The sequence below is a fragment of the Myodes glareolus genome, chromosome 25 (genome assembly GCF_982192425.1).
Source record: "Myodes glareolus chromosome 25, mMyoGla1.1, whole genome shotgun sequence".
NCBI lineage: Eukaryota > Metazoa > Chordata > Mammalia > Rodentia > Cricetidae > Myodes > Myodes glareolus.
In genome coordinates this window covers 4,250,941-4,365,905 of record NC_142050.1, presented here as the reverse complement: position 1 = coordinate 4,365,905, position 114,965 = coordinate 4,250,941, and the positions used below count along the sequence as shown (strand labels likewise).

Here is a 114,965-nt window from a genome sequence, read left to right as displayed (position 1 = left end):
CATAGGTGAACCTTCAGTGTTGTACCTCAGGAGTTATTCACCTCACATATTTTGAGACAGTGCTATGGTTACATGTACATGCCACCATCCCTGACTTCTGACATGGGCTTTGTCAGATGGACCTCAGATCCTCTGCTTGTGAAAGAAACACTTATCATTGTCCTATCTCCCCAGTCCAAAATATCTATCGTTTTTGCTCGTCAATGCGTGTCCCCACAGGATTCAATTATCTCGAATCAAAACAGGAGCCACATATTTGTGGAGATTACCTCTAGACCGTTTCACCCACACTTCAGACTTAGTTATAAATAGTCAGCTCATTTGATCTCAGCTACTGCAACTTACCCATACAGAGATCATTGGAGCCAGAAGCAGGTCATGAACTGTGACAATTCCTTTGATCTTCTTCACTTTGAAGGGCTCCATTTCATTTGACTATGGACCCACACTGAAAAGTATGTGGCCGCATCTGAACACTTTGATCTGGCCCCTGTGGGTGGAAGAGGGGAGGAAATTTTATTCTTCCACTAGCACCTATGTAAGAAGTAAAGAAACTTCCACAACATCTAAAGTGATGCATTCTGATCTCCATCACCCTTCCAGCCTTGTTGCTCTTCGTAATTCACACTGTTGATTTTTATCACTTACAGCCAGTAATTTAGAAACTCAATGAATATTCACTTGACAAATGCATAAATGAACAAACACATTCTTTGACTTCTGGGCTCGGGACAGATTCTTGCCATTAGAACAGTCTGTATCAAATAACTGTCCATGCCTTCTATGAGATTTAAAAGCTAAGTTATAGTCAAGAAGTTCTGCAGTGTTTCAGAGACTCTAGAATTTACTTCCAAACTAGGTACTTTACAACTGGCTTTTCTTGATATTACCTCTATTGATCACCTTTAGCCTTTGGGAATTACCATATATTTCAGAAGAACTTAAACAAAAGGGATAGGTAATTTCTGAGGCAATTTATTGAGCATGTGGTCTAGTTTTTTTAGATTTGATGAATATTCTGTCTTGCCCACTTGAGCTCTAGTGACAACCTGTTATTACCTACACATCACTGCTTCCTGTTCTCTAATGACAACCTGTTATTACCTACTTATCACTGCTTCCTGTTCATTGTGAGAGGAGTTTTTAGTTATTTTCCAAATGCAAGCTAAGATTAAAATCTACTCAAAACAGTAATATCAATAGTATTGATAATATATCAAATCTATTAAATGATGTGAAAATGATATGCATATACATAATGACAAACCCAGTAACAATAGAGTTCATCAACAAAAATGTAAGATATTATTTTCATTTTACTGCTACCATTTAATATAATGGTGGTAACACCAGGGTGATATCAAATAACATGGCAAAGCTAGGAAATATTTATTGGCATATTGTCTTCCATAAATGTAAATGAATGTTTTAATATCTGAGCTTGTTTATTGAATGTAATTCCAGAGATTTCATCTATTTCACAAATCTATGCCTTTCTGGCTAGTTTCTGGCCCCCAGATATACTTTGACATTTGGAAGAATTGCACTTCATTGAGTGCTTTCCTTTTAAATTTATTCTCAAGCATAATAACTTTGCTTTGGATTAAAATTTAAGGAAGGGACATTAAATCCAAAACTTATGGAATCTATATTTCTTATTAATTGCTTACAGATAAACTTTTCTACACTCTCTCGCTAACTTGCACGTTAATTTCCTTAAACCCAACTTCTCACACTATCACCTCCAGTACAAAACTCTAGCAATTTTCCAGTAGTCAACAATATTTCTGGTTTTCTACAATTCAGCCTAACAGATCAGTCTTGCAGTTTCTATCTGTTCAGTATTCTGTCTTCTGGACATGCATTTCCTTCAGCCTAAACCCCCACCTCTCTTCTCTTCTACCTTAGTGCTACTTAAACTACTAGACTCATCCTAACCCCGACCCCATGAACTGGACATCCCAGCATCCACTAAATTCTCAAATGATCAGGTCATTTTAGTACTTATCACATAATTCCCAAGGTTATTGCCTAAATGTTTCAGGTAGGTACTCAATAAATATCTAATTGGAGTCCTCCTTGGTTGTTGCTCACACTATTAATTAAGGCAGAGTCTTTTATTTAAATACAAAGCTCACCAATATGGATAGTCAGGCAAACCAAACTGCTTTGGTCTGAGCTTTAGAGTTACAGCAAGGCCTCCAAGCCTCTTCTGTATTAACATGGGATCTGGGAATCTGAACTCCACTCCTCGTGCTTGTAGGGAGATAGCTTTAACCACTGAGCAATGTTCCTAGGCTATATATATAGTAGAGAGGCTTACTCATGAGACACCATACATATGGAGGGGGACAGAATAATTTGGGAACTTGGCCTTTTCTTCTACCTTGGGTTCTAGGTATCCAGATCTTGAGGTTCCTGCAGTCACTGCTCTTACCCATCATGCCCTCATTTTAATATTTTAGTGACTATATGTTTCATGAATCTTAGAAAGAATCTGTATTTACTTTCCTGTGGTTTGTGGCTATAATATACACATACGACTTACTCGAGTCTTCTATTACATGGTCAACACTAGGCTTTTGGTTTCAAGGAGCTTATAATCCCACTGAAAACTTGAAAAGTAAAGAAAAAAATAAGCTTATGTAGTGTCAAATAGTGACCACAAGTTTTAACAGCCATTTAAATAAATAATACAGGAGATGCAATAATCCATAATATGTTCAAGAAATTATACTAATATTAATTAATATGAAAATTCCCAAAAGGAAAGTGATTTTAGTTTCGTGTGTCTTGCAGAGAGAGGTCATTTCTGTGGTGAGACAGAGGAACCATTGAAGAAATGGATGTTGCAAAGGAGTATGGGATCTCATGTGGAGATACTCTGAATGTGTGGGTGTGGTTTCCAAGATACCAACCATTAAGGCACTCACTAAGACAGTAAAAGTATAAAAAACAAAATAGAAACATTGACTAAAATCTCAATATTATGTATTTTACAGTTTATTTTCAAAATATAGTGCACTGACCATAACAGTTTACTAAAACTAAGATTTAACTTAATATTTAAGTAATCTTGAATGTGCTGATTGGTGAATGAAAACAATGGAACTCACCCACATGTCATATCTGTGAGCCATGTAGCCTCTGAGGACCAGCTGCCTTGATTTCATCCCAGCTCTGATGCCTCCCACCAAAGGACAACACTCTCTGCCTCAGTTTTCCGGTCTGTGAAATTTAGGTTCTGCTATAATCTCTATCTTACTGAATTTCTGCGAAAATTAAGGTATTAACACATATAAAACATGTTATTAGTATTCAGTAATACAACATTTTATATAGACATCATCCATTTTAGCAAAAATGTTAATTACTTGGTAAATCATTTAAATTCATCAATCTTGTGTTAAATTTCTAAATAATAATAATAAATTTCTAAATAATATAGGGTAATAAGTATAGTCTTTCAGATTTGAAATCATGAAATGTTAGTTTGTCATGTACCAATGACAGCAACAGATCTGCTCTCTGGTGACCTGGTGCCCAGTGTAACCCTTGGACTACATCTCTATGTGAATGCATGGTCTGTGACCTAAGGGGGCTGAAAAGATGAGAATCATACCCAAACTTTGACCTTTTTCAAAATGCATCCAACCCAAAGCTGAGAGATTGTTGGTGCCATGTGTCATCCAACCAGACCTGTCAACACTCTTAGGCACATGAAGCTATGCTTCCATGACTACAGAGAAGCCGGTCAGCTCGCTGCACACTGTAGATAAACAGAAAAGGCCTAACGCAGCACCTTGCCCATGGCACACATTCAGTGACTGTTTGCTGAAAGGCTAAAAACAGGCTTAAGCCATGAGAGTAGCGGTTAGGCTTCAGTTGTTCCCTGGGCGGCCTTTTCTCCTTCTGAATACCAGCTTCATCTTGTGAAAGCGGGCTTCCAAACGATAATAAAAACATGGTTTTTCAAAGCTTGTGGAAACAGCACCCAGTTTTGTTGGAAAGCAGAGAGTATTGTTTTAATTTGTGTTCTTAGAGTCTCTCACAGCAGTTCTTTGTATGCTGTTTGCAATTTGTGTGGTCAGGTCCTATTCTCATTTTTATATAGTCCAGATACTTCCAGTTAGAATCTCTTTTCATCATGAATAAATTTAAGTGAGTTTATTTTAAGGATTGAATTTGTAGAAACAGTTTCTTAATTTGAGACAGCATCATTGATTTGGATGTTGCAACTATATTTTCCAGTGACCATAAATGTTGATTTCATGCATTAGACTTAAAATTAGTTCCACTAGATTTTATTTATTTCCAAACCCTTTCTAAGTTAAATCAACAATAAGTAGATAAACAATCCGTTGAACTTGTATCTCTGAGTATCTTTTATCATCACAAACCTTTGCTGTGGGATAATCTTTTTGTACACTGTCAAGATGTGTCATTGTGATTGTTTTAATAAAAAGCTGAATGGCCAATAGTTAGGCAGGAGAGAGTAGGTAGGACTTCCCGGCAGAAAGAGGAAATCACAGGGATAAATCTAGGTGCACAAGGAATTTGCCAGACCCAGGGTAAACAGGATGTGCAGTATGGGGATGGGGATGTTGGCAGAACATAGATCAAAAAATATGGGTTGATGTGTGTTATAGGAGCTGGTTGGAGACAAGCCTAAGCTAAAGGCCAAGTTCCATAATTGATAATAAGTCTCCATGTCATTACTTGCAAATTGGCAGTCCTGGCAAGAAAGTACTACTACAATTTATACTTTATTATATACTTATATAATTATTATTATTATTATTATATGCTTTATTATATTAACTCCCTTTAATAAATTGATTCCTTTTACCTTTACAGTAACTGTAGTGTTACCCTCTTTGTGTTACAGGTAGGAAAGCTACACGTATCAGATAAGGGGCAGCTAGCACTAAGAGCAAAGTCTTTGCTCTGCATAAATAGGCCCTCACAGAAAGTAGCTGACATAGGACCAAGTTAGAGTGATGTCCAAGGTCAATGCATAAATGGCCTATGGAGGATAAGAATATTAGCACCTCTTCAGCATCACTAAGCTAATTCCATCAGCTACTCCCTGGGGTTCTTCAGATATTACAGGAGGCTCCTACCAAGGTGAGCCACTGAAAGCCTAGGATTCTTAGACCAGTCATCATATCTACTAAATGGCATCCAGCCATTTTTCAGGCCTGAAGAAATCTGCTTATTACTCAACAAGCAATCACCAAAGATTTCTTCAGGCCACATCTCTTGCCAGGCACTGAGGAAACCACAATAAATTACAAAGATTCTCATGCCGTAAGACCTTATATTCTACTTTTGAACATAAACATCAACATTTTAAATATTGATGTTTTAAGCTCTATCTTCATCTATATTACCCCAAGATTGGATATAAGATTTCTAAGACAGGGACCAGCTGTTTGTACTTAGCTACACCAATGGCTGCAATGGCTCCCTTCCCCCTGATTTTTCTCCCTTCTACAGTGATGCAGCCAATGGATAGCACCTTACACATGCTAGACTGATGATGCAGACAAAGAACCCCAGGAGGGTAAAAGAGTTCAGAGGGAAGAGAGAGAGTTGTCACAGGAATTCCATGCCAAGAGGAATAGAGAATCTTTATGCTCCCTAATGCTTGCCATTTGAGAGAGAATAGGCATATAAATAAATGTCTGCAGGTTAGATGCAAGCACAGAGGTTACAACTGCTGGAGTGTCTTCCCACCCAGGGACTCTTTGGAGGCCAGTTTCTTGCTGTCTATTTCATGATCTTTTAAGTTACCAATCTGTCTTCTAGCCAAGATTCTATTAAAATCATACTTAAAATACTATGAAACAGCTCACCTTTTGCCTTTTGTCCCAGCCGTTGCTCTTCAGTGTGGTCCGTCAAGAGAAAAACAGTACATCTGCTCCAGGACAGGACCAACCCAATTTTGTGCATATGCTGTCTTTAAAATCAACCAATGTGGATGTACATGGGAGGGGTAGATGAAAATAGTAGGGAGGGACCTTTCTCTGTGTTGTCGTGGGCTCAGTGGCTGGAGTCAGACTAACGAAAGGCAAATTAGCATGACAGAGTGGGTTTTCTTAACAGGTGCACATACATCCATAGTGACAACTCAATAAGTAGTTGCTTAGAACTTGAGCTCCCATAGTGTCTGTGAAAATAATGTTGAGAAATAATATGAAAGAGTAAAGGAAATGAAGGAAAGAAGGGAGGGGGAGGTGGGAGAGAGGGAAGGAAGATGAAGAAGGAAGGAAGGAAGGAAGGAAGGAAGGAAGGAAGGAAGGAAGGAAGGAAGGAAGAAAGGAACGTAGGAAGAAAGGAAGAAAGGAAGAAAGGAAGGTAGGAAGGTAGGAAGAAATAACAACAACAAAAAAGAGTTTGGGCTTCCTAGGATCCCAAACTATAGCAAGGCAAACCTATGGAGGAACTAACAGAGTAAGGCTTGGATGTGCTGATCCACTTCATTTTCACGGACTATCCATCTTCATTGTAGTTATAGAAATTCTGGATAGAAAAAATATGAGAGTCATGCTTTTAGAGAGTTTCTACTTACAAGCTTCTTCTTCATATAAAATATCTTTGAGGTCAAGATAATCTTTTTATCAAAGTGGCACGTTTGAGAATGACGTTCATTTGATCTCTCATGTATCCCCAAGGATAGACTACTCTGACAGCCTGAAGGTAAATCCTGGGATTACAGGAGTGAAACTGGCAATAGTTCAAACCAGATCCATTCTTAACACTTCAGGACTGGGTACAACCTGTTTTATTTATTTTTATTTGCTATTTTAGCAACTTTTGAAAAATGTAAAGACTGTTCTTAATCCCCCATGGGTGTCTAGTTTGCTGATACCAATGTTCAACCTAGGAAATCAGAGGTGATCAGTCATCTGTGATGGTAGAGGTGCCTACCAAGCAAGATGAAAGTAAATAGGCCATGGAGTTCAGACTTTTGTGAAGACACAAACTGAGACACAGAATCCACCAAACACAAGTAGCTCACTATTTGCAAGTAGAACAGTTAACATTTTACGCGTCTACTACTTGCTAAATACAAAGTTAGACTTGGATGCGATAGTGATTGAAGCAACAAGAGCCATCCTTCCATGGCACTCAGCAAGGACATAAATCAAGAATAAGACAATAAGTATTCATGCCATGACCAGGCAGTGGATACAAATTGTCTTTATTCCGGAAATGTGATGCATGAAAGGGCAGAGTTAATAAGTAGGACTTCATTAAAGTCATGACATGGACTGATTCGTGGAAAGGTGAGGGGTTAGGGGGATGGCTCAAAAATGAGGGCGAGTTTAGACTCCAGCAACCACATAAAAGCCAGGCATGGCAACACATGCCTATAATGCCCAGCACTGGAGGTATGGAAACAGGACGATCCTTGAGGCTCACTGGTTAGCCAGTCTAGATGAATATAATGGCTCCAGGCTCAGCTAAAAACTCAAGGGCAGTCTCCATGCCCGGATGACAACACAAAACAATCACATTTTTGGAGGATCTTTGTCTCATAAAGCTTTGCCATGGCTTTCTTTCTTTTTCTCCCCTTGCAAAGGAGATCCTTTGCAAACGTGTGTGTGTGTATGTGTATGTGTGTGTGTGTATACATATATAGACTGATTTTGCATATATATCAGGGTTTCCAATTTTGTGTTTTTAAGGGATTCTGTGTGGAAAGTGTCTCTGTGTCTATATGTGTTTCTTGTGCTTTTTTTGGCACTTTTTCTTCTATTTGGTTGGTTGGTGGTTTTTCCTGTTCTAGTTTATGGTCTTGTTTTTTCTTATTTTATTATTTTTTAAAGATACCTCTTTGTTTCTAACAAGAGAGGGGAAGAAAAGGATGGGGTGAGAAGGAGAGAGAATCTGAGAGGAGTTGGGGAAGAGGACACCACAATCTTAACAAACTGTATGCTGTAAATGGAGACTGCTCATTCGTTTCCCAGCAGCCAAGATCTGAATAATAACACAAAAACTATATTAGTTAAAACACTGTTTGGCCAATGGCTTAGGCATATCTAACTAACTCTTACATCTTAAACTAACCCATTTCTAGTAATCTGTGTATCGTCATGAGACTGTGGCCTACCTAGGTAAGGTTCTGGCTGGTGGCTCCATCTTTCTTCTTCGGCAGCTACATGATGTCTCCCTGACTCCACCTACTTTCTCTCCATATATCTCTGTTTGAATTTCTCACCCGGCTTTACTGTACTAAGCCATTGGCCAAAACAGCTTCTTTAATAACCATGGTTAATAAAGCATATTCATAGCATACAGAGGGGGATACATCAGTATTTCCTTTTTTAACATGTTTTTGTGTTATGAAAATACTTTTTCTTACATATTCTTATTATAGCTTCTCCTCCCTGTATTCTTCCCAGTTTCCTCCACCTCTCCTCCCATCCAGATCTATTCCCTTTATGCCGTTCATTATAAAAAAAAAAGGCTTCTAAGGAATAATATATAATATAAAACAACATAATAAAATAAGATTTAAAAAACTACCACAGCAGATTTGGACAAATCAAACTAACAGGAAATAGTCCAAGAAAATGCACAAGAATCAGCTACCCACTCATTCACATTCATGAATCCCATGAAACACTACACTTTAAGCATAATATATGTTCAGAGGACCTGTATAAACCCATGCAGACCCTGTACATGCTGCTTCCATGGGCAAAGAACAGAAGAGAAGGGATAGGGTAATGAACATGACCAAGACACATGATGTAAGAGATGCACAGAATATATCAAAAGAAAGGAAAAAAGATCTGTGCTGGAATTTTTATGAGAATGAATTGAGTCTATAAATTGCTTTAGGTATGACGACCATTTTCACTATACTAATACTGCCCATCCATGAGCAGGGGAGTTCTTTCCCTCTTCTAATACCTTCTTTACTTTCTTTCTTCAGTGTCTTAAAGATTTAATCATACAAGTCTTTCACTTGCTTGGTTATAATTACTCCAAGATATTTTATATTACTTAAGGCCATTGAGAAAGGTGTCATTCCCCTGATTTCTTTTTCAGTGGATTTGTCATTTGTAATCAGAATGGCTACTAAATTTTTGTGAGTTCATTTTCTATCTAGCTACTTTGCTGAAAATGTTTATCATTGGAAGAGTTCCCTGGTGAAACTTTTTGGGTCACTTATATATAGTATCATGTCATCTAGAAGTAAAGGTACTTTTACTTCTGCCTTTACAATATAAATTATCGTTATTGAGGGAGGAGTAATTATAATCAAAATATATTGTATGAAAAAATCTATCTTCAATAAAAAATGGGGAAAAAACTAAGACAAAAGAGACACATGAAGGCACATATGGTGTGTCTCTGGCCTCCATATGTACACACATACACACAAGTGTACACACACGTGTTTAAGAAAAGAGAAGAAAAGACTGCCACATGTCCATATAAAATTGTTGAGAAGTCAACATAGCATACACTGTGAAAACTAAAATCAACTCTGAGAGAAAATAAAAATGATGTAACTGCAGGAAGAGACAAATCTGTCTACAAAACAGGAGCTTACAGATCTACACCTCATTATTTTTCAAAAGTCAATTCTGTGAACTTCAAGATGTTGTTTAGCTTCATTGCAATCCTAATCAAAATCTCAGTAGGCTTTTTCACTGGTAATTGGCCAACTCACTCTGTAGAGTTCTGTATGTGATTGAGCTAGAAGAACCAAAATAAACTTGAGAAAGGAAGATGAAAAGGAAAAGATGTGTCTGTCTTCGACACTTATAATGAAGTTATAGTAATGTGGAGTCACGACAGAGAGAAAAAAAATCAATTGGTGAGAATGGAGAGTTCAAAATAAACCCCCATGTATATGTACAATTGATTTTCCACAAAGGTGTCAAAGAAATCTAGTGGAGGAAAGATAGCTTTTGGAAAATGCGTTAGCATGATTGGACATACACATACAACAGGATGAACTTCGATCACATCAATATAGAAATTAGGTAAGGACCTAAAGTAAACCCAGATAATAAAACTTCTGGAAGAAAACATGGAAGAAAAGCTTTATGTCCTTAAGTTGGGGAAGATTTCTTAAACATGTCTGTTGTCCATAAACATGAAGCCAGATGAAAATTGCAAACTTCCCTTTAAAAAGAACTTTTTTTGTTTGTTTTTTTTTGTGACACAATTTCTCTATAACACTGGAGTCTGTCTTGGAACTCTCCCTGTAGACCAGGCTGGCCTTGAACTCACAGAGATTTGCCTGCCTCTGCTCCCGAGTGCTGGGATTAAAGGCGTTTGCCATTATTGCCTGGATGGAAAACAACTTTTAAATATAAGAATGTTGATCATAAGATGGCAGAACTATTAGTGTATTATATACCCGGCAAAGGATTTACACACAAAACAAATGAAAGTCTCTCTAGGTATTATGAAGGAGAAATCATACCATCCAATAAAAAGTTTGGAAAATTTTTGGTTCTTCACTTCTTCACTGGAGACATATGGATAGAAGGTGCTCCCATGAAATTCGTTCAAAAGCATCAGTCACAGGAGAGTACCAATTAAGTATATGGCATTCCACTGCTTTTAGAATAAGGAAGCTTTTTAAATGTGAGTCTATCACTTTCTAGCTTGGAAACAGAACAGCAGAAACTCAGATACTATTAGTGGGGAAGCACAAACACTTAGACAAAAAGCATTAGGCAATTTCTTTGAAAATTAGATATACATCTAGTGTAAGTCCCAACTTTCCCCAACGTCCAAAGGAAGAAAAAAAGATAAATCTACCCAAGACTGTAAGTGAAACGCTGCTTAGCCATAGGGACCACTTGAAGGTGAGCATTGCGTTTTCTCCTCTTGTTGGCCCACATATAGGGTGACTGCAGTGGCTGCTGGTAAGCCTGGTGTCCTCCATCTCCCCGGTTGAAGGCAACTGGGAACTTTTGGTGATTCAGGAGTCCTCGTGTGTGAGCTTGCAGACTCTGGGCAGCAGTCTTCAGGGTGAAGAAGAACAGAGCAGTGGAAAGGAATCTCTGTTTACAACGCCCCACCACATGCCTGAGGACTCTCATAGACGCAGGGGAGAAAACGGTGATGCAGCTTTTACACTAAGACAAAACGAAACAAGACCATCCATCCCATAAATGACATTTAGACAAGTACTTGGCTGCATCATCCCAAATAAGGAATGGTGATCAGAAAGTGGGATGGCTGTGTTGAACAGAGTCAGGAGGAGAGATTCTTAGGCAGAAACAGAATTTGTAGCAGCTTTTAAAGAAACATAGATTCCCAAGAAAGAAAGAGACCATTCTTTTGAATGGAGCATGTTAAGTGAAGTTCTGGGGTATCCATGTGAGCATGGCTACATATTTATGTGGAACCCCACACATGTTGATCTTACTGGAGATAGAGGAAGGTGGAAAGTTTATTGCAGGGAAGGGTAAGCTAAGGTTTAAGGTACGAGGGGTGGAGATGACCAAGGGTCTAGAAGCAGGTAGGAATGCCCTGATACATGGTAAGAGGCCAGTATTGATAATCACCAGGGAGCCAAATGATCCAAGGAGTGTTTTAGAAAGACTAGAAATACATATATGGGCAGGGAAGCCTAGAGAGGCGGTTTTCCAACTCTCTGAAAGCACGTTGAAAGCCAATTTTTATAATGCCTGTCCAGCTAAATTGGTGTTCTGATAACATATCGTTCTTCTTCTTTCCTCTCAAACGAACTCTAATGTGATCAATAAATGGTTGCAGCATGCCTTTCCACTCTCTCAAAGAAGAAGAGTGTTGAAGAATTGTTCTGCTGCTTTAATTGGAGGAACACAGTATTTCCCAATGTCTATATGGAAACCAGGTACCACTTATTTTCAGCTGATGGATTAAAAAATCATTGCCATTTTTGTGACTTTAGTTTTAGCATGGAGAAGTTGAGGAGGGTTCATTTCCCAAGAAGCCAAAGGGGTGAGAGTTGAAAACTAAACCTTTTAAGATTAGAGGAAGCTGTGTTATTTGATAAAGACAAAGGAATGACTTGAAAGCTTCCCAGCAGACATGGGCTTGTCTCAGGATTATCTTGCCATGTAGTTTTGATCTCTAACAGAGGGGATACATGAATGAGTATGTCATCACTATAAAAGTGTTCTGTCCCCAAGCTTCCCACCTGCAATAAACACATAGTTTCGAGCCATGATGTCAAAGAGTGCCACAAAAAGAATTGTTTTACTTTAGGTGGTACAGCGAGGTCACCTATTAAAAAATGGAATTGATTTCTCTAAAGCATTTTTCACTAAGTCTGTGAAGACTTCACTAAGTTTAGGTGAGTCTCTACCATGCGATACACAAAAGAGGTTGAGGTCTAGGGAATGTTGGGTTATTAATTCAAGTTTTATTGTTTTTACCTTAATTGACAAATAATCAAAAAATATCTTCAATATGGATATATATATATATATATACATGCACACACACATACATGGAAAGAACATTTAAAAACTATTCTCTCTGCAGTCTTCAGGCATACAATACATCATTACAGACAGTTGCTGGACGGGATAGGAGATCTCCAGAGCTTCTCCTGTCCAAAGGAAATCACTCCGCAAACATCTCCCCATCCCCTGCCCTGTCCTGGCCCTGAGAGCTAGGTGTTCTACTAGTTGCTGCTAAGTTCACCATTTTCGATTCCTCATGTGCTGTGCAGTCACATGACATCTGTGTTTTCTATGCTTGGCTTTTATCACTTTTCACGGTGCGTGGTTTGCCCATATTGTTGCAAAGCGTCTGTAGTGTACCACATCATGTTTTTCTCCAGGAATTTTGTCAGTAACTTCTGCAGGTTGACTTTGTGAGTAAGGTATGGGTGAGCGCAAGTATCTCCTTAACACACCGACTTCCATTTCCTTTGATCACATAGCTAAAACGGGAATTGCTGGATTACATGGTCTCTGGAGAAGCCTCCATATTATTTTCCATAATGACTTTTCTAATTTATATTTTTAGCATCTGTGTTTATACAAGAGTTCACTTTTGTCTATACCCTGGCAACATTTGTTGTGTGGTAGATTTTGATAAAAGACTTTTTTATTTTCTTTTTTCTTAGTCTTTCAAGGCAGGGTTTCTATGTGTAACTTCTGGCTGTTCTGATAAGGCCATTAATTCAGACATTACTGGTGGGGGCGGAGGCATGCCATCCACATTGTAAACATAAGTGTCCCTTAAGGACGGAGGACCCTTTAAATGTTTAAATGGAGTCCCACGTGTCTTTTATGTATTTACTAGTGTGTTCTGAAGGTGCCATCTAATTCTCTAGTGACACCTCCCCCAACCCAGCTCCTGAGAAGCAAAGGCCAGACCTCGTCACTGTCATCAGGGCAGCAACACTCATCTCCAGTGACCAAGTCAAATCCCATCAGCAAGGTGTGGGAAAAATAAGGAAAGTCACGACTGGTGAAGAGAAATGGGAGAAGCCGGGGAGGGCAAGAGGCCAGCGAAGGGACTGCTCACTGTGGGGATAATCAGAACCGTCCGCTCCCCCAGCGACTGGAGCGCAGTCATGTGGCATCTCCCTCTTTCTCTCCCTCCTCTCCGCATCACTGTTGGATCTTCGCTCTTGGGGTCCACACAAGAGCACATGTGCCTAAGGATGACATCAGGTTCCTTTCCCGGGAGTATAGACTAAGACAGCACTTTCACATAGCTCGTTCCTTCCTCATCAGACGCTCCCCCTGCCTAATCCATAACCAGCTGCTCCCAGAGTGGCCCTCCCTGTAGCAGCCCAGCTTCGCTAACCATTTACCAGCTCACCACAGGCATGCTTTGGTTTCTGGGATAATTTTGTAAATCTAATCACTTACCGTTTTCTTAAATTATTTTGCACAGAAGTGATTTCTCCCCTTTCTCAAGGTGGCAAAACTAGATTTGTTGTTAATACTTTTAATTTAATTCCCCCACCACTCTCTGTGTGTACACATAGGTGTCAATTGGAGGTTGAAGGACAACCAAAGTACAGACGTCCACTCTCACCTTCTACCCCGTTGAAGCAAGGTTGTTCTTGTGTTTGTCGTTTGACTGTGTTCTCCAGCTACCTGGCTTTCAGCCTTCTAGGTGATTTTCTTGTCTCTGCTTCCACCCTTGCCCTACAAACTGTGACACTGGCGCTGCACGACACCACAATGGGCTTTTTATGTGAGTTCCAGGAAAGAAATTTGGGTTGTCAAACCTGCAGAGCCCTTGGAGTCATCTCCCTGACTCTCGTTTTGCTTTTATTTGTTTAAGAAATAGTTTCACAGTTGTTCTTCATCTGGGGCTCTAAAATAAGATTGCTCAATGTGTGTGCCGTGTCAAAGGTCAAGACCAAGTTCATCCTCTGACCTGAGCCTTGGCTCAACCAGCATTTCTCCCAAGGCCATCCTGTCTTCCTGGGGCTTCACCCCCTCCTCCTCGGTGCTGGCTCACAGTTGCAAAGGTCCTTCTCCTTCTATGAAGATTTCTTTCCACCATCTCTATTTCAAAAGGAAAAAACAAGGCATGGGGGTGGGGAGCTTGTTTTGAGTTGTGTTCATACCTATTTGGCTGACAAATGGCTTACACCACATTACTAATGATCAAATGATAGAGGTATATCTATTCTTCAAAAATATCCAATAAATATTTGCCTTAAAGTAAAGATTACTTTACCCTTAAAATCAACTGAACGACCATAGCAGTTAATGGAGGAAAACTTCTTGCACAAAATGAGTTTAGTAATTGCAACCCCAATTTCCAGCAGCCTGGGACTCAGTATTCATGCCATTGACTTTTAACTACTTAAAAGCCACAGTGTTGTTTGTTTGTTTGTTTGTTTTTTCTTCAGTCTAAGACCATTATTTCAATATTTTAAGAATTTGTCATCTGAGTTACTGACAGATCACACTTTGAGAAGGAACCAGAAAGTTCAACCCAACAACAACAACAACAACAGCAAAAACCCCGAGACGCTGGGGTGCCTTCTACCAGCCCACATCTCACACAGCAGATCCACCCACATCCGGTTCTGTGCTCCCTGAATATGTTAAGTAGATCTTTCCGGAAAGAGTGTTACAGAGAAGGAGGACAGCCTCGGGACAAGGCTCCTTCCCAATTCGGTCAGGTTGACAGTGAAGTTAGCATCATTTAGATATAGACACTCCTTATCTGTCTGGTTGATTCTGTTTGTTTATTTGAACAAAGGGTTGTTTCATAGCCCAGGCTTCATGGCTAGCATCTAGCCAGCTGACTGGGAGCCATAAGTAGTAACAGTTCTAGCTGCCAATAAAATCACTGTAGCCTGTAACAAAGACACAAGGTTCTCCAAGGCGGTTCTACGCTATCACACACAAAAAAAGACCTTATTGTAAATAGAAGCTTCAGATTTTAATATTAGGATTTAGGCTTTTCCTGTTCTTGTTTGTAAAATATGAAGTTTTTTGTTCTTGCAGTGTTTATTCCCCAAACTCTCAGCTGCACTGAGTTTATTCCTAAGATGTTAATACGAACCTCTAAGCATTTAGTTCATTTCTTTAATATAAGGGTTGATTTTCTTCACTTTATGTAAGATTTACTTTTTATTTTTATTCTTATTGCTTGTTCTCATGGTAATAAAAACCAGAATGAGCTTAACACAGTTTTGAGATTTGTATTCAATGCTGGATGTTCAAACATTGTATATGTGAAGTATATTGAATATTTAATCACAGTGACTTTTAAAAAGCTTTTCATTATAAACACCACATTTTTAACCAAAACTATGAGTATTAACACCGACATGTAGATGTGTTATAAAATTTATCTGAAAATACCAGTATTGTCCTGTTGCTAAAACAATATAATCTTGATCGCCACAGATCTTCACAAAAATGCACATAGCTGGCCCACAGAGTGTACTGAGTGTGGAATGAATGACCCCCTGACTCTCTCAGGTCCCCACCTCTCCCCAGTGCTTTCCTTCCCAGCGGCACCGTGGCTCCTCCGTTCAGGTGTGTGCCTGGCCTGACGGCTTTGGAAAAGGCACGGCAGCTGTCTCTTGGGCACTGGCATTGTGCCTGGCACTGTGCCAACCTCTTGGCACTGCCATAGATTTAATTGTCATAGATCCAGAACTGTCCCCATTCTACATGTGAGAAAGTGAATGTTCAAACAGTAGCTCATGACACTTTACACGTGGGAGCTGGGGAGGTGCCTCTGTGGCTGAAGTGCCCTCAGAACAAACGTGAGGGCACGGGTTTGAACCCCAGAACCTACCTAAAGTCTGGACACAGTGACAGATCTGTGATCCAGTACACCTACAGCAAGAAGGGCAGAGACAGGAGACTCTCCCAAAACAAATGTGTGGCTATCCTGGTGTCCACATTGGCAGACAACACAAGAGAGGTCCTGACAAGAGATTGGGGCACAGCTGAGGATGTCCTCTGGCATACACAGGCTTGTCCTGGCAAGAGCACACTCCACTCACTCATGCTCGTGAAAGCATGCCTAGGGGGCATCCCCCACAAACGAATCAAGTGTGAGAGACACTCTGGGTCTCCACCCGCAAGCCCAGGGTCGTTTTGCTTCTACTTCACTACCTGTCTGGTCTTCTTGTGGTGTCCTAAGTCTGCAGTAATAGATCTTACATGAGACATGCTCTTTTTAATAACTTGTTTGTTTCTTTTTTTTCATAACAAAATGATTCTTTTTCTTAACCAGGCAGGAAGCAACATTAGATGAACTGTGCGGTCCCCTCTCTCCCTCAAGACCAGGGAAACCCACGAAAATGTCAAAGGGAGTAAACTCTCTAGAGCAGAGCGGGCTGGCATGAGCAAACACCGAAGAGGAACACGTCCCTTGGTGGTGAGATGAAAATTTAGAGACAGTGAGCATGCTCTCCCCTAACCCAAAACTATAAAAAGAATATCTTTGTTTTTATTCATCTATTCTCTTCTGGTGTATAGGAATAGCATCCACCACTGTGGAGCCTTGAGTATCGGTCGAACTCTTTCCAGCCTTCTGCAGTTTATTGAACTCTGTGCCCTCCTTGGGCTTCAAACCTGCTGGGTTTTTATTTGCCTCCAAGCCCAACTTTAACAAACTCCATAGAATCTCTCCTTCCAAAGAGTCTCTGTCATCTCCAGTGGATCCCAGCTCCCTTGCCTTTGTATAAATGTCTACCGCGTACACTGGGCTCAGGGGCAAGGCCGGGAAGCCTCTCTCACTGCTCCCCACCATCCCTTCATCTTCTCTGTGGGGGTCAGGGACAGAAGACTCATAGAAGGGAATGCAGTGCTTTGCTTACCAGTGGCTGTCATGATTTCTTCCCGTGGCCAGATGGGCTTCCAGATGCGGCATCCCTCGGGAGACACCTGGTCATTCACTGGCTCTTCACTGTGTAGCCACCCAGCACAGGAAGCTGATCCCGTGGGCCTCTCACACTCTCCCTTAGGTCCCATTTTGATATATTTCAGCCTGTAGATGCTTGCTGCTGGGTCTCTTCTCTTGGTGACCTCAGTCACCATTACACTTCAAGTTTGGTACTCTCTGTGACATTCGCTGGCCCTACACATGACTCTTGAGCCATTTTTTAGAGCTGCCTTCTTCAGCTGTTCATTTTCTACACCCCAAGTTTTCTTCTTAAATTTCTTTGCTCAAGTAGGCAAAAAAAAAAAAAAGGTTTGTCAGATCCATTGCACAAGTAGCCATCCAACTGAAAAATTAGATTCCAGGCTCAACTTCTTACACACAAATCTTATCTCTACCCATCGCTGCCTATCTTCCTCTTGGAACTTGTCTTCGGTTTGTTGTTTGAAGGAGCAGAAGAAAAGACACACAACTCTGCAGCTGTGATTTGCAGCCCAACAGTCCCTTGAAGATCAGTGGACAGAGAGTGAGACATGGAGGGGCAGAAGGGATCTGCCTCTTAGTGAAGCCCTCTTGCTATCCTGTGAGATGTGGAGGGGCAGAAGGGACCTGCCCATAATAAAGCCCTCTTGTCCTGTGCTTGCCATTGCTGATCACTAATTTTGGAATCAAGTTGTCAAATCTTAAGCAATAGGAAAGATCTCCACACACAATGTCCTATTCAGCCTTAAAAAGAGAAACTGGGACTGGCATGCTGGCCAGCAGGGAAAGGCTGACAAGCCTTGATAACCTGATTTCAATCCGTAAGACCCCGACAGTAGATGAAGAGAACCAATTAAAGTTGTCCTCTGATCCCAACACATGTTGTGTCACACAGGCATTCACACATACATATACATGCACATATGTACATACATATGTACATACATACAACTATTGTAATAAAAACTTTTTTAAAAATGGCATTTATGATAACATGCATAGAACATTTATTAAGCGAAATAAGCGGGGCACGGACAGACAGCTGCCCCTATCCTCACACTCACGTATGGCCTATCCTCACACTCACGTGTGGTCTATCCTCACTCTCACGTGTGGTCTATCCTCACACTCACGTGTGGTCTATCCTCACACTCACGTATGACCTATCCTCACACTCACGTATGGTCTATCCTCACACTCACGTGTGGTCTATCCTCACACTCACGTGTGGTCTATCCTCACACTCACGTGTGGTCTATCCTCACACTCATGTATGGTCTCTAGAACGATGGCACCCAAAGAGGAGAGTCGCATGTTTTGTAGATATTTTCTCATTTACTCATCTAACATAACTGCATATTATCATCTCACTTTATAGATGACATGAACTAAAGCATAGAGAAGGTCAACAAACTGCCAAAGCCACAGTGAATTCTATACTACAGGAATGAGTTCAGATTGCCATACGAGGGCTGGGGAATTCCATAATCTTATACTGGATTTGGTGTGTGGTAGAGCCCAATAAATATCTATTAGGTAAACCAACACAGAAAGGAATAGCTCAAGGTCATGTTTGGGAATGGTGAACTGGGGTTTAGACTCATTGCCCTTGAATGGATGATGAAATCCTCACACTAATGCTGATGATTACATTCCCATCCAGTTACGCCTGTCAGTGCAGCAGCTACCTTATTTCCCCATGTTAGAATCTGGCCGTGTGATGGCTCCATCCCACACATGTTAAAGCCATGAGCAGCCTCAAGCCCGGTGTGAGTGAATCCTGTCTGGACTTGACATTTTGCATCTTTTCTTGGACGGAAGCTTTACATTCGCCAGGTCATTCTCTCTTAAACCTTTCAATTTTCACGTATTTGATAAACATTAAGTATATTTATAACAGTTCTCATGTTATAATTTTCAAAGATACTTTTATTTTGCATGATTGCTCCACCATACAAAAAACAGTTTGTCTTCTTTAGGAACTAAACACATAAAGTATGCTTGATCCTATGGATGGACGGATGGATGAATGGGTGGATGATAAATTGTTAAATGGATTGCTGGATGTATGGACAGACCGATATGAATGAAATTAATTTTTAATTTCAGGTAGTTGACACTGTGCAGACGCATCTTCGTTAATGGTAGTTTCAAAACTAACCATGTGACTGGGACGTAGAAACTTAATTTAACAACTTTGAAAAAAAAAGCCGTGCTTTCCATACGCAGCAGGAGGGTCTCTTTGCGAATATTTCTTTTAAAAGTAAAAGAAAAAGAGTGCTGCTTCTTGCCTGCGCTATTATAAGATTATATTATAGCATGGATAAATTTGGGTTTGGGGTTGGGTCAAGGTGATGCTACGAGAAACTAGAAGACACAGGAGGGTGTGGAGACTTGTGCAGGTCCTGAAGACAAAAGCCCAGTTTTCCCTTAACTTGGATGGCACTCGTTAAATGCCAAGTGTCCTTCTCCTTCTTTGCCCCAGCTACAACAACGAGGTAATGGGGGCTGTGGCTGCTCAGATTTTCTTTTCCAATCTGTGGCAGGGGTGGGGTGGGGGAACAGGAGATCAATGGCTGGTCCCTCTTGGCTTCACCCCAAAACTTCACAGTTTGAGTTCCTGAGACACAAACTAAATGAAAGGAGCAAGGACCCTATTGACAAGTTGTTCTGGATAGCAAGACTGTAATTGTCCAGAGGGATAGCAGCCTCCGGCAATGATCTTAAAGTGAACCCACGATTGAGAAATGTAGAAGAGCAGTGTCTGCAGCCGGTGTGGAAGGCCAGCGGAGAGAAGGGGAGCACGGCAGCCCGGCACTACACAATGTCCCTGTCTGCACAGAAAGCAGCCTGGATGTTTGTTCTTGGCATTGATCAAACTCTCTCACAAGTTTCTGGCTGCTTCCCAGACAGAACAACATGTTCCATGCTGAGACCTAAGGGACTTAAAAACATGTTTACTTGTGCAGCCACCAACCGAAGTTGTTCCTCTTCACAAACGGCATCTCTGGGGTGTCAGGAGGGTTCTAGCTTCAGACCTGTTCTGTGAGTCCCACCCATCACTCTGTCCAAGGCACATTACTAGTATGATCGTGATACTCAATAGCTAGGGCAGAAATAATTTTTAAGGAGCCTAAATGTTCCTGTAAACTGTGGTTCCGAAATACTCCCTTGTTAAGAGTAAATATAGACATGGGCTCAGCTAACCTCCTTTACCGTCAGAGAGGCAGCTTTAGAAACTTGCACCTGCTTCCCCAGGGAGCTCCTCTGGCTGGGTATGATTACTCACCCTGCGGGAGCTAAGATAACACAGATTAACACCAGCCTGCCAATGTCAGCATGCAGGCACTGACTCAGCCTCTCACTCTTCCTTATCTGGAGGGTGAAATCCCAATAGAGGAGGGATTAATCAGCCAGCCCCAGGGATCCCTGCTGGGCCTCATAGGCCTTCCGGTAAATAGACAAGGGGTCATTGAGATTGCTGTCTACCCAGGCCCTTTGGGAAAACAACCTAGGCTCACTTGTTTGGATTCTAACAAGAAACAGCAACCAAAGTATGGTAGTATCTTAGGGAGAGACCAGATTTCCTCAGTACACACCGGTTCTTGTGAAAAGGTGGGCCATAAAAATTGGAACCAACAACCGAGCATTCCTCAAAGCTGACCATGTCTCTTTGAACCAAGTTCCTTCTGGCGTGAGAGACAATGGAATGTGGATCAACACAAAACACAAACTTACATTCTTTGATAGTAATTGAGTTTGCATTCTGTCTACACCTCTAATTTGCTCTGTGATATTGGGCAGTTGCATGACTTCTCTGTGTTGTAACTTCACAGTCTAGACAATGAAAATTGTAATATTTTTGTAAGGCTGAGATGAGAACAAGCCAACCAAACTGTATGTTCAGCATTATTATGTCTGTTGTAATTAAAACTGAAAGAATGAAGTAACAGATGTAATGGTGATTCCAGTACTTAACTCATCAAACTACTAATAAATAAAAGCACAAAGCATAAAACACAGGATTTGATAATTCCAGGTGTGATAAGCCCCTTTGGCATTATAACTTAATGATCATGATAAAGTTATAGAACTTTCCAGCTCTCACTTTTCAAAGGTGAAATTACAGTGACAGCTGCTGTATGGCAGCTCTGCCATCGGTGTTCAGCTGAGGAGAGGTAACAGGACATTCCTTCAATCCCAGCAATTGGTTAAAGCATCTTCCATCCCTAGGCAATGGAAGCTACAAACAACATACTGGCTAAGAAGGGCCTAACAGCGGTGGGAGAAAAAAATTTCTCTTTTCTATTTTTCATTCCAGTGAGGCCCCCAACCTGTTAGTACCATAGAAGTGAATCTGTTCCACCTTGTTTAAGGGTCAGAGAGTTCAGACCTATTCTTGCTTCTTCAAGGTTATATGACAGGATGTTTGACCTAAGGTGTGGTACAGGATGTTTTGCCTGGATGAAGGGATACTTTAACCTAGGGTATGATTACTTGATGTTCTGAGACATGAGGAGGTAATTATATTTATTTGTTCTTTGTATCATGGAAAAGAAGTATTTTTCTTTCTCCCTTTGGGGTCTGAGTATATAAGAACCTTGACTAATAAACTCAGGGCGGGTCACAGTATTCACCGGATGCCCTCCCAATTCTATCTGTTGTCTCTAATCCATTTCTTTCTTAATCCTCAGTCCTCCCTCCAAGTAGGAGAATAAGTTGGGAAGGAGCCCAAGACCAAGTTCCTTGGCAGTTCCGCTCACATGTAGGGGAACTGTCTCTCTCCAGGGCCTTACAAAGCAGTCATCTCTGGACAGGACTTTCAAACACTTAGAGAAGTTTGTCTTTCCAATTTTACAGGTGTCTCTCAACCTAGGAAGGTTGCCAACACAATAAACAATTAAAGCAAGTCAAAGCTATTTAGTATCATTAGCTGTTAGCAAAATCTAAGTTAAAATCCAGAGACAATCACTACATGCTCAGTATGGTTAAAATTGGGAAAACTAATGTCGTCGACATTGGACAAGAATGCCCAGCAATGAGAGCTCTCCTATACTGTCAAAAGTGAAAATTGATGGCATTTTGGAAATTTTTAAATATTTTCTTAGTGAAGTTTGAAAGTAAGTCTTCTTTGTTGAAGACACCAAACATTTTGGACACAGAAGTCTTAGACATCAAGCTGGAAATGATCCATACGTATCGTACCGGAGGACTAGCTTTCATGCTCAGAAAGTACCATCCTAGCTAGCAAAGAAGGAAAACAATCAACTGTCTTACCCAGTTAAAACACGTATCAACCACAAAATAAAAAGCCAACAGATCAAGATATCCCTAAAGGTGAATAGCGTCACTTATGTATTGGAGGTAACCAATAGCTGTCTAACGGGACAGAAAACTTACCAGGTGGGAAACATTCCTGGCATGATAAACTCAGCCAATTATCCAAAGCTGGAGAGGCCATGGGTCTTGGATGAGAACTTATTACTGCCACTTTCCTAAACCAGTTTAATTTCTACCTGCATTTTAAGCACTTATCATTATACCCATATATAAGTGTAGGTCTCAGTACTCACCAAAGAGGTTCTTTTTTGGCAGCAGACAAAGACCATTACAGAAAGCAACAATTAGCCAAAATGCAGAGAACAAATAACTGGGGTACCCAACTTCTGCTGGTGCATCTATAACACAACCGCTTGTATACCCAAGATTTAGGATACATCATGAAAGAGAAGGAACAAGGATTGGAAGAGCCAGAGAACCAGGAAAGCTTTTGGGAGATTGTGTCTTCTGGAAATGACAGGGAAGCCACACCCATGAAATTTCAACAACAAGACTTAGTCAGTGATAGTACAAGTTGACATGCTAGATTGCATAAGGGAAGTCTCGAGGAACCCCAAGTCGAGAGATGAAGAGCGGAAGTAGTTAATGACTCCTGAGAAAGGGTAATCTCCCTTAAAGATGAGCTCCGTAATTCATTCTCCAATACCAAGTGGCCATCCTGGAATCATGTACATACAAACATTATGAAGTCAGCTCACTAAACTCTTTCTATCCAAGAAGAATGAAAGGGATGAAAGGGTATCCACAAAATTACTTAAGCAAGAATATTTAAAGTAGATTTTCCCCACTGTATTAAGTCAAGGATCTCTAGAGAAATAACTAATAGGCAGTTTATACAGTTGTGTTGTTTAATGAATGAGATAGAGTCTAGTGACTATAATCATTATGTGAGCATTATAGCATTGACTTACATAAGCCTGCATGTCACAGCCTTGTGTTAGTTATTTTTCTGCTGCTATGATAAAAATACCATGGCCAGAATCGATTTAAATTAGATAGGGTTTGTTTTAGAGGAATACAGTTCATCGTGGTAGAAAGGCTTAGCATGGTAACGGGACAGGAAGCTGGCTGATTCGATTACATCTTTATTTACCCATAAGAAGCTGGTGGGTGTGGCAGGAAGTAAGGTAAGGCTATAAACCCTTAAAATCTACCTCCAGTGATGGACTTCCTCCAGCAAGGCTCCCACTCCTAAAGGTTCCAAGCTTCCCCAAACATCACCGCCAGCAAAGAACCAAGTATTCAAACACATGAGCCTATGGGGAACACTTCTCATTCAAACCACCACAAGACGAAACTTCTTAAACTGTGGTCCTAGCTATGGGAACATGTTTCTGTCTGTGGGGGGACAGCAGAACGCTAACTCAGGAGGAAGCACATGATGAATGCGGGATGATTGAAGTAGCTCTCCCCTGGCATGCCATGACTTCAAATGCACAGCTTGCACTGAACATGCTCCTTCCGTGTAATACCCACAAATGCTGAGTATTGTGTGTTAGGAATTCCTGTGCTTTTATTGTACAAAGCTTTCTTTTTTATGATATAATATTAAGTCAAATATTAGGGGAAGCTTTGATGTTTGCCTGAGCATGTATATAGTTTGAGTTGTATGTTTTAGAATGTTTGATGCTAAAAAAAATTAGAGTTGCTGAGTTTCATTTAAAAATTTAAGTGAATTTTGTCTTGACTTTAGGACAAAATTTCTAACAAATTTTTATGTACTTCTTCTGATCCAAATAAATCCCAAACCCTACACTGGCAGTCCACACCACCATCTGAGCCCTTCCAGGTTTGGAATGCTGACCATGAGCCTCAGAGAACACTAAGACTAGAACTGAGAAATGACAAATCTGTTTCATCTTTCCTCTCTTCCTGTGTAATTAGCAGAGATCTAGATGCAGCAGTGAGGAGGCTTCTGCAGGTGCGTCTGCACTCACAGGAGTCAGTACACCCATGGTTGACACTATCTACGAGAGCTGAGCACAGTGTGTGCTGTGCCTTTGCTATCCCAGGACGGCTTGGGTTTAAGCACCACATAATCCTCAAATCAGGATCACACATCATTGAAGCACATGTTGAGTGCATTGGATATCTCTGTCTCAGTGCAGGAAACAAATAGGAACATTGGCTTCAAACTGGCTCAGATCTCAGCATGTTGAGAATGGGCCCCTTCTGAGCTGATGAAACCATGCTGTCTTGGCTGTGTCTACCATCTGCTACTAGGCAGATTTCTTCTTGCCAACTGCAGCATGTAAAGTAACTTCAGAGAAACGGTCATGCATTCCACACATTTACAATTGCTACATACATGTGTCTAGTTTTTGAGGACTTGGTTGTGTACTACAAATCATTTGCTTATAGAAAATTAATATGAAAAATCAAGTATAGATAATGATTGTAATTAGTCAAAAGTTGGGTTGGTGGGGCAACAGTATTTGTGATAGATTATTTTCCTGGTGTGCTCGAGTCCCTGAAGGAAGCGGGAGGAGGAGTGTAAGGAGGAGGAGAAAGAGAAGATGAGGATGAGGAGTGAGGGAGAGGGATGAAGAGAAAGGGACTGTTTTCTGTTTTTCGTTTTTTGTTTTCCACCACTCTCCTATCAGCTACAATGAAACACAAATACTCTTACTATCCCTAGTGGCCAAAGGTAGAAACTGCTTCTGAGTTGGTCAGTGGCCAGCTGTTTTGTTGTCACTTAAAAAAAAAATCTTTTGGGCTTTCCCCTAAAGAAAGCACCTTTCTGACCCTACGATGAACTTGTCCGACTTTGAGCTCCAGCATGTGAAGTACTGTAACCCTGATTAGATATTGGGTCCTCTGCTCTGACATCACAGGGAAATGAGGCCGAAAACTGAAAGTTTCCCTTAGGAAAAGCTTTTCTAGTTACCTCTTGGGTAGCTTTTGTTTCTAGCTTGGCCTTTAATCCTGCACCCACAACTTTTCTGTATTTGGGGCTTTTGAACTGGAATCAAGGGGAAAAAAAGAATTAAAAAGGTTAACATAGAATTTCCCAGTTTGTGCCTGTCTTAAGGGTAAGCTAAATGTATCCCATAATTCACAGAATGCATAGTCAACTATTAAGAAAATCCCAGCTTGCCTTCAAGACACCCACACTAAAATTCTACCCCAGGGGAGGCAGAAAGAACAACCGGGAGAGCAGATTGGAAAACAGAAAGGGAGAAGGAAGGGAGGGAGGGAGGGAGGACAAAAGGAAGGAAGAGAGGGAGGGAGGGAGGGAGGGAGGGAGGGAGGGAGGGAGGGAGGGAGGGAGGGAGGGAGAGAGGGAGGGAGGGAGGGAGGGAGGACAGAAGGAAGGAAGGGAGGAAGAGAGGGAGGGAGGGAGGACAGAAGGAAGGGAGGGAGGAAGGGAGGAAGGACAGAGAGAGGGAAAAAAGAAAACTAAATGGACAGAACTATGAATGGAATTGTATGTTTCTGGGCTGTACACAGAAAACTAGCCACAATTGAGGCTTCATTGTTGTCTACTTCTGCACAGCAGAAGTGTGGCAGAAGAAAGTTCTACTACAGTGCTCCCTTCAGACCACTCTACCAAAAGCCAAAAGCCATTAATAAATTGGCTCCAACTGCTACACTTTGCTGGGTGACTCCATAGTTCCGGAAGTTGACACAATGAAAGGGCAATAAACTAGATAGAAGTTGTGTCTCAGCCTTACAAGCCTGGGCATGCCGTGCAGCACAGCAGCATTACAAGGTAAGTGTCTCCAGACAGTGGGCACCTTTCAACCACTGAAAGGAGATCAAAGACACCCATGAGTTTCAGACACTAGATGGGTGTCATTTTATTTCATTCAAGACCAGAGGGTCTTGTGTGAAAAGTATTTCATCATGGTTATCTAAACTAAAAATAAAGGCTAGGTTAGTGACTTCATGGGACAGTGTTTTCCTAGCCCTTGTAAAGACTTGGGTTCAAGTCCCAACACTCCAAAAAAAGAAACTGAAAGAATAACTGACACTCCGGGTCAAAAGCTGACTAAACTCATATAGATGACTGCTGTAACTATCCTCCAACATCTTGAGGAGTTAAACAGAGCCTCCTTCCAAAAGGATTATCCCAGCTGGGTCTGTTGAGGGTGGACACACCCTGCTAGAGGTGTGTTAAGAAGGTCACCACACCATCACCTGAATATAGAGCAATCCTGCCTTAATTGTATACAGCCTGGGAGTGTAGACCAGGGAAGACTAGCGGGGAGTGCTCTCCGTTAAAGGGACAGCACCATTCCTGTTAGGCAAACACTTTCCAGATATCACTTGCTGCAGTGTGGGAGCACCCACAGTCCTGTAAGTAACCTCTCACCTATGTTCTGCAAGGAAGCTCAATAAAGTCATTGATTCCCCAGAGTGTAATTCAGTGGAATCCAGCCTCAGTTTTTCACTGAGCCCTTAGGAGAAGGGTAGATGTTATTCACATCTCCCACGGGAAGGGATTTTAGCACCATTAATGAATGGCACCATCAAGGTGCTTGTCCCTATGCCTCAGGACAGTGCTAGCTTAGAGATCAACGTGTGATCTCTCTCTGATGTCACTACAGAACTAACAGTGGTTACTTAAGATATAATTTGCTGACACTTTACTTTCCCTGATGGACTGTCCTCAGAGCCCCTCATGGTCCATCTGATATCAGTCCTGAGGTGACCCTGAAGGGCTGTGATCATACCTTTTTCTCTACAAACAATTCAGTACTGAGTCCTGCCTTGCTGGGAACTCCAGAGGCCCCAAATCTCCAAAGCCTGCTTCCTGTCTGTCAGTCCCTGGTGTCCTGGGAAAGAATATCTTCCTTAATTGATTTTTCAAAAGTAATTACACTTGGATATTTTAAAATGAAAGGATATTTCAAAATGTAATCCCTTTTGCCCTCAAGAGTAAATCAGTCTGGAAGACCGGAGAGTTTTACAGGCATGGGTTCATACGTTCTCAGCGCTGTGTGTTTGTTCTTTATTTGTTAGTCTGATGAATTAAGGGCAGCGGAGATGATAGTGATAATGTGGCTCTCTGGGACTCTTTCTCATGATCTTACCATATGGTGCTAGCAATTTCTGTCCTGATTCTGCCCTCTTATGGAAAATGGTCATCTCTCCCTCCACGGTGTCTATGTGACAGGTGTTGGTGACTCTCACTAACTGCTCCAGTGCCAAGGATTTCTCTACCCTTACTGTCTGTTCAGCACTTCTCTTATCTCAGCCCCGTCCTCTCTCACATCATGGATCTAGCCCAGCTGTCTGTCTGCTGACTGCCTTCCCTGGCCACAGTGACTACCCCAGTACCATTACAACAAGGCTGCTGCCCTGCTCTCGTTGCCTGGGCAATGCTGTATGCTTTTGCACCTCAGGATCCCTAGAGGACCCAAAAGAAGGACTGGAGAGAATTTAATCAAAGTCACAGAGGAATGAGCAAAGCGTGCTGAGGTGCTCTGAGCAGGGGCGAGGACTTGTCAGTGGAAACCTTGTCCTCCTCAAGGTCTGAAGGAACAAAGGGAGCAAGCAGCTCCAATAATCCAGGGAGAGCAGAAACACATGAGAGGCCTCTCTCACAGGAGGTGTGGTCATGTCAAGGAACCCGCCCCTCGCAAGCAGCTCAGCAAGAGGGAGCCAGGACTAGATCGTCTCCTGCTGTTCTTCCCCTTGACTGAACCCAAGGAGCAAGATTCCCAGCTGAGATGTGTATGGAAGTCACCCTGCCAAGACCCTGAGTAGGATAAAGAGGGAATGGGTTGGGAACGGGAGCTCAGGTTGTACCGCTCCCTTCCTCCGTCAAATGGCTTAAAATTTCCATTAGAGCTTAACTGCCCATTAGCCATATACTGACTTTCAACTTTCCCCAAACCTGGAAAGAGGAGGGAGGTTAGGTCTTCCTTTATGCCTCTGAGCACACAGTATCTGGGCTCTTGGGTTGACTTGACATCCTCGACCTTCCCATATATACCCCACAGTGAGAACTCTGTTTTGTTAGATCCTCCCTAGTTGGTAAGCACAAAAATCTAACTAATCCAGAGTCATGTTTAATTTTGAAATTGCAAAGTGCATCTCTATTTTATTTCCTGGGCTGAATTAGCATGTATTTGCATAATTGTTACCCAACATCATTGAGGCATACCTCTATCAGAGAAAACTAATTAGTGAAGAACAGCTTTAAACACACCTAATCCACTTCATGTGGCTTAAGAAGACAGGAGGGGAGAAGGAGAAAGGCAGGCTGTGTTATGTGTAGCATCTCATCTCTGGCAGGTATGACAATACACTTGACTGAGGCAAGGTAGCACTGATTTCAGCTTCAAATATAGCTTCCGAAACTCAACCCCATCAATCAGTTTATGATCAAAACAGACAAACAAATAGAAAAATAAAATAAAACAAGCACAACTCAAGTAGATAGTATCTAATTAAAACAAACACTGTATCCTTTCAGTCTTGATTTCTTAGTAAAAGCAAAGAGACTAAAGCACTGTGGTACTGAAAGTGAATCTTTGGGGGTTGTTTGTTTGTTTTGGGTTGTTTTCTTTTTTTTCAATTGTAATTTTTTTCCTTATTTATTTATTTATAAGAATTTCCACTTCCTCCCCTCCTCCCAATACCCTCCCGCTCCCCCCACTCCCTCTGCTCCTCCCTCTCTAATCCCAAGAGCAGTCAGGGTTTCCTGCCCTGTGGGAAGTCCAAGTTCCTCCCCCCTCCCTCCAGGTCCAGGAAGGTGAGCATCCAAACAGACCAGGATCCCAAAAAGCCAGTACAAGCAGACGAAACAAGACCCAGTGCCATTGTCAATGGCTTCTCAGTCAGCCCCCATGTCAGCCACATTCAGAGAATCTGGTTTGATCACATGCTCGTTCAATCCCAGTCCAGCTGGCCTTGGTGAGCTCTCATTCGATTGCATCAGTGGGTGAACGCACCCTTCGCGGTCCTGACTTCCTTTCTCATGTTCTCCCTCCTTCTGCTCTTCATTTGGACCTTGGGGGCTCAATCCAGTGCTCCAATGTGGGTCTCCGTCTCTATCTCCATCCATTGTCGGATGAAGGTTCCCTCTGGTTCTGCCTTCCTTGCTCACGTTCTCCCTCCCTCTGCTTCTCATCTGGACCTAGGGAGTTAAGGCCAGTGTTCCAATATGTGTCTCTGTCTCTATCTCCATCCTTCGCCAGATGCAGGTTCTGTGGTGACATGCAAAATATTCAACAGTATGGTTATGGGACAAGGCCAGTTCAGGCACCCTCTCCTCTGCTGCCCAGGGAACAATCTGGGGACCACTCCTTGGACCTGGGAACCCCTCCAGAATAAAGTCTCTTGCAAACCCTAAAATGCCTCCCTTAGTTGAGATATAAACTTCCCTGCTCCCATAACCATCCTTCCTCCCTGCCCCCCTCCCATTCCCCCAAGCCATCCCCAATCCTTCCCCTCTCCCCTCTCCCTAACCATCTCCCCTTACTTCCACCCACCCCCCACCCCCCGGGCATCCAAGTTTGCCTGGCAATCTTGTCTACTTCTAATATCCAGGAGGATAACTATATGATTTTCTTCAGGTTCACCTTCTTATTTAGCTTCTCTAGGATCACAAATTATAGACTCAAAGACCTTTAACTATGGCTAGAATCCACTTATGAGTGAGTACATACCATATTCCTCTTTTTGGGTCTGGGTTACCTCTCTCAGTAAAGCGTTTTCTATTTCCATCCATTTGCATGCAAAATTCAAGATGTCATTGTTTTTTACCGCTGAGTAAAACTCTAATGTGTATATGTTCCACACCTTTTTTAACCATTCTTCTATTGAGGGACACCTAGGTTGTTTCCATGTTCTGGCTATTACAAATAGTGCTGCTATGAACATAGTTGAACAAATACTTTTGTATTATGATAGGGCATCTCTAGGATATATTCCCAAGAGTGGAATTGCTGAGTCCTAAGGGAGGTTGACTCCCAGTTTCCTGAGAAACCGCCACACTGATTTCCACAGTGGCTGCACAAGTTTGCATTCCCACCAACAATGGATGAGTGTTCCCCTCACTCCACATCCTCTCCAGCATAGGCTATCATTGGTGTTTTTGAGTTTAGCAATTCTGACAGGTGTAAGATTGTATCTCAAAGTGGTTTTGATTTGCATTTCCCTGATCGCTAAGGAGGTTGAGCATGACCTTAAGTGTCTTTTGGCCTTTCGAAGTTCATCTGTTGTGAATTCTCTGTTCAGTTCAGTACCCCATTTTTTAATTGGGTTAATTAGAGTTTTGGTGTCTACTTTCTTGAGTTCTTTGTATATTTTGGAGATCAGACCTTTGTCTGATGAGGGGTTGGTGAAGATCTTCTCCCAGTCAGAAGGTAGCCTTTTGTCTTACTGACAGTGTCCTTTGCTTTACAGAAACTTCTCAGTTTCAGTAGGTCCCATTTATTCATTGATTCTCTTATTGTCTGTGCTACTGGGGTTCTACTTAGGAAGTGGCCTCCTGTGCCTATATCTTGTAGACTACTTCCCACTTTCTCTTCTATCAGGTTCAAAGTGGACAGATTAATGCTGATGTCTTTAATTTATTTGGACTTGAGTTTTGTGCATGGTGAGAGATATGGATCTACTTTCATTCTTCTACAGGTTGACATCCAGTTATGCCAGCACCATTTGTTAAAGATGCTTTCCTTCTTCCATTGTATACCTTTAGCTCCCTTGTCGAAAATTAGGTGTTCATAGGTTTGTGGGTTAATATCTGGGTCTTCTATTCGATTCCATAGGTCGACTTCTCTGTTCTTATGCCAATACCAAGCTGTTTTCAGTACTGTAGCTCTGTAATAGAGTTTGAAGTCAGGGATGGTAATGCCACCAGAAGTCCCTTTATTGTATAAGATTGTTTTGGCTATCCTGGGTTTTTTGTTTTGCCATATAAACTTGATTATTGTTCTCTCAAGGTCTGTGTTGTTTTCTTTTTTAAAGACAGGGTTTCTTTGTTTAGACCTGGTTGTCCTAGAATACTCTGTAGAACAGACTTGTCTCAAACTCCCTCCCAAATGCTGGGTTTAAAGGCATGCGCCACCACTGCCTGACTCTGAAAGTGAGCCTTATTGACTTGCTCATCACTTTCTGTTTCATCCACTTTTAGCCCACAGCATGTGTAGTGGTGCTAAATGAATTCTTCCAAGGAAAAGAATAAATGAATGGATTTCCCCAGCCTTCCCAGTTCCTACTCTGATGATGAGCCTGCGTTTGGGAATCTCCTGCTGAGCTATACTCTTTGGGTACCCTTGTTCCTTTATCACTGAAGACAGAAACAGCAGGGCAACCACCTTTGTCCCCATGGAAAATTTTTAGGTGATAACTAACCAGATAGAGACAGGAGCCATTGCCCCTATGTAAACTTACTTATGAAAGAGTAATGTTTTAAAAAGTCATCAGCTTGCTTGTTAGCTAATCCTCCACACCAATTTTTTTCCTCCCCTATTCTTCACCTCAGAAAGACCCAGGGAGGTTCCAGATCTTATCTAGCCTGTCTTCACTGACCTCCTCATCCCTGAAGATCCTGGCCCTCAGTGAGAGTCCACCTACCTTGTTTCCCATACATCTGCTACAGTGATAGTTTTAGGCAAAGGTTACATTACCCCACTGGTAGAAACCTGTTCCTAACTCACAGAGACTATAATAGTATCAACGATTGGTGAGAACAAAACGCTTACTGTGTGGCATTTTCTGTATTGATTTAGCTCTGAAAAAAAACCTTACTAAAGTGTTGTGGGGTAAGTAGCACCTTAGTTCCATGTTACAGATGTGAACAAAAGCAGGGAAGAGACACACCATTGTCTGCAGACTTGGGTGAGATGAGGGAAAGAGCAGAATCTGAACAAAACCATTGCCAGGGCCCAGACTTCAGTGTGTCTGCCTAGCATCGTATCGCTAGTACCGTGCAATCTTTTTTGGGTCCTTGTTGTGATACTTGCATTCAAAGAAAATTAGTCAATAGTTAATCTCTTATTTAAATGTTTCAAAAAGTGTATGAACCCAGATTCATAATTTTGTCATAGTCGATCAGATGAATAGCCAAGATGGGACATGTTACTGTCTTACTGCAAATGGTTGGTTACTTTTCTCCCCACCCCCACCCACTGTCCCATCTTCTTCTGGCTACTGTGTTAGTATCAGAAACTCCTGGACTCCAAATGGAAGGCCAAGTAGAGCTGTAACCCTGGGTGATTAAAAAGAGGAGCACAGGCATGTGTAGCTGGAGGGAAGGACAGAAGACCAGAGAGGAGGCTCTTCTTCATATCGAAGCTGCCACCTCTCGTGGAACATTCTGAAGAGAGCTATTTTTCTTTGGGACGATAGATGTCTATTTACAGACCACTCTCCCAGAAAGTACAAAGGCATCATGAAGGTACAATTTCCTCTGTTGCTTTGTCCAGGGTAAAGTAAACAGTGAGAACGGAAGGAAATGAAAAACCCAGGATGCCAGGGATGGGGAGAAGTGGACCAGATGCATTCAGTTCAATTTATTTCTTCTTTTTTTTTTTTTTCAATTTACTTCTTATTATTAAAGTACACTTACTAAAACGGCAGCAGCCTCCATTTTATTATGTTCCAGCTACATTTTCCCCTTACCTTTCTTCTAAACACATTATGTGTTGGCAGGTCCAGTTCTTGATTCTGCCACTCTTTCTTAATGTTGAAGGAAGCAGTGAAAGGAATAATTTTTTTCCTGTGTCACTGTTGAAGAGTCAGTATTGTGTGAGGAAAACAAGGCTTACTGATAAATAACTCACAACAACGAGATGGAACACCAAAGCTTTATTTAAGATCTCTAAATTCAAGGTCAAAGTACAGAGATAATCACATTAAATCCACACACAAGCAGTTTAAAACAAGTAGCCACGTATTCTATGGTCAACTAAGGCAAACATTCCAACACAGCAACACGGTGACAAACCCTTCCATCTCTCCATGTGAGGAACACCGTTCCTGATTGTCCTCAGTTTCACTTTACCTGTTACCAATCAGTCTACCACAGACTTTTCAACCAGAATGTTCCTCGTGATGAAGAGAAAAGTCCAATACTTTGAATGTTCTGAGATATGTTCTAAAGAACACTCGGTCCACTTCTTATGTGTCATCTACAAATTGAACACTGTGTCCCATGATAGCAATCTTGTTTTATACAGAATATATTTTTCTGAAATTAGCTTAGCTAAACTGCAACTTCAAAAATATGATCATGTCTACCTACATTTTTCTACACAACACTGGAAGTGGGGGTTTCAATTCACAAACAAAGCTAAGTGGGGAGCTACATCATCTCTAGTCAACACCACAGGTCCCACAACACACAAGAAGCAAGGCCACACACAAATACAAGGCTGCCCACGACAGTAGGCACAAAGTCTACAGTTTGCTACTACTTTAACTGCTACAGAATCAGTGCCCGGAGATAATAAACTAATCTAACTCCGTCAGTGAGAAGCAAACGTGCGAAGCAGAGTTTCCAAGCAGGCTACCAGTAGGATTCTATTAGGGAACACTAAGTCTTAAACAACATACTTCTCTCTATGCTTCTTAAAGTTTCACCATTTCAGGGTCTTTCTGCTCATGGTCTGATGGGAGTCATTGTTAAAATGCAGGTTTCTTATCTATCAGCTAAAATGCTCTGAAATATCAGCCTAGTCCGTGAGAAGACAAGAAAATCAGCTAAGTTCTTTTCTTCACATGTGCCTTTGCCCACTTCTCTAAACTTCTTTCTCATCTACATGGGATCCAGGGTGTAGAATATCTTTCTCAGAGTCTGTGAAGGTACTAACTAGGACACCATACAAAATAAAACCTGTCTGGATTATATGGAAAAACTCAAAGACATTTACTTGCACAGTAGCAGGTCCCTCTACATAACTCTCCATGCTTTGTCTTCATGGCTCAAAGGAAAAGAAAGCACACACTTCAAGTTCAAAAGCACGCTTCAGGAAGGTAAGCACTAGATACGGGTCTGAACCTGTACTCTTGCCCCGCCACCTCATACTGCAGTCACCTGCTTGGACGTCTGAATCCTCTTTTAAAGATATGACCCTGGAGGACAGAAGTCCTGGTCGGCTCATCTGTGAGCTCCAGGGTCCGGCTCAGTGAGTGTGCTCAAATTGAAGTGTCTATTCTTGACTAGTAAGTGAACTGCGCGCTCTCTCTCTCCCATGTCTATCTTGTTCCCATTGCACTCCTGTGCTTTCATCACCAAAAAAAAAAGGGGGAGGTGGATGACCTTAATTTGGGGAGGAGGCATTTCTAAAACTGGTAACAGTGATGTCTGCTCACTGCTCATTGGCAGGAGACAGCAAGCTCAAGAGGCCGTTCACAAAACCTAATACATTGCAAATTAAGTCATGTAAACCTATTACTGACAATGTAGAGAATGAGATTAAGTTGTAAGAAAATGTGGGTCCCTTTTCAGATGAGATCATACGTGGAAGATTCACAAAACACATCAGGATACCTAATAAAAGCTGTCATTACACATGCTATTACTGTTATGCCAGTGCCTGCCTTCTAAATGCAGTCACGTCTTTGAAAATTCCTTAACTTTGCTTGCCTATTTTCCGGCAGCATGCTACTCTAGGATTAATGACATGGTGTGTGTAGAGTGTTCTGTAATCCCTAAAGTGTTATAATCAATCCAAGTACCATTTTATGTATGTAAACTGTGCCTACCCAGCAAGCCCACTTAAACATCTAGGATAGGGAATTGCTGTCTCCTAAGACTTAATAAATGATTCCCTCTGGATCCAAAAGCAAGTACTTCTTCAATCGCATGGGGAGGGACAGCAGAGGAATTGCGTTGTGGCATCTCTCATTCAACGCCTTCCGGATGGCACATCTCGATAAATGCATGAGGGTCCTGGGAGTGTTGCAGCACACCTTGAAGAGAGAGTGGTAGAAATCCCAGTGTTTCTGGAAGCAAGACAAGGGAGTTTAATTCAAGGAAGGCTCCACAACATACAAAGGTAAAATCCACAGTGGCACATGTGTCTCTACACACAACAACAGCTCTCCAGAGTCTCCAACATTAAACTGGAAGGTCAGGATAGCAGGGCTGGTAAGAGAAGGGGGAAACACATTCACAAACCCGTTCAGATATGCCTGAACTGGCTGAAACATTTCAAACCAAAATGGCAACTTTAATTGAACTCGATATCATAGCATATTCTTTCTGCACTGGTAATATCTGCTAGCAATGGCTAGCAGGCATGCAACTTTAAAAGGTTAAAGAGCTAATAATTAGCAGAGTAAGATTAAATAACGAAGCTATTAGCCTCTAAGCCCAAGGAACTTTGTGCCTGGCACATCTCATGTATTAGACACAGTCTGGACTTCTAAAGTTAAGAACAGGATGTCCTGTGGCCAGGACTAGCTAACACATGGAGCAAAGTCTCTAAGTCCACAGGAGAGGGCTTGGCTCTAAGGGCTTTGTGTGGCTCTCACTGCAGACTCCGAAACAGCACTTCCTGCTTAGTCCTAGATAAAAGTGTGTAAAATAGCTACATAAAACACCATACTTTTCCAGTACAAAATTTCGAGTGAGCAATACCACGTATTAGCACTTAACTCATTCGAACTGATGAAAAATAAAGTGCTGCGTTCATATAGTTATTCAAATTATTTCAGAGAAATTCCCCGAGACTCCTCAGTACCACCTGTGTGGCAGGCATATGCAGATAGAGCTTTACCCTCTCCTTCTTCTATTTTATAATCCTTCGCTTCATTATATCTGAGAAGACTTGGAAAGCACTCTCCAAAGCCATGTTTTACATTAGAAGGCTGCGTGCTGAAACGGAGGTCTGGCAGCTCTCAGAAGTGGGCTATTTACCTCCAGTACATCGTCGGGAATGGCTCTTCTCCACTTCATGTTCCACCTGATGTGCTCATAGGCATTGACCACAACTTCAATGGCCTTGGGACAAGAGTGGCAAGCCTGGATCACCTGCAAAGACAACAGAGGGTGTTGTCACTTAGCGTGTACACATGATTCAAATTTTCCCAAACCAGGACACACCTACAATCACCGTTCCGAGGAAGCTGAAGCAGGATTGAGTTCAAGGCCAACCTGGGATACTCAGTGTACCCTGCCCCCCCCCTACACCAATGATGAAAAATTAAAGGTAGAATTGGAAAACAGTTAAATATAAGAAATGCATTAACTCCATGCCAGAGAGTTGTATGGACTGGAGCCAATCAGTTCAGATCTCATGGAGGAGCAGCTGTCTTAGACAGTAGAAAGGTCTATGGCACTTTGTGCACTACATCTCTCTCTCTCTCTCTCTCTCTCTCTCTCTCTCTCTCTCTCTCTGTGTGTGTGTGGTGTGTGTGTGTGTGTGTGTGTGTGTGTGTGAGATGTGAGAGGCGATGTATGCTGTGTATATGTTTTATTGCCATCGGTTAATAAAAAAGCTGCTTTTGGCCAATGGCTTAACTGAAAGAGATATATAGAGAGAGTAGGCAAAGTCAAGGAGAAGCCATGTAGCTGCCACAGGAGACAGATGCCTCTGCCAGAGTCAGCCAAAACTATGCTGGTAGGCCACGACCTCGTGGTGATGCACAGATTTTTTATATGTTAGTTATGATATTTTTTAATTGATTTTATTGAACTCTACATTTTTCTCTGCTCCCCTCCCCTTCAACCCCACAGTCACCATGCTCCCAATTTACTCAGGAAATCTTGTCTTTTTCTACTTCCCATGTAGATTAGATCCATGTCTCTCTTAGGGTCCTCATTGTTCTCTAGGTTCTCTGGGATTGTGATTTGTAGGTTTGTTTTCTTTGCTTTATGCTTAAAAATCACTTATGAGTGAGTAAGTATAATAATTGTCTTTCTGGGTTTGGGTTATCTCACTCAATATTATGCTTTCTAGCTCCATCCATTTGTCTGCAAATTGCAAGCTGTCATTATTTTTTCTCTACTGTGTAGTGTTCCATTGTGTAAATGTACCACATTTTCCTTATCCATTCTTCAGCTGAGGGGCATGTAGGTTGTTTCCAGGTTCTGGCTGGTGATGCACAATAATGGAGGTGGGTTAGTTTAGGACATAAGAGCTAACTAAATCTACACTTATACTATTGGCCAAACAATATTGCAAATAATATGGCTTCTGTGTGATTATTTCAGGTCTAAGAGACTGGGAATGAACGAACAGACTCTGCCTACATGAGTGTCTGTGTAAGTATATGTGTGTATGCATGTATGTGTGCAGTAATGCATCATCACCTGTCTGCAGGTTGGTTAGAGCTTTCCCCACTGGCCTCTGCTGTACATAGAAATGTTTGTGCAAGTTCTACAGATACCACAATTTGAATGCCCATTTCTTTTGCCAAGACTCCTCTCCATGTTGAATCCTTACCCCTGACACACCACAACATGTACACACACCCTCCACAGAAGTTTCTGTGCCCACCAAAGTTATTCCGCCATCCTTAGGTGAATTGAAAAGGGTATGAAGCAGATCTTGTGGGACACCTGAGGATGGTGGACGGAAGGGATGACACATCCTCGCCTTTAAGACCTTCCATGCTGTAGCATTCAGCGTTTTAGTGGTCCCATAAGTAACATTCCCTTACGAATAAAAAACCCATTAAAAGTAAGATGAGGATGACCAACAATTGGAGATCAGAAAGCCATCTTCACTGTGGAAAGCTCATTACACACACTGTTAAACTAGCAGCCACATAGAGCTTCTGAAACTGCACTCTGAAATGAGTTTTCTGCCCTCTGACTGCATGTCTTTCGCTGGGCGCTGAGCTTCTTTCTGAGGTCTTGCTACCCTGACAAACAAAGATCTCTTATGTTCTCTATGTCTGAGGTTCAGTAAGCCAACTCAGTCTCCTTCATCTCTCAGTTGACTGAACAGAATAGCAAAGTGAAAAACCCAGGCTGGGGCCAAGGCAGTATTTTACCAGAACTTGCCTCATGAAAACATGAGACAATGGAACTTGAAATTTCTCTGCTACATAGCTTGTGATGAAATTCAGCTCCAGTGAATTCAGGAACAAGCAGATACTGTGAGAATGAGTAGAGCTGTGTGCAAGTGTTATTACAGAAAGGAGAGGCGGGCTCTAAGGTCATCACATCTATTTCATTTGTCTCTCCCAATTGTCACATGTAGCTTGAAATAAGCTACAATAGGAGCTTCTAGGCTGCAGACATCAGCATATGCCATGGCTGAGTCAGGAAAATGTTTTCTAAGTCTAGATATCAATGAGACAATAAATTCAGGCCTGAATAGTATTATATAGTGTCTTTGCAAACACACACAGAAACACACACACACACACACACACACACACACAGATTAAAGATGGTCCCCCAGCTTTTTCAAATGCCATTTGTAAGACACTTAAGTAAGAAATTATCCTAAAGCTACCTTGAATCTTATATGGTGCTATATTATTGTACACACAAAAATCCACTTACTATCAAGGGAATCTTGAGCAATGGCCTTCACATGCAACATTGTTCAGTGGCAGAAATCACTGTTACCTCCCCCAAATCCTCACATTATCTTTCCCTTCCCTAGCAAAAAAAAAAAAAAAAAAAAAAATGTCTTTCTTGTCCTACAAGAAATCTCAATTTCTGCTCCCTGGGGTGTCGCTTTCTTTTGAATTATGTTAGAAGAGCAAAAAAAAAATCGAATGTCCTTTGGTAGCCTGAAAAGCAATCGCAGACCCTATCTCTCCCACCCCCACCATCTCGCTTATATAATTTATACAGTGGCTCTCGGGGAAATGCACCCTCTCCCCATCCACTTTGCATCAGGAAGACAGCATCTGCAGCTGTGACCTTGCTCCTTGTAAATAAGGAAACTGAATTCCCCATCCAGGAGAGAACAAATCACTTTATCTTCTGGATAAATGAGTCAGTCATTGGCCTGTCATAAAGACAACTTTCTCTTAGCAGAGTTGGGCTGTGGAGTAGGGTTCTAAATTACTTTCAGGCATCTGCATAGTAAATTGAATAGTTTTTCTTCCACTTTGCTGCTCATATACACATCTGAAGGGTAGCAACAAAATGGTTGATAATAGCAGCCAGGTCTCCGTTAAATCTCATTAGCAATCAGCCAGACCAAGGAAGCTAGAGGAGCAAGCAAAACCAAGTAGGAAAACACTGATGGTGCGGCCAGTGCTCCTTGAGACACAAGACTGTGTACTTGTTGTAAAGGCTGGAGGAGCCACCAAGCCAGGCCAGAGCTAGCAGCTCTCACCCTGTCCCAAAGGCACACAGGACAAGGAAGAGGAGGACAGGGAAACTGGCTGAACACTCTCACCAGACTGGTGGGCAGGCCACAGCCACTCTGCTTAAATGCTGCTGAATAACTCATACTACTACCTGAACGATTCAAATAGGAAAGTTGGGGGAAGGTGTTCAAAAATAGTACCACAAGTAATGGCCAAGTAGACGCTGTGCTCGGCGTCAAAAGAGCTCTGTTTCTAATAGCAGAGAACCGACAGTCTGTGTGGGAAAGACTTCGGACCTCCACAAACTCCCAAGATTCTTACTGCAAAACAGAAGCACTTTGAATGCCTATTCTCACTACTTTAGCATTAAGAATGGAGTGAGGAGGGGCAGTCTTAAATTACTAGAGACCTGCGACATTCGCTCACTGAGCTGTGAGCTTCTGGGCTGAGCTCAGCATTCGGGCTCCAGGCCCTGTCCCAGCAGCGCTCCTCCCTGAGCTGGGGATGCCCCGTGAATGTAGCAGAACCACAGCAGTGATATAGTGCTCACACTAAAGATCCATTTAGCATTCTTTGCTAAAGGCTACCACATACCAGGGGCCATGCCAACCATATTTCAAATATTTCACACAATTTAAAAAAAAAATTCTGTGAGGAGACAGAGACTTCTTACTGACTGACAGAGTGAGGCAACACAGTGTCCTGGTCCCTTTATCACCTATATCCCCTCCAGCCGCGTCCCTGCAAGGAAATGGTGGGAAGGCATAAAAAGACTAAATAAACTATTTTAAAATTTTACTTTACTCATTTTATTGCGCATGTGCATATGTGTACCAAGGAGCTAAGTTACAGACTACTGGGAGTCACCCAACATGGGTGATGGGAACTGAACCTGGGTCCTCCACAAGAGCAACAAGTGTTCTTCATTGTTCCTCAGCCCACTAAAGTCTACTTCCTGAAGTGAGCAGTGCTGAAGACACAGTGTACTTGGTCTGGTACACTGTTCTAAGTGATAAGAATCCAGTAAGAGACGGTGTACTTGGTCTGGTACTCCACTCTAAGTAATAAGAACACAGTAAGGTGTGAGTGGGTACAAGGAGGGGAAACAGGAGATGGTTGTAGAGACAGACAGTGAGGGTCAGAAATGGGTGCCAGTCTGCCAGGACTGAAAGCCCCTAAAAAAAAAAAAAGAGTAAAAAATGTGTGGTCGCATCTTCTAAGTACATGTGTGGTGCACTATGAGCAGGTGTAGATACCCTGTTGATAAGGGACTGTGTTCACATACAGTTCATGTGTTGCCAGAGAATTTAAACCAAGAATGCCCACTTCACAGATGTGGAAACTGAGGCTTAGGAAGCTAGCAATTTATTCAATCACTCCCTTATTAAAGCAGCAAGACCAAAATCTGATCAAATTCTTTTTTATGGATATTTTGTCCCTGTTATCTAAAATAAATAACCAATAGATGACAAAGTAAAGATAAAAAAGAAAAGCAAGAAAGAAGAAATTACAAAAAATGTGTTTGTTTTGTTTTTTTGGGTTTTTTTTTGGTATTTTTGGGGAAGGTTGTTTTTGGTTTTTTGTTTTGTTTTGTTTTGTTTTTACTTTTCTGGACAAGGTTGCTCAGTAACTTTTTGGGACCTGTACTGGAACTCACTCTGTAGACCAGGCTGGCCTCAAACTCACAGAGATCCACTTGCCTCTGCCTCCTGAGTGCTGGGATTAAAGGTGTGCCACCAACACCCGGCTAAATTACCAAAAAAAGTAACAGTTAAGTGCCAACAGATTCTTGGCCTTTTAGATATTAAAATACAGGTATCCTGAGACAAGTATTATTACTCGTTAAAATCTGAGATAAATAGAAACTTGGTTTGGAAGGATAGAGCAGCCCTTGGTATAGCCTGGTACAGTGTCGTAAAGGTCTGCAATGTGCATATTGTCTATGCTCAGCCGTCATAGACGCCGACAGTTGGGACCAGACTCTATTTCACCCGGAACCTGGAGAGCTGGAGCAAGCCCCTGCTGATTCCGCGGGAGGGTTTAACTGTGTGAGACACAGCAGAGGAGGTCGTGGACAGTGCTCTCGAGGCACTCGTCTCCTGATCAGACTTCAGTGGGGATGGAACACGTGCCCGTCATGTTTCATATTAACCATGGAAATGTTAGCAAGTCTGGGCTGTCCTCTGCTTTATGCATAAGTTTAAGGGAAGAAAATTAATCCTCAATTAAAACACTGACAACCAGGTATAAAGTCCCTACTGTGTTCAACAGGACTGACCTCACCATGACTTAACTCAATAACTGAACGCTCTTTGCGCCGTCTGCAGTTTTTCTTCATTGAATTCACTATTCTTAAAAGATTTTTATTATTTTTTCTATTTTGTTTGTTTAGTTGTTTGAGTTTTTTTTCCTTTCAATTTGTGAGACAAGGTCTTACTATATGACCCAGGCTGGCCTCCTTGCCTATACCTCTCCAGTGCTGGACCAACCGGCTGTGCGCACTAGCACTTCTGACTGCGTTCCTATCTTAAGAACTTTCCCCCTAAGGTATCCTCACGTTACTGGACCAAAGGTGAGTCCCTGACCTTTTACCAAAGTGACACCGAACACTTAGTCAGGATGCCCTTAAATTATATATGTATGGGAAGTGGTGGCTCCACCCCAGTTAGATGGATTATTTCTCAAATTTTTTGACCTCTTTAAATTAAAGTTTTAGAATTGCAGTGTCTTATGGTTTATTTTTAAAAGTTAAATTCATTTTAACTACCAAACTAACAATCATCATTAACCTGATGCTGGCATCTCCTGCATTCATCTACTTTATCATGAACTGTACATATTAAAATGACCTCTGTGTGTGTGTTTTTCTTTCCCAATAGACTCTAAGCTGCTTGAGTAGGTACCTTGTCTTGGTCATATCAACATCATTAGCATCTAGTCCCTGCCAGACCATTAGAGGTTATTAATTAGCGTTGTTTAGAAAAGAGGTCATGCTGTGTGATATTATGTGAATAAATCCTTGAATCAAATTATCGAAGGTCAGGTCCTGCCACCACTGCAGGAGCTCAAACGTGACTGGACGCCTCAGTTTCCACTGCTGCATAACAGAGACAAGGCATCCCTTATAGGATTATTGAAAGAATCAAATCAGCAACTACAAAATGTTTATAACAATCTACTGAACTCATTATACGTCATTAGTGGTCCCTCTGTGTTAGCTGACACTATTGTTAGCTTTCGTCAAATTGGAAGACTGTGTGAATCTTTCCTGGCTGTAAGCTAACTTATTCCAAAGCAGGCTATGTAGTCTTTAGACCAGTCATTGAGTAGGAACAATCGCCTGTCCCTCATGGGCTGACTTTCTAGCGCCTGCCCACATTTAAAAAAAAAAAAAAAGCATAGAGGAGGATGGGGAGGTCTTACAGAGGTCAGACATGACTGTTCAAGACTCATCTTGAACAAGCTGGAATCTCCTGAAGATTGGAGGGCACAGCTCTGTTTGACCTAGACCCGAGATGCCTCCTCACCTTGTGGAACTGTGGTGGGTAGATCCGGGCAGCCCCGTAGTTGAGCAGCAGCTGGTAGCAGAGCTCAGGTTGTGCAGCAGGGCGCACAGAGGTGACCTTCAGCACGTACTGGATAGCGGCGCAGCCGTTGATATCCATCAGGTTGGCCTCAGCGCCCGCCTCCAGCATCATGTGCATGAGCACGTGGTCGCAATTCCAGGCAGCCTTGTGCAGAGGGGACTTGAAGTCATCGTCGCGGGCATTGACCTCGGCGTTGTTGTCCAGTAGCATGCGGCAGATGAGGTGGTGTTCCCTGCTGTACTCCTGCTCCTTGAAGCGCAGGGCCCAGTAGGTAGCGATGGCCAGCGGGGTCTCCATGTGGGCGTTCAAGCTGTCTACGATGGCCCCGTTCTCCACATAGAAGGCCACCAGCTCGGACAGGCCAAAGTGGGCAGCCGTGTGCAAGGGTGTCTCCTCATCCTGGTTGTTGGTTTTCATGTTCACATTTGCACCTGTGAGGTGAAATGACAACAGACAATTTAAACACGTGTCTATGTTTATTGTTATTTCATATGTCTGAGCAAGACTGTTTCTCAGGGATTCTCTTTAACCTCTGTCAGCCATGCATGACTCCGGCCCAGCCGTAAAGGGCCAAGATGGCCCTAGTGTAAGTCACTCCTTATGCCAATGCTGCCGTCTCCCTGACTACCAACAAATGTACCCCGGAAAAGGAGCTAACGATCTTTCCCAAAGTTGGGACAACCACTGCTGGACTCCAACTCTTCAGTCCCAAATGGATTTGAAAGTAAGTGATGTCTATCTATCACAAAATATTTTATATCCTTATAGTGCTAAACACTGTTAAATACATAATTTCTTTTTGAAATTTTTAAGTTGAATGTTGACAAGAGCTAAAGGAGCCCGTCACCAAAGTCTGAGACCCACACGGTCAGGCCAGCTTCCACAATGGTCATGTGAGTTCATGTACATATTACATGCACAAGTACATACACACAAACAGTAAGAGATCAAAAAATACAAATTAAAATTTAAAAATAAAGGTTAGATTTAAAAAACTATATCTCATGACACAGGCTTTAAAATTTGTGAGATTTCTAATTTAAATTTTTACTTATGGATGTGTGTGTGTTCCCGTGTTTCTGTGCACACCACATTCATGCAGAAAGCCCTGAAACTGAAGCTACATGTGGTTGTGAGTCTTCCAAGGCGCGTTCTGGGTGCTGAACCCATGTACTCTGCAAAGGCAGCACGTGTTCTTAACCACTGAACTGTCTCTCCAATACCTAAAAACTGTTTTGAGTGTTTTACAAAATAGCGTCTTTCTTCTCTTTCAAAGCACGTAGATCTGAAGTTTTGTGCAAACAGACTTTGGTGACATGAAAATTTCCCAGTAGTTAAGCTGAAGTTACAGCATCATGGGAGCTTTGCCTTTGGAATGTAATAAACATCCACATGCACACATGGGCAGGCACACACACACACACACACACAATCTTTAGCACCAAAAGAGCTGAAGGTCACAGTTGCATTGAGAAATGTAGAAGTTAGCATTATAGAAATAGTCACCAAAAGAGACAAAACATGGTTGACAAAAGCGTTTGATAGATAAATGTTTGTGCTTAGACTGCACCTTAGAAATGATTTCATGCAACCCAGGAAACCAGTTTGAGTTTTATTTTTTTGATAAGAAGTGTTAAGTATTAGAATGACTAACCTGAGGAACTAGAAATTTCCTTTTTTGGCTAATTTAAAAAGGTAGACCAAATGACCCTAAGGGCCAGCATCATAAATAATTCTACTGGAAATTTTTGTAGGTACTTCAAATATAAGTCTGAAGAGATTGATACCGTTATTATTGGTGGTGGTGGTGGTGGTGTTACTGTTGTTGCTATAACTAGGATTGGTTTGGGACTGAACCAAGTGCAGCATTGTAAGTTACATGCATTTCGTACACTGCCTCATGGACTCTTCCGCAGCCCTGCAGTAGATGCGCTCTTCACCCCGACTTCACAGTTGGAGGAAGTCACCCTTGGGTTAACATCCTGCACAAAGCACACCAAGCTAGTGAGCTTGCGAGCAGAAAGCTGGAAGTAGACAGACCGGATTGGAAAAAAATCCCTTATTATAATTCTATTCTACCTCATTAGTATTTTTCTGCAGGACACTTTATATTGTTTGTTTTATGAAAACCCAATGTAGTAGAAATACCATTGCATTTTATAAATTTAAAAATAGTTTTCCCACATGGATAGTTCCTTCTTGGCTTTATTTACAGCATCCCCTGGTTGCTCAGAATATATTTATGAAGGGAATTCTCCCACAGGCATGCTCAGTGTCTGGTTAAGGAATCAACTCTCCAGTGAGGTTTCTCCAAGTGTGAGGCTGGGCAGACACTGGGCTCTTCTGGCTTGCAGGAAGCAGGGCTGGAATCAAAGCCATCTTTACTGGGCCTGGGGTCATCAGTATTCTGACTTGGAAGGGTTCTAGGTGAGGTCTTCTCTCTCATCAGAAATCTGCTTTTGAGTGAAGTGGAAGAACTCCAAATGTCTTCCTGGAAGTCATGTGCAGGGTCACTTCAGCTACTGGAGAATCTCCAGTACGAAAAAGAGTCTAAGACTCAGGATGAAGTTTTCACAGGCCAACTCAGAGTGAACCACTGCCTTTGTTTTTAGAGAACTTGGACATTTACTCTTGACCTTTGACATCTTGGGATAACTGAATTCATGGCAGAGTCACCTTTTTGGAGCTGGAACTTTTCGTTTTCAAACTTCAATTGTGTCTCCAGCAAGAACTTTCCGAGAGAATCTAGAATACTTTGTCGTTTTAGATTCTTCTGATTTCTCCAGAATCTAGAATACTTTGTCGTTTTAGATTCTTCTGATTTCTCCAGAATCTAGAATACTTTGTCGTTTTAGATTCTTCTGATTTCTCCAGAATCTAGAATACTTTGTCGTTTTAGATTCTTCTGATTTCTCCAGAATCTAGAATACTTTGTCGTTTTAGATTCTTCTGATTTCTCCAGAAAATTGGAGCTCAGAAGGGCAAAACTGGGGAACTTTTACAACTGCTTTTTAACAGAAAGGTCCAATGCATTAGTTTTCAGCAACTTCCATAATAAACCTTTAAAAAGAGAAGGGACTCTTCCTGAGCAATGAGACGACAGTCTGACACCACGGTGTCTGCAGGGCCATTGCCTCTGGAGGCTCTGAAAGAGAACCCATCTCAGCAATGGCAATGGCTGGTGAGCCTTGGTGGCCCTTTGCTTGTGGAAGCATTGTGTCTGCCTTGACCCCTGTCACCACATGGCATTATCTGTATCTTCATAAAGAATGCTACACATATTGCAATAGGCTCATCACACCGCAGGGCAGTTTCCTGCTGTCCCAGCGATGTGTCTTCAGTAGATTTCTCCAAGCACTGTCACAGACTGAGTGATAGAGATTGAGGCCACATGAGGGATGCAATTCAAGCTTATAATATAACAGACAAATCTTGATACACAAAAATTTAATCGCACAGCTTCAACATTATTGGAATCAGATCTCAGTTCAGGAAAGCAAAGACCTCTTTCTGTATCTTCATCTCTCTGCCTCTCTATTTCTGTCTCTTTTTCTCTCTCTCTCTCTGGGACAGGGGCTCACTAATATAGCCCAGGCTGGCTTCTAACTCACAGACACCAACCTATCTCTGCCTCCTGAGTGCTGTGGTTAAAGATGCACACCACCATGTTCAATATGAAAACAGACAGTTCTTGATGTAATGGAGCTCCCTGCCCTCCACATTCTGCCCAGTTAGAGTTTCATCCAACCGGAGGTGAATATAGCTGCTTTATGAACCTGCTCAGGTAGGCAAGTCTCTCCATTTCTTTTTAGTCTTACCACTTGTGTGTAGAACTCTAAACCAGATGGTTTGGTTTCTTCCCTAAGTTTGAACACAAGAACCCTAAGAACATATTGTTCTGTTTTGCCTTCTTCACTCAACATTCTGCTGTGATGTTTGCTGTTGTGTTCCTTTCACTTGCTCTGTGTCTCACATAAGTTATCCACAGTTTGTTCTTGCTACTAGAGAGAGACATTCACCATTTAACGTTATTCCAAACGCCACTGCTGTGGGCATTCCTGCATATCTTGCATGCCAGTTCTCGTGTGCAGGCGTTTCTGTGGCTTCTATTCCTATGAATGGAACAACTGCACTATTGAGTGATCACACCTTCAGTTTCGTTAAGTAAAGTTAAGTCATGTTGCTGGACCAGCTTATATGCCCATCACTCATGTGAGGGCTCTCGTCAAACCACATCATCATCATCAATGATGCTTGGATTGAGTTCAGTTAATTGCAATCGCTCTGGTCCATGAACAGTGATAGCATTGTATTTTAACATTTTTCCCTTGACATTGAGCAAGTTAGAGGTGATATAATACTTGTATTCTTTTTTAAATATTTCCTATCATAATTGTTTCTATGCTATTAATCTGTGACTTTAAATACCATTTAAAAATAACTAAATAATATTCCATGGGGCAAATGTGCCTTACTACTGGGCTATTGGGCATATGAGATTCCTTTTTTTTTTCAAAATTTTGATCTTATAAATACCACTACAAGTAATAAGTGTGTATTAATTTTAATTTTGCTTCCTTGGAATAAATTCCTGAAGACAGAATTATAAATCAGAGACCTCTAATGTGTTCAGTGTCTTTATGAATTATATTTATGTTTGTCCCATTGGAGCAGTGGAGTAGTTATTTCACCTATCAGTGTGTTACACATTTTCTAAATTTCATGTTAATTAAAAAGGTAAAAGAAAAACTCATTTCTTAAAAATTTAGATTTATTTAGCTTGATGTTTTATAATTATTAACCATTAGACACTCTTCCTGGATTAATTGCCCAAATAGTATTGCTTGCCCATAGAACTTTCTGAATCCCTTGTGTTTTTATGCATCTTCAATTATGATATAAATACATACTATCCTAATGAGTATCTCTTTAGCCATTTATTCTGATTTCCCCTAAATACAGTGATGATGACTTTAGTCAACTATTTTCTTGTGAGTTGTGTTGTTTTTTCTTTGCCTTTGCATTACAGTGGTCTACTTCGAGGTTCTGTAACTATCTGGGTTAATTACCTTTTTTTGAGGGGGTATTTAACACTTGCTTTCTTTGGATCTTATTTTTATCTACATTTGGACTTAGGAAGGACTGACTTTACATCTCCACGGAGTTCTTCTACTCAGGAATATGACCTCTTGTAGGGTCATATTTAATCCCAGTATGGGAGGCAGAGACAGGCAGATCTCTGAGTAATGGGTCAGTGTGGTTTACAACAAAGTAGGTTCCAGGACAGCCAGGGCTACACAGAGAAACCCTGTCTCAGTTAGCTAGCTAGCTAGATAATTAAATAAGTAAGTAACTAAGTAAATAAATAAATATGGCCTCTTTTAAAGGATTGCTTTACATTCTCATAAATTAATCCCCCAAAATTTTGCAAGCATTAAGATTCTAGGTGTGTGGGGTAAATCATTCAAGGGGTGGGGCAACTTTTCGCAGGTGGGAGGTCCTCTCCAGGAATCTGTGATGTAAGGCTGTCTTCAGAAGCAAACTGCAATGTCTCCATCGCTAAGGAGGCAGATACAAACTGAGCTTTGTCCTGCACAGCAAAGAACAGGAGATTTTTGCAATTCATCAGTGGGCAAAGGAGATGGGGATTCATATGTACTGAGAACCCAGCAGAAGGGTGAGCCAGAATACAAACTGGAAAGTAAAGGTGGAACCCAGGGTCAAAGGCCATTGGAACTCCAAAGGGAGTTTACACAGTGTTGTCAAATTATATACGCCCTTTTTCTGCCATAGTCTCCTTTTGTAAAAGTTAAACTAAATTTTATTGTTTGAGGATTTTATACATGTATACAATGAAATATCATATTTACCCCCTTCAGTTTAGTTCCCCTGGATCCCTCACAGCACCTTCCACCTTCTAACTTTATGTCACTTTTTTTCATAGTCCACTAAATCCAATTACAGTTGGCCCTTGTGTGTGTGTAGGGGTTGGGGAGTACCAACTGACTGTGAGTCATCAACCGGAAATGGAAACCTACTACTCATACCATTAAAGAAGAATAATTCTCCCTCCCCAAGCAGCCTCGGCTGCCAATAGCTCCCCAGTTTTCTTACCTTGACTCCATACATGGTTAATCTCATCCTGTGATTTCTAGAGGTTATAGGAATGTCCCCTCAGTCATGTCTATGGCTCCCTCTGCTGGGTATTGCTACCCCATAGGCCCTGAGATCCAATCTCACCCATCTCCACTTCCAGCTTCCATCAGGTCTAGGTGTTAGAAGAGTGGAAACAGGACCTTATCACTGCAGACACTGCTGTCACATCTGCCTGCCCCTAAACAATCTCTCCTCTCCCTGCACAAAGGACGGCCCTGGTCAATTCTTCCCAACCCCAAAGACATGCTTGTTCTTCCCCTATTCTTCAGTGACAAATATGAACAAAATAATTATCTCTCACTCATAATGCCTGAAGATAAATACAATGCCCTAATTGACATGGACAGGCAAAAGAAAGGGTGCTTACAAGCAATGTAAGTTGATACAGTGTGAAACTCAGTATGCCAATATTTGAGCAAAGCCATCCTGAATACCTGATAAGAGTATTTTATATTGAATGACACTCTCAAAGGAGAAGCATCTTGGGAAAATTCTGAACACACAAAACCAATACCCCCCTGATTTTTATCATAGTTGCATCTTAGAAATGCCCATATTTATCTTGAATTCCAAAGTGTTTTATGTTTGTATTTAAAATGGGGTTAGCTTAGATCTCTATAGTGTTACTACATCCAAATATTTACTACAGTAGCACTAAATCTTACAGTTTTCTAAATACCTAATCATCACATATATATTAAAAAAATCAAGTAAGTGCTGAAGCACTCAGATGAGCTATCTGTATTTGAAGAATATTAGTTTTTGCCCTGTGTATTCTAACATAGGACTCTATAGAAACACACCACTCAGTTCTCTTCTCCTTTTCTTTGTTTACAGAAATATCTTCCGTTCTAAAGTTGATGCTTGTTGGGCCATTTTCAACGCTGCCTTTGACCGAATGATGAATGGGCAACAGTTTTCATTTATTTCCTTGTTCTTTCATGTTTCCACTGCTTTAAACAATGGCCAGACTGGAAGTAGCCAAGATGGAAACCTCTGGAAGTCAGAAGCATTAAGGTAGCCAAGGTGGAGTCAGCAAGTCCTCAGAAGCAGCCTATCCCCTCCTCCCACCCTCCAGCACCGCCCTGATGCTTTATGGAGGGATGAGAGCAGGGCTGCCAGGGACAGGAGACTGTGCAGCTTCCCTATGGTACACGCTTCCAGCTAGAAAGGAAGGAGAGGAGTCTAATTTTAAATCAAATTTGAGTTTTTAGTCAGGCCCGGTTACTTAACTTTTAATTAAGACTGCAGAATTTTTTTAGATAGACTTCTTTTTACCCAGGATTGAGCTGAAGGTACATGAGTTTGCCTCAGCTTCCATTCCTCAGAAGAGAAATTGGATCTCCAAAATAATTATTAACTTAAAGAGAGACCAGAATAAAACCAAAAGTATTTCAGGACTATATCACATGTATCATACATGATTCAATTATAGTTGTCCATACCCAATAAAATTTTTCAATAGGGTAACTGCTAAAATATTTGTTATGAAGTCAAGAACCTGTAGATATCTATCTGTCAGCGGTGTATTTTAAAATGACAATAAAAACTGAGCCTTGTGGCACAATCTCTAATACTAACTCCACAGAGGCTGAGGCAGGAGGATTACAAGATCAAGGTCAGCTTGAGCAACAGAGTGAGTTCAAGGCCAGACTGAGCAACTTTGACCTTAATATTAAAACAAATGAATAATGTAAAAAGATTGCCTAGCATGCATATGGTTCTCATTTCAATTCCATAGAGGGGGGCATTTATTAAGTATGTTTTAAAATTCTGAATATTACAGAGAAATGTAAGTCCACCAAGTTTTGTTTCTTAATAATCTACTCTTTACTTATTCAGTTGTTCTGAGATTTACTATTTTTATTGTTGCAGCTTCATATATTATAAAAATGTGCCTACATTTAGGTTTTTTATTAAATTTTCTAAGAACAAAACCTGTCCACTTCATCTCCAAATGAATTCATATTTTATTCTATCCTCTTGCAGTAATGGTCACAGTTTTAGATGCAACATTGTCTTATGTATTGAAAGCTATGCAACCTTCCTTTTAAAAAGTTCTTATTTTTGTGCTGTGTAACTTGACTTAAACTAGGGTCACATTGGAAGAGAGACCAATTTCTCAACTGAGAAAATACCCGCACCAAACTGATCTGTGGGAGAGCCTATGGTACATTTTCTTGATTGATTTGAGTGAGCCCAGCCCACTGTACGTACAGTGCCACCATGCCATTTGTCCTGGACAGAATCAGACTGAGCAAACCATGGCAGCAAGCCAGTAAGCTACACTCCCCCACATCTCTGCATCAGTTCCTGCCTGCAGATCCGCGCCTCAAGCTCCTGCCCCGAAGTCTATCAGCAGTGGAGGGTGACCTGGGCTTTGTAAGCACCTCAGTTTGTTTTGAGTCATGATGTTTCACCGCAGCAATATAGACTCTAACTAGAAGGCTACCTTTGGTTATCAAGATCCCATCATTGATTAGAAATCCCTTCTCACCATTGCTTCATCACAATCCTCAAGGATACAAATGAAAACATGGCAATTTCTCGTGACTCCTTTTTTACAACATCATACAAAAGTATGCTGTTCTTAGAGATGGTAACTACAGTGAAATGTTCCTGTCTTGGGGGTTCCAGCAACAGTGACTCGCGAGAATGCAAAGGAAATATTAAAGCAGGCGGATCAGAAAGATCTCAGGAAGAACTGGCTGCACTTGCTAACTTCACTGAGAAGCTCTGTTCTCTTCCAGATTTCTGCCTGCTGGAGTTTCTGATATTGGTTCCTTCCTGTTTAGTCTCACTGGCTTGAACTACCCCTGCCTTGGTTTGAAGGGTGGGGTAGACGTGTATACAGGTAAAACACAGCATGTTTGTTCAGTGTTCCTCTATGAAAATATTAATAAAATCTATTTGGAGAAATTCCATGAGTTTTACATACTGTATCTCAGTCGTTAAAACTGGTAGTATCTTCAAGACATCTGTATTCAAAGGGTAGTCCTCACTTTTCTCCTGTTCGGAACTTTTCATTTTCCATGAGTTGTGTTATTGTTTCTCAAATTTGCTTCTTTGTCAAGGATGCAATTTAACACAGTGTCAAGTTTGCTATTGACTATCATCAAGGCACATTTTCAGTCGGCTGCTTTGTTCTTATTTCAGTTTTACCCTTTTGGTCTGCAACCTAAAGCAAGAATATTTCCATGTATCTTCCATAGTCTTGTCTTAAATGGAAGACCATTGTCCTTAAGGTCCCATTTCCCTAGAATTTGTGCTGTCTGGGGTAGGAAGTTGAGAACTGATTTCTTCTGCGTCAGTAGGAACTTCTTCAGCCTCTGTAGGTTGTTCTTTAAGTTTATGTCACATGTTGAAGCTTTCTTTTTTCTTTTTCTTTTGGACAATCTCACCAATCTCAGTGACTCCACTCTTCTCTCTCTCTCTCTCTCTCTCTCTCTCTCTCTCTCTCTCTCTCTCTCTGTGTGTGTGTGTGTGTGTGTGTGTGTGTGTTTTAATGATATTTTTTCTTTTCAAATTTTTTTTTTTAACATACAAATCCCACTTCCCCCTCCATCCTCTCCTCCGGCTCTCTCAACCTTCTCCTCACCCCACCCCCATCCACTCCTCAGAGATAGTAAGGCCTCCCTTGGGAAGTTAACTAAGTCTGTTCCATCACCTCGATGAGGCAGGACCGAGCCCCTCACCCCATGCCTAGGCTGAGCAAGGTATCCCTCCATAGGGAATGGAATCCACAAAGTCAGTTCATGTATTAGAGTCAGATCCTGATCCCACCATTTTTGTGGAAGATAGAGGTTTCTGGCTCTTTCATTCTTTACTCTCTATCCTGATACAATTCTTTAAGTCTTCATGAATAGTCCTTTCAAAATAAACACGATCATAATTGCTGATTCTGGGACTATCGCACCACTGTTATCAAACGCCCAAGTGGACTCGCTTCCCATGGATCCTCTGAGAAATGCTCACCCATGCCCCCCCACACTGTTAGGCTCATTTTGAGTCCCTGGCTAAAGCTTTGTAGATGACCTTCACTAAGTCATTCAACTTTTCTTTGATTATGAACATATGCTAATTTTTCCATGGGATATAATTTCATCGGGATAAGTTAAGCGTGCTTCTATGACATTCAAACGCCTGAGGGGTCGAGCGACAGGCGCTCTTTTCCCACTTCCCCTGGCACTGGATGCAGCTGGCAACCCTGGGGATCAAATGTCCTCTGTTTGCTCTCTCAGGAAGTCCAATCTAACCAGTGCTGGGACTTCTCCATCATGATATGGCGCCTCCTTAACCAAATGACACATGGCTATTTCTCGGGGACAAATAAACTGGAAATCCACATGTGAACTTTTCACCACACAAAGGGGAAAGTAACTTTGTTTCTTCCATACAATGGGACACTTTTCCTTGATAAAAGGCAATGAAAAGCTGATGTATTCTCACTATGCCACACTGTTTCAAGAAACATTATGCTGAGTAAAAGAAGTTGGTTACCGATCACTGATTGTGTGAACCCATTCATTTATCAAGTCCAGAGAAGACAAGAATGTAGAAACAGAAAGTAGGTTAGTGGTTGCGTATGAGCAGAAACTGGAGGAAAATAAAGTGACGGCTGAGCAATACAGCACAGGTTTCTGGCTGGGAGGTGGTATGTTCCAAACTTGGCTGTGGTGCTGGCTGCATAACACTAATTTATTGAGCCCCTATTATGTATAAGTTCTGCTCTAGCTTCTAGGAATACAGTTTACCAAAGTAAATAAGGGAAGCTCTGTTGACTTTGTATGTTAGAGAAGAAATGGGCTAAAATGTTTACCCATACTCAGCCAGGTTAGGAAGAATAAGGCTGGGAGAACGATGGAAAACAGTGAGGGATGCAGAGGTGTCTGTCATGTGTGCCTAGGGATGTGGTGTGGTGTGCGGAGGAAGTAAACATACAAGTTCACAGTGAAAGCACTTCAAGCCAAGGAAGCCAGAGAGTCGAAGGTCCTGCCCTGGAGCAAGTTGTTGTGCCCACAGCACACGAAGAAAGCCAGCACCAAAGAGACAGAAGGAAAAAGTACCATGTGGGAAACAGTGAAGATCCAGGGATCACTTGGAGATGAACCAGTCATGCCCACCTTCGTTACTCTTTATCACTGGGGTTGTCTGGGTGGAGAGAACCACCAAAGTAAGACATTACTGGGGTCTAGTATGGTATTCAGGAGCAAGCACTTCTGTTTGGAGTTGGTTGACCATGGAGGTTATAATCTGAAGAGGTCCCAGCGGGAGAGATTTTTGGAGGAAAGGCAGGGGCCATTGTGGAATGTAAAAACAAGGAAACAAAGATGCCTGCAGGGTCATCCCTGTGAGCAACTGCAAAAGCTGTCATTTACTGAGACAGGGTAGCTGTGGAGGCAGGAGCAGTTTCCTTCTTGTGTTGTTTGACGTTATTATTAAATATCCGGGGGTGATGAATTATACATAGTGGGATAGAGGGTTCTGGATGACCGGGAAGAGGGCCAGGCTGGGAAATCTCAAGTGAACACCACTGGATGGTTTTGAAACCATGGGACTGGATGGGCCCAGCCTCACTTGAGTTCAGACAGAAAGACTTGTGTGTTCACACTGACAGGTCACTGCCGGAAAGAGATGCAGTCCACAGTGCTGAACACAGGTCGGCAAAGGAGTCACAAACCGGCTCAAACCAGCCCAGCCTGTGCTCCTAGTGGACTCCTTCACAGTTGCCTGTTCTCAGAGAAGCCTTCCTACTGAAGATTAACTGTGGTTTGTTTTCTTCAGCCATGCTGAAAACAGGAAGCAGAGATAACAAACGAGCTCCCTGCATCTCCTGAAGCAAATCTTTTTCATATCAAGGCTTATCTGTCCAGCTCCTCACAATATTGCCTCTCATCCCCTGGGAGGCAGATGTTTTTTAAACAAGCTATGTTTATTTATCATTTTGTTTATTTTAAAGTCACTGAACCTGAAAGAAAAGATGTCTTTCCAGATGTGTAGCTAGCAAACACGATGCAGGCATTAGCTGAGAGCAGCCATCTTAGGTTTACTTCATTTTCTTTTATCTTTTTAATTCCAAAACCACTGATTAAAATTGAACAAAGTAACTATGGATAAGAGTAAATAGCTCAGACTTGGGGGAAAGAGACCGTTATTATACAATTTTGCCTTAGTCTGGTTGGGCACATGAAGTGAGACCGTATCTGTGCTTGAAGCGGTTGAAATGGTGTCTTTCCAGAGAAAATGACGCTATCATTGTCATTCAACTGAAAAGGAGGCTGAGGCTAATCCAAAGGAATGCATTTTAATAGTTATGAACTTGAAAAAACAAAACATACAGACTTCTTCCTTCACCAAGGGGCACAGCTCAGTGTGAAAGGAGGCGTGTCCCAGTTCCAGAGACAGTGCTGGTGGCCATGCCTGCACCCACCCACAAAGGACAGGGTGCGCTATGGTATGAAGCCAACAAGGAGGGACACCGAGGTGGCAGGAAGCATCACATGAGAAGGAGCCAGAGAGTAACCATGAGTTCCCTTCTCAGAGGAAGCAAAAAAAATAATAATAAGATCTTGGATATAAAAAACAAATCTGTCTCTGGTGGGACCAGTCCTTGACAATGAGCAAGGAGTCCACTGGTCCAGAAGCAGCACCTGTGTCTTCCTACAACCACTGCCTTGTGAAAAATCTGCTTATCCTGAGGAAATTTACAAACAGCTATGAATCTGAAAAAACAAGAGTATAGACTTCTTCCTTTACCCAGGAACACAATTCTGGTGTTTTGATTTGTTCTGGATTGGTTTTTGTGATTCTCTCTCTCTCTCTCTCTCCTCCCCCCCCTTTCCCTCTCCCTGTGTGTGTGTGTGTGTGTATACATGTGTTTGTGTGTGTGTGTGTGCGTACATGTGTTTGTGTGTGTATACGTGTGTGTGTGTGTGTGTGTGTGTGTGTGTGTATTACTGGAGCTAAACTTAGGGCATCATGCCAACAACAAGCACTCTAACTGAGTTACATTTAGGCTTAGGCTTTTTTTTTTTTAACTTTTTATTTTGAGACAAAGTTTCACTGTGATGCCCAAACTGACCTTAAACTCATTCACATGGTAGACCGAAGTGATCTTGAATTTGCCGTCCTTCTGCCCCAGCCTGCTGATTACCTGGGATTACAGACATGTGACACCAGCCTCAGCTAGGAAGAGGACCTTGGAGAAATGCCTTCCACTAATACAACTTGGGAGGCTTGCAGCTGTATGGTCCAGGGCTCCCAATGTGTAATGAGGAAAACTGAGACTGCTAACATTCCTCTGTAGGAATGGTGCAGATGCTTAGGCAAAGCAGAAGGACAGAAGGTGGCTGCTGGTTTCCTGTCACTGCCATAGCAGGCTACCACAAATGAAGGGGCGTGGAATGGCACAAATGCGTTATCTTATAATTCTATGGGCCAGAAATTAGACACAGATCGCAGCAGAAGTGGTGGTTAATTTTATGTGTCAACTCGGCTGGGCCATGATGCCCAAATATTTTATCAGATACCATTCTAGATGTTTCTGTGGAGGTGTTTGTTTTAGTTGTTAACTTATTTGGTCATGACGCAAAATAGTGGGTTTCATTTTGACACATACACACAAATACATATGTATATATGTAGGTATATATGTGTATATGTGAGTGTATATGTATATATGTAAGTATATGTATATATGTAAGTAGTGCATATAGGTAAGTATGCTTACATATAGTGTATGTATGTATACTTACATAGTGCTATATGTGATATTCATGTATATTTACATATATACACATACACTCATATACATGTACATCATTATCCCTTGTTCATATCCTCCAAGATCATGTCCTTCCCTTCTTCCCCAGCTGGTTCACATCTTCTCCCCAAATAGTCCTTTTCTGTTTTCATTTCCTGCATGTATGATGCTCACACATATATTCTTCACCCTTGAAGTCAACAACTTGCCTTTCTCTGTGCTACCATTACTCCCTTGTTTCCCTGTGTGAAATTAATCTGGGAATGAGATTCCCGTTTGGATCCGTGCACTCTGAGTTAAGACAGGCTGTCTCTGCAACCTTCAAGAACGGATCCACTGCAATGCCTGCTGCTCTTTCCCAAGCCTGCCTCAAGTGGAAAGCAGGAGGGGCTGATTTGCACCAATCCTCGTGCTTCTGTTGCACGGAGCCTGGCATCATTACTTTAAGCCAGCATTTTCCAAATTCTGTTCTGCGACTCCTTAGTGCTGTGCAGCATATTAGAAAGAACTCGACGATTAAATAAATGTATGCATCTTTTCTGTGCAACTTTGTACAGGTGTATCCAAGGTTAACACTCACAAGATCCGAGAAGTCTTGTGTTAAATCAGTGAGCCTTCTACAGTGTGCCCACTAACAGGACTAAAATTGATTTTGAATACAGTTGACTTTGGAGAAGACATTCCTGGACGGAAGCAAGGATGCTACACAGGTCCCACACAGAAGGAAAACTCCAGGTATGATGCATGATCTCTCGCAGGTGTGGGGGCCTCGGAGTCTTCTTCAGTCACTGCCCCCAGCACCCTAGAGTCGCTTGACCTAGTGACAGTGTCTGCATTTATAGGTGAGAAATAAGAATCAAAGCCCCGTTTTATGCAACTGATGAATAGGAATTGCGATTTTAACTCAGAAAACTGCAGAACTTTATTCTTAGGAATGACTTTGGGGATTAGTTTTTTTACAGCCAAGATAGGTATGTGCCCACTTCCCATCCTGACCCAAGAGGAATGTTAGCAAAATAGGAAGTGCAGAAGAACTGAGCTTTCCCCTTATGGAAGCACCGGAGAATTTGAGTTCACTGATGCTACAGGCTATGGTGGAGACAAACTCTTTCTGAACAGGACACCCACAAAGTCAGGACCATCCCAAGACTAGTTTACCTTACCTGCCGCCCTCACTGGCAAAGGTGAGACAGCGCCACCTACTGAGCAGCAAAGGTACAGTACACTGAGGTCAGGCCGTTTGTACCAGCTGGTATTACTAGTTACGGTATTGGTCCACAGCTCGGTTTTAAGTCTTTAAATGAAGACAATACAGCTAACCTCACGAGATAGTTGTGAAGGTTAGGAGAGTATGGATAAAATTCAAGGTGTGCAACAAGGCACCATATATGGTAACTTTTTTTTTAAGGCATTGCTGAACTCTGTAGCCCAGCTTGGCCTAGAAGTCACCATCGTCATGTTTCAGCTCCCCATGTGCGGCATTGCAGGTGTAAGCCTACAAACCTAGATTTATTACAATTACTATGAAGTCCATCCCGCCTTGTTGTCTGAGTTTCTTTTCTGCCTGGTTCCCGCAATAGTCAAGTCCCAAAGAAATCACACAGAGGTCTACAATAGTTATAAAACTGACTAGCCTAGTATCTCAGGCTTCTTATTAACTCTTACAACTTATATTAGCCCATTATTCTTGTCTGTATTAGCCACGTGGCTGGTACCTTATTTGGTGAGGCAGTCACATCTTGCTTCTTCTGTGGCTGGGTCAGGACTGCTGATCAGGACTTCCTTCTTCCCAGAATTTTTCTGTTCTCATTGACCCACATCTACTTCCTGTCTGGTTGTCCTGTCTACACTTCCTACCTGACTACTAGCCAATCAGCATTTATTTAAAATATAATTGACAGAATACAGACCATTGTCCCACACCACCGCCTTTTCCCAAGGCTCTTCCTACTTCCTCTATATTAATTCAACCTTCTTATAGAGAGCAAATTTACTTTCTATGTCTACCATGCCACTTCTTAGCTTGGCCTGCCTTTTAATTGGAGATGTGTTTGGAGAGCTACCAAACTCCTAAAGTCACAGTGAACAGCCAGGGAGGCTGTGTTCAGGGTGTTTCTTAGTGGTGTTTTCTAGGATCTCCTCTCGTTGCTGGGGAAATGTTAGTTGTCTCAGAAAAGGCAGTGTCTGTTCTCCTTCAGTTCCCACAGGTTTTTCAAAGAGTAGAAATGTATTCAGAGCTGGCATGTGCCTGATGCTTTTGCCATTTTCCCTCCTTGTGAGTTTTCTCACTTAGATTAATAGAAAGCCAAGAAGGGAACCTCAGGATCTGTTGATTTAACCATTACCTCCCAATCTGAGCCCCTGAGACCTGGTGGAACTGCTTAGATTATCTCCTGTAAGCCATTGCTGGCAGAGGGTACAAAGAAAACACCACCTTGCTGCTCCCAAATCTCATATCTTTTTGCTAAATGGTGTAGAAAATGTTCACAGGATAATGAGATCCAGGCTCTTTTAAGCAAGAAAAAATATAGAAATGTTGATGGGGGAAAATAAAGTAGTTCAGGGCCAAGAAAATGTCATTCCTTAAGCTCTGGCTCTGCTAACACACCCAGGCCGAAAGCTTGGAAAGGAAACTGCATGTGGCTTTTGAGGGGGGATCTTGAAGTCAAGAGGGCCAGCTGGAGAAGGAAGCTGGCCACTGGTGGGAGGACCCTCACTGGACCTCTGAGACCGCTGGAGACCGCTGTGGACAGCATCTCCCAGCTGTGTTTAAGAACACAGGCTGGAAAAGCCTTGTAGGGAAAGACAAAATAATTAGTGATTGGAGTTTTAAAGAATAAAACTTAAGAAAAAAAAAAGCAACTGAGTAACAGGTGAGTTTGGAGGGAGCCGTGAGCCGCAAGGGGCTATTTCTGCTGCTCAGGGCGTTGCAGCATCTCCTCACTGGAGGCCAGAGCTCTCCGTGAGCCCAGCTGCTTCTGTTACTTAATATCTTGTAATTCCTTCTTGCTGGAGGCAGAAATTTGGAAATGGAACAAAGCGGTGCTTTTAATTACAGAGTTTAATTTTAAGAAAAATGAAGGAATGGATTCTACTATAACTAACTTCTCCGGTCACTTACCTCACTTACTTTGCTTGTATTGTTACAGAAAATCAGGAGCCCAGGTGAAGGCATTATCCTATTCAGAAGGACGAAATTGTTCTCCCTTAGGGGAGTCTGCTTACAAACTGGGTCTTCGGTATGCTAGGCAATACTAAAGTGAGGACAAACTGCTTTGGGGGCTACAGAAATATCAAGTGTTTCTCATGTCTTTTAATTAAACATGCTTACTATTCCCAGCTGCCTTCTCAAACTCAGGAAAAGCCTTCCAGAACACCTCCCTGTCCTTGACTCTTTGCAAGCTAGTGGGACTTCGATTTAAGAGTCAGGCTTCCCAGACCGGGTGCCAAGAGAGCACAAAGTCTCTGAGGGGGTCTTTCATCAGCCCACTGTCTCCACAGGGGAGCGGCACACAGTTTGCAGCAAGCACAGTAGCACCAGCAAATAGCACTGCCCTGCTCAGATGAGACAGGCTGGGTAAACCTTTAACTTCTCTGAGTTTGTGATTTCTCATCTATAAGATGAGGAAAAAAATGTGCACTTCACACGGTTGTCAAAGGATTAAATGAGACATTTTATTCTAAAGTATCTGACATACCCACGCTGAACATGCTTAATATACATTATTTCCCTTTCCACTTCCCCTTCATGTGCATATAGACTGGCAACATCAATCTCTTTTACGTGTAGAGCTGATGCTGTTAACTTTATTAAGCAAGCCTTTTCCATTAAGCATTTATTCTTATTCATTAGCTTGGAGGACTGGCACACAAAAATATTAAATTATTTACTCAAGTTTAATGAATGAAATTGAAAACCTTTTTCCCCTGCTTAACATGAATGTGCCCTTTTCAGTATGCAGAGCCTTGTTGCATTTATTCAGAAGCTATTGCTAAGTGTTTAGTTTGGAGCACAGGATTAATGAGCCCGGAGACACAGCGTTGGTCACCATGGCGACTGAACTAACTTTCCTCTGTTCCAAGCTCAAGCAACGAATGAGGGATCCTTAGCTCTGGCCTTCAGTATGTAGCTGGGTGTTCTTTTTCATATGTCTGACTCACCACTGCTGCTTCCAATTACTCCTTAATTCCCTTGGAAAAAAATAAATAAAAATTATATCCCTTGTTCTTTAGGGTTGTGCTTCTTCAGCTGCTCCACCTCACCTCTGCCTGAATACATTCATTTCCCCCTCAGCTTCCGCAGATTCAGACACCTGAATCACATTATTCTTCAGTACGTAAATGCCTGCCATTCTTTTGGGTGTCTAACAAATGCAGCTGCCCAGATGCCCTGGTCTCTCAGGCTTTGGATCTCACTTCCTTCGGTGACTTTCCCTCCTACTCACAATCAAGCCTGGGCTGAGTCATTCATGAGGCTGCTTGGCCTCTGGCAATCACCAAGTCACACGTCCAAATCTCTGACGTCAATTTTCTTGACATCTTGCTTGCTATTCGCTATAACCACTCTGGGAATTTGTTCATTCTTCCCATTCTCTTTGTCCATTTGGAGTTCCTTATTTCCAACCCCTACAGAGAGTTCTGCATCCTGCCATTCCAGTTGCTCTACTGCCAAAACTTAAAAGTCCCCACCCTTCATCATAGCATCTGCGTATGCTGCCAGGGGCACTGATCTGGAGGGAGCTGAAGTGCAGTCTCTGGGCCTGCTCCCAAGCAGCTGAAGGCCGTGTGGCAAGAACCACACAGCTGCTATGGTTCTTTCAGAACAAGCCTGGTACCATCACAACAGTCAGCAGGAAAGTGAGCTGGCCCCTCTAGGTGGTCCAGCATTTGTCACCAACCAGCATCCCAAATGTCTTCTCCCAGTATTTAATCATTGTCCTCCCCAGATGTTTTTATGACTGGATTTAATAAGAAAATATCGTGCAAATAGAGACTTCTTCAAACCCTAAAAACTCACATATAAGCTCTCATCCTCCCTCTTTTCTCTCTAGTTCACAACAGAAGCAGGGTTTTCCTTGCCAAAGGCAATCTTATACCTTGTCTGGAACCCATTCCCCAAACTCCTAAAAACCTCACATCATAAACTGTCCCTCTCTTCTTCCTGTTTTCAAACTTTGAACTTTAAATTCCAGTGGAATTTCTGACATGTTTTGCACTCAGATGTTACATAGAAAGAAACAAACATCTTTCTCTTGCCTCCTCCTCACAGGACTTTTGCACTTGAGCAATCAATATCCTCAATTCTGTTTCGGTCTTTCAAGTTCTGCAATATTCCACACCATCCATGGTGCCAGATAAACAGAAATCTTTGAAGTCTATATATTTCTATAGAAATCTTACTATATCTCAAAGTAACACTTAATATATCCTCTTTTTCCCTTCTGGCAAGTTAATTCCCATGGGAGAGCAGCAATGAAGGCAACCACCGACAACTGAACACAACTTTTCCAGTAATGGGAATAGGACTCCCCTACTGCACTGCTCCCCAAGCTAGTCCTTGCTCTCGGCTGAAGGCTTGACATAGGTACAACAGCCAACATGCAAAATGCACTGTGCATTTAGGTATGCTATAGAAAACAAAAGAGATCCAACCTCATGACACAAGTAGACATTATTCAAAGAATTAAGCAAATATAAGTACCATCAAAAACCAACCATATTCTATAAGACTATAACAATGTCCTATGGAGATACAACCATGTCCCATGAGACTATAGCAATGTCCTACAGGGATATAACCATGTCTCATGGGGATACAACCATGTCCTCTGGTGATATAACCATGTCCTATGGGGATATAGGACATAGCATGTGTTTTAACCGCACTCTTGGAGAAGAATGGCCTTCAGAGTGGAAGGCCGTTTTCAGGTCTCACACAGAAGCAGATTATGGCAAAAAGGAGGGGGTAAATATCCCAGAGTGTTAGTGTGTTTACTGCATGTATACTCCCTGCGACCCACCACCTAGAATACTGGCAATTTGACCTCGAAACTCTTGGAAGAAGCCAGTTAGATTTTTCCTTTAGGGAAACAAACAAACAAAAACAACCTCAAACTACTAATCTACCCAAATTCCCTGGAGTGAGTAAAGCTAATGATTAACTAACTTCCTTGGACGTCAGTCACTTCATCTTAGATGCAGGGAGACAGCCAAAGGTTCTAAGACAACCTGGACAGTCTGGAGCAAACCTTTCAGAAAGCAAGCACAGAGGTAAAGACCTGTAGGCCAGGAAAATAACTCAAGGCAGTCACAGGAACAGGGCAGAAAACTAGTATTCAAATAACAGCAGTTTACAAAAGAGGACATAAAAAAGCCGAATGCAGAAAAGCATTCAGGGGCATTTCCCAGAACGGACAGAGGCGCATTGCGTAAGTTAGAAGGACCCAGGAAAGTAGAGGAGAAGACGTGTACCAAGGTAGACCTTTGGGAAATTTCAGATAAAGAGAAGAAAGAAAACCCTGGACTCTCCAGGAAAAAGTATCATAGGTCCCAAGCAAAGGCTGAAAAATAAAATGGTTTCAGGTTTTGCAGCTACATCTTGAAAAGCAGAGGCTGTGGAGGAACGCTTTTATCATGCTAGAGGGAAGTAATTATGAACCTGGGCTTCTCTGCCAACCAAGGAAGCGTAATTGCCCTGAGTGGTGTTTATCATCTCCAGCGTGATTTCTCAGCACTCTCGTTATGGATACGACAGCTCAAAAAGCAACAAACTGAGATCATTTGGGGAGGAGAGCTCTGCCCTAAAGAGGAGAGGCCAGGATGGCGAGGAATGGTCCCTGGGATGACAGCTGTTCCCAGGCCAACTGAAAGATCTGGAAGGGATTTTTAATGAAGTGGATTAAAATATTCACTGAGGTTAAATATTTTTTAAACTTATAGCAAAAAGGAGCTTAAAATATCAGTGAGTATATAGAAATCTAAGCAAAAAAAATATTAAATAATGGTTTTTAAGATTTTTTTTTTATCCTAGTAGCGTTCTTTGTGGTCATAATGTAACTACTTTGGAAACCTAGGTTATAATGTAACTACTTTGGTAACCTAGGTTATAATGTAACTACTTTGGTAACCTAGGTTATAATGTAACTACTTTGGTGACCTAGGAAGAGGAAAGGCCTATTACAGACAGGCATGCCCAAAAAAGACATGTCCTCATCAAGTCACTATAGCTTTCATTACCTCAAAACTTACATTGTCACATCTTTTCTGTTCTTATACATAAATAAATTGTAGTTATTTAGCAATATATAAGCACCAGAGTAATCAAACTAGAGAAGTAAAAGCAGTTACCTCCAAGGAAAACAGTAATCGGGCAGCGCATTCCTCATGACGAACCTTGGGTAGAACGTCTTAACATTTTCCAGATAGCTTGTTCCTTCCATCTCTTTTATTACGTACATATTCTGGATTTCTTTAAATGCTTGTGATATTAGAAATCATCTTCTACTACTACAATTTCTTTTTCTAGCATATAGAAATTCGGTGGATTTGTTGTAGAATTGTTAGAAATGCAGGACAAATGCTAGCTCAGTTACCAGTGCTAACCATTCAATGGTGGATTATCTCAGGCTTCCTTATGTAGACAAACAGAATTATGTGAAATGACGCCAGTTTTTCTCCTTCTTTTTGCTTGTAATATATTATTTATTCCTCTTTTCTCTTTAGGCTAAGACACCCCTCTCCCACCAGGACAGAACTGAAGAGATCTAACCTGGATTCTTGAAAGAGGATGCTTTGGCGGTCCGCCACTGAGGGATCATAGATTTTCCATGGTCCTGCTGAAGTGTGGGATGATTCCCCACTAAAGATACAGTGGGGCTGGAGAAACTGGTGTTTGCTGGGTCTGAGATAGGGCCCACCAACTTATTTCAGTTCTCTCATTCAGTACAGGAGACAAGGAGAGAGAAGGTAGCGTTCAGAAGACAAGGCAATTCAGAGATATCCTCTGTCATCTGACGGAGGAAAGGCTCTGAGCAGGGGGCAGTCACGGACGTCATCACCTACAATTTACTGTTTCTGTTTCTCTCTTTGCTCAGTGAGAGTTTTTTTTTTCCCTTTGTGTGTGTGTGCTGTTGTTTTTTTTTTATAAATTTTTGATGGTGACATAATTTCCTTTAAAAATAATTTTAACAGATAATGTCAACTTAAAGAAAAAGATTAAATTCAAATTGCCTAGGTATAGTTGGAATGCAAGAGAAGCGGCAAGCACCTTTGGAGTGGCTGGCAAGTGAAAGAAGTGGTCAGGTCTGTGCTACCGCAATGCAATGCGCACCACAAGGGATAGGAAGGTGAGCAGCAGTGAGTCGGGGAGAAAGGCGTCTGTTCAGCAGGTGTGTGCCTGTTTCCTTATTAACATGAAGACCTTTCTAAACGCGGGGTCTTCTTTACATTGCCCCTGTGCTACACTCTGTGAGAAGCCATTTGAATTTCTATAGCTTTCCTCAGGTAAATTTTCCTCCTCCTGTCGGGATTTGCTTCACGTAGCACAAAGCAAGCAGTGCTCACTCTCCTCCTAGGGAAGGGGATAGATAGAAATAAAGTACTGCTTAGGAGCCAGCCAAGCCTGACCTGAATCTCTTTATTCATAGGGAAATGCGGGAAGCAAAGAACAGACATTTTCGCTGAGGTAAATAAGCCCTCTCAACTGATGAACGCCATTATACTAATACCAAAGGAAACAAAGGCCAGAAGATGGCGGCATTAAGTAGGAAGGCAAACAGAAAATAGCAGGCAAAATCCAGCCTGGGACAAAGCCGGCTCCACAACAGTGAAAAAAAAAATCAGGACAAAATCCTTTAAGAGAAAATTGCATGCAATTTTTTGGACTCAATTAGCCTTTTCCTCAAAGAGCCCATTAAATAGCAAATGGAATTGCGTCGGTTTTCAGTTGCCATGGTACTCCTTCTTCCTCTAATGCACTTCTCTGGTCCTGAGTTTCACGTCAGCCTGGCTGATTTTCCTTGCTTGTGTGCTGTCTCAACTCCCTCTGTCCAGTCCTAAAGAGACGTGTGTGACTTCTTCCCCAAAAAGCCTACAACATAATCTCAGGAGGACAGAATTCAGCCCTCAGCTGAATCCCCTGGAGGCCAGGGGTGTGAAACTGACCAGAGGCTTCCTTTCATTAGCTGTGAACAAGACAGTTTGCACTAATTCTCGGCTAGCGAGTGCAGCCATGTACTCAGGGCTCCTGGAGCTGGACTCTGATCAAGGACTGATTGGCAAGTGCTGCCCCCTGGGCTGAGAACATAAAGATGCCCAGAAAGGCACACAGGTTACTCAGTCTTCCAGAACCTCCAGACCAGGGGACTGGCCCACAAGCACCTGCTTTTCCTTCATCCAAGGAAATGAAAAACAAAACAAACGCAAAAAAAAAAAAAACCAAAAGACAAAAACGAAGCCCCCCAATTATGCCGTTTTCAATTTTGCTTTTCCATTGATTCCTATTTACCAGGTATCATTCTTCAAAATAGGTAGAGAGGTAAAGCTCAGGTGGTTAAACGGTACGTGAGGCCCCCACTCCTAACCGCACGCCCTGTAATCTCGGAACTCAGGAGTAGAGGCAGGGGAAACAGAGCTTCAAGGTTATCCTGGGTTCCACACTAAGGACAGTTTGACTTACCTGAGACAACAACCACAAAGTCATAAAACCAAGGGTCATTAAGTTAACTATAGATATATATGCCTTTAAAAAAATTAGGGGCAGAGAGATGGTTCAGATGGTTCATGATGAACTCACACAATGGAAGAATACAACTGTCTCCCAAAAGTTGTTCTCCGAAGTCTACACAATAACAATATGAAACATGTTAGCGTGCACACACACACACACACACACCAAACACAGAGCAAAGATTACAAAAAGTTAGATAGTACTAAATATTAGCTTTGATGTTTCATGAATAATTTAGATATTATTTCCTGATACACATAGTCACGTGTAATTTTTAGAAAAATATATCTATGCAGGTCATACTCTCCTATAAAAGGAGACTTAAAAATATTTAAACATCAGCCAAATCCAGTGGCCCATGCCTGTACTCCCAGCACTCAAGAGGCTGAGACAATAGGACTCCTGCAGGTTGGAGGCTACCTTAGACTGGCCATGCAGAGTTACAATGTAAGACTCTAGATAGATAGATAGATAGATAGATAGATAGATAGATAGATAGATAGATAGATGGATGGATGGATGGATGGATGGATGGATGGATGGATGGATGGATAGATAGATAGATAGATAGATAGATAGATAGATAGATAGATAGATAGATAGATAGAAACCTGTGCATACAAATAAAGACTCTTATCCATAGTTTAATGGGATACAGACAGCATAACAAAATGTTCTATTAAGTAGATGAGTATTTTAAAATTTTAGTAATATACATGACTTTATTGTGGTGAAAATAAATCAGATTATTTCTTAATATTTTAAATATATGTATGTAAAGATGTCTATATACACATATACACTATATATGTATATAAATATTATATAGTATATAAATCATATATAATAATAAATACAATATATAATATATATATAAAGCTTGGAAGTTCCAGAATACAATTTACAGATTGTATGTGTTTTAACTTATTTCCTTAACCAATCAAAACTTCTAACACGAAAGTATTAAGTGAATATGTGACAGCTACACTGTTCTAAGACCTGCAGGATATAACCAGGCCCAGTCCTTAACTCATGATAAATGTGTTCAGTTTGCCTTTGCTGTTCTCTCCAGCTCTCTGAATAGCCTTCTTCGGAGGGGGCAGCTAAAGCTTGAATTTGAGGCTGGGAAAAAATAGGAACCCTGGATCAAAAACTTGCCTGTCCAAAATGAATCTCTAATCCCTGAAGTCGGGTTTCCTAGTTAAAGCTGCCATGTCGTGTGTTGGCCAGGTGTGTGAGCCTTGCTTGGCCACTAGGTGCAGAGCTCTCCGCTGTGGACGGCTTCAGAGAAAGGGAGGCTCATCCCTGGCGATGCGGCCGCTGCTCTGCAGCCCAGGCTCCACTAGATGGCCCCACAACCACGCTTATACGGAAGCACTAATTGAACTCTGAATTGCTTTAAAAAGAAGGAAAAAAGGACAAGAAGTTGGAAGGGGAAATATATTAGGGATAATTGGGGGGGATTTAGAAGAGGAAAATAGATGATGGACATCATCATATTTCATTTTGTGCATGTATGAATTCTAAACGTTTAAAAATAGGAAACGAGGGTTTGAGAGCCATCGGGACATTCACTGGCTTGCGTGTTCCTCCTGCCCTTGCTAACAGTTCTATAATTTCTTATGATACAAAATCTAAAGTTTAAACTAAATAAAATATGAGGAAAATTCAAAACTCAACCTAACATGAGTGAGGATGTAAGTATAAAATGTGGAGGTGCCAGCGCACAGAAACTGAGTGAGCTGGTAAGTGACTCACCCATCCCCCTCCCTGTCTCTCTCTCTTTCTCCTCTCCCACTTTGTCTCTCTTGCTCCCCCTCGCTCACTCTCCCTCTCTCTGTTACTCTCTTTCTGTCTCTGTCTTGCACTCTCTCTCACTCTGTGTCTCTCTCTGTCTTGCACTCTCTTTTGCTCACATTCTCTCACTCTGTCTCCCTGTCTCTCTTCTCCTCACTCTCAGTCTTGCTCCCGCCATCCTCCTTCTCTCCTTCTTTCCCTCTCCTCTCCTGCTCCCGCTGCCTCATCAGGAAACAACAGCCAGGTTGACAGTCTCCCGTCGTTCCCACAGTTTGAGAAGCAGCTTCTAGGTCTCAGGACTCTTAGTCCACCTCTTGAATAAGGTTTTCTTACATTCCTCCCCACGCTCGTGAAAATTTCTACCTTTTCTGCTCTTACTCATCTTTGCTGATGACTTTGCACTCAATTACCATCACCAAATCTGCCCTGACATTGGAGAGCTAGCGCCTTTTATGATGCACTTGTTAGCAATGGAGATGCCTGATGGATCCCTGAAAAGTTACTAAAGAAACCCAAAGTACCCACCCATCCTCTGTCCCTGTCCTTGGCTATCCCCAGCTGCAGCAGAACCCTCCTGTGGCCTCCCTGGCCGGGCCGTCATAGTCAGACTACCCTCGCACTCAGCTCTGCAGACAGACTTCTTTCAACAATTCCCAAACCATTCTCTTCAAACACCTATTTACACCCTGCCAATCTAACCTGGCTTCCCCGCCATTTCTTCAAACTAGTTTTTGTTTAATTTTGTTGTTTATCGAAGTTAACCTGTCACCCAAGCTAGGGAATATCTCATTTAATCTTGATAGCTTTTCCTGTAGGTGGCTAGTTCCAGCTTCTCAAACTCACCTCTTTCTGTTTACTGTAAGCAGGCTCAGGTCTTCAGTTTCTCTTCCAGCTCATCCTACTCTTCCTCGCTGGCTCCTCCTTACACTCTGGCTATTTAAATGTTAGCATTTATCATAACTTTGTCTGCACTCATTCTTTTTAATTTATGTTATTGCCCCTTTTATTTTTCGGATAATTTCTCACTAATTTGTATAGCCTTAACTGGCCTGAAACCTGTCATCCTCCTGTCTCAATCTCTCAAGTGTATTTCAAGACTGCATTAGTTAGATAATTAGTGAGCCTGTGTCGTGAAAAAGAGAGAGAGAGAAATGAGAGGGGGAGGGGGAGGAGGAAGGGAAGAAGGAAGAAAAGAAGGAAGGGAGGAAGGAAGGAAGGAGGGAGGAAAGGGGAAGAGGAGGGAATGAAATAGGGAAAGAAGAGAAAAGGGGGGGAGAGAGATCAGGAAAAGAAAAAAGGAAACATAAGATACTCTTGTGTACACACTGCAGATCTGGTAAAGGATTTCTATCCAGAATAACCAAGCAACAAACAGATCATTCATTTAAAAAAGGAATAAATGAATTAAACAGATATTTCTCCAAAGTGAATATCTGTCAAATAAACATATGACATTCACAGCATCCTTAAGGAAATTCAGACTAAAATCACAAGGAGACACTGTTGAATACTTATTAGAAAGCCAAACTATTTGTCTGACTTTATTAATTTTGGCAAGAATAGCAAGCAACTGGAGCTTTCACACATTGCTGGTGGAAATACAAAATGGCCCAGGCACTTTGGGAAACAGTTCTATCTATGTATCTTCTCAACCCTAGGTATTTATTACACGGAAGCAGAAATATGTTCAACTATAGGAGCCTACATGTAGGTGGTTACATCCACGGTTCTCCAGAGCTGACAAGCCCTTGCCTGAAGAATGTGCAAAATGCATTTCATGTCTACTGGGATACTATCTGGCGGACAACAACTACTTGATCCAGAGAAGTCTTTAACATTCACTCCTAACATTGATGATGTTTTCTCTGTGACAGCACTTCTTCATTCTATAATTAAAGTTTATTGTGTTAATATTACATCCTCCACTACTAAAATACATATACATATATTCACATTTACATCTATACATCCATGTAAGCTGAGAGCAGAAACTGTTTTCTCTTTGTCACCACAAAACTTAATGTATAATCAGGGCTAAATAAGCATGTTAAGTAACTGGAAATCAATACAATGTTTGATTAATTATAATTCATTACTCCCTGAAAAATTAAAATTCAATGTGATTGTCACTGAATGATCTCAGTGGGCAACACACACACACACACTAAAACCAAAGAAATATAAATACTCATGTATACGATGATTTCATACCATCAATCAGGTTGAGGGTACTGGAATACCCATCACATTGCCTGAGACAAGGAAAGATCGCCAAGTCCCCAAACCACGTGTATATAAACAACACATCAAACCCTGTTTGTATAAACACACGTCAGCCGCCTGGCAAGTCTTACCTCGCCGCACCAACTGCTTGGCACAGAGGATGGAGTCTGGTGTGGTACAGAAGTGTAAAGCAGTGTGTCCGCTCAGGGAGTAACAGTTGAGCTTTGCACCGCGGTCACAGAGAACGTTCACGCACTCGAGGTGGGCCAGTTCACAAGCCACGTGCAGAGGGGTCTTCCCGTTCGGCCGGCAGTTGATGGTAGCATCGTGGTCCAGCAGTACCATCAGACTTTCCACGTGGCCGAACAAGACCGCGAGGTGCAGGCCTGTTGCCCAGGAGGACTTCAGCTTATAACTGGGCAACCAATAGCCTGAAAAGGAAATGAAAGAAAGTTGTTAACTTTTGGCCCAGTGTCTCCCTGTCTTGTGGAGAGTCTGACAAGCTGTTTTATTTTGGTCGCATCTAACTGAAGGGTAAAATGGATCAGGAACTCGTCCCTGGCAGCTGAGACTCTAGAGCCTTGTTCTGAGGATTGCCTTGGGTCAGGTATTTTCCGACTCTTGTTGTTTCTACGGCTCCTAGTCGCCTGTCCTTTTACTATGACTTCCTGTGTCTCAAAAAACACCTTAGCTTTTCCTGGCAATATTTGTGATTGTATTTTATTTTATAGGGTATGTTACATGAGGCATTTTAAGAATATTTTCACTTCAAGACTTTTTAAGTTTGTTTGAATTGTTCCAAAGTTATAGCCTTATAAATTCCATTCATGTCCCTTTTTTATTCCTGTGTATATTGTTGAGAGTCAGAGTGTGATTTGATTAAATTTTTTAAAATTTCTTTCACCAATATTTTGCCTGCCTGTTGGTTTATCCAGTATCTCTTTCTAAAGAAAAACTTGGAGTAAATCACACATTTTTATTCAGGATTCTTTTAATGATCTACAAAACTAAAGGGAAAAGACAGATAAGAGAGGGTCACAGAATATAAACTTGGCACTCACACTAGAACAGCATTGTAGTGTTGTCTTTAAAGTTCTTAGCATCCAAAACAAGCAAAAAACCCAGATGCATCACACACACAACCGTGCCCAAATTCTGCACAAATTAGTCAAGAGAACTACCTCAAGAATTAAGACCTTAGACAAATGATTCTCACTACTTAAAATGTTCTTCTTTCTCCTTTCTTCTGATCCAGCATTTTAAAAGAAGGTCTCACCGTGTAACCCAGATGGTCTTTGAACTCACAGCAATCCTCCTGCCTCAGCTTTTCTAGCACTGGGACCACAGGTGTGCTCCACCATGCCCAGTTCGTCCCAATTCTTGTACTCAATATTCTTCAGCAAGCAACTTGCAGTGACAGTTTCTCTAAGAACTTAGAAAGGAACTGGTTCTGAACCTAAAAATCAGAGTGTAGTTTGCCTGTTTCCTAGTGGCAAAGACGAGGTGCCATCACACTGCAACTGATTAGAAACTCACGCCCGCTCCCAAATAGGACAGAAAAAATGATCCTGAAAGAAACAGCAGAGAGCTGATTAAGAAAACACCATTTTGATGTCAAATCAAAGAAACACAGGATGGGAAGACTATCCAGCCCAAGCTTCTCATTTTCCGGAGAAGAAGACAGCCCCTTTCTCAGCCTGCTGGAGCCTCAAATCACCTGTTGAGCCCAAGCTCATGGACTGGGGCGATCTTCCCTGTGGGGTTTCCACTCTTTTGTCTTTGTGGAAATGGTGTAGGTTTAGCTCCAAGTCTGTGAAGCTCACTTGGAAGCTGCTTTTGAATGCATCTGTAGCATGTCACATCGCTGGCGTGGAAAAGCGTATGTTTGCTTATGGTGTTTCTTCTTTCTAAATTCCCAGCAGCATGAACAGAACTTTCCTTGCCCATTTATTACAGGTACTAGTCAGTTTCACCTGTCTTCTACAATCATAACTGTTCATTGGGGAATCAGTCTCACAGACCTCGGGATGCTGGGATTTCACCAAGCCTCAAGAGGAACTGTTTCTAAAAATCCACTTTTTCTACATGGCATCATGTATTTGGGAGACAAAAAAACACTTTGTGCCCCGTGGGGGCTGACTGTGGGGACAGGTGACTGCAGATTCAGGCTATGCTATGTCTGCCTTTAATCTGCACTCCAGAACTTTGGTGGTAGAGCTGGAGATGGAGTTGGGAGAGTCTGGACAACTCAGCCTGCAGCCAGCTGTGCTGAGCCGAGAACAGAACAGCCCTTAACAAGGAGTCCACCCTTATAATCAGGCTGGCGCGGAGGTTCTCTATAGGAAAGAAGCACGCTTATCCTCACGGAGCCCCAGATCTGAGGTCACATGCACTTCTGAAACCGAAGATGAGCTGTACCAATTCATGTGCTATTGTTAATGCTGATATGAGAATTTGCTCATGCACACGTGCCTGCATGTGCACGCACACACACAAGCATATCACCACCAATAGTCACAGCAGGCCAGAAGAAAGGGGAGTGAATTCACTGTGTGCACTAGCCTTTTCTCTCACAGCACACTCTTCCTGGGCCATTCAAACCTAGAATGTGAATTTCTCCTGATGTTTCACCTTTGGAAGGCACTGCTCTGTGCACTTCTGCGGACGCCAGTTGCCACTGAACTGTGTTCTCAGACTGCACAGAGGGGCAAGCAGGAGAGGAAGAAGAAAAGGAAGACCAAGTCCTTGAGGGATGGGACGTGTGAAAAAGGTGCTGCCTCCCTCTGGGGAAAGTCAATCATATTCCCGTGTATACAAGTTGTAGGTACAGGGACCTGTTCAGGAATGCTTGACTTCAGCAAAGGGTTCAACTGCAAAGGGGCTGAGACAGGAACAAGGCCATTCCCTACACACAGACTCCACTCTGAACCCCTAGTCCACAGCGACCTGTAGCATTCAGTGCCATTGCTCCCCTCCCTCACTCCGTGATATACAATCTGCTTACGCAGTCTGCCTGCAGTGTATCACATGCCAGAGTCCTGGCAGAGCCTGCACGCAGGATACTTAGTGTGGGTAGAGACAGAATGGTGGAACACACCGTGTTCATACACCCACTAGTGGCAGGGGCCACACTCTCCAAGTCTGTTGCCGGCACCTATGCTGGCTCTGTAGCTCAGGAGGAGCCCATGGTGCTGTGATCCATACAGCAAGTGTCGCAGTGATACGCTGGCTTCTGCCAAACGCAGGAGAGTTGGTGAGGAAAATATGATCTTTTTTGTAGATACCATGGAGCTTTCTTTAAGCCATAAAAGGGAACAAAGTTATATTGTTTGCAGAAAATAGATAATTCTGGAAATGTTCACAGTAAGCCAGTCTCAGAAAGGACATACTGTCTCACTGTGTTCCCCAGATGTCAGATATGGACACATACGTCATATATGGACGTATGTGCACAGACTAAATGATGTGGAAATAAAATCGTCCAGGGGAACAAAAGAGACATGGGAAGAGCAAAAAGAGGATGAAAGATGGGGAGAATGGGGTGGGGACAGAAGAGAATATGTTTGCATATAATAATATATATATATATATATATGAGTGTGTGTATGTATATATGTATACACACATATGTGTAAGGAAGAAACAAATTTAAAATGTAACAAAAAAAATCTTTTTTAACTCTCAAACTCCAATCTCCCCTCCCCATCAAAATCTGTCGGAAACTGCCTCTGATCTTCAGTTCTCCCGACACAGCTAAAAATTCTAAAGAAATTTGAGAAGTTTCACAGTTACAAAAATATGCAGACCTACCTAACCTTCATGTGCACTTCTGAGTGTTTCATTTAAATCTGAAGCTGAAGTCATATGTCCGCAAAGCTAGGCAGAAAGCCCCTCACTCAAGAAACATGGTGAGGAATGAAGGGCTACGCTACAGCCCACTTTAGAAAAAGGGCATAGTTTCGGCTCACTTGGAGAAGACACACATCTCTGGTTAACGTAAAGCTGGGCCCAGGCTCTGCAACAGTTATCAGTGCTGATGTTATCAATGGAAAACCAGCCCCAAGCTGGCGAAGCCTCTGACTGCCACCAAGCTCACGCACACTGCGGCTGGATTGGCAGACATTTGCTCTGACCGTGTTCTCGTATTTACACAGCCCTGAAAGAATATAGACCCAAGCGCAATTCCAGGCTGCTATTTTGCTAGCTAATGTTCTCGGGATAACTCTCAGAGACTCCCTAGAGAACGGGAGAGGCAAACAAGCTCGAAACACAAAGTTTTAAAGAGAGAAACTTTTCTAGCAACTAGTAAAGAGGAAGCCCCCTGGGCCTAAACAGAAAAATAGGAAAGTTAACTTTCTGAAAACAGGAGCAAAAGGGGTGAGAAAGAGATCATTTGTTAACAATAAGAATCTCCCATGATAACTTTGGACATCAGCTGCTACTTAAGAAACTAAACAGAATGCCTGCCAGAAACTTTTCAAGTGAAAACAAATTCATTGGTTATTTTAATTAAAAATATGATTACCATGCAAGTCACCGGAAGAAGCTATGGGTCATAAACAAAGCACTCAAAATGCATTGTTACACTGATTAATAAAGGGTGATCATTAACCTTGATGACTAGGGAGCTCCATACCAGAGATTTGTTATCCCGTTTGTCTCGGTAGGAAACCAAAGCACAGAACTGCAGAATGCAGAAGAACCAAAGTGTATAGCTTGGAAAAGCTTGAAAAACAGCCATTTTAACATCTGTCCATGGCTCTGGTAGAGAGGCTGACAGTGGGAACCAACATGATGACCTTACAGACTTCTCATTTCACTTTGCCCTAAACAGTTTCGACTTGTCTCAGGATAAACTATGTCAGGACAGCCCTTAACGATTAGCCTGCTAGTCACAGGCAGTAGTTAAAAATTCACTGGGTACTCATGATGTCTTTGTGTCATTGTATTTTAAAAGGATGACCTGGGGTCTGGGGCCATCAAGGTGGCGAGCTAGGGCTCCTTGTCAGGCTTAAGCACCTGAGTTTGAATCTCATGCCTCACGTGGGAGGAGGAGAGAACCACTGAGTTTGAACCACATGACTCACGTGGGAGGAGAGAAGCACTGAGGGTCTTCTCACCTCCACGATACGTTGTGGTTCACGTTCACACAGTAAATTAGAACTGAAATGATGCTTCAGTAAATGTTTTTTCTTTTTCTTTTCTTTTTTTTTTTTTTTTTTTTTTTTTTGGTTTTCAAAACTGCCCATCTCTGCCTGCTCTTCCCTTGGAGTTGTCCCAAATGCAGGCCAGCCCATTTTGACTGTTAGCTTTCCAAAGTGAGAAAAGTGGATTTGTTTTTAAGTGAGCAAACTCGGATTTTCTGTGAAGATTTCATGGTAAAGCTGAGAACGGCAGGGTCCTGGGGAGAAAGTGAGCCCTGACGGCACAGACTGAGAGTTGCTGTGGGCACGGCATTAAGTGTGGCCTTCACTGGTGAAACTGTTTCAAGAAGAAAAGAGCCCTCTGACCCAATACCTCCACTCTCCAACCCTTGCAAAATACACAGTCTCTTAGGGGGTCATCTTTTAATGACTGGTACACTTAGTCCACTTTAGTCTAGAGTTGGGGGATATTTACATCCTACATCCATTTCTTTGCCAGTGGCGTTCTGAATCCAGCACTCGCACAGTGACATCAACGGTAGATGGCACAAGCTGTATTTAGAAACAAATTCAACCACTTTTTGAAATCCCATGGAAAAGAATATAGCGGGTTTTAAAGGAAACTAAGATTACCTAAGGGTTAATTGCAGACCAGCTAACTCCCTGATGATAATCGACTGGTGAATAAAGAATCATTTTCTCATCTGTGTAAGAAAGTTTAAAGGTGATCTTATCTGTCACTCATATTACATGTTGCTTCATTTATTCCGTGAAGATACCTGAGCAGGAAGTACCCACTCTTTGAGAATAAACGACTGTATCCCCTTTCTGAGAGTGGGTATGAGTGACGGGGCTTCTCCCCCTCATTTATAAAAATGAATCAAACTCACAGGGGAGTCTTGTGAACTTTTCTTGTTCACTTTTAGGAGTACAGCCTTCCCATGTACTTAAAAAAAAATCAAAGAATAACACACAGCCTTTCAATGTCCTAAAAGTCTGCTTTTACTTAATGAAAAAGAAAAAAAAAGTATCAGAAACAGTAACCGGGCCACACTTCTTTCAAAGCCACACAGAGGTGGTTCACGTCCTTTAGACACACCCCAGAAGGAGCTGACTGAATAATTAACTCCCCAGTTGTAGACCACCCAGCCCCGAACTGTTCTGAGAATTCCTTTGTGAGGTGAGACATTGATATCAGCACTTGGGCCCACTTCACGGGCCAGCAGCTAGGGTTCTATTTACTGCTTCCATGCCTACCCTTAGAAGTGATAGGGCTGGCATGAAGCCTGGCCACACCTAAAATAAGTTCCCAGTAACTTTGGAGAAAGTGGGAATTTTACCCTAAGACGTAGGACTGGAGGCAGAGCCTTGCATCATCATGATAAACAGAGAGTAAAGTTATTTCTATACACACTGTGTGCCCACATGCGTGCTGCTTTCACGGATAGTCCCAAAGATATAAACCCAAGTCCTGTTTATTTCCTGACAGACACCTCTGTAAAACTGGGGCTTCCTCTAGTCTTTGGGGGACAGTTTAAATTTCTGCCCCTGATTGAAAGCCACATCCCATAGCCTGAATGCTAGGAAAACAGTCATCACCATCAATAAAAAGTTAACTCCATAAGAACCACAGGAATTTGCTCATTTTAATGGAAACACAGTTTCTTCCCATTTGGGGTCTATGCCACCATGAGAAATGACAGAATCAGTGTCTGCTGGCCAAGAGCACACACCGTCAAGTTCCCTTTCCAGAACTTGTCAGTTATTGGGCTGTCTGCAGGTTTACCTACTCTGGAAATAAGAAAAGGTGGTCTATGCAGCTCAGTGTAAAGTAGATTAACCCCTGGCTCGAATCTGGGTTCTACTCTGTGTGGCACACATAAACTTTTTTTTTAAATTTCTTCAAATATATTTATCTTTTAGATAGTATCATTTAAAAAGTCACAAGATGCAAGCCTTCTAATTATGTAGCATATAATTTTTTTCTTCAGCAGAACCCCTTCAACTTTGCACAAAAGAAAATTAGACGCCTTCATTTTTCAGACAAAACATCAATGACAATTAATCATGAAGCATAAATCAAAAATGCAGCAGCTGGTCTCAACTATTTATGCTTCCTCCAGAACTACAGAGAATTAGATAGAAATAAATGCTACTAGCATTGTATCTGGAAATTGGTGCCTCTAATGATTGTGTATGAATAGAAAACAGATTTATATTGGGCATAAACATATATACCCACCCCCATTCCCAAGATTTTCCCTCCTCTTTTCTAAGGCAAAACTGAGGGTGAGCAGATTATTTCTTTGCTCACCAGATGGCCCTAACTACTTAAGTTTCCCAATTAACTAGCTGATCTGAGAAATCAGAACGAGTGTGCTAATATATTTCTTATTTATTAAGCAGGAATTCCAGAAAGTAAAAAGAAACCTTAATAAAAATTTTTCTGTTCTAATTTTCATTTTCCTATTTTTTTTCTTTATGTACAAAGTAGAGATTCTGAACTAAGCCTTTCAAATTTTTTCAGCTATCATTGTAGGGCGGCAGAAAGGAAAAATAAAAGTTAACTTTGTGATATTTTGACTTCAACATTTGTTTCTGCACGGAAACCCATAAAAATGACGCAGACCATGAAGGTGCCTATCGTCCAGCTTTCTCCATTCATTAACTCTCTAGGTGGAAAAGAAGTCCCCGCTTTCATTCACACGGACATAGAGATGCTGTGTCTGTAACTGACTGTTAGCCAAGACTCAGCAGCCTGACCCCCAACAGCCACATTGTCACACCTCAGCAGTCTTTAACGAGAGTCAGAGATTTTTTTTTTTTTTTTATTCTATACCACTCCAGTCACAAGAGAGGACCTAACACGCCGTGCATGACAAATGCAACCACCCAGGGTCCCAAATTCCAGGCACAAGAATGGAAAAGAGCATTCAACAGAAATGTGCACAGACAGAAATGTGATAATATATAAAACAACCCAAAAGCATATGTGCACAGACAGAAATGTGATAATATATAAAACAACCCAAATGCATTCTAGTTTTAAAAGGAAGAAAAGATAAAAATTAGAAATAATGTCTAAACAGACACTAATAATAAGAACAAATGCTTTGAAGACAAAAACTGACCTACTGACCTAAAAATTCATTTTATAACAATTTCACAATTACACTTCTACATTTTTTACCTTGTTTGTAAGATGCCAAAACCATATTCTCGTCTTCAACTTCAAACACTGTGTCCACATCTATTTGCTTCTGGATTAAGATAGTCTCCAGTTTCCTGAAGTCATTTGACTTTATTGCCTCCAAGAAATTTTTCTTAACTAACTTGGCAGCTCCAGCTTTGCTGGTAGGGGTGATGATGCCGTCCGTCCTCTGCGCCATGTGGAAGCTGAGCCGAGATTTACCAGGAGAGCAGCACCCAGCACACAGGCAAGCCTGCAGAGTCCACAAACTGCCGGCTAATTTTATCCCAAAGTTATGCTGATCCGTTCTATTTATATAGGGATCATTTCAAACTTCAAAATATCCTCCCAGGCTGTCAGTGAGTTTTCAGGTCGTTTGAACTGCAGATGCGTAAGCAAGTCCCTTCCGCAGTGCGTGGTGTCGATGTGAGGGAGCGCTCCTGTGACACATTTGCGAGCATGAGTTGTCACAATTAGTTCTTATAAGACCAAAGTGAAAGTGTAAGATTTAAAAAGCTCTTAAAGCTCTTTATGTTTTCCCCTCAACAACAACATCTGGTGCCTGGCTGGAGCGCTGCTGTCTTATTCTGACTAACTAATGGCCCCAGATGAGGATTTGGTTCAGTTGCTAATACACGTGCCCCTGAAAACCTTTAATGATTTTGTGAAATGAGCCTGTAAAATTGAGCCGAATTATGCACATCTAAAAACAAACAGAAGGTTTGCCAGTAACCTAGACTTGAAAAATTTCAATATTATGGAAAAGCGGGGTAGACTGGTGAAGGGAGTGGGGGAGGGTCACTTTTAGGGGGAAAAGAAGCTGAAGAAACAGAACAAGCAAGCGCAACAAGTGAGCGACCTTCACTGAATGCTGAGTTTTTATTTCTCAAAACAGTGAGGAAAAGTTGTGTTTGTTTAGACAAATTACAAATACAAATACAGACTTGATGTTACTTTTTAATGTGAGATGGTGGATTTAAAAATGTGTGAATCAGGTATGCAGATTGTGTGAAAAAAATAGTGTTGGACCTCAAATAATACAATGCATAATCAATTGACACTGTCTAATGCATCCTCCTTTGTCTGTCTTTTTGTGTGTGTGTGTGTGTGTGTGTGTGTGTTGTGTGTGTATGTTGCTGGGGATCAAACCCAGGGTGTCTCACACAGTCTTTTTTTCTACTAAACTAGCAACATCCAATACCTCTAAAACTTTTGTTTTAAAACAGTTCAGACATAGAAAGAGGAGCTAGATCAAGAGACAAGACAAAACGAACACAGGAGCCAAATGAGGACAAAGTAAGAAGATGGGAAATGAACAATATGTAGTTACCTGGTAGATTTAATTGTTTTGCTTTTTCAGCTCCTCTGTGTTAGTTTTTCAACAGAAAAAGTTGAAGAGAAAAATATTTAATTTGATTTACTGGTCATCATTAAAATTAGAGAATAACAAGTTCTAACTAGACTAAAAACTAGCTGTAATTTATATATCGTGAATGAATTCAGAAAATCCTTGCAGAAAAAATAGCAATGTGAATTTTTTACATTTTCAAATGGTGCAGAAGTCTATGAACATGCTTGTCAATCAGCACTAGACATGCTCATATGTAACATAAATATGCAAAACTGCCAAGTCCTGAGCACATAGCTTATCAAATCATAATGACTTGTGCATTCAATCCCCAGACCCACCACAGAACAAACCAAGCACACCAGAAATTCCCATCACCCACTCCTGTAGTCAAAACACGCACACCAGCAATACCCATTGCCATGACTTCTAACACTGCCCATTGGTTTTACGTAGTTTTTACCTTTATTTGAATTTTTAAAAGTTTGTTAATTTAAGCTTTTACTGTGTGTTTTAGCAAAACGGTGTGTTTGAGAGCGGGAGAGGGTGCAGGAGACCTGGAGAGACTGGCCCGGCTTGCTCAGCCTTGGGTTTGGTCCCCAGGGGATGGGTAATAGGACTCTCTGCTCCTGTTGAACCTACACTGAGACCTTACAGAAGAGCTGCCTGAGCTTAGCGTTTCTTCAGCAAATGCCTACTGAGTGCTACTGTACTGGAAATACAGTAACGAGAAAAACAGACAAAAGTCACCCCTGAAGTAGACTCTTGTGTGCTAATGGCCTGGGTGGTGCTGTAGCTTACGATTCTCCATTGTCTGACCAATGGATTCTTTTTTCCACAAAGTTGCAAACTTTTAAAATTTTATACAGAATCCCTGGCTCATGACAATTAAATAGATCTGATACCTTCTCACCATTATTTCGCATTTTACTTGGCAGGAAAATAAAGGGCAATTTAATTTTATTCCCGACAAAATATGGTTAATCTGAGTCAGTTATGTAGCAGCCTCTTTAGACACGTAGTCATTACCCTAGGAATTAACTATGTCTTTAAGAGTTCTGGCTTTTCCTGGAAAGGGACTTCCAGGAAGAAGTGATATGTGCAGAAACAATATTCAAAACACTAATACTTAACACCCAGCACAGACACCAGCCTAGGTGCTATGCCATAAATTACCAGTATGACCAGACCCTTGTGAGGCTGGGGAGCGAAGGAGTCCTGAATGGGCTCATTGTCTTCCAGGCCCTCATTCCTGAACTCTGCAGAGTGTCCACCGTTAACTGGGTCTTATTTGACTCTATTCCCGTTATAACTTCCTCTGGTCATAGAATAAGTGGTTCCAGTATTTGCCTCTAGTTATGAGGTCCTCATCCATGGTAGCCACATGGCTACTTTAACACAACCAATTCAGAAGCTGTATGGCTTTTATCCAGAAACACTGTCATTTCTGCAACTTCTCATCCCCAACTCATGCCCGAGGATCATGAAGAACAAGGCTAGCACACTGGGGAATGTGAGCAGGCATGAGAACGGGGTCATTAACCCCCGGATCAACTGGTATCTCTGCTCATAATCCAGCAAGACTCCAGTCTTCCTGGCTAGAAAAGTCCAAACTGAGACTGTTAATTCCTCTGTAACTTCTGCTTTTTCTCTCAGGGTTAACTAGCCCATTGATCTCCCTCCAAAGATAGAGGGATTAGCATTGCATTGTAAAAGAAAGTCTATCATTTGTCATCCTTCCCCCATCCCCAGTTCTTGTTTGGCTTTAAAAAAAATACAAGTTCCTTTGGTAAAATAACTCAAAAGAAGTTGTTTTCCTATTGCTTCTGCTGCTGTGGCCACTGTCCTTTGGCTCAGTTTGGTCTGGGTGCTGAGGACAGAACGCACAGCCTCATACACGGCATGCCCTCGCAGACACCTGAACTACACATGGCCCTCCCTCCAAACCCTTGTTTTCTTAATACCCGATTTGTTTAACTTTTATCTTTTTTAATGTTCAGTTCCATACCTGTAAAAAAGTGAGTGGGTCTTTTTGAATTATTTTGAGAAAGCAAAGTTCATGTGAAGAAATACATAAAATTAAGAAAATTATTTCTACCATACTGCTAAAAGCAAATTATTGACAGGCTTATCCAAAAACCAAAGAGTAAAATTCAGAGATTATTTGAATTTAAAAAAAAATTAATTAAATTATCCATCTAAGTCATTGTAACATATCTGAAATATTGTGACTGATGAAAGAAAGGAAGGAAGGAAGGAAGGAAGGAAGGAAGGAAGGAAGGAAGGAAGGAAGGAAGGAAGGCCAACCTAAGTCCTGCTGTCATCTAGACTTAGCCTTAAACAGCCACCCATCCCTTGGGTGACCGGAGACCACCCTGTGATATGGCTGTGTTTCACGGCATCTAGTCTGGCCTGTCAGGAACCGCCCCCCCTCTTAAAATGAAAACTCCATTACAGACAATTTTCCTTAATGTTTCATGACATGGCTCGGATAGTGTCCTCTGGCCTTGATGGTAGGAAGAACTTCCCGACACATGGATGATGTTGAGGCAAGTGGACCCAAGACCCCCTTGCCCTCCCTGGGGTGCTGAGGCAGCAGGCACAAAGGCCTGGTTGCTTTTTTTTTTTTTTCAATGACTGTATATAACACAAGCTACCCACTATGTGTTCCATCTTTGGAACACAAATGGCCCCTTGGCTTATTGTGACCTCTTAAAACATGGATTTAAAATACTACTAGGCTACAATTGTTAAATGCAACTACAGGGAAGAAATAAGAGGCCAGACTCCTAAAACATATTTTCCAAAGCTAGAATTCCTGTGAAAACAGAATTCCCTGGGCCTCTCTGACTTTCCAGTAGATAAATGAGGGTAGCCCTGCTATGGACTCACTGACATGCATTCTGAGATTGACTGATAATCCCATTCTTATCTGTAATACTTAATGTGCTGCTGTGTAATCTCTCAGGACACACTGCATTGTTTTGTCTGTCATTGTTTCATATATGCTTCAGATTAAATCTTTGTACAAATGTGCTTTTAGCTGTAGGTTTATTTGAATTAACATTTAACACCGACAAATGCCGTGGAAAATTCCAGTTGTACCATGGGTTTCAGCAGAGATCGGATCCAAAGTTTTCTATATCAACAGGCAAGTGGTTTAGTACTATAATTCAATACTATATACATCAATACAATACAATGCAGAAATCAGAAAAACTAAGGACCATCAGTTATATGGAACTCTGCAAGGGAAAACAGCAAAGGAATCGCAGGTTCGTGGTTGTTAATTTTTTTTCCTAGCTAACAAACAGTCCCAAAATTTGTTGGTTTGACACAACCTTGTAATCATTTACAATCTTGCATGGCAAGGTTTGTCGTGGCTTTGTGATGTCTGAGACCTCAGGTGAAAGATTTGCAGGCTAAGGGTTAGCTGGTAGCCTCTCAAACTGACTTGGTCAGTTAACTAACAAGTTAGAGTTGGTTTCTGTCCACACAGCCTCCCCAGGAGCCTATTTGAAATCCTCTCAACATGGTTAACTTCTCCTAGAATGAAGGAAAAAGGAGGTGAGAGAGTGAGTCTTGTTGGCTCTTTAGAGGCAGAGCTTTCTGGGCCAAATCAGCAGACTCTGAGTCCCTAAGATCTGGACAAGATGACAGACAATCTCCATGTCTCCAAAGATGTCTCTCGGCAGTAAAGGGTAGAAGGGGGGCTGATAGGTAAGTGTTTTGTATCCTCTCTTCTATTTCTTGGACCCAAGCTCAGTTCTTACCAGGCTGCCAGGACCAACATCTCGAAAGTTACTATGTCCCAGACTTAATGCACACTAGCTTCTCCAATTTAGGAAATAGTGATGGATTTTCTTTTTCCATAGAGAAGCAATGAAGTCCAGAAGAGCCCTTCCCCCATCCAGCACCCACATTAGATATAAAAATAAAACAAACAATACCAAAATTTCAAACTATTTTGGGATTTCAATTGGCTATTCTGGGAGGTCACTGCCAAGGATGACATTCCCTGAACTGGAGGCTGACAAGTAGACTTACACCTAAACTTTGTCACAATACTTATCCGTTTCTCTACTGACACACCAGCTCATAAGAATAATTCCTACACTTGTAATAAACAAATGACTCAATGCACAGCGGGGGCTTTGTACTGGACACGGACAAGCACTACAAAAGATTGTCCCTGTCCCCAAATTCACACAACAGCATTGACTCTCCTGAGAAAGAGATGTTGATCAGAGTGGGGGCCCCAGACAGTGTCCCTGGCTCACGTACTTGAAATGTTCAAAACAGGAAATTCAAGAATCCCCTCTTTGCTATGCTTTAAAATGCTTTCTCCTCCCTGGATGTAGTATTTTGAGCATTGGTAAAGGTTGGTATTACTTTACAAAGGCGGTTCTGAAAACCTTCCACACTTGTCCAGTAGCTGCGTCCGGTACCGCCTTCTGTCAGTTGGGGGCGCTAGAAGAACTTCTAAGCCACCTCCAGCTCTCAAGTTCGGCTCATCTCTAGGGTCTAAATTACAAACTGGAAGCCTGTGTGTTTCTCATAAAAGTCTATTAAACGGTTCCCACAAATGGCTGAAATGGTTGTTTTGTAAACGGCAGGATCTAAAGTCCTGCTCGCGCGCCTCTCCTCTTAGAACTCTGTTTGTGGACTGGCGGTCCACTCTTCGGAATACTGAAGTGATCACTTAGCTGCTTAGCTGCTTCTCGGAACTGGTTTGCACACCATCTGCCTTTCATATAAGAGTATTCAAACTGCATTTGTAACTAATTCCCTTGAGCGTTTCCGGAGGCCCTTGGTTTCTGGCACAATGCTACATTTTCCCTTTCAAAACCCATCTTTCATGGGTGATGGACGTCAGAATAGCTAGATTGACACAAGCAATAACCAAGCATCGGTCCACCTGAATTTTTCCTCCACCTAAATTTTGACAGACTATACACATAATGTCCTCTTTGACTACAAAAGGCCGGGTTCTTGAGACAAAGCACGCCAGAGCCGGCAGTGGGGGCATCAGCTGTGTGCGGGGTCTCCTAGCAACTGCCCTTCCAGCCTTGTTTAAACACCAGCGCTAGCTTGTTTTTCCACCCTCACGCCAGCACACACTTCACAAAATCAACCCATGGGAATAATTCGCCGTAATTCCGTCTCAATCCAAACATTAACCCCACAGCTGTATTCCAGGCAGAATTTTCATTCTCTCTTTACTTCTGACAAAATTTTGAGGCCAAAGTATAGTTAGGGAAGAAAATTGAGCTTCCTTCTCATGTGGGAAAGAAATTGGGCAAGTTTCTAAACTGTCTTTTCCAAGATTCCAGGACGCCCTTTAACACCCAGATTTCACATAAGCTTAGAAGATGTTTGAAAAGATCCATCGATTAGATTTTACATTTTGGAATAATACTTAACATATTTCCCTGAACAAAAAGTAAAATCCGCATTCTTGTAGAGAGATCTGTTGGTGGCGGTGGGGTGGGGGTGGGGGAGTAGGGGGTGGGGGTGGACGGCGACACAGCTCATGCAAATATAACTGCAGGGCTGGGGAGAAGGGATTCATATTTTCTGTCTGTATACAGATTTTCTTGCTGAATTGGAGCTGAAAAACAGCCTGTCAGACCTTCTCTGTTAAGAAAATACAGAACCCACATCATTTGTTTGTTTATTCGAACATGTTAATTACTAAGTAGAGTCTAATTCCACTTGTTTGAGAGTTTTCAGCACCATAATAACTCCCTCTAAGAGTTCTTGTTTTGTTCTCTCTGCCTCTGACGATTGACATGCACCATGAAAAAAATCGGCAGCTCTATGAAGGTGCCGGGCAAACCGCATTCTGCTGACTTTAAGCGCGGAACATGGGAGGCTGAGCAAGTTTGTAAGGTGGGCAAAGATTTGAGTTTTTCTGCATATGCTAGGATTGATATAGTAACTAGAAAATTGAGTCAAAATCTGGACCAGAGTTCATCCTTTGGCAAGCATTTGAAGCACTCGTCTTTTGAAAAGGAACCCACAGAGACGACCTCAAGCAGCAAAGACCCTTTCAAAGCCACAAAGAATATTCTGGAGGGAATCAGAATATGAGCTGTCTTGTCACACCAGACCGCACGATGGCAGTATTCCTTGAAAAATGAACCTTGGAAGCCCCGCGGCTGTGGCTCAAAAAGGAGGTTAAAAAGAGAAAGAGCCAGTGCAGATAAAAACATGGTCTCGATTAAATCACAAATGCAGCTAAAAATTTTAAAAATCCATATGAACTATCTTTTTGCTTTTCAAATTTTCCTTCAATGAATTTCTCTGCTGGAACGCTATCATAGATTTATGTTCCATAATTATTTCAAGGTGTGCATCTAGCAAATACATAAAATACTGGAAAAGTACTACTAATGTCTGCAGTAGTTTCCAGACTCACGGTCTTATAAGTCTGTTTAGGGCTACCGGGAAGCAAGACAAGCTTGTTTCTCATGCTCAGAATTGTCCGCCTAGGTTGATAATATTCCCCATAACACTAGAGTGAGATTTCCTGAGTCCCTTCTGAAACAACATGAAGCCACAGATGGAGTTAAAACAGCACCTTCTGGCAGTCAAGGCTCCAGGCAAGACTATGAAATCAAAGATTTGTCCTCCTTTCCCTGTCCTGGCCCTTTCTAATGTCTAAAGCTGACCGTCGATAGCTCCAGGATACAAAAGAGCTGGGCTTGTTCTCCAGAGCCTCTTTGCATTTCTCCCTCCGTTCTGGGTGGATTTCTTCCTTACACACGACTATGAGTATTCTAGAAATGTTAGAAAAATGTAGGACAGGCACCTGCACAGGCGCTCTGAGGAACACACACTAAGTGTGTGCTTCTGTACAGTAATGGCCTGGCTGAAAGCTATCTGACGGGTTTCTGGCTCAGCTGGAAACCCTGCCTCCGCACACCATAATTCAACAGCTACTACGTTATTACTGTGTGTTACTGGGATGGAAAAGGCAGAAGCCAAACGACAGTAAGAAAGATGCAGTGCAAACCGCAACACTTACTGATAGATGAATGAAAGCACACAGTAACTCATACAATGCAAGTCTGATCTACAGAAATCCAAACCAGAGTTGGAGAGATGGGGCATTTTAAAAGCGAGAAGTTGTTTCAACTTGTTTGATGGTTCAAGAAAGACTTCACCAAAGAAATGGTATTTGAGATAAGGATTTGATAAACAGAAGCTAAGAGGCCAGATGAGCTGATGTCTTTGTTTCTAGAGACGCAAGGTCCCTCCAAGACACTTTCTTTCTAGCCTTCACGAAGATGCCATGATGGATAAATACAAGGAGAGAAGACCGGGAGGTGGGGAGCGTGTAACCCCTATGCTGGAAAAGAATTAGCTATCTACAGGAATAATGGAAGAGAACACTGGGGACACAATTTGGATTTATAAACACTCCAGTAGAATCTTGGTCCTGCTGTAAACAGCTCGCAACAGGGAAACACCATACGTAGTGCACGCTGTGCCTTTTACCTTCATGCATAACTTCTGTTTCCAGTGGGCACAGCGAGCGGCTGTGTAAGGAATGAGTCACTGGTTATGACGCACAACCACACACTGTCCTGTTGACAGTCCACATGACAGTATTAACTCTCAAGTGCTGAGGTGGTTTAGAACCAATATTTTAAGGTACTGCCACAATAGCTTACCAGACCATCTCTGATAGTCTGGTACCTAGAACGTGCTAAGTGTCAGTGTTGCTCATTCGGAAACCACAGAAGCTCCAAAGAGTATTATAAAAGCTCTACTGTGGAATAGTCCATGTTGCAGAAGGCCAACCTCAAAATCATCCCCAGAAGTATCTTCTGAACCCCACTTCCTTTATTATTCTATAATTCAGCGAGTGACCACAAAGTTCCTGAGGTTTGTTTGTTTGTTTGTTTAATATTAGGCTTATGCCTCTGGCATATAAAACATTTTACTATTGAAAATATGGTGCCCCTAACAACACAAAAATCAATTTTTAAGGATTTGTTTCATTCCCATCAGTTGTACACCTAGCTCAGCGGGCATAAACAGTATTTAGAACAAGTTGAAGTGTCTAAGCAACAACCATGTGTTGTGTATAGTCCTGTGTGAATGTTCCAGCATTGGGGAGGCTCAGACAGAAGGGTGACCAATAGAGTGCAAGGTCAGTCTAGACTATGTGGCTCAAGATAAGCCTGGCTACATAGTGAGACCTTGTCTTAAAAACTAAGTAAGAAGCCAGATAGTGGTAATGCATGCCTTTAATGCACTCAGAAGGCAGGGGCAGGTGGATCTCTGTGAGTTCGAGGCCTACCTGGTCTACAAGAGCTAGTTCCAGGACAGACTCCAAAGCTACAGAGAAAACCTGTCTTGAAAATCCAAACAGAAAAAAAAAAAAAACTAAACAAGCAAACAAATAATAAATAAATGTTTAAAACATATACAAGGATAAAGACAAGAAAAATATTAACTGATAACAAGCAAGATGTCTAAGTATTCCATTTCATAATCTTATTTCTTTGAAAAATCAAATCAGTCAAGTTATTAAGCTCTGTAGTTCATGGATACTACAATTTCATATTTAGACACACAAAAGGAAATGCAAATAAGTAAGAGACAGTAAACATAATGTAGCTAATTATGTTTAGCTACATAGTAAGTAGCATAGTAAGTACATATTTAGTAGCATAATGTTGCTAGCATCATTATTAGATTAGTTGCCAAGCAAACTAAACAGGAAGACTGGCATTTGTATGCACTTGGGAGCTCACAGAGAAACTGTAGCAGTCGGACATGTGAGCTGTGGTCTGGGCGTATCAGTTAGCAGGGTATCTGACTTTTAATAAATACCACACGCAAAATCTTACTTGCATAAAAGATCCAGACTCGTTTGTATGTGAAAGCTGGGAAATGTCCTGAAGATAATTTATGTCTTCATTTTCAGCTCAGGAAAGTAAGGTCTGAGGCTTAGGAAAGGCATCAGCACCGGCCTCTTTCTCTTGTCCATCCCCCTTCCAGCCCCAGTGCCTGCCTTGCTCTGTTTCGCACACCATTCGCAGGCTGACTGCAGAGCTGTTTGCCTACACCAGGCCTTGAGTCTCTCCCCATTGTTCCCCATCTGTTGGCTCTGTCTCACCAACAATGATTGCAAATGCCTCAAAAACAGAAGCGGCTTCTTCATCCCTTCCCTGAATTCCCTATGGATACATTAAGAAGTTGATTATTCTATTTTTTTTTTTTTAAAAAGAGGGAGGGGGCTCCAGATTACAAAAGCGTTCACAATAGCATCTGTATTCTATAGGCTCTTTCAGGTTGCCGGAGCAAGGAAGCCCAATCGTGCTTCCCTCATTAAAGGGGCTTATTGTGAAGACAAACAGGAGGCCGGCTCTGCAGCTGCATACCCAGCCAGGCCCCACTACAAACTCATCAGGGCTTGTTATTGTCCGGAACAAACCTGTAGCTCCCCCCCGCAGCCAGGCAGCTGCTCTCCTGACTTAAACGCTTACCCTCTCTCTGTGCTTCCCGCCCTTCACCTTTAAAATGTGGATCATAATAATATGTATCTCGCTGAGCTGTTGTGAGGATTAACATGTTGACATATGTAAAGCCCTTACAAGAGTGTCTGGGGTGCAGTAAATGCTAGAAGATGTTAGCCATCATTATTAATTCAGAGTAATCCGGCAGCTCTCCTTGAGTCTGAAGGCTCTGACCCTTCTGACTGAGAGAAAGAGGTGCAAAACTCCCATCTTCTCTGAGAACCTGACCTCCTCCTCCCCGCGACAGAGTTTCTCCTCACTGATACCAAAGCTGTGCTGATGGAGACATTCTGCTCACTACCCTTCACTTCAGAGAAAGCTGAGCTGCCACAGCAAGAGACTCCATGGAAACTCACCGCTGGTGAGCCTGCATTTATCCTGGAACCAAATTTCTCAAGCATCATTGGAGCAAACTGGGTGTTTATCAGATTGGCCTCTTGTACTGTGTCTGTTTTGTTTCTTCTCTGAGCTTTGGTAAGTCTTGACTGTGGTGTAGCATGCCTAAACTATGCAAACGCTGCTGGATTAGACATGTGAACTTGCAGGAGGAGAAAACCAAAGTTTTGTACACAGACCTGAGTTTTCTGCAGATGCTGCATGGGGCCAGCTGCACACCCAACTGTGGTTAACCATGTTTTATCATTCCCTCTGTGGTTAACACTGTTGTTGAATTCAAAGCTCTCCCTGAGCTTTTTGGCTCGAGGCTGTGCACATGGACTCTGGCAGAGCACCATTAAAACCCCTATTAGTGAGAGCTGACTGCTTTCTCCTGTGAGGAAAAGTATTACATTGCATCAAAATGCAAATCTACTCACAGCCAACTGCACATTCTTAGCAGTACAGCTCCAAGGAATCGCGGGAAAACGGAATTCGTTCCCTTTGAGCGTCTGTGAGTCGTCCAGCGTCTCACACAGCACTGGCTACATCATTTGTGAGACATGACATGGTGAAAAATGAAAATGGGGTGTCCCTGATTCAAAAATTAAGACTTTCAAGATGTCGACACCACATAATTAAGGCTCTGTGTACTTGCCCTGACTCTAAGTGTCCCAGGACAAAGGGACTTTTCATTTTGACTTTGATGTATTCTGTGGAGTGATAATATGAGCACAGATATAAACCTCATATACCTAATTCCATCAGCCCTGGGGACAACCCACAGATTGCTAAACAGCTCTGCGCAAATTCGGGGTCATCCTCCAGTCCTTACACGTTCTGCTGGGATAAGAGACAGTATTCAAGATCGCAGGCTTGTGAATAATAACAGCACCTGTCTCATAAAGCAGACCATGTTGGCATACTTAAGATCCCCGCATTGTCCCTGGTATACATGAATACTCCAGAAGCAGCAGCTATTACTAGCCTTGCTCTACACTATTTTTTCCTAACACACAGTCCCCTGAAATCCTTAATGTTCTGTTCAGGATATTTCTTAACTGAGGCAAGAGGACGGTGAGCTAGAATCCCAAACTAATCAAGAAGCAAACATTTGAACATTTGTTTTTATTCTCAGACAAGTTTAAGATGTATAGTGTCATAAACTACTCAATGCAGTGAACGCCTGGAATTGGTAGATTTCTGTAGGTTTCAGACCAGCCTGGTCCACAGAGCAATTTCTAAGACACCTAGGGCTTTATAGAGACCCTGTCTAAGAAGAAAAAGGAGGAGGAGAAAATGAGGTGGAAGAAGAGGAAGAAAAGGAAGGAAGGAAGGAAGGAAGGAAGGAAGGAAGGAAGGAAGGAAGGAAGGAAGGAAGGAAGGAAGATGTATAGAGTCAGCTAGGTACATTCAAGATATCAGAAGCCTCCAGACTTCAAGCGAAGTACCACTGCTCCATGTCTAGTCTGTTTTAAGTACAGTATGACCTTGTTTGTGCATTTCATTTTTAAATACATTGGTGATTAGGCATGTGAGAAAGCCTGTTCATCTTCCTCCTCATTCCCATTATTTAGAAGAACAAACAGGAATCCACGATTTTTGCAAATGAGAGTCTGCATTAAAAACCGCTGGACAATTACTCTGGCCCTGGGTTCTGGCAAATTAGAGCTGACTCAATGCCAGGCCTGACGTCTGTGGAGCAAACAGAGCAGTTGAACGGACCATGTGCCTTCCTTGGTCACAGGATGCTAGAGATCCAAGGGATGGGCATACAGAGAGCACTAGGTCTTGAACTAACAGGAAGAGGTTCTAAGGTATGATCCAGGGCTTATTCAAAACCATACCAAGGATGCTGAAAATGGAAATACTAAATAAAATCTGATAAATCGAAGACTCTAAAATAACCCTACGAGTTCAGCTTATTTTGAAAAGGAACTGCCACTCAGGCAATTAAAAAGGACTTTTTGATAAAATATGCAAGTATCTTTCCCAATACAGGAAAGAAGAAAGGTCCTCCGAGTTTCCTGTGAATTGATAGATGGAGCAGGGCCTTGGCCGTCCTATTTCGTAGGTGTGGTCCGGCATTGCTAGCCTTTCTCCTTCCATCCAGTCTCACAGCTGGGAGCAGGCCTGTGAGGTCTCAGCTTTACTTGTTAAAGAAAACACTGGTTGACTCACAATATTTATGAATGTGGGGCTCGCAACAAGTGTTTGCTCTTTTGTTTTTGTTTTTTTTTTTTAAAAAGATGTTTAAAAAACTACATTTTTTTTTTTGCTTGTATCTATGGATTTTAGAAGTCTTCAAAATAAGCATAAAAGTTCTCCTGGCAACACAAGGACCGAAGAAGCCGATTTCATTCCGTGACTGTCCATGCACATGCTTTCTCTTCTGAAAGGTTATTTTCTTCTTTCCAAAATGGTTCCAGGATGAAAAAGCAATCTCTATTCAAATTTTTATATTCTGTTTTCTTTGTTATTCAAGAAATTGTGTGTGCCCAGGCATTTAGTAGTTACATTATGCCTACAAGAAAACTAGAACAAATAGTCAGAAATTGTATAGCTGTAATTTGGGAGAATGTGTTAGAACTAAAAAATAAATAAATAAATAGAACTTTTTCCGGGAAGAAGCTCTATGCAGAGTGTTCAGAGTGTTTGGATGGGCTACTTCATTCAGAATCTGTTGCCATGGTGACCAACCTGGGAGCCTTGTGGGCTCTGTACTGGAGGCATGTGTGGTAATTATGTAAGCTGAAGTGCTGTTGTTGAAAAGCCGCAGGAAGGCAGGACTGCCACAATTTCTCAGAAACCACTATTTTAAGATTCATACATCATGATGCCCTCTTCTTTTATATGGAAATCCACCATTTAGGTATTTTTCATCTATAAATCTGATGAGGCTGACATAATGGGAAGCAAAACTTACTACATCCTGAGCATCAGAGGTGTGTCAAGCGAGCCACATAACATACCAGTGGATTTATTTCCATAGACTCTGGAGGGCTTTGAAGGAGCAATGAGCCAGCTGAAAACCCTTCCTGTTTCTCATAATTAGCCACACGTGACTGAGTCGTTTTCTTTAAGGTGTAAAGAAAATATAGTAAGCATAAGAGTCTAAGTAAACAATGGGTTTGGCATGATAAATCAATACCACTTTTTAAGCAAGTAAGCAAGCTAGTCAGGCACAGTAATCTCAGAAGAGTCAGGAGTTCAAGTCTGGAGGCCAGTCGAGGTGACCAGAGGTCCTGTCTCAAAACAAACAGACACAGGAAATGCCAGCTAAATTGAAGTGTAAAGTGCAATTATATTAAAAAACAAAAACAAAAACAAAAAAACCCAAAAAACCACCTCTATTTCAGAAGAGGAATTCACACATTTTCTCATTCTTCTCTTTCTCTCTTTTTCCAATGCCCCATGGTCACAGGCCGTGCTTACAGGGACTAGATCAAATTCGCACAGGAAATTTGCTTCTGGTGGTGATAAATGCTACCATTCTTCCATTCAGCAAATGGCCACTCAGTGAACTGTTATGCCCAAATCTGCAAAGTCCCTGCAAAAGTCAACAAGTAGACCAAGTCCTGTTTGTAAAAGCAAAGAGCCTTTATTTTAAGCAAGTTTACAAACTCAGTCTCTCCGCATGTCTAATGCATTGGAATAAACGGAAAGCCCTGAGCTTAGTTAGAATAGGGTTTTATAGTAGTAAAGGTGGGGGTGAGGGGTTCTGAGGTTTAGAACCCCTGATTGGCTGACATTTGTCTAGGGTTGTCCTGGTGAGTGTGTGCTGGCAGGTGATCCTATCTACAATGATTGGAATGTTAGGCATTTCCTTTAGATGGTCTGTTCTTGAGTGGTGTTCTGATAATCTCAGGTTGTGGTTCTTCCTGCAGTCAGGTATTGCTTTAGGGTAAACTACTGAGACTCAGGCCTCTTATTAAATGTATTGATGACTGAGTCCTACTCTAGCAGGTGATAATGGTTGGAAGTAAAGAACTTCCTTAGGGTGACTTGCCCACACTTAGCTTATCATGGCTCTCACAGGAAGAAGCAATGCTGATCTTGGCCATACCCTTTTCCTGTCCAAGCCTCCATTTTCCATAGCTGGTGATTTCTCCTGCTCAACAAGTTCACCATTGTAAAATTCACAAGATAAACCTGTGTATACATTGGTCACTCCTACTCTGATCTCAAGAAAAGGATTACTTAGTGTTGTCTGAATGAAAAAAAAGTAATGTTTGGTTGGGGGCATCACCCCAGCCCCTGGTCCCATCTTTGGAATATTGGCCGGGAAGTTCCATTTCAAGCCCCCTCCCCTGGGAGTTGCCTCAGTCCAAACTCTATCTCCAAGAAAGCCCGCCAAACGATGACCCCCCCTCCCCAGGGAGGGTCAAGACCACTTCCACAGGCTACTTAAACGGCCCCTCAGAGACTGAACACCTGTTTTTTCTGGTTCTCCTTTGCCTCTCCATAGTTTTGCGGTCTTCCTGGGGTGGGGGGAGCTGAAGGGTCGCCTGGGAGTGCTGGCGTCCATTAAACCTGGGCCTTTTTCCAATTCGGTCTAATCTGGTCTGATTTGGATTATTGCATTGTTAGAGAGGCTTATTGGGCCAAACAAACAAACAAACAACAACAAAAAAAAAAACCTTTACAAAAAGGAAGGATATGACTACTCCCAAGTGTGGTGGAGGATAAAGTTTAGAGAAATCTGGGAGAGTCCAGAGTAGACAAGACCCTGAGCCATGTGAGGAGAAGGGAAAAGGGAGAGGGGGGAGTCAAGGGCAGCAGCCAAGAAGGCAAAAGGTAAAAGAGAGACAGGTAACCAAAATGGCAGGATTATATAAGGATGAGCCTCTAGGGGAAAGGGCAGCCCAGTCTCTGGGCTGGAGAGATAGGGTTATGCCACCCATACCCTGTAGCCAGCTTTCTTAGACAGCCAACCAGCTCTCAAATCAAGACAGAGACTTATTACCAACTATGAATGTTCAGTCTTATCTTATGCTTCTCCCATTAGGTCTTAAAACTCACATTTAACCTGTTTCTCTTCATCTTCATTTTGCCTCATGCTTTTATATTTCTCATTCTGTATGTCCTACTTTTCCTACTTCCTCCTTGTCTGGCTGGCAAGCATCTCCCGCTCTTTCCCCCTCTTTCTCTGTTCTTTTCCTAGGCTAAATTCCTCCTATCGCTCTACTGTCTAGCTATTGACCATTCAGCTTTTTATTATATCAATCAGGTATCTTAGGCAGGCAATGTGAAACAAATACAACACATCTTTACAGAGTTAAACACCAGCATAATCAAAAGCAACATATCTTTACATCATTAAACAAATGCAGCATAAACAAATGTAACACATCTTTATATAGTTAAATCAATATTCCACAAAAATACCTGTCAGAGGTGGGGACTGAGGGATGTTGGGAGAACTTGGCATCCAGGTTCCACTTTTATATGTTAAATAGGTACCTCAGCCATTTGTCCCAGTGTTGGAGACTTAACACTATCAGATCCAAACACCACTCTGGATATTTAATTTAGAGTGCTCATGGTACTGTGTGCTAGGCATGACTTTCCCGTTTCACAAGGGGAGAGATGGAAAAGGCGTCGAGAGCTTTCTGCTTTCTGTACAGTGAGTGGTGTGTCACTTCCTGCTGCCAAACCGGTAAAGAGCTGTAAGTCATCACCCTACAGATGAATTGTTTCCATGACGATAGAAACACAGTGAAAGGCTAGGAAGATACTCACGTGTTTGCCACACAAGCACGAGGACCTGAGTTCAATCCTAGAACTCTTGTCAAAAGGGAAAGTTAGGTTTGGCAATGCATGTAATCTCAGGAATGAGGAGTAGAGACAGGCAGAGCTTGGCTTTACTGCAAGTTGCATAGCTCAGTTCAGGAGTTCTAAACAGGTAAGTGTAATTAAACTTTCCTTTGGGCTGCCAACTTACAAGCAACAACAGGGAGACTTAATACTAATTATGAAAATTCAGTCTTAGTTTAGGCTAGTCCCACTATCTCTTAGAAGTTAACCCATATTTTCATTAATCTACGTTCTATCATGTGGCTTTTACCTGCTCTCCCGTTTTGTTTGTCTGGCTTGTTCTGCATCTCTATGATGTCACATGCACCTCAATTCATCTCCTATTTCCTCTCTCTGCCCGGAAGTCCCACCTATACCTCCTGCCTAGCTATTGACCTCTTTATTAAAACAATCATAACAATATATCTTCACACAATGTACAAATATCCCAGAGCAGGTAAGAGACCCTATAATGGTCTGTCCTGTCCCTTTAAGAGGCAAGCCCCTCCTACTCCCCCTCTTTTGCTGAAGCAAGTGGATCTTCCTTCTGCTTCCTGCCTGGGCTCTCTCTCTGCTCCATCTATCTTCAGAAGGGGTAGCTGCAGCCTCTTCTCCTCTCCCCTCCCTCCATGTCTCTCTCTCTCTCTCCCTCCCTCCCTCTCTCTTTCCCCTTCCCTTCCATAACCAACTAAATAAATATAACCAATTATACCCACTTTCTCTGTGTGGCATCCAGCCATCTCTCACCCGCTGCCTCCCACCTGCCTGGGACCCACAGGGGCCTCAGGTGGTAGGACCAGCCGCAGCTGCCACTCTTGGCCGGCTGCCTGCTGCCGCCCCTCAGGGTACCGCACTGCAGTGCTTTATCTAAGCCATGACATTGGTGCTCTATGACTCGGTCAAGCTCTCTCCATGTTTCCTCCTGCCCATGGGTGGGCTGGCTGAGGACACGCAGAACCTGGCGTCTTCACAACAGCCCTGGTTTCTATCTGCCTGAGTGCCAACCTCTATGCACACCAGTGGCTTCAGTGGTGAGTTTTCCTCTTCCAATCATCTTAACAGTTTTGGTAATCCTCTGATGTTTTTAAAAATGAGGGGATCACCCCCAACCACAGCCTTCATAGCTACAGTTGAGCCCTTCACTGACACTCATCTCTGGTTGCTTCCCATAGCTAAAAACGTGACCAGACCACTCAGGGTAGTCCTTTCACACTATCCCTGTACACGCTGTGTGGTGGGTTCGTTTTGGGACCAGAGATTCCTTGCATTTTGTTTGTTTGTTTGTTTTGTTTTTGTTGTTATTGTTTTTTTTTTTCTTTTGGACAGTTCACAAGTGGTCCTTTCTGTGAGAGACTGCCCATGGCAGCTTCTAGTCTCCGGCTTATTAAAAGCAGAAGGAGACAAGTTGGCTCCTAGCAGCAGCACTCTACTTCCTCCAAAGAAGACAGAAAACAGGCGGGCACAGAACAATGTCCATCCATGATTCACTTCAACTGCCAAGCTCTGACCACTGGGAAAAACTGCCTTTTATCTAAACTGAAGATTTTCAGACAGTAGACAGAATCACTATAATCAATTGCCTAGCTGCTTAGGTCAAGGTCGGCTTGTCTTCCTATAGATTTCTTAGCTCATAGGATCTTCTGGAGCCTGGCAGTCCCTGTGCTAAACAGCAAAAGGCAAATATGATCCTCAGTGACCATGGAGGGCCCTGAGGAGTAGCTCTAGGTGCCAACCAAGTAAGTTCTCAGTCATTTTTAATTAATAACTGAAGTAAAATTTTATCCTTCTCAAAGATCTCTGATACAGTCTGACAGCTGAGAGGTTAAAAGGACAGGCTCACCAAGCAAATTTCAATAAGCTACAAGTTAACAAAATTCTCTCTCACGCAGCCTTTCATAGTCTTAAAGATACTTTTCATTATGAAAAATTATCTGTCATAGTCATTCTGATATAAATATGCTGCTGTTTAAAACTTATGTTTTCACGAACCCCCAAAATTCTTGTGAGTTCCAGTGAGCTGAATTAAAGGATCCACCTGAAACAGGTCAGATACACCCCTCTCAATTCCCTGGCCCTAAAATTTTTTTCTTAAACTTAACTCTGTCCTCTGTTCTGCCAGTACCCTAAACAGGTCTGAGACACCAAACATTTCCATACCACAAACACAGACGGGAGCAAAGAGATCAGCTATTCCAGGATGTGACTAGCACCCAGCTTTCTCAGGTCCCCCCCCCACCAGGTAATGCCCACAAATAAGCAGGAGCAGTCTTGAGAATCTGCTATCCCAATTCCTTTACCCTGTTGTGCTGACCTCCTGCGTTTTTATTATAAAAAGAGATTGAAATGTAATGGCCTTTCCTGTCCCTTTAAGAGACAAGCCCTGCCCACTCCTTTCCACCAAGTCAAGGGGATTCTGTCTCTCTCTCTCTCTCTCTCTCTCTCTCTCTCTCTTTCTCTCTCTCTCTCTCTCCATCTCTCTCTCTCTCCCTCTCCCCCCCATCTCTCTTTGGAAAAGGTGGTGGCCGCCTCTTCTCCTCTCCTCCTTTTCCCCCCTCTCTCCCTTCCTCCCTCCCTTCCCTTTTCCTTCCATAACCCACTAAATAAACTATACCCACTTTGTCTGCATGGTGTCTATTTGTCTCTCACCCGCCACAGCTCCTCATGGGACCTGCCGCCCCGCCATTCCACTGAGGTCTCTTACCCGCCACCTCCCACCCACCTGGGACCCACAGAGGCCTTGGGTAGAGGGTCTGGCTGCCCCTCATGGCCCGATGCACGTTACTACCCCTCGAGGACTGCACCTCAGCACTTTATCTTCACCATTACAGTCCCTATCTCCAAAACAGTAAGGATGATGCCTGAAGAGCTGGGGGGACATCAGAGACTGGACTCTGACCTCTACACTCATGTATATACGTGCATGTGTACCTACAAACAGTGTGAAAGCCTCTTCCCCGCGCACAAAAGAGATAGGAAGCAAGATTGCATGACACACTGAAATGCCAAGAGCTCTGATTCTTTCAAACTATTAGAGAACTCTGGAATGAGAGTAATAAAAGACTAAATTGAAGCACCCTAAATAGTGACCTCCAGCCTCATCTAAAGGCACCGGGAGTCAGCAAGCGGAGGTTGCTCACTGCAATGGCAGTAGTCAAAATGGGACTTGGGCATCTGCTTACTTTCCATCAGAGTCCATTTGTGCCTGCTTTTATTCAAGTGATTAATTGTGGCTCTAGGTCTGATCAATTGGATTCTGTACAAAATTAAATGCCAGTTAAAAATAATCATTGTCCTGAGCACTTAAAAAGACAGCTATGACTTAGAGCAGGCTCTCTTCATTAACCTGAGTGTTTTTCCTGCTCCCCTGAAAGCTTTCTCTCTCTCTCTCTGTACTTGAAGATGGGTCTGATAATGATGTTCCCATTCAGGTATCCACATTTATTTATGAAAGCACCAGGCTGGACACACGCTCCCTCCATTACGGAAATGTTCTTCAGTTCAGTACTTTTATGTACTTTTGAGTGAAGAGCATCAGGCCCTTTCCTGTCTAATATATAAAAGATGCCCCCCTTCTTTATCCTCCTCCTCCACTGTCCACTGCTACTGCTGCCCCCGCCATCCTCCTGCTTTCTATCCTCAGTGAATGCAATTCTGCCTCTTTATCTTGGAGGGTTTTTTTCTTTTCTTTTCTTTCTTTCTTTTTTTTTTTTTTTTTTTTGTGCCTGCATTTCTAATGTTAGGTCCCATCCTGGCTTTTTTTGTCGAGTGAAGAAGTGGTCTGATGACAGATTTCATTTTCCAGAATTTATTACCTATTGTGTATATTGCAGTTCATTCACGGTGACCCCATCTGCATTTGCGTTGAATGGGAGCCCCACCCTGACCCAATTTAATAAAAAAATAATGAGGCCACTCAAAGCTCATAGATGCGTCAGCACTCTGAAAAGGAGCTATAAGCAATGCAAATGGGATGTCTTCTTGCTTTGTGGAGCACAGAGGTTTGACATCCATCCATTGCTGGACCAAATCAGCTGCTCTCTGCTTTGAGGGTCTAATAAAAGGTATGGACAATCTTCCTCCCTCAAAAACAAAAACAAAATGCACGTGGCTGGGTAATTTATTGAGATGTTAATTGGTGAGTTGAGGCCCTGCTCTATTTTTCTCTTCCCTCCTGTGGTCAAGTCTCTTGAGATGCAAATGGAACTCCTGAGGTTGAGAGGAAGACACACTGCACATCCAATTACAGGGTCCTAAACCACCACCCCAAAAGCTCAGGGACCTTTGTGTTGCCTGAGGGTTGGGCTGGGAGAGTATCAGTAATAACTGACTTTAGATTTTCTGTCATCTAAGGCACAGTGAGAACCTGAGTCCAAGTTTAATATGACATACTGGGCATTAAAAATCATGATATTTGGGCATCATTGGTTGTGGGTCTAAGTTCACATCCTGGTGATAATACTATACATATCCAAGTATATACGTGATTTTGTAATGTGTCCAAATCTCACTCCCTGAAGTCAGTAGTTCAGTAAGTGTGTGTTGTATTCTAGAAAGAAACTGTATAGGGCTGAGATGTTAACTTCTCCAACTTACACCTACTGCTGGGAAAATCAGAATAACCTATGCTGTTGCCACAAAAAATACCATTGTAAAGAACTAAAGTCAGGACTAAATTTGGTTTATTTCATCTGCTGAAGCCTGGAGCACGGCAGGAGCTGGATAAATGGAACTTGATGTAATGGCTAAACTGTGCTGTTCTATTGTAAAGATGTTTCTCAGTTACTGGGTTTATAAAAGGAATGAGGCCATAAGACTTGGAAGACAAGCTAACACTTGTGAGCTCATCCATTACACTATCATAGGAAGATTTCTAGTGTGTTATTGGTGCATGTATGTACACGTGTACGTGTATACATGTGTGTGCGTGTGTATGTGTGTGTGTTTCATGAAAAACACCCTTCATATTTCCTAAACCAGACTGCGAGCATCCTACTGAACTATGACACCTCAGTATCTCCCCTAGGAGAAAAAAACAGCAGCCTGCAACTCCAGGGGAACTATTCATACTGTCTCAGTAAAGAAGATTCCCTTCCACTCTTATTGTGCTTGCTGAGCTCCAAGTATACTCAGAATAAAATATGACTCTTATTATAACGTGATTAAATTGGTTGAAAAATGAGGTTTAAAGTTACTTTTATAAAGTAATGCAAAAAATCAAGTGCTGTTATATTTTAAAATACTTTTCCACCAGCATTAATATTTTTCTAAACTCTATCCTTTAATTTTTCTGCTATAACAGATAATTTAAAATTTACCTAGTTGTAAATTGAGTTGAGAACTGGTTTATATAATTCTTGTGGAATTTAATTTAGATTCAGTATTGAGAAAAATAACTTATCACTGACAATAAACATAAAATGTCTTACCTTCCCCTAGTTTATATAAATTGAAATCATTATAAACCAAGATTGGTCACATAAAATATCTTCACAGCTCCAATGGAGACCTCTTAGACCAGTCATTGAAATTAGCTCTCAAAGAAGGAAAACAAAATGAAGAGAACCCAGATTCTTTCAATGTACTGTTGATGCATCTCACAAAAAACAAAGGTCAACTATTAACAAATGGACTTGAGGAAGGTTTTAGAAGAGACGGGCTGACATTTAAGAGAGGGCAACCTTTAGTTTCAGGAAAGAATGCAATGTGTTCAAGATAAATTTCAATTTCAGATCATTTCATTGAATGCACTGAAGCTGCCCTGATCTGGTCTGGGAAAGAGCATTTTGCTGATTAATAATTACAGAATATGCAGGTGTTTGTGGTGTTGTTCTCTAGAGAACAGGAGCATCCTTTGCTCACCAGCTCTTAGTTGTCGCCTTTATTTATTAATTCCAACCCACAGGCTATCTAGTGGTGCTTATCAGTCGTTACTAGTGTGAGAACACACATATTTATGTTCAAATAATAAAAATCAGAATTTTTTAAGGTAATTAGATTGTACCTGTTAGCCCAGGCCATGTTGTTAGCATTCAGTAAACTCAGGAACAAACTTCTATGAAGAAAGGAATAAATGAAACCCATGGATATGTTGAAAGCCTGTCAGAATTACTCTTTTTAAAAATTTTTTATGTTGTTTTTATTTTATATGCATCGGTGTTTTGCCATGGGGGTCAGGTCCCCTGAAACTGAGTTATAGACAGTTGTGAGCTGCCATGTGGGTGCTGGAATTGAACCCGGGTCCTGTGGAAGAGCAATTAGTGCTCTTAATCACTGAGCCATCTCTCCAACCCCCAGAATTACTCTTTGTAAGGTTTGACAACTAAAATTTTTATTCTAAATATGTAGTTTTATATTTAAAAAATGCTGGAAAATCCCTCACAGAGCAGCTGTGAGCCCAGTGGGTCCCAAGCTGTGCGCGGCGGTCCTGGGGAGCGGCTTGCAGCAGAGTGGGCTGGTCCCACCATGCGGCGAGCGGGTGTGAGCAGGCAGCAGGTAAAATCCTTGTAAGACACAGTAAATAGACATAAAGCTGAACATTTATTACTTAAAGGAGAGAGAGAGAGAGAAGAGAAAAAAAAGAGAGAGAGGGACAGAGAGACAGAGAGACACGTGTGCACAAGCCAAGAGAGAGAGGACAGTAACAGTACGGGATCCAAGATGGCAGGGAGAGGTCAGGGGTCGCCGGGAGTAGGTGTGGCTTACCCCTTAAAGGGCCAAAAGAATAACATTCCCAGATCCTTTTTATAAAAAAGGCAGGAGATTAGACATCAGTTTGATGGAATTGGGGCTGTGAATTCTCAAGACTGCTTCCAGCTGATTTGTGGGCGTTGTCTTTGTGGGGGGAAACCTGAGAAGGCTGTGTGCTGGGAACCTTCTGGCATAGCTGGTCTCTGCTCCTGACAGGTGTCTGTGGCATGGAAATGTCTGGTGTCCCTTGTACCTGTCTAAGGTAGGTTCTTTAATTTGGCTCCCTGGAACTCACGAGAACTCCTTGGGTTTGTAAAAAGAGAAGTTTTAGACATATATATTGTATAATGACTGTGGCATATTTTTGTATAATGAAAAGTATTTTTTATTTGGTGAGGTAACCTAGCAAAACCTCTCAGTTATCAAACTGTCAGAGATCTTTGAGAAGGATAAGATTTTACTTGAGTTACTGATTAAAAAATGACAAAGAACTTATTTTGTTGGCACCCAGAACTACTCTTTTGGGTCCTCCATGGTCACTGAAGGTTGCATTTGACCTTTGCTATTTAGCACAGGGCCTGTCAGGCTCCAGAAGACCCTGTGGGCTAAGAAATCTGTAGGAAGACAGGCCTACCTTGACCTAGGCAGCTAGGCTGTGGATTCCAGTGAGTCCGTCCAATGTCTGGAGGTCTTTAGCTTAGGTGAAAGGCAGTTTTACCCAATGGTCAGCGCTCGGCATTCTAAGTGAACTGCAGATGGACGCTGTTCTGCAACTGCAGATGAACGTTGTTCTGTGCCCATTTGTCTTCTGTCTTCTTGGAGGAAACAGAGTGCTGCTGCTAGGAGCCAACCTGTCTCTTTTTGTTATGAAACGTTTTTTAATAATTAAATATTTAAATATCAGATTCCCCAGATCTCTGAGCAGTTGAGGGCTGTTTATATTAGGTATACAGTATAGAATCTGTCTGGAAGGTTGGGTCTGAGCTTGACTGTACTGGCTCTTAACAGGTAAGATTTACATTTGTAAAAAGGCAGAAGGAAGAAAAAATACTGTAACAGCTTAACAATTATTATATATAGAAAGAATAAAAAGGAATTGGTCAACGTGCATGCTTTTGATGGGTCCTATCAAAAGCATGTCACTGTGCAAAACACCTGTAACAGAGTTAACGAGAGGATTTCAGTGAACATGGGGGTGGGGGAAGGCAGGCACAAGAATGGGAGAGCTTGGGCACGTGACCTGGCTCTCAGCCAAGATGGCGATAAAGTTACCTGACCCACCTGGCCCTCTGCCAAGATGGCAATAAAGTCACCTGACCACAGTCAACATGGCGGCGGCCACGTGTTGTGGGAAAAAAGTTACAATTTCGGCTCGGATGGCTTGTTCCCCATAGCCAAGGTCGTGAAAACACCCACACACAAAAAAAAAAAAAAAAAAAACAAAAAAACAAAAAAAAACCCGTGGCACCTCAAGCCTACAATGAGAACGGCTCCCCGTTCAGGCAAGATGCAGATGGCACGAACACCCAGGACATGTGGGCGGGCATTCCTGATCCACATGTGAGGTGCTATGGGCCTAGCTGAATCTGGGCAGGTTGCTCAGAAACCAGAGGCTGGGCCACACCATAGCAGCGGGCCGCACTGTAGCAGTGGTCACAACGAAAACAAGGAAGAAAAGGAGTGAAAAGAGAGAAAGAGGAAGAGCTGGAGACCCCAGACCTCCAGGTGCGGGTGAGCTGGGGGGCTGGCCGCGGCCGTGCTGTCCCAGGCATGGGCTTAACAGAGGAAGGAATGCCAGCAAAGGAAACAACCGAGCGGGAATCCACAGTTGGGGGTAATCCCGCCAACCCTAGAAACACCTGGGGGTTTCTGGGAGCTCAACGGTCAATTCCTGGGTTAAAAGGGGCAGTTAAGCTGGCTGAAATGGGGACATTCATGATTAGAAGCCGGTGTTGTTTGGAGGGGCCGCGCCCAGGCAGATGGAACTCGTGGGTCATTGTTGAGGAGATCCTTGGTTACAATTCTGTCCCCAAAAGTCAGAGCTGTGAGTCCCGGCCCCTGACTGGGGCCCAGAGCCCAGCCTTGCGGGTGGAGATCTGGGGCGGTCGAATTTCTCGACTCTGGCACCAATTTTATACTTTAAAAAATGCCGGAAGATCCCCCACAGATCAGCTGGGCTTGCGAGCAGAGCAGCTGCAAGACCAGTGGGTCCCGAGCTGCTCCCAGGAGAGCGGCTTGTGGCAGGGCAGGCTGGTCCCATCATACAGTGAGCGGGTGTGAGCAGGCTGCGGGTAGAATCCTTACAAGAAACAGTAAGCAGACATAAAGCTGAACATTTATTACTTAAAAGAGAGAGAAAAAGAAAAGAGAGAGAGAGGGACAGAGAGACACGTGTGCACAAGCCAAGAGAGAGGACAGTAAGAGTACATGATCCAAGATGGCAGGGAGAGGTCAGGGGTCGCCAGGAGTGGGTGTGGCTTGCCCCTTAAAGGGCCAAAAGAATAACATGTAGCTGTAGCGCTAAAATAAGAGAAAAAATTATTAGGAACAGTGGTAGAAGATGACTTTATACTCCAGCTTCAATTTGTTAGACCAAGTTAATAATAATAGAACCAGATGGCAGGAGGATAACTTAAGATATCTGAATGACTATATATGTGTGTGCAAATATATATGTACATATACACATACAAATATATAAATACCTATTTGAGACAAGGTCTCACTATGTAGTTCTGGATAGCTTGGAACTTGCTATGGAGGCCAGGCTAGCCTCTAGTTTATAGAGAATTGACTGCCTTGACTTTCCTAGTTGTAGGACTAAAGGTATTCACCAATACTCCCAAAGAGAAATGTTAATACTGTATCTTTTTGCAACATACCTTCCCATCCTCTGGCTCTTCCATTCTGGGATGTTTCCTGTGCTTTGGAAGAAGTGATACAGATGGTTCACTAGGGCTGAGCATCTTATCATCCCAGACTCTTGGCACTTCAGTCAGTTATGAGTCTCCACATTAATCATCACCACTACAATAAGAAGCTTATCTGACAGAAGCTGAGAATAACACTAATCTATGGATATACGAATGCGCATTTAGAATGCAATGTGACCACATGTCCATTTAGCAATCATAGTGGCTTGTCTCTTTGCTACAAACTTTGTCTTCCACTAATATTTACTAGATAAGAAATCGAATCCATCTAATAAAAGAGCAGCTTACTTCCCATTATGATTTAAATCTTTATATTTCATAATTAATTTATTCTTTTGTTAAAAGTATGCCCATGTTACTTCTAATGATAAATTATAAGTAATAGTAATTATAGAAATTATTAAAATAAATGATTAGGTTGACGACAACTTAAATCACCCTGTAATGCCTTTCAGAATGATCTTATTTTCAACTACCTACATAAAGACAGAGATGCCACTGTCTTTAGCTTTCTGACAAGTCATTTTATTTATTTTTTTATTGTCTAATGACTTTTTTAAATTTTATTTTATTACTTTAAAAATACTAATCCAAATTCCTACTTCCTCCCCTTCTCCCACTTCCTCCACATACCCTCCCCTGAAACCCCTCCCATCTTAAGAGGGCACCCTGCCCTGTGGGGAGTCCAAGGCCCTCTCCATTATATCCAGGTTGAGCAAGGTATGCAACCAAAGAGAATAGGATCCCCAAAAGTCAGTACATGCAGTAGAGACAAATCCCAGTGCCATTGTCATTGGCCCCTCAGTCTGCTATGCAAGGAGAGCAGGAGAATTCCGGGGAGGAGGAAGTTGATTCCTCCCACTCCTGCCCAGACCACTGAAGCAGCAGGATGTGATCTGTCCCACTGAAAAAGGTACTGAGCCACATGGCTAAAATAGATCAAAATAATGGGTTAATCAAGATGTGAGAGTTAGCTAATAAGTAGCCTGATCTAATGGGCCAATCAGCATTATAACTTACAGAGTCCTTTGTGTGATTTTTCTCTGGGACTAAACAGTTGGGGGGCCAAGCAGGACAGAAACCGCCAACAAACAAACAGCCCATCATGTTACAGAATGGCGCCCACATGGATAACTGCATCCACAGAAAGCCTGAGAAAGCTTGGGAAAGACTGGAGTAAAGCATTTCAGTTTTCAGTCATAGCAGGAAAAAAGCTGCGCTGTTTTAAGATGCCGGCTTTCTAGGCTGTCCGGCCAGGGAAAACTCTGACTCTTGCAAGCAGGCAGTCAAGACTATGGAAACACTGTTGCAGCTTGCTTCCTGGCAAGGACCTTGAAACGCCTTAAGAGCTTTTGACTGTTGTTATCTCCATATTCCTTAGCAAATTAAGGACTCATGTGATCAGAAAAAGAGAGATATACAGTAAAGAGAGATTCAAAGAGGAAGAAAACCTCTAAATGGTTTACAGTTTGTTAAAAATATATGCAGGCTTGGAGAAAAAAAAAGGTTTAAAGCCTTAAAATAAAAAATAAAGAAAGAGAATAGTTGGGTGTGCTGGTACACACCTTTAATCCCAGCACTGGGGAGGCAGAGACAGACAGATATCTGTGAGTTCAAGGATAGCCTGGTTTTCAGAGGGAATTCCAGGACAAAGATATACAGAGAACCTGTCTCAAAAAACCAAAAGTTAAAAGTAAAAATAAAAGAAATAGAGGTTAAAATAAAGTCACGTAAAGATGGAAAATACAAAGAGAATCTTGATACTATATGCTATTATGCTCTCTTTAAATCGTTTGAATGCTGAGGAAGGAGCAACAGCTGCTAAAAGGTATTTGCTTATAAATGCTGCAGAATTAATCCAAGATAGGTATTTTGAAAATACTTTGGCTTCAAAATTGAAGTCAAAAGGTATGCTACTTTGGAGAAGAGATTTTGCTTTTGTTTCCACAGAAAATGAGAGGCTCTGGATTTATTCAGAGTTAAGAAAAATCATCTTTGACCAAGGGAGACCACCTGAGCAATCTCCGGTAGGAACAGATGGCCCAGATGTCTGAGTTCTTCATCTAGAACAGGTTCAAAAATGCTGCTTGAGGTGATCAAGACTCACAGAATACTTCAGTCAGGACTTGATCATAACTCTAAATTTTTCTTTAGGACCCCATAAGATTATCAGCGCCCCCAACCAGCTGGAAGTAGTCTGGAATACTACGCCCACATTCCCAAAATATGGACTATGGATATTTTCCTTTTTTTTAAAGAGGGGGAAGTGGTGCAGGAGAATTGTCTGTATTCTGTCAATCATGTTTTAAATAAACACTGATTGGCCAGGCAGGAGGTATAGGTGGGAAAACCAGACAGGAAGTGGAAATGATGCAAGGCGAGCAGGAGAATTTTGGGAGGAGGAAGTTGATTCCTCCCACTCCTGCCCATACCACTGAGCAGCAGGATGTGATCTGCCCCACTGAAAAAGGTACTGAGCCACATGGCTAAAATAGATCAGAAAAATGGGTTAATCAAGATGTGAGAGTTAGCTAATAAGTAGCCTGACCTAATGGGCCAATCAGCATTATAACTTATAGAGATCTCTTGTGTGATTTTACTTTGGGACTAAACAATTGTGGGGACCTGGTGGGAGGACAGAAAAACCCACAACAAACAGGCCCCCTCATGTTACACTGCTCCACTGACAACAATATTCAGAAAGATTAGTTTGATCCCATGCTCGTTCATTCCCTGTCCAGTTGGAGATGGTGAGCTCCCATTAGCTCAGTCACATTGTCTCAGTGGGCGAACCCCTCATAGTCTTGACTTCCTTGCTCATGCTCTCCCTCCTGGATCTAGAAAATGTTACAGGAATCCATAAGGATGACCCCAGCTAAGATCCTAAGCAATAGAGGAGAGGGTGCCTGAACTGATCTTGCCCAGTATTCAGACTGATGATTATCTTAAATATCACCATTGAACCTTTGTCCAACAACTGATGGAAACAAAGGCAGAGACCCACATCAGAGCACTGAACTGAGCTGACAAGTTATTTTAAAAGCTAGTTCTCTTTTCCCTGCATTCTTTTTAGGTTCTTACCCATTTTCTTTTCCTTGTTAATTGATTTTTGTGTAATTAAAGCTGTGTAGTCTACGAAGTCAATCATAATTATTCCTAAAAATTAAGTTAGTGTTGATTTCTCACAAGTCATTTAATCTATTACTGATACAGGAGAAATCAGGCACCTTCTGGATTTCCTAGTCTCATTAATAAAATAATTTACTAATAGACTCAAACTGAAGTGAAAAGACAATTTTACTAGAAAAACAAAAGGAATAAACAACGACACTATTGAAAACAAGGCAGCTTCCTTCCTCCAGAGGAAGTGGAGGAGCTGGGAGGACAGGTGGCTAAGATAGCATGAACCAGACATATGGAAGCAAAGCAGCCAACGGCAGGGAAGGGGGCTTCAGGAAAGAGCAAGGAAGCCCAAAAGTACTGGGGAAACTCAAGGTGTTAAAGAAAACATGATTAGAAGAGAGATAGAAGAAAAGAAGATGTTGTATTTTTATGAGTTGCCTGGTGATTAGGGACAAGTATTTTGGGAAAGATTCTACTCTCTTGACCAGAAGAGGATTTAGGCAGGGTTTTTGTTTGTCTGTTCTAAAAATCTAACATTACATTAATTTGATTTCTTAGTCTTTTTTTATATAAGTAAAACAAAAATAATCCTGGTAGAATTATTCAAATGCTATACTAACTGATAGACATATTTTTGTTGAAATTTCTTTGCATATTGATTTGGGTGTTTTGACAAGCATATTTCTCTCTCTCTCTTTCTTTCTCTCTCTCTTTCTTTCTTTCTTTCTTTATTCATTTATTAAAAATTTCCACCTCCTCCCATCTTCCCATTTCCCTCCCACTCCCCCCACCCCCCCCACTGCCCCTCCACAGTCCTAAGAGAAATCAGGGTGCCCTGCCCTGTAGGAAATCCAAGCCCCTACCCCTTCCATCCAGGTCTAGGAAGGTGTGCATCCAAACAAACTAGGCTCCCAAAAAGTCAGTACATGCAATAGAATCAAAACCCAGTATCATTATCATTGGCTTCTCAGTCTGCCCTCATTGTCAGTCACATTCAGAGAGTCCAGTTTGATCAATCATATGCTCGTTCGTTCAGTCCCAGTCCAGCTGGTCTTGGTGAGCTGCCATTAGATCAGTCCCACCATCTCCGTGGGTGGACGCACCCCTTGCAGTCCTGACTTCCTTGCTCATGTTCTCCCTCCTTCCGTTCTTCATCTGGGCCTTGGGAGCTCAGTCCAGTTCTCCAAGGTGGGTCTCTGTCTCTATCTCCATCCATCGCCAGATGAAGGCTCTATGGTGATATGCAAGAGATTCATCAGTGTGGCTATGGGAAAAGGCCAGTTCAGGCACCCTCTCCTCTGCTGCCCAGGGACCTAGCAAGGGAAATCCCCTTGGACACCTGGGAGCCCCTCTAGAGCCAAGTCTCTTACCAACCCTAAAATGGCTCCCTTAGTTATGGTATCTCCTTCCCTGCTTCCATGTCCACCCTTCTTCCATCCCATTTCCCCAAGCTCTCCCCAATTCTCCCCTTCTCCTTTCTCTCTCCCCATTTCCCCTTCCCTCCACCCCCACCCCTCTGCTCGCAACTTTTGCCCGGTGATCTTGTCTACTTCCAATATCCAGGAGGATAAATATATGATTTTCTTTGGGTTCACATTCTTATTTAGCTTCTCTAGGATCATGAATTATAGACTCAATGTCCTTTGTTTATGACTAGAATCTACTTATGAGTGAGTACATACCATATTCAACTTTTTGGGTCTGGAATATCTCACTCAGGGTAGTGTTTTCTATTTCCATCCACTTGCATACAAAATTCAAGATGTCATTGTTTTTTTTTTACCGCATGAAGGCAGAACACTATTACATAATAAACAAATAGAACTTTTAAAATTTTCTCAATAAAATGCTAACAAATCAAGTTCAAGATCCTATCAAAAAGATTATTCAACACAACAAGCTAATATCATTCTATCATGGTAAGTTGGTTCAGATTCCAGAGCTGCAGAGATGGTTCATCCACAGACATCAGCAAATATTATCTGTCATATGATTATATTCTGAGATGGAAGCCACACAATCATCCCATCAAACTCAGTAAAGGCCTTTTGACAAAAACTAGCATCCTTTCCTTTTGAAGGTCATGGGTAGGTTAGAGAGAAAGGAAGCTTTCCCCACTGTACTAAAGGTTGTGTGTAACAAATCTAGAGTTAACATAGTGCTAAATGGAAGGAAAATTCAAAGCATTCCCACTAAGATCAGGAAGCCAAAGGTTTCTGCTGTCTTCTCCCATATTAAATACAACACAGAAGTCTTAGCTAAGACAACAATATGACAAGAAAATGAAATAAAAGGGAAACAAAAAGAAGACAAAGAAGGGAAAATATTCCTTTAAGCAGATGATTCTATACACAAAAGACCCTAAACACTCAAAACAAAATCACTTATAGATGATAAAAAACAATACTTTCAGCAAAGTAGTGGTATATAAAATTAATATACAAAACCAATAGCTTTCCTAAATCCAATGACAAACATACTGAAAACGAAATCAGAGAAATGTCTTTTTCATAGCAGCACCCCTGACACACAAAATACTTGGAAACAAACCTAACCAACAAAGCTAAAAGTCTTCTACAATGAAAACTGGAACACACATGCACACACATGCACACACATGCACACACATGCACACACAAGCACACAGGATGGGGGAGATGGAAGGAAAGAAGAAAGAGAGAAAAGAAAGGAGGAAAGAAGGAAGAAGGAAGAAAGGAAAGGAAATAAATTGAGGAAGAACCAAAGGATGGAAAGGCCTCCCATGTTCATGGATTAGAAGAATCAATCTTGTGAAAATAATGACCCTATAAAAAATCTATAGATTAAAGGCAATATCAATAAAAATTTAGGGCCTTTATTTAAAGACAGAAAAAAAATCTATTTCAAATTTAAAGACTAAGGATAGACAAAGAAATAATAAGCAAGAAGAAGACAGTGGGCAATAATATGACATCCTTTTTCAAGCTATACAATAGAGCTATAACAGTAATGACAGAGTAACACTGACACAAATACAGACATACAGATTAATGGGAGGTAGTAAAAGATTCTGATTAAGTCTACAGGACTATATTGCCTGATATTTATTATATTATTTTATTTATAATATAAATATATAATACATATATTTTATATATAAATAAATATATAAATATATAATAAATATATAATTATGCATAATGAATATATATAATATATTATATATAATATGAAGAATATATATAATATATTCTTCTCTTATACATTATATCCAGACTGCAGTTCTCCCTCCACTTCTCCCAGCCCAGGCACACCCACAATACTTCCCTTCACCCCAAAATCCTCACCTCCTCATTTTCCTTCAGAAAAGTTCAGCTCTCCTACTGCTATTCACTGAGCATGAACTAACAAGATACAATAAGACTGGATACAAACCCTAATATCACAAATATCATAGGAGAAAAAGAGTCTCAAAAGTAGGTAAAAGAGACAGAGATACACCTGTTCCTATTGTTGGGCCACAAGAACGCGAAGCTACACAACCATACAGTATGTGTAAAGGACCTATCATAGAACTTTACAGGATCCATGTTTGTTGTTTCAGTCTCTGTGAGTCCCTAGGAGCACTGCTGAGGTAATTTTGTGGGCTGTGATCTCCTGGTGTTCTCAACCTTTCTGGCTTCTATAATTGTTCATTTCCGTCCCCTCTTCTGTGGGGATCCTCTGCTCTACCTTGTGTTAGGCTGTTGTTCTCCAAATCTCTTCATCAGTTTCTGGATGATGACTCTCTGATGGCAGTTGGGTGAGGCACCAATGAGTATTGTAGAATACATAATTACCTGATCTTTAAAAAGAAGTAAAAAAAAATTCTATAATTGACAAATTTTTCAACAAATGGTTCTTGGGTCTGGATTTCAAAATGCAGAAATAGAAAACTAGATCCTTACCCTCAAACTACATAAAATTTAATTTCAAATATGTCAAGGCACTCAGCATAAGATCTAATACACTAAAACGTTGAGAGTATGTTTCAACTTATAGGCACAGGTAAGAACCTTCTAAGACTTGAGTAACATAGGAAATAAGAACAGCAGTCCACACACAGGATTTCATGAAACTACAGAATGTTGGTATGGCCGAGGAATTAGTCAATGGAGTGAAGAGGTAGCCCACAGAATGGAAGTAAATCTCTGTTAATGATACATAGAAAATGGTATTTGCAGAAGACATGAGTTATTAAATGAAAATCTCAGTGTTACACATGGGATGCATCCCTATGAGTTAATGGCCATAAAGGCTCCAGAAGCACTCAAAACAGTGTTCTTGGTTTCCCATTGTAATTATCTGGTAAGGATCAGTTACTGAAGACATCACACACTTTGGTTGCAAAACAATGAGAAAACAATCTTTAACTGGATCAGGAAATTCTTTACCACCTGGCTAGCTTTTGTAGTGCTGGAAAATGCTATGTAGGCTTCTAGGAGAGATAAGACATCAGTGGTATTACCAGCACTGGACCCTGCTTGCCACAGTACAGACCTTTCAGACCAGATGTCTACACTGGTGCCATAGTAGCAAGTCTGATTTTGGAGGTAACAAGTTGCTCCCTTGATTCTATTTGGAGCTTGCTCCATAGGAGGTTTTTTGTTGATGGAGACTGCTCTTTTGTTCCCAGCTGCTCAAACATGAATAATCTCACAGGAACTATATTAATTACTATATTGTTTGACCAATAACTTAGGCATCTTTCTAGCTAGCTCTTACATCTTAAATTAAACCATTTCTACTAATTTATATTTTACCACGAGGCTTGTGGTTTGTTACCTCTTGCTTCTTGAGCTGCTACAAGGCATCTGCCTCCTTTGGCAGCTACATAGCATCTCTTTGACTGCCTAGTCTCTCTATATATATCTGTTTGGATTTACCACCTGGCTTTACTCCACTAAGTCATTGGCTAAAACAGCTTTATTCATTATCCCATAAAAGCAACATACATATATTGTATATATATATAGAGAAGAACATCCCACATCATATTCCCTTTTCTGTCTAAACAAAAAGGAAGGTTTTAACTTTAACATAGTAAAATTACATATAACAAAGCAGTTCTAAAGCAAGAATTATCGTTATAATATTTAGTCAATTTACATTTATCAAATTAAGAAAAATACTCTATCGTCTATCCTATCTTTGTGAATCTAAAGTTTTATATCTAATTTATCCTTTACCATAACCAAGGAAAACTATAACTATCTGTCTTTAACTCTTCAAAGACTCCAGAAGGATATAATATTATATAAGAAAACAGGAAGTACATCGTAAGCAACTTCCAAAGTTTTAGAATTGACAGAGACATCTTATTTCTTGGACAGTTACCCAAAGTTCTTTTGTAACACTGGGACATCCGTCTTCAGCCTATATTGTCTAGAAGACTTTTCCATGAAGCAGGAAATTTGAAGATCTATTCTGCCTTGTAATGGCAAAATTTATCAATTGCTTTCCCATATGTCCTGCAGAATGTCTGGCAGTTTTCTCTTTGAAGCAGGAACCCTGCAGGACCATCCCATCTTTTGGAAAGTTTAGCAGTCACTTTTCTGTGGATCCTGCATGTCCAGTTCATACAACATAGCACCAAGCGGTCCAGGCAAGAGCAGTGTCTTGCCCAAATGGCCAGTCTTGTCACATTGAAAGCAAATTCCATAACATATTTCTTTAATGCCCATAAACCTCTCTGAGGTAATTAGTGCTGCCAGAAG

At 41.8% G+C, this 114,965-nt stretch overlaps 1 protein-coding gene across 1 annotated transcript; it reads right to left on the bottom strand.

Annotated features, from left to right (window-relative positions):
* Positions 1-33,420: 33,420 nt before the first annotated feature.
* Asb4 (ankyrin repeat and SOCS box containing 4) lies at positions 33,421-80,034 on the bottom strand. The gene is made up of 5 exons (XM_048437043.3): positions 79,436-80,034; positions 71,233-71,532; positions 43,377-43,867; positions 36,491-36,604; positions 33,421-35,574 (listed from the first exon to the last, which is right to left on the bottom strand). Exons 1-5 carry the CDS (start codon positions 79,632-79,634, stop codon positions 35,386-35,388), a joined length of 1,293 nt encoding a protein of 430 aa, XP_048293000.1. The 5' UTR covers positions 79,635-80,034; the 3' UTR covers positions 33,421-35,385.
* Positions 80,035-114,965: the final 34,931 nt, after the last annotated feature.

Bases quoted from the DNA above. Each gene is read 5' to 3' on its own strand.
- Asb4 (XM_048437043.3), bottom strand. From the start codon at position 79,634: ATGGCGCAGAGGACGGACGGCATCATCACCCCTACCAGCAAAGCTGGA. The intron at 43,868-71,232 runs GTAAGACTTGCC...TTCACCTCACAG, and splicing joins CAAGCAGTTGGTGCGGCGAG to GTGCAAATGTGAACATGAAA. The intron at 35,575-36,490 runs GTAAATAGCCCA...TCTTGCTTCCAG, and splicing joins TTCCCGACGATGTACTGGAG to AAACACTGGGATTTCTACCA.